Here is a 144,179-nt window from a genome sequence, read left to right as displayed (position 1 = left end):
AGAAGAATACCGGGAAGGTGCGATGTCTAAATCCGCCCCCTATCAGGCCAACGCACGGAGGTCTTCTGGTGTGCCACAAGGAAGGAGACCACCGGATTTGGAGCTGTCCGAAACAACGTTCAGCGCGCCTGCACAAGGGACACCTGTGGGCAACAACGCCACGTTTTCTGAAAGAGACAAAATGCCAGAGGACGATAACACTCCCTCCGAGATTCCCCCCATTAACCTCCACCCGTACTTATCTCATCCCCGGATGTCTATGCGGATGTCGGTGTACAGCACAGGGATCCGTCCAGTCCTCGCCCGTGCCTACATCCAAGGACAAGTGTATAACTTTCTGGAAAGGCCGTCTGGCTGGAAATGCTTCGTGTATCACTTCACAGTGTGAGTGTTTTTATTTTATTTCCATAATCATCCACATCCATTGGGTATTCAAGGGTATAATTGCAACCATAAGATCCCTAATTAAACAGGGAGTTAATTGCGCATGGAGAGCCTTGGAAGCCCTCACTACAAAGCACTGTTAATCCTGCGCACTTTAGAAAGATGCTGCACAGATATCAGACAGAGCACAAATGGAAGTCCCTCTAGGAATATTATGAGGATATATAAGACTAACCACAGCTGATTAAAATAATATAATATAATAACATATAATAGCCCACATCACAGACAAGAGAATGCCGGGTAAAATATGTCCTCAAAAAGGGTTAGCCTATGCAGAGCTTTGATTTGGAAGGGTATTTTCCTCAGCACCATTGAGCATTTCATTATATGGAACAGTTTTGAGTGCATCAACACTGGGACTTTAAACAACAGAACACTTAAACCAATTCAACCAGGCAGTGTATGTTCAACATGACAGATATGTGGGACTATATATGTTTAAATAAGAATACAAAATTAAATATTTAAGCTATTAATGAACATGAAGTAATAATTTTTTTTAAATAATTTTTTAATATATCTTTTTTTCTTAGGATTAATACTTTTCTAGCCACTACTTTTTTTCTTCTTTAAAACAAACCCAGTTCCTGGAAACTGACAGTACAGTAGATAGTAAGTGACTGCAGTGTACAGGCAGAGGTTTAGGAATGTGGGATATGATCTTCAATCTCGCCCCCCCCATGCGTGTTGTCTCTCTCCACTTGTTGGCACTGATAGCAGGCAGCTAAACTTGGCTGTGTGTTTGTGTGTGTGTGTGTGTGTGTGTGTGTGTGTGTGTGTGTGTGTGTATGTGTGTGTTTGTGTGTGTGTGTGTGTGTGTGTGTGTGTGTGTGTGTGTGTGTGTGTGTGGAGGCCCTGGCTGGCACTGCCACCCTGTGACCCTGCAGTGTCTGTCTGAGGGGACGCAGGGGAACACAGCATGAGCCAACGCGATGCAACCCAATCACGTTAGAAGAACATTACCAAAAATAACTGCACAATATACAATAACAGGGACGCTTGTGGCTACTGCGATCAATGGAAAATCTTTATTTAGGCATTGGCATGTCCATTGTGGTATTATCTGACTGTACATCAGGTGCAAACCAGCACGATGAGATGACATAACCTTCTTTTAATGGCCACTACATGCTCATTCAGAAATGCTGGTAAAGCTATAGTGTGTACTCGGTTACATTCAAGCCATCGCCAGACAAGTTGAAGCAAAGTTGATTAAGTTTGTCAGCTCCACAAAACTCTCTCTGTATTTCTCAGTATAGCACAATCACAAACTGGTGTCGCCCCCCGACACTGGGGCGGGAGCTCAGGAAAATCCCAAGATTTACTCAGAATTCGTCATGGGGGCAACACAAATTACACACTATAGCTTTAAATTACAAAAAACAATATGTTATGTTGTCATAAACTAAGGTGTGAGTAGCAAAATTCACTTCTTTGCACATGTATTCTGGTGGTCATTTGGAAAACCCATTGTTTCATGTCAAAATATTGTAGATGTAACAGATGTGTTTTGATGTTGCCTTTGCCTTGACTGACAAGTGTTTCAGTCTGTCACACACACTCAACTCAGCTTTATCCAGAGGCTAGCACTGTTTTCTCTTTGCCCTGATTTGAAATGCCTTGATTGACCTCAGGCAGGCAAAGGTCACATTAGTTTACTTTTGAACATAGCCTCCTGCATTGGCCCCTGGAAAAGTATGTGACGTCAGAAGTACCTCTGTTTGGCATAAATATTGAGCAGCGTAAAAACATGTTGATGTAACCTGCTGGAATAATAACTTCTACATTTTTCAGCAGTGTTTCTATTGGTACATGCACATGCATATAAGCAAAGGTGATCTTCAAACTTCAAGTTCACTAGAGCCAAGCAGGAGATTGCAATAAACAAGGAAGCACATCCAAAAATCTGACGTGAATGGGAGATGTTCTGAATATTCTATTCCCAGGAAAAACATTGTACCTTTACATAGAAATACAACAGGAAGCTGAAAAACCAAACCCAGCCTTTAGAAACCTACTGTGTAGAACACATATGAAAAATTACTGTAAGTGTGAGCAGTGTTCTTAATACATTTCATTGGGTATATCTATAGATTCAATTTGATTGTGTAATGTACTGTATTACTGCTGCAACACTTGCCACGTCTCTCTTATAGAAGAGATGTTTGATGTCAATGAGACTCCGCAGAAGAACTTAATTATCTCAATTCCCCAACATACCAGGTGTTAGTCTTAGTTGTAAGAGTATATTGCTGGAATGAGCATCCTGCAGGTTCGTAACGTCAGTGGGAAACCTTGTTTTGCAAGTGTTTGAGTGGGAGAAAAGCAGTGAAGAATAAGTATGGCCTTATCACTGACCCAGAACTGGAAAACGTCAGAGTGACCTAAGGCCTTATCAGAGGTACCCTTGTGTGTGCGTGATTGTGCATGCACACTGCATGTTTGTCAGTTTGTGTGTGTGTTTGTGTGTGTGTGTGTGTGTGTGTGTGTGTGTGTGTGTGTGTGTGTGTGTGTGTGTGCGCGCGCGTATGTGTGTGTGTGTGTGTGTGTGTGTGTGTGTGTGTGTGTGTGTGTGTGTGGTTGTGTGTGTGTGTGGTGATACAGTAGGCTTACAGGGACAGGGGTAAAACAAAAACAGTTCACTTCTCTGAAAAGGAAGATGGTACATATTTAGCTGTATGTAATTAATAAAGCATGTCCCAATGTTCTCACTGGGGGTCTGTCTGCAACCTAAGAGTAAATTGGTATTTTGGTCTGGAGCAGCATGGATCCATACCACATGCTGCTTCTTTCTCAGACTCAGCTCTATTGAACTGAAATAGATATTCTTTCAAATTGCACCAAGCTTGAGGAACACATGTTTTTCTAATGATTTATCAACTAAACGTTTGTGTATGTCTTTTCAATTTGAGCAACATTTTTGACTTGAGCTGATTGTATTCTGGCCTATATTTTAGTAACCATGGCATCACGCTTTTATCTATTCCTCTCTACACAGTAGCTCAGCTTCTTAATGGAGCCCACAACCAAGGGGACCACCCTGTATCGCTGAGCTATTAACTCTTTATTTGAAAATAAACATAAGGGGTGATCAGGCACTAAAATCACACTTTAAAACATTTAATACATGATTTGATCTGTTATTACACCGTCGTAGTCTAAACCTCTGCGTTGTGTTGCTTTGCTGTTGTCTAATTTACCTTTTTTTCTTACTGATACATTTTGGAAAATCAACTCATAAAAGCGTGAAAAATATTGATTGTGATTGTTTTTTTTTTTGTTTTTTTAAGATATTTGTTTGGCATTTTTATGCTTTATTGACAGTGTAGAGACAGTGTTGAAATGGGGCAGAGAGGGGAGTGACATGCAGAGAACGACCGCGGGCTGGAATCGAACCGGGTCCGCTGCTGGCCAAGGCCCATGGGGGGGACGCCCTACCAACTGAGCTAAGGGCGCCCCCTTGATTATGATTGTTGGTACAAACAGGATCTTTGTTAGTCACAGCCGATGACATTTTTGAGCAGCGTCCCTCCTAACTGTTATCCTGTCCCCTGCTTTGTCTCTACACTCAGTGCACAGCAGACTGCAAGTGAATCCTTCCATCAATAATAGATAGGAGCAAGGCTCTGAGCCTTTGTTTAGAGTTCAGTGGTGCCTCTGTAGCCGAGCCAATGTATTATTTTGTCTGCTGCTGCAGCCGGCCCACTGGAGGTAAAGGAAGTGAAATATGATGGTGTGGTTACCAGAGAGGGACTGACGAATAAGATTGTCTCAGATGGATTCAGAGTGAGGCAGAAGGGTGTGCACGGCATACTAAGTGTGTGTGTTTACTGGCATTGCAAATGCTCTGAAGTCATTTAGGCTTCACTGACAAATTACCACTATTAGCATATCAGAGTGTTTGGGAAGTTTGATGTTCTTTGGTGTTTCTTTGATCCTCTTCTCTGTCACATTTGAAAATACAGTACATTTTTATAAAATTACACCATTTTGGTTGAAGGATAATTTTGCTCCCATTCAAAAAGGTAGCAGACTGTAGATGTAGTTTAGCTGGAGACATAGGAACCAAAACTATTGAGTGATTTTTGCTGTGCTGCATTTTCTACCTGCTCTGTTCTTTCAGACAGGGACTGCTGCTTTATTTCGCTGTGTTACACACCAGTCCATCCTCCCTGAAAAGGTCTCTTGCTGTCTTTTATCTGTGTTGAAGTGAGGCGTGCACGTCCATGCTTGTGTGTGTGTGTGTGTGTGTGTGTGTGTGGGTGTGTGTGCGTTAGTTGGAAGTAGGATTCTTGGCTAGTCTTCAATAAACTGAGTCCGTAGCGTGTGGTGATAAGGGCTTCCATGGTGCAAACACTGACTGGAAACTATAACTCCCTCTACACATTGTTTCCATCAAGTGTGCTCATAGGCTATGGGAGAAAGACAGGGATTCTTTAGGGCGGGCTGTTTTCTGAACAAAAGTATTTTGTTTTAAAGTCAACTGGATTAAAGTAGAGGTAATGCTTCCACTAACACTTTGCAGTGTCAAGATATACCAAGTTCCGTGTTGGGCTTCTTGCAACTTTTGCCACTTTGACAGGTGACTTTGGATTTACTAACATCTGCTATGCAAATGTGTGTCATTTGTTTGAGTAACTGGCTGTCATTCCAATCTCTCTTTCCTTGCCTATAATGTGTGCTATCAATTAAAAAAACAAAAAAAGAAATTGTAATAACCCCCCCCCCCCAAAAAAAAAAAAGTTTGCCAATTTATAGCATTTTAGTCCATTTTCTAGCCCACACATATCCAATTGTGTCCAGATTTAAGTTATCATATGTTTCAACCCTCAGGTGTATACAGGTATACATATAGAGTATATATATATACAGTATACTGTACATATATGTATATATGTTACAGTTGCAAAGAACGTCACACATGAGAATGATCACATTTTATCTAATCAGTTTCAGTATTATAGCAGCTCTTTTGTCATTTTTCCAAGTTTTGAAATAAATATTGCCAGTGCATCCAAACAGAAATCAAATATCCCAGCACCTCTGTTCTTTTTGACAGGCAATAATGAAAGTTTGTTCCGTCAGTTGATTTGGCAAACAAACCAAGATGGTGTCACAGGAATCAATTCAGAGGTTCTGCCCTTTATCCGAAAATCTCTTCCAAACGGAAATTAAATATTAATTCGTTTTTCCTTGTCACAATTCGAATGCATGTTAATTCTTAATTTTATAGAGATTAGCCTGACAGACCAGCATAATGAAATGGGGTGAAACATAACCCCACACAAGGGCCGAAACAAGAGGGAGAGTTGTTACGCTGTAATTGATTCTAAGAGATAACTTAACTTAACTTAACTTAACTTAACTTAACTTAACTTAACTTCAGAATTTGGTATTACAAAGTGCATGGGCCTTTGTTGTTAATATAAGTAGTTTTCATTTCCAAATCACAAAAAAGGTCACAAAGACTTTCCTAAAACCCAATTGAAAAGTTTGAGTAGAACACTCAAAGCCACTTAAGAAAAAAATGTAAGTAGTGTAGTATTATCTCAAAGGAATAACAACATACAGTATATCTTTCTTAAAATGTAACATTCAGATAGTAGAGTTAGCCTACAGACGTCTTAATTTTGTTGCAGTTGAAAAACTATTGACCTTGAGGGGGCGGAAATAAGGAGAATGTTAAGGAGCAATTTAGTGTTTGTTGATAGTGCGTGTGTGTGTTCATGTGAGTTTCAGTTTGTGCCCGCGCACAACCTGTGCTCTCATTATTTGACGAGGTTATCATGTGCTTTGCAATCATGTGGCAGAGTTCAAAAGGTTTCACAGACTTTCCTCCAGAGGGCTGTCCTTGAAGGTTTGCTCAAATTCACTCAGATACTTTCCAGGTAAAAATATAACGTAATATTATGCCGTCTTGAAACTTTGAAAAGTATTTTCAGCAGTTCAGACACCAAAGTTGACTAAAGTTTCGCTGTTTAAGTCAAATTCTGAAATGTTTACATAAACATGAGGTGGAATGCTGAAAAATGGATTGAGGAGATTTGTGTAAGAATGACCTGATTGATGTAATTGATTGTGATTGTGTAAAGGTTTTATTTTGAGGAGAATTACATATTTTTTCTAAGGTTTATTTTAGAGGTCATTTTAATTTACTTTGTATATACATCAGCCAATTGGATAGTGTTGTACAAACACAGCTCTTGATTACATACTTCAATCAAGACTAATGTATGATCTGGATTTTTCGCCTACAGGTTTCTCATAGTTCTGGCCTGTCTGATCCTCAGCGTTCTGTCTACCATCGACCAGTACCAGGCCCTGGCTCACACAACACTCTTCTGGGTGGTGAGTGTTAACTTTGACTGAATTAAAAATATGCAATTAACCCTAAATAGCCTACATATATTTGTCCTTAACAATTTTTTATTGTCAGGTTGGATTTAAAGAGGTTTTAGATAAAAAGCTAAAAGATCACACTGGATGGTTTGAATCCATATTGGACCATGCCAAACCCACAGAGTTGAGCACGGATTGGTGTCAAATGTTTAGAGACTTATAATAATTAATGTGTGAATCCTTGCAAAAGATGGGAGTGCTGAAAGCTAGGACTAGCAAACTTGGTCACAAATAGGACAAATAGTTGACTTAATTCATTAAAAAGAAAATAAGCTATTTGTGTCTGCTTATATCTACCAAATACATGTAACGATAGCAGCTAGATCTGTTTCTGCAGTTGATCGTAGCAATGCTCCATACAAGGTAGCAGTGCACCGGTACTGTGTAAGAAGAGAAAAAGGAGGCGATGTGAATATTGCATGTTTCAAAACATAATTAAAAAAAAATCAACAAAGCTGAAAAACATTCAGCTTCATACTGTAGATATGCTTCCACATATTTGTTCGGCTTTAAAATTGCACAGAATGTGTTGGGAAAAGAAAATCTGGATGCAATGTTTGTTTACAAGAAGAACTCCATTGTATCGGTGACCCAGATCAGTGATCCATGAACCACATGTGTCTGAGAGATAGAGGAGTGATATAGATTTGAAGGAAATCTAAATCTCAAAAACAAGATGCACCCTTTTTTTCTTCTAACACTGTTTACCTTGTAGATACAGCCTGTAGCCTTTTCTCCCGCTGCTGTCTCCTGATCTGATCTCTCCTCTGACTTTCTCCATCTGCTCAGTTGTTTTGTCTATTTAAGTTGGCTGCAAACAAGCTGGATATTATGTATATCAGGGGTTTTCAAAGTGTGAGAGAGTGAGCCCCCCCTCAGAGAACAAATTTCAGCGGAGCCCCTCCCCCCCAAAAAAAAAATTAAATAATTATTTTACAAATTTAAACATGTGTTTGAAACATTCTAAACATTTTTGTGCGTTTTTAAACACATTTAATACATTTTAACATCTTAATCCAGTGTTTTAATCCTGCTTCCTTTAAGCATGGATAATACTGACTGAGTGTGCATCGGAGTGAGAAAGATAGGCAGACAGACTTGCCCAAATTATTGACTAGTTAAATGTCATTCACACACCCAGTGTTTTTTCGCTAGTGCCTCCAATGTCCTGCTGGAGGAGAATAGTAGCCAGTGGAGAACCAGACCCTCCTAGGTGGGTCCGGGGGTATGCCCCCCCGGGAGATTTTTTTTCACCTTTTTAAAGTGAAATGCATGAATCTGGTGCACTTTGAGAGGACAATTAAGAGGCTAAATATGAGGAATTTTGTGTGAACAAATAATTTGGAGACACTGGGTCTGATGAATTAGAAGCTATTGAAGAAGGACACATGGATTTTCCATAAAAATATTAATTTAAAATAAACAAAATGTATGCAGGGTCCTCTGGGTTGGGCTTGGTGCTCTTTTTCTTTAACGAGACCTATTTCTCTGTAATTTACTGAATGCATTTAAATGCAGTGAGGGGAACGAAGCAGAAGAACTTGTGTCCAGCTATGCCGTGATCTTAGTATAAAAAAGAAAAACTAAAAAAAAAAAAAAAAAAAAAAATTGTTTTTCTTTTTTTTTACATATTCATCTGCGCCCCCCCTGCCATAACCGCTGATGTGTATATATATATATATATATATATATAAGGTGTTAAATTAGTTTCTGCCACATATATTAAAGGCGTTGATGCATCAATCATATATATATTCATCTGCGCCCCCCCTGCCATAACCGCTGATGTGTATATATATATATATATATATATATATATATATATATATATATATATATATATAAGGTGTTAAATTAGTTTCTGCCACATATATTAAAGGCGTTGATGCATCAATCAACATGATTATAACGATGATACTCAAACAATAGATATTTAACCTCAGTTCCCTTTGTTTGAAAAGCCATTGCATGTGTTTATTGTCCTTACTGCTGCCTCACTAAAAAAATAGTTAGAGACATTTTTGTTGGGACTTCATTTTCTCCAAACTATTTCACAGTGTCCCCGCGGCCTAAGAGGGCGAAGGTCCCTCCTCTCAAATCAAAAGTAATAGGATAAACTTAACCCCTGAGACATCGGCTGCTGAGCCCAGGAACCATTTGGGTGATGGGTGAGTCACTCAAGCTCATACAAAAGAAAAAACCCAAGAAAGGGTAAAAGAAGACTTGAAGGACTTGAAGATGTTCTTTAAAGGAGGACTGGAGTGTGTCACATGTTCACCTTGGCCAGTGGATAATAGGATGAAATGGTCACGGCTTTCCGTGAGCTGTCACGTCAGATTTTAAAATCCCACTCGATGAATTCAGAGATATACTGCTGTGGAAGGCTCCTGTTCATGAGTCAGAACTTTTTTATTAAGAATAAAAGACCAATTTTTTTTAATTTAATGCCACAAAATTATGAAATTTACATATTGTGGCAGACTGTTTTTCAGCCTTAAATTGGCCCTCGGGAGATATTTAATCTTCTTATTCTTCTTTTCTACAGAGATAATGAATAATTAATATTTACTATGCTGCTAAACCTTCCAAGTCCTCAGACATTCATCTTTTCCAGAGGGACTGTTTTTGTACTTTGTGCTTTCTAGTTTAAGAGATTTGCGCTGACCCTGCCACTCTTTTATTCTCTCCTCCCCCATCACAGAAGCATCTCTGTTGCCTTGTTTTTTTCTATTCCTGCACACCCAAGGTTAACAGAGACCACTGTTATCTTTTCTTGGGGATGCTGCACTGGCTGACGGTGTTTGTAGTAGTGTGTTAGGCCAGATGCTTGGCAGTTTGCCCAAAGAATCTACAGTCTCAAAATAATTTGTTTGTATCTTGAATCCGAAAATGGCTGTAAAACTACTAACATTTTATTTCATTCTGCAGAAGTCCTGGCAGAATACAGTGTTTAACTTGTGTGAATTTCACTATCGAGAGACAATCACTTCACATATTAATGCAAATGACTTAATTGGAAAGGGAGTAAGGACGAGAGTGTGATTCGGAGGGATGACAGGAGTTGAGATTGAAGGGTGGAATGAAATGACGTGTCGGGCGCGAGGGGCTGAACTGAGGGTCATAGGGGGATCGATGATGGCTTTAGGTTGAAAGACGTGGTGGAGAAGAACTCCGGGAGTGAGACAGGAACCCCCTTGTGATTCTTGTAATGAGAGAGTAGGAGGTGAGGAAGTGGAGAAGGGGGCAATTGACGGGTAAGGGAATAACTGATGGATATGGAAAAGAAAGACAGAGTAAAATGAGGGCTGCTGTTTTTTGTTCCTTTAACCCAAACCTACTGTATAATGATTTATAATTCATTTAAAGCTATAGTGAATTACTTTTTCATATAAATGAATGTCGGTTACATTCAAGCCATCTCCAAACGTGTTGACACTAAGTTGGTTAAGCCTGTTCAGCTCCACACAACTCTCTCTGTATTTCTCAGTATGGTAGCGATTACAAACGTCACTGGTGCAGGAGCTCAGAAAAATTCCAAGAAGCGTACACAAAAAAGGTTTCTGTAGTTGATTTTACTGATAATGAAAAACCTGGATGTACAGCAGGCGCAATACAATCTATGCGTGATCACCGACTACTTACCTCATGTTGTAGATGCGCCGACAGTGTTGTTGAAATGATTCAAAATTCCTCATGGGGGCACCATAAGTTACGCACTATAGCTTAACATTGTTTTAACAAAACAAGATTCACTTGGATGTTGTGGATGTTTTCACTGGTCCAATATCAAAATGGACCTGTAGGAACCTACCTGGACCTGACGTGCATAATAAAAAAATAATTAAAAAGAGCCCCGATAGACTTGATCCAAAGTGCAGTCAACCCAATCAGACAGAAGACACTCTGGCAGCAGCATGGTGCGCCATGCTGGTGCGTGGTATCACTTAACAAGCAGCCAGATGGAAGAGAACGGAATCGTGATAATGTCCGAAAAGCACATGAAAACTACTTCCAAATTGTTTTGTATGTATGCTTGAAAGACTAATTATAGAAAAAATATAAAGTCCTATTTTCACCATATGTATGCAGACAGAAAATAATAATCTTCTGAGGCCTTAATATAGGCTGACACACCTTTAGAGGTATAAGTCACACAAGCTAAATAAGACCCTACCTGCCCCTATTCGACAAAGTAACCATTGGGCCATTTCAGTCCAGTTCGAGTCACATATCCGTATTGGTCGCAGATTTCAGTGTGGCGTAGCAACGCGATTTGAGAAGCCTATCCCTCCAGGTGAGGGAAGGGGAGCTGGAGCCTCATTTGAGACAGTTATTTGTCATCATAATGACTGATAACGGGGCTCAACCATCAAAGAAAAAAAAGAGAATGCAATGAAGAAAAGCTAAAAGGGAGAGTGATATAGGCTACGGCGGGATGAGGGCGTTGCTAAGCAACGTGTATACAATTTCACGGGAGCGTACTACACTGAAATGTTTACTCCTAAATGAATGAGCAGTTGGTACTAACACAAAGTTTGCTTTGCTTCACCATCATCAGATAACCATTATTCATCTGAAATAGTCATTATTTACATCAACAACACAAACACATTGCCTCATCGTGATCCATACTAACTGCCGTCTCTCGTTCATTCGCTATCTGTGAGGACACGTAATCTTTCAGCTCCACGAGAGAGAGTAGTTACGTGACACTGCTGCATCAACTCATTGCAATCAGGTGTGTGTGGCACTGACCGGCATTAGTTGATGCAGTGTCACTAACCACTCTCACGGAGCTGAAAAGTGTCTGTGCCCTCACACTTTCAACACACGGACATGCACTATATTGCACCCTTCTCAGTTGACACTCGCACAACTGGCACGAGCTAGAAAACAGCTTTGCGACAGCAGGCGTCGTAAAAATAATACCGCTTTTGTCCCAAGGGGCCGCCAACGGACCATGTTACTCGTAGTGGCTTTAAGGTACTTTTTCAAGATCTTCCTGGGTTGATGGAATTTCTCTTAGTTTTCATGCTTTAGGTGTTCAAGCTTTTCATTATTCCGAGCACTTTTAGGTTTTCTCTTCCACTCTGGCCCAGACATTGTGCTTGACGGAGCATTCTTGATTGTGGGAGAAGTTGTTGAACATCGTGTTCAATACAATCTAAGCTCAAGGTTCACTTGCTTGATTGCTCCGAAGTTTGCCGAACACTGCAGACGGCCTTTTGTGTCCAAGGTCACAAATCAACCGTCAAGCTCAAATCTTAAGCAAACATTGGATGACAATTGAGGAAATTTCATCGGTTGTTGAAGGTTGTGTTATGAGTGAGGAAGTGTTAAGGCCAACTGCTGTATAAAAGTTCAAGCTCAACTAAAAACACGTGTTTAGATTCTCTTCTATGCCCGTTTTTTGCTCCTTTCTTGTTTGTTAATGTAGGGCTATGCTCTCTTTTTTAACCTCGACATATAGACCCTAACTGAATAAATGAATACACACAACATTTGACATATTCGCTTCCAAGAACACAATTTAACATATTATTAATCCGATTTCTGTTTCATAAGACCTTCTATTTTCTATTGACGTTATAATAATAATAATAATAATAATAATAATAATTGGCTCTGATGAAGAAAAACACCTCCACTAATTCCAAGCTTAAATTGCTCCTGCCTGAATCCCCCAGTTTGTTCTTGCCGTCATCCGTTGCAAAGGGATCACGTAACCATTATAGATCTATGAAAGGCCATTGATTCTCCTTTCAGACGGCTTCATTTCAAAATCCCTGTCAATGATTAAGAGACGTGTGGAGGTAATTGCATTCTCATTCACACCAGTTCATTAATTTTACACAGGTTGGTGTAATTGTGTGCTGTAATTGATTTTTCTGAAAGAGTTTCTCTCCAGGGAGCACTGGAAGAAACTTGCACAGAATTGAAATAGAGCAGCTTTAATTGAGAAGATTTATGTGAGCTTCATGTTAAGCATTGGATACAGAGGCTGCTGTGGTTAGATTTTAGTTATTGCCACCTGAATGATAAATAATGGGAGTAAAAATGAGAAGAAAATGATGAAGTAATCCAGATGTATGGACCAGTACGGTGGATATGAGGCTATACTGCTAGCGGCCTGTTTACTTAGCTTATCAGATTGCTTGAAAACGGGGAAAGGGCTAGCACTGCCCTGCCTGAACGTAGCAAAAGCTGCCAAAAATAAAATGGCATGGTGTGGTTCAATGGGGGAGTAATGTGTGTGATTATTTATTGGTTTCTTTTTGTCACTTTGTGGTTGCTAGGCATGGACCACGGGGAGTTACTGCCCGGGCCAAGAAATAGCCACAGGACACAACACCTTAAAACCTTACATGTGTTGTTTTTACGTTGCAGTTTTAGTATAAATAAAATAATAATAATAAAAAATTGTATTAGCTGGTGGTGGTAGCTTCTCATTTACCATTCAGATAATAGAATGGTATCTATCTTGTCATCTAACTCTTCAAGAAAAAAATATTATCCAACTATCTGTCAGAATCTATACTATAAACACATTAGGTCCAATAATAACATCTCAGCTGCAATAAAGACTTTAATAAACTGTGTTGTATGAACAGTGACAAACATATCTGTTGAGCGAGAATCCATTGTCCTTAATGAATTGCTGTGACAGGTTTGTGTGAGAAGCTGCACTTACTTAACAGTGAAAGGGGAAGGTGAGATAATGGATGTGCAACGTAGCATCCATCATTTAAAAAAATATGAGTTTGAGAGCACACTTTGCTGAAGTCTGAGCAGCTGTTCAGGTGTTGTTGCACTGAATAACCCGCAACAACATCTGATGCTTTTTTTTCTCTCTCTGTTAACAAAATCTATTTCTCTATGATTGTATAACATATTAATGCTATCATTCTATTCACCTATTCACCTCACATTGAACTCTGTTGTACAAACACTGTGGTAAACATGTTTTTCTTAAGAAGTAAAACTGCCTTGTCACACAGCAAGATGTGAAACACACAGCACATTCTGTTCAAGGACTTATTGCACTATCAGTGCACTTGTATCATCTCCCTTGCAAGACCTGGACACACAAACAAGTGTGTATACGCCTATTTGTTGGACCATATAACCTCTGCTATTTCTGTTCAATCTTTGTCTCAATCCATGTATGCTTAACAATGTAAGACTTGTGATGCATTGATTGATTCCCTTGTATGCTGAAACAAGTAAACTTCACCTGCTTTTGAAGAAGCCTGACTCTTTTATTCAAACACTTGGGTAGTTTGATGAAATAATTCTAGTAACACTCTCTCTCTCTCCCCCTCCACCTGTCTCTCCCTCATTTGTCTGTTCTCTTTCCCACATTTCCTTTGACAGGAGATTGTCCTTGTGGTGTTCTTCGGTGTGGAATATGTAGTGCGCCTCTGGTCAGCAGGCTGCCGCAGTAAATATGTTGGCATCTTGGGTCGGCTACGCTTTGCCAGGAAGCCCATATCTATAATAGGTGAGAACACGACGCCTGCACAAACACACACACACACACACACACACACACACACACACACACACACACACACACACACACACACACACACACACACACACACACACACACACACACACACACACACAAATTTACACTAATGTCGGCACAAACAGCTCACCCCACTCGCACATAATGTTTTAACAAATCTACAATTTACCCTTCGTGAAATGCTTCAGATAAATTCAGCATGAAATTAAAGCTGCCTCTGCAATACATATTTTTTCTCTACCTTCAGCTTTTTATTCCTTAAATTGGAATATCCAGGTGTAGTTTTAAATGCATTGAATTACAATTATTTGTAACCTGTCTAACCTTAATTGAATCATAGAATATTCTTTAAATGAAAATCAATGATAATGCACCTTATAATATCCACGTCTTTGATTTCAGCCCTGTTTGAAGGAGAAACCCTTGGCTGACACCCTTGTTATGCTGCTCCTCCTTATATTGAACATTTGCCCGATTCTGTCCTTTTTATACTGAAAGCCCTTCATTCTCTGTCGATACAGATCTGATTGTAGTTCTTGCCTCAGTGATTGTGCTGTCAGTGGGCTCCAAAGGCCAGGTCTTTGCCACATCTGCTGTGAGGTAAGAGACAGTGTATTTGCAGGTGGCAACTATATGCCCTAAAGCAGGGGTTTTCAAAGTGTGAGAGAATGAGCCCCCCCTCAGAGAACACATTTCAGCGGAGCCCCCCTTAATCCCCCCCCAAAAAAAAAATCTAAATCCCTGTGTATTTTGAAAGATCTTTTAATTATTTTACAAATTTAAACATATTTTTGAAACATTCTAAAAATGTTTGTGCATTTTTAAACACATTTTTTAATACATTTTATCATCTTAATCCAGTGTTTTAATCCTGCTTCCTTTAAGCATGGATAGTAGTGACTGAGTGTGCAGCAGAGTGAGAAAGATAGGCAGACCGACTTGCCCAAATTGTTGACTAGTTAAATGTCATTCACACCCCCAGTGTTTTTTCGCTATAGCCTCCAATGTCCTGATGGAGGAAAATAGTAGGCAGTGGAGAACAAGACCCTCCTAGGGAGGTCCGGGGGTATGCCCCCCTCGGGAGATTTTTTTTCACCTTTTTAAAGTGAAATGCATGAATCTGGTGCACTTTGAGAGGAAAATTAAGAGGCTAAATATGAGGAATTTTGTGTGAACAAATAATTTGGACACACTGGGTCTGATGAATTAGAAGCTATTGAAGAAAGACACATGGATTTTCCATAAAAATATTAATTTAAAATAAAAAAATTATGCAGGGTCCTCTGGGTTGGGCTTGGTGCTCTTTTTCTTTAACGAGACCTATTTCTCTATAATATAATGAATGCATTTGAATGCAGTGAGAGGAACGAATCAGAAGAACTCTTGTCCAGCTATGCCGTGATCTTAATATAAAAAATACAAACTCAATTTTATTTTTATTTTTTTATTTTTTACATATTCATCCGCGTCCCCCCTGCCATAACCCCCTGGGGACGCGCCCCACAGTTTGAAAACCACTGCCCTAAAGTATATGGAGACCAGTGTTACACTCGAATAACCAATTATAGAGTGCGAGTCACTCTTCATTCCCTAGTCCCACTCACCAAAAAAGAGCCAGAGCCTGAGTCATCATGTTTTAATCTGATCGAATATATTTGTTGAAATGTAGCGGTTTGGTTCTAATCCTTTAGGATTGTTTCTGTCTATATATTTCTTTTAAAACGTTTCTTATTTTCTGGATTGCTTTTATTGTTTAGCCATCAATGTGCCCCCTAGTTCTGATCAACAGAAATGTCAACACAAGTACATATAATGTGGTTTTACATGTAGGGTGTTCTTCTAATTGCATGGCAACAGTTTGAGTGAGGTCCTTCCCCATTTTTAACATGGCAATCCCCTCATTGCACAACACAAAGCCAGCTCCATAGAGACATTATTTATCCAGTTTAGTATGTAGGGGCTTGCCCGAGCTGCACAGGACCCTGACTCCAACCCCATCCAACACCTTTGGGATGAATTAGTAAACTGTGAGCTGGGCCTTTTGGGCCAACATCATCGTCCAGACCTCACTAATGCTCTATGTGGTAGAATGAGCACAAATCCTGCAACCAGGCCCTGACAATCTTGTCGAAAGCTATTTCCCATAATAGTGAAGACTGTTACAGCAGATTAATTCTTGTCGTATAAAGAATCGTATAGGGTTAATGTTTGGGTGTTCACATACTGACGGTGTTTGTGTACTTACATAACAATATGCATTTTGATCCGAGTACAATGTCAGCTTTTTAAACCCTTTTCTTATCCTGTTCTCCAGAGGGATTCGCTTCCTGCAGATACTGCGGATGCTCCATGTGGACCGGCAGGGGGGAACCTGGCGTCTCCTGGGCTCAGTGGTTTTCATCCATCGACAGGTACACAACACTATCGCAGCTTTAACAGGAACATCCCATTTCATATCCAAAGCCATCTGAGCCTCCGATTATTATCGGTGAGCTGGAGGCTTTCTGTCAGGGGGATTTATAGCCTCTCCTCTCCTTACATGGTGCAGAATCTCCACATGGGACTGCGTAGGGCAGAAAAAAGAATATTCAGCAGAGCCAGAAGGGAAGAGCTGCTATACTGTATTATGTTGGGTCTTCGTAGGCTCTTCTGTTAGAGATGACTGTAGCCCCTCCAGGGCGTCATTAATCTGGGACAAAGAGGTGTACCATGATTATTCCCAGGGGCCACTGTACTTTTCTTTGATGTCGCTGTGTAAAAAGCAGAGAGTGGTGAAGGTGAGTGTAGCATCAGGGATGTAGCTTATCCACTGCTACCTGCTGTGCTTCCTTGTATTGTTGAAGGCTAATGACCATGTTGCTGCTGTCCTCCTAAGATGTGAACAATATGAGTGTCGGTGCAGGGAGATATTAACGCCCTTTGCTAAAATGATTCCTACCAGCTAGCCAAGGGGTGGCGCTCTGCAAGGAAAACCTCTTGCAGCTAGGCAGGGCACTTCAGATCGAAGGTGTAAAACACCTTATGTCACCAAGGACACTAATAGATAATGATTGCTCGTAATGTTGTTAAGAAATCAATATGCAATAAAAAAGTTGGCACATTCCTTATGAAGTTATTGAACGGTGCATATGGATATAAGACATATCAAATCAATTAAGTAGGGCTGTCAAATTAACGCATTAATTTCGATTAATTAATCACAAAAAAATTAACGCAGATTAATCGCACTTCTATAATCCCCTTTGACCCGGTGCAAAAGTGGTGCGCAGCTGCACCGAGCTGCACCTGTTGCTTGCATACACAGCCCGCACGGGTGAAAGGGAGAAAAGTAAAGAGAGAAGCAGGGGAAAGGGCGGGGCCGAGGGCTCTATGGACGGTTTATGGGATGCTTCGGGCAAATAAGCATGAAGGTAGGAAGGCATCTTACTTTATTCTCCGCAGTGTCTGTGCATTATTGATTTAGTGGGTGCAACAATGTAGGTTCAAAAGTATCTCTCAATCTTCCTCCGCGTGTCTCAATTTTGTTTGCTAGCTGTCTCGTCTCCCGCGTAAACGGACACCCGCCCCGTGTGTGTGTGTCAATATTTTTGCCTATGAGTACGACGATGGTGAATGAATCGGCATATAGGCATCTGTGGCAGTGCAGCGCTGTCTGTTGTGGAGACAGAAGTTACGAGAGAAGGAGAGAGAGAGAGAGAGAGAGAGAGAGAGAGAGAGAAACAAACTGTACTAGCAGGCTATACGCCTACAGCTGTTTATAAACAGGTATAAAAGTGTCATAAAAGTATGCGATTAATTTAGATTAATTAATCACAGAGCCTGTAATTAATTAGATACATTTTTTAAATCGCTTGACAGCCCTACAATTAAGTCATATTTACTTTAATATGACATAATCTAACTACACATTATGTGATATTGCACCTACCATTAAAGTGTAGGGGAAGTGTAACTAATGTTTAGGCCTGTAGTCCCATTAAATCGAAGCAATCTCTGTTTACGACCCTCTTCACAGGTTAAGGCCTTGGTTGAGAGAAGTTCCTTTCTCCTTAGATGGCTTCATTTAAAGTACAGTTTTCAAAAGCATAAAAAGTACAAAAATAAATAATTTTTTGAGTATAAAAAACTAACCGTTTATGCAGTAAATATATTCTTTTGTTATATTTATAATCCTGTCAACCCCTCAGATTTAATTAGCTGTCAGGGTAACCTATTGAAGCTTAATGCATTACCAAAATAATGACTTATGAAGTAGTAGAGTAGAGCAGAATGACAAGCACTGGTGTGGAATGATTTGGGGATTTAAGTAGCCATTTCTTCTCCCCACTAACAGTTTTTTTTGATGATGGGTCTTAAAATGGGATGAGACGGTAAATGTGTAGATGACAGAAAGAAACTGGAATGGGGATAGGCCCCGTTACTGAAACCCTAAATGGGTTTTGAAAGCATCAGTAGCAAAGATGTTTTGGGTAAATGGAGCTGCTCTGAGAGAGCTTGCTGCTTCCATTTTTCCTTTTTTGTCTATTATCCTTTTACACTTTGGACATTTTTCTTTATTTGGGGGGGGGGGGGGCTATAAAGGAAAGATGTGCTCAGTTAAGGCCCCACACATCTCTAACAACCCTGTACAAGGCATATATGGTGTGCCATGATACAACCATTGTTTGTTCCTTGGTGATGTGCTAACTGTGATGGTTAAGTCAACACCAGACCTCAGTAGTTTGTATAGCTATTCTCTTACACAAACGCACAGAACCATAGCCCTTCTGTGGTAACAGCTGGAGTTTTCAAAGTCAATGGAGCTCTAATCAGTATCCAGTCTTTGTTACCACAGCATTTAAATACACACTGAGCAACATTTGTATGTGTGTGGCTTGTTAACACAATTTGCACAGATGCTCCTTGCAGCAGCAACACATCTACTAAATCTCTGCTCAGGAAGGCTGTGCCTGAATGCATTAAACTCTGTTATTTCCAAGAATCATGCACTTATAAGTTACAAGCAGTGGTGCTAGGTGAATGCATTACAGGCTCTCATATTGACTGCCAAATATTCGATGGTCAGAAATGTCTTCTGAACATTCAGAAGAAAATATGCAGTCAAGTTAAGAATTACAGACACAGATGCCGAAACCAATGGACTATGTGTAAGGGTAATCCAAGGGTTGGTTTATGTTATTTCGTGCAAGGCAAACACAGCTTTTTCCCAAAATGTTTTTTTTTGCAATAATCTTCTGTCGCTTCTCTGTGGCACTGGGAGTGACAGTTTTGGGCCGAAACACGAATAATAATTTCACTCATCAGGAATTCAGTGCGATTTAGTGCAGTGGGTGCTCCAGCACTGTGAGTGGCTTAGCACGGTTTAGATCATGTAGTAGGTGAGTGCAAAGAGGACATCCACTAAAAGAAAGTCTTTCACAAAGGCACTAGTCCAATTAGAGTCAGACAGGAAGAGAGCCAAGCCCAATTAGAGCTCCTGAGCAAATCAAAGACAGCTCCCTATTGAAACTGCTACAGGATGCGCCATCCATAGTAATGTTAAACACACTGGGAGAGATCTGCTGCCTGGTTTTCAAACTCATTTATAATGATTGAGTGTCCATTAAGAATTCAATAGTGATCAGTGGTTAATACTGAACATGCTTTAGTTGCACTTATGGTTCCTTTATAGCTGCATTAAGCATAATGGCATGGCACAGATGTTTCTTTTGATGACTTATTTTTATTTTTCTATTTTAAAATTTTTTCTTAATCCTTCGATCAAAAGTCTGTTAGTATCAGTCATATTTAGGTAATTCATCTTTTTCTTATTTTTTCAAAAAAAGATTTATCTGGACATTTTAGTCATGACGACAAAGGCAAAGACAAACGTTTTACAAAATGAACATCTTCAAAATCATAAATGAGTATTTCGAATAAGATTTCATCCATTTTATTTTGGCAGACAAGAACTGTCACTGAAAAGTCAGCACACAATAGTTGCATGATTAAGGATGCAGCTTTGCAGACCGGCTGCCTGGTTTTGAAGTTGTTATTTTGAGCGATACACCCAGACACACATTTTTTTTTAATTTTGAACAAAGACACAGTCCACATACAAATAAGGCCCACGGATGAAAGGAGCATATGGTCTCTGTAATAGACACCAATTATAAAGTCAACAACAACAACAACAACAACAACAACAACAACAACAACAACAGACAATCAGTCAGATGGGAGTCGATTTCATTTAGCAAATGTTTAGTTCTTTGTGGTATATTGTTGGACCAGACTATATTATTGTGTGCACTATCATTTACATATATTTAGAAATAAACCATATGTAAGGGTTTTTGCATAAAACACAGGCTCAGTACAAGGCAGCTGGCGACTGCCCTGCATATTTTCTTCCAACCCACAGTCAATTTTGTACATAAATAGCTTTTTTTCTGTTTTAACAAGCGGTAAATGTCACAGACGGTCTTCATTCAGCAGCCATGGAGTCATTCCACAACGACAAGACATGACTATGTAATGTGTGTGGGAATTATGATGTGCATTATGTAGAATAGGTAGCATGTCAAATCCTGCAAGTTAAAAGAAAAACCTGTTTTAAGCAAGGGGTAATCCAATGTAGATGGCCGGGCTATTGAAGTTTTAAGTTTATATGAACTCCAAAATGCTGCCATTGTCCTGTAGTTGCGAGAAGCTAATGATATGTAAAGTTACACCCCAGCTTAGTTGGCTTATGTAAATATAAGTTCAAAAGTAACATACCATTGTTAGACATATTATTAATAATATTACCTCTGTCTCGTTGTGAGACTTTAAAAAAAATGTAATGTTGGAATGAAAAACTTGTGACCCATTTTCAAAGATTAATGTCTTGATCTGAGCCACAGACAGGGTAAAAAAAAGTCTGCACGTATTGAGAAATGGACTATCGCTTAGTTGGTTTGGTGTTTTCATTATATTTTTGACAATATGAAAAATATAGAATAATGCCAGGCCAGCCTTATCCTTTAAAACATCGTTTTACCAAGTTCATGAGTAGCTACCCGGCACAAAGCGAGTGAAAACCGTCCTTTAGTTTATGCCTGACACAAGCCAGCCGAGACAGCAGAATTCTGAAATTAAAAAAGGGTTTTAATCTTTGTGTTCACAGCACCCTCACATGAATATTCACATCCATATGTCATAGTATTTACAGACACACAGCCACACTAGACGCAGGGCAGTCAACAGGTAAACCGATATGGTGGCAGTCAGGAGGGGATTGCGACTGGCAGAAAACTATATATTCACAGATGTCAGATCATTTGATCTCATTATGTTATGGTAAATGGACTTTTGTTGTGTTTTTCAGTGGGAAATGCGTCATGCGTCTGTGTGTGTATTTTCAGGAGCTGATCACTACCTTATACATTGGCTTTCTGAGCCTGATCTTCTCCTCGTACTTTGTCTACCTGGCAGAGAAAGATGCCGTCGACAGCAACGGCGCCACCGAGTTTGGAAACTACGCCGATGCTTTGTGGTGGGGAGTGGTAAGTATGTGTGTACTGTATGTGTCATTTGCTATGTGGTGTTTGTGATAGGCTTAGTCAAAGGTCAAGTGTGTGTTTGTTCCCCACAACCCCAACATTTACTCTTAAATCACAGCTGATCCAGTGACTACCTCACATCTGAAATATAAAGGACAATTATATTAGAGAATTTTTTTCAAGTTAACAAAGTTTAGTTGACTCTTCTTTTAAAATGTTACCATGCGATTGTGCAGGAAACTGAAAACTGACTTGTTTGCCAAGATAGTATTTGGCAAGTGAGAGGTCAAATATACCCTGTGTTTCATCTGTACTACAGTTTTTACTGTAGGAGTTGAGTGAAAACCCTTTGGCACATCCAGTGGGCCGCCAATACAAGCACTCCAACAAGTAGTGTAGAGAATACGATATGAACCACATATTTTCAGACGATAAGTCACCACCCACTCTGCTTCACAGAAAAGTTCAGGGGCTCTGCTATAAAAAAAAATCACAAAAACAGGCGCACACACACACACACACACACACACACACACACACACACACACATCAATGGCAAATAACTTCTCTCACATAAAGGCAGGTTTACTTACAATGTTCATGCATTATTTACTATCAGGTCTGAGTCCACTCTCTCACTCACAGTCTGCATTGGTAACTGTCAGGGCATGAAGATGTAAGTGCGAGACAGAGAGGTGATAAGAGTTTTGGTAAAAAGGTCAAGGAAAACAAAGGCCTCATGGGGTACTGGAAATACTCAAAGTAGATTGATCAAACAGAGCTATTTTTAAGTCTTTTGGGTTAAGTCCAAGTTAAGCCACAAAGCATTTACATGTCAAACATGCTGACCAGTGACATGAAAGCATTAGAGCAAGTTATTTATGACACTCTGTTAGTTGTGTTTTCACTCAAAGTTCTTTTTAAAAATCCCTTTTAATGCTTTGTATTAGCCATGCTAGCATCAAGGCTATTGTGCCATTGACTGGCCAAATTCTTAAATGTACACTATCCGGGTATTTAGCGACATCTAGTGCTGAGATTTGAAGCTACGGCCTTCTAGGAAAATAATCGAATTACTTAAGATGGCATTATCCCCAATTTCCTCAAATCTTTCCACGATGTGTATTCATTTATTCTATAGTACTTATTCATCTGGAGCAGAACAGGTGCATTTCCAACTATATAAAAAAAACATGTTGGCCATTGAGTTCTTCCATTTTCCGTTTTCACTGCTGCTAGCACGACTAGACTATTACTTTCAAGTCAGGACAAGCCTTTAGGATTTCATGTCTCACACCAGTCAAGTCGCTCGAGACTCAAGTATGACTCAAGCAGTTCTAAATCTCTGTGACTGATTGCAGTGTTGGAAGAATCCTAACAGCAGAATGAAACTGCCAGAATGAAGATTCTTGTATTTTTTCCCATGTCTTTATTTTTTTATTTTTAAAGGTGACAGTGACTACTATTGGATACGGAGACAAAGTGCCACAAACCTGGATCGGAAAGACCATTGCATCCTGTTTCTCAGTCTTTGCCATTTCCTTCTTTGCTCTGCCGGCAGTAAGTGGAAAACGAGATTGGTGAACCAGGGCATCGTTCAGGCTGAGGTGTCAGGCTGAACATGTGCTCAGCATAATGTGTGTTGTGTTAAAATGCAGAATAATTTAACAGCAGTGGCTCTGACATGTTAGTCACTAGCCACTGCAAAGATTTGTAAGGATTACAGTAATACAGTACTGACAGCTTCATACATACTTTCATAGAAATGTGCCACAAGTGCTGGAGGGTTCTTGACAAGCAATATAATGGTTTCACATTGAACTATAATTCTCCTGCCAGGTTGTGTCCGAGGACAGAATAGCGGCCAAAGGATTCTATTAGATTTGATCATTTTTATTACTGACTGTCTATTGGTTTAAATTGAATTACAAATAGTTTTTGTGTACTTTTTATGCAAAGCTCCTTGCAGCAGCTCAGGTCCAATGACAATGCACGAAACAGTATGAGGAAGATCACAAATAACATTGATATTGCTTAGAAAAACCGTTACAGTCAATTTTTGTGCTAAAATAATTAGAATTAAGCAGATAAAGTTTAATTCCATTATCAATTATTGGATTATTCGTTGGTCCAGTATTCACAATGTACTGTATAACTTCTTGAAACAGGTTGAGCACAAATAGGTTTCAATTTGCATTCATATGAAATTTAGAAAAAGCACATTTACTAAATTGTAACCAACAATAACAATCTTTAGTTGAAAAAATACTTATTCATACATTTATGTTAAAGAACAAACTGGATAATATGCTTGTGTCAACAGTAGACAGTGCATTATCCCTTCATTTGTGGTTTATTTTGTATTTCAGTCTGTTGTATCATGCTGCTGCCTTTTAGTGTGTCGTTAAAAAGGAATTCATTAACAGTAGCTCTGCTGTGCTGTTGGTTCACAGGGAATCCTGGGCTCAGGCTTTGCCCTGAAGGTGCAGCAGAAACAAAGACAGAAGCACTTCAATCGCCAGATCCCTGCAGCTGCCTGTCTCATTCAGGTATTTGACCGAAAAAAAAATACTGTAACCAAACCCCAAGACAGCCAGGATGGGGGGGCAACTGTCCCTGAGCCCCTAGTCTCATTATCCAGACCATCCTTTCATGAATAACCTTTACTGCCTGTCATGCATAGCAGACATGTTGGCATGGAATGAGTTCTGTCCAACCCAATATGTTGCTTCCCTCTTCCACCCTCCAGACATCATGGAGATGTTTTGCTGTGGAGAACTTTGATTCGGCCACATTCAAGATGTTTTTGAAGAAGAGATCACACATCATCGCCTCCTCTCTGTCCACCCCCAAGCCCAAGAAATCGGTTAGTAATCATTTTACAGTTTTCACAGCAACTTACGTTTCCAGTGTATTACAATGAGGCAGAGCTAATGTAGTTTGAAACAACAAGCCTTCAACACTATACATCCTACCTTTGTGGAGTCTACAATGCTCTTTAAAAAATGCTCTTGTGGTGGATGGAAAGTGGTGCTGTAGCTGGACATGTGCAATAGTCAGTGCAGCTGTAATCAATTAAGTAAATCTAAAAGACAGCTTATCATTCTCTAGTGCAAGACAGAATCGTTCAGAGTTATTTCCCCATCTTTATACGTACAAGAGTGGGATCTTTTGATTTGAGAGCATCATTTATTGATTTCAAGTCCAGATTTAGCTGTGTATCTGTGTATCTGAATCTTATGGCAGTGGGGGCGGGACTCGATAAGCCTTTGGCTTCTCCTGCTTCCCTTCGGACGATAACACAAAGTAATATGTATGAATATGCAATGAGAAAATGATGTATTATGTGTAATTGTCCGGAAGAATAATAATAAATAAATAAAAAAAAAAAAAAAAAAAATTTAGTCATTTCTTCTCTCAAACTCTGCCCTCAACTAACTATATCTGAATCCGAGCAAGATAGTCTATATTTGTGCGCAAACTAACAATTTGAGCTGAAGCAGAATAAATCTGAATGTGGGATGCAAGCAGGTGTAATTTGAGTGTGAGGGCAGACTTTGCGAGGAAGAACTACACAATCTGAAGATGTAATCAATGAATTATGCTCTGAAATTGAAAGACCACGCTTTTGAATAAAGATAAGGAAATAACTCCATGGAATCGCCGCACTTCAATCTACATTGACTATAGCTGTGTCACAGTGCATAGTGCAGTTGTAATGCTGATAAGACTAATGGACATCATTACCGTGAAAGCTGTCTATGTCGGTGTGAAATGTGTGTGGGAAAAAATACAAACCAAACAGCCAAGAAAAGAGCCAGAAGTAATGTAATATTATTATTGATTATTCAATATAACTGCTACTTGGGTATCAGAGCATGCCCACACTAATGCTTGAATTTTAAAATGTTGCTCACAGCCCAAAAGTGTTCCCTACAAGGCTGTGCAGGACATCACCTTAAAGTTGTGTCCCATTAAAAGTGATATTAAACATATAGTATAAAACTTAGTAATTCAATTCAGTAGATATACTGTAGGCCTATATAAAAAGAATATAAGAATGCCTTTATTGTGTTATTGTCTCTCTTGTAATGTACGTACTATGTATTATCTCTCTAGTAAAAAAAAATCAGCAGCCACAAACAGTGTGCTTCTAAAAATTTCAGGCATGTTTATAAAAGGCTGATAAGCTGCCAAGTATATGAATGTCTGCTCTTTGGAAAACTACAACAATCTTGTAATTTTGCCAAAATGTCAGACTATTAAAAATTTAGGGTGAACATGTTTTTTTGATAGTCAAACAAAAACCTATTCCTCCATAGGAACGTTGTGTTAAGCTGAGATGTTTTCCTTTCTTGTGCAGGTGAAGATAAGGAGGAAGTTGAAGAGCTCGGACAAGGACAACGGTCCAACCTCTCCAACCTCTCCCACTATTCCCAACATCACCTACGACTCTGTGTTTGACAGTGCGAGAGAGCTGAGTTCAGATGTTTACAGCACTGTGGGGACAGGTACCAAAATGGGTTAACACTGTACTCAATGCTTTTCTCCAATGCACTAGGTTGTTTCAGTTCACTTTCTTCAGTGGATTTCTTATTTTTTTTGCAACAGAACGTGTTTATGAGTACACTTAAGCTGTAGCATAGAGTTTACACTGAGAAGGGCTCCAAATCTGAAATGGTTTCCATGTGTGTGTGATGAGTATTAAAGCGGCTTATGAGTGAGTCATGTACATGGTTTCAGTACTGTAGAATCTGAATAAACACTCACAGTGACAAACAAGAAATGAATCATGCTGCATTGGCTGCAAACAACACATTTAGTGAAGACACAGGAAAAAGAAAATGTTTGATTTGAACTTAGGTTAAAACCACAGCAGGAGGAAAGTGCAAACAGTAAAGATGGATGAGCTCATTGCAGCAATACAATGGAAGGATGCATTGATTACTCTGAACTCCGGTAGTGCAAGGTTGAACTTTTAAAATTCCACAAGGCATACAGGGCCGTCGGATCAATAGTGAAGAGCCAAGAGTAATTTATAAAGTAGCAATTTGAATCATATTCTGTTGACTTAATGCATCATTTACTGTAGGGTAGCTTACGTGTTGCTCTCCAAATATCTCTATCATTTCATTTTTTATTTTTTTGCCGTTTTTAAAAGCACAAAGTTATGGTTGAGGTTAAATAAATCTAATGTTAAAGAATTTCAGTTTAGTTTTAGTTTTTCAAATGCACTTTGACTGTTCTGTAATGGTTCTGCACACCGAGATGTGAAAGCAGGACTCAGGAGGGAGGGGAGTTGAAAGTAATAAACCGATTACGTGGTTAGACGTTCAAGGCAGAGTTTGGAAAAGCAAATTGGTCAGCAAACAAATCATGCGTAAGAACAAATTCAACGAACGCTGGACTGCTCCTTTCCAGTATCCTTGCTTCCATGGTATTTGATATGCCAGAACAAGATTTAGGTTGCCCCAATACATATCAAATGCAGTATGCCAAAAAATACCTGGATATCCTGCTATACATCCAGTTGCATTTTGCAGTATGCGAACCAGGTCAAGTGCAAGGCGCAATGTGGTGACAAAATACTATAGTATGTCTCAATTGTATGCAAACTGCATGAAAACGGCATGCATTTTAAGGGCAGCTGCAGAATGTAGTATCATAACAAGAAAAAGTATGCGAGGGCAGTGGAAATGGCAAGTTTATAGAATAACTGAAGTGGTAAATGACTGCAAAAATTACTTAAGAACACTAGGTGTTAGGAAAAACAAGGCTTTCTTGCAACCATTAGAAAAAAAAACATATACAGGCTTTAACAACGTAGATGGCATTTCTTTTTTATTAGTGTGACTTTAAGGATATAAATGTCAGTCCACCACTTGGTGTGGACTTACAAATCTCAACATAAATTAAATGATTCCGATGAAAGGTCATAGAGATGGCATATTCTACTATAGTAGAACATTTCTCTAGGGACCTTCTGACTTTGGTGATCCCCTGACTTTTCAGCTAGCACTACTGGGAGGTATTTATATATTATTTTATTCAAGTTAATATCCCAGCATCTACTGGGTAGACGGGCACCAACTTTGGTTCAGGCAGTATACTCCCCAGAGGGTATATTTTAATGCCAGCGACCTTCTGACAGTCCTTCTCACAGACTCGTAATTCAAGTAAACTGAGTTCAACAAACCTAAACCAAAGTAAAAAACACATTTAGTGTACCATGTCTAACCATTTTATGCTAAATTGTGCCCCATAATGTTTACTCTTCATTTATTTATTTATTTACATTCATTTGAAAACTACCTTTTGAATATATCCACGAGAAGCTCATCATTATTGTTATCAGGGGTGCATGGTGGCCGTTAATGGATGTAGGTGAATAAAATGAGACAGTGGAAAGGGCAGCTTGTTTACTGACCATTACTGACAGGTACATGTGGATACTTTTAGCAGGCCTATTATATGTAAGCATCTAATTGGATCGTATTCTTTTTTTGTGGTCGGTTATACAACCTTTTATCTTTGGTGCCAAGGACAGACTGCCTAGATGCGTGTGACTGTGACTACATGTTGCCACCACCATGTATCTGCGCTATGTTGCAGCAGACTTGAATTGAATGGAAATCAGTGTCATTGCTTTGGAGCTGAAAAGATTCTACAGGTTTTGTTGCACATCTAACATCCGCTTGCTGCTTTTATCCATGAATCATTGAACTAAATTACCACATTTCCGTCATGGCGTGCTTGTATTGACTGGAATACACACCGATGGCGGCTCAAGTACTCTGATGTTTACAGAGTTGACAGCTACCATAATTGTCTTTAATGGATTTTCGGTAAACATAAGCCATGTCTTTTAAATTCCCCTCTAATTTTAAATGAATCGACATATCATTAAACAATTACTTACTGGTTTCCAGCAGTGGCGGGAATTGACTGTGCTCTACTTACACTCAATTTTTAGTTTCTGAGGTTTATATAGTAATACACTGTGTACAGTATCTCCTGCCCTCTTTTACAATTGTCTACAATCAATCCGCTTCTTTCATGCAATTTACCCGTCTCTTTCCATGCTTGTGTCTTTTTTTCCTCTGTCAATGTTTTCCCCGGCAGCCGGTTTAGCAGGATGCCAGACTTTGGGAGGATGTGGTGAGCTGCTGTTAGTGTCCACGTCCTGCACATGTCCTCAGTCCACTTACTGTCCTCTCTTACTGTCAATTCTAACTTCCTCCTCTCTATCTTCTTAGGTGTACTCTAACAGTATGTTTGCATGATCCTGTTACGATACGTTTGGTTGCTTGCTTAAAGCTGGAGTCAGCGATTCTGGAAAATGCTTGTTGTCAAAATCAGTGAATATCTCCTTACAATCAGCGACCTGTCTGTACTGTGTATGCGTTGAAAACAAATCTGGTGTATATACCCACAGCCTAGACTCTGTAAACTGGTATGTAAACAAAGGGTATGTAAAGAAAGGGGCCCACCGTAGCTAGCCACAAACCCGTTTACAGAGCTTTAACACTTCTAATTTTTTCAACGCACACACGGTACGGACAGGTAGCATATTGTGAGGACATGTTCCCTGATTTCACAAGAAGTGATTATGACAACAAGCATTCTCCAGAATCGCTGACTCCACCTTTAATTATGAGTGATGACTATAAACCAGTATTCTTAACACCAACGATGTTGACTTACACCACTTGTTGTTATTGTCCTTTTCCTGTGCTACACATTGACCACATGTGTGTTTCTGCTCATGTGTGCTTCAGATCGACCGCAGTCCTGGACGTCTTTGTCTTCCCTACAGTTCAGCTCACCGCTAACAGGTAACAAGTGGATATGATGTTGAACTGAAGAAGTAAATAGTAGCAGTTGTCATGGAATTGAAATACCAACCTTTAAAAGATGAGAATATAGTCAATTAATACGAGATGACACAATGTTTAAATACAAAAATAGAACAGATCTTTAATGTTTGCAAACATGAGTCAAGACAACAATCAAGCAATGGGATTGTGTGAAATGACCACCGATAGGCAGTCAGACAAAGAGTTTATAGGGAAATCTAATTACGCACGAACATTCCAGCCTACGTACAAGATTCTCCTCAGTCAGAGAATTGTTAGTTATCTTGCAGACACAGAGCTCCGGAGCCATCTCAGTCAAAACATACATTCCCGTACGCCGTTTGAGTATCTCAGAACATAATCAGAACATAACAACCTTCACCATACGGTCAGAACCTTCACCATAAGGTCAGGTCAGAACTTTTGTTGATTAACTTATGCTTATTTAGAGTCACGATGACATTAGTCTTTATATAAACACATAATTATTATGACTGTAATAAACAATTCTACAACATTCCCTTCTCTTTAAAATAAATAAATAACAAATATAATTATTCTAAAAAATGGTCTAATAATTAAAGGATAAACAAGTTTATATGGAAAAACAAAAGCGTATTAAAATTCTACATGATGGCCTGTGAGATTGTCCGCCAAGGCCTGAGTGGCCTTTCAAGTGTTTTATCCCCTTGACCAGTGTATTCAAAATAGACGGACAGAAATCACAGGTCATCATCACCTATACACATAGAAGCAAACCCACCCCCTCACAATTGGCAAAAGGAGGTCAAAAGAATTCTATGCACTAACTATACTTACTATAACAGAACTTATCATTTGGAAAAAAAAACCTCATAGGTCGTTAGAGAGGAAAAAAAAATTTTTCAGACAGTTCTGTTTAACAAAAAATTAAACAGCTATGCTTAAAAGATTTAAATCAAAAGTAATGTTATATGGCAGTATAATTCTAAACAAAACTAAATAAAATGTTATAAGAAAGAATTAATGTTAACTATTAAATGTAGATTAATATACCGTAAGGGTAATGTTAAGTTGCAGGATATAATTAAAGGTTAGCATAAATCAAAGGCCTGGTGTTCAGGTGTCATTATTTCATTGTAGCCATTCTCATCGTGGGATGCAGAGGAACACCCACATGGCAGGATGTTTCTTCGGGCTCAGGAGTCAGCATGCTACCTGTGGGTATACGTACCTGGGTCAGAGGTTCTAGAACATGACCCTTCGTAGGGGCGGACACCTTTACCGTGTGCCCTTGTTGTCATCCTTCCGGGATTTCTTTAGTCCTGTAGTCGTGGGTCTGCCTCAACCCTAGGCTTGAAGCATGCACATTCGGTAGAGTGGAGGCCTACGAGCTTCCTTCGGTCAAGAAGTGCAGCTGCTCAATGTCTGGGAGTGAGTCGGCCACATCCCAGGGATCAAAGGATTCTCGTCTGGGAGAACGGAGGAGAGCATATTGCTCCACCTTTCCTCCAACCACACTGGCTATCCATCTGTGTAGCAAGGCTCTCATGCAGGTAAGGGTACAAGTACAGAGACACAAGAAGGCACCAAACATGATTAGGAATGGAAAAAGAACTTGAAGGGCAACTGCTCCCCATGGGCCTAGCCTGTCCTGCAACCATTGTTCCTGAGACAAATTAGGCACTTTGAACAAAAAACTCTGTGAGTAAGTATTGAAGCCTGTTGTGTACCAGTACCTGTTAAAATCAAAAGGGAAAACTAAAACAAAATCATCATATTTTAGATCAAAGTTTTCTAAACAAATGTGTGAACACATTTTAACCAGATAAAAGGTGAAGTGAGCTAAAGAAAAAAAAATAATACAATGGGTATTATTGTGTATCGCTATGGTGGCTTTTAGGTCGCAGGACTTTATCAAATTTAAACATTTTATCAATGTAGATCTTCTTTCTTCTGGCGGTCAGAGGTGCTAAACCTGTTGAAAGAGTGATTATCAATCTCTCCTTCCTCTCACACACATGCATGCAGTCAGTCAGACACACACACACACACACACACACACACACACACACTTTCCCGTTCCTTCGCTCACAAAAACATGCAGGCTGTCAAACGCAATCAGACACACATGCCCGTTCATCCTTTCACGCTCTCTTTCGGACACACACACACACAGGCACTCAATTTTGGTGTCCCATGGTCACTCAACCACACCAGCACACATACTCACTCATACCCACACACTCCCTTTCTCTCTCTCTCTGTCTCTCTCTCTCTGAAAGGAATCCACTGTTAGGGACACAATACATACTTAAACAAACAATAGTTTAAAATAGTTTTTTGAAGCTTTGTTAAAACAAATTGGTGCTATTTGTAAATAATTCATTTCTATTCTAGAAATTTAAAGCAACAGCAGAATCTGATGGGGTAACTCAAACTCTGCAGCTAGTCTCTCAATTAAAATATGCGGCTGCATCTTATTAAAAGCAGAAGAAAAGTCTGCAAATAACAGTCTAACATGAGATCCAGGCTTTTCTAAATGTTTATACATTGTATCTATAATAAAGAGCTTTGCATCATCTACACTTTTTCCAGTTTGATAAGCAAACTGTAATGGGTCAAGTTTTCCACTAACCAGAGACATGATTTCATTCTTAATTTGTTTACCTTAAGCTCTAAATGCAAACAGATACTGGCTCTCTGGATGCAAATTAAAAAGACAACACTATTGAACCTAAACCATGACTTTGTGGTGCACTAATGGCTGGACTCAAGAACTTTCTGAAAATAATCTGAAGTGAACTTGAAAAGGTAGCTTCTTTGATATAAATATATTTTGTGGCGAAATGTGTTTACTCAGATGTAGCTCGTGTGCTTGTCTGTTTGAGAGGCTGCTATGGCTGCTCTCAAGGTCTGCCACCTTATCTATTGTTTTTACTCACTGCCGTCTGTGACTGCATGTAGAAATAAACCTTAGAATGAGTTACTCTCTCCTGTGTGTGTGAGACTATTTAACTGATAAAACACACATTGTAGAATCATAAAGTAAATGTTCCTTGCTTCTTTCACTAAGCATGTGCATTTAAATGTCTAATAGTCAATAAGCTAATTATCTGAGTCAAAAGGAAACGTTTATTACAACCAAGTTGAAATGAAGGAAAACAACATTGATAATATCTCAAGATCATGCAACGTAAATAGTTTTAGGATACTTTCCAGAAGGAGTCCAAGGGTCAATCTCCTCTCATAATTGTAGGCACTGTATTGTATGTAAATGCTTCTCTGTATCTCATAATTTGTTCCTCAGCAACAGCTCTCTCTATAGAATCTCTGTGTCTGAGCCACTGCATAGGCAGCAGGAACAAGAACATATAATAGATCTCAACATTACAGCTAATTTGCACAACAATTTATTTCGGCATTTTACTTTTTAACTTTTGGATTTACAAAATCAAAAACTATAGTCAACATTCAACAAAGATAATCAATTCTGACTCTGGTGGTAACATCTTGCTAGTCATATCTCACAGTTGTCTTATATTATCACTGCAAATAAGAGTGTTCAATTTCAACATCAAACAGCATATACTCTTTGAAGGGTTACTATCAACCAAAATAGACACTGTTGACCCATTTATTTCTACTGGCATTAGTGGGTCTTCAATAGGGGAAGAAGAAAGTTTAATTGTAGCTGCTTGAATTAAATTTGTATGGTCTGACCATTTTTTCCGCAGAAGTTACACTGTCCTTTTCTCCAATTGTTTCTGGAGTTATTGTTTTGTGAGTAGTGTGGGGAAGTGTGTGCTTTGCTCTGCCGGCTGATGTACTTTGGTTCTATCGCACTCACTCCTCCCTTTTTGATCCCTGACCCTCCTGCTGCATGCAAGTCTATCTCCCTTAGTGCTTGAACTGCAGCTGCTATGAAAAGTAATTCATCCTCTTTATTTCTACTTACATGTTGTATTGTAGATGAGGATACAATAGGCACATCAATCATGGACGACGGGAGTGGTAGGCCGGCCTCTATCAGAGTGGCCACAAGACTTTGTGGTGAGGGGAGGGGTACTCTGCCGTTTCACCCATTTGAATATCATGGCTTTAGCATTTTGTGTGGGGTTTGATCCATGACACTGTTTTATCTTAACCATTTCCTCAGCTCTAGTTTTCAACGTAGTTTCAAGCAGTGGCACATGACGTGCACTTAAATAATGCAACACATCTATTAATCAATTCTTTAAGTTCTTCAGAAACTCGATCATCCTTGCCTTTGCACACATTTGCACGTTCAGTACGTTCATTCTCACTTCCATACAGTTCTGCGGTGTCAAACCATATTGCCACACATCTTCTACCAAAATCCCAAGCTGGATCTCCATGTGGGCCATATACAGTTGAACTAGCAAGCGTATCTGAGGCAAAGGACCCCTCCATGGGCCACTTTCCACCTGTCTCTCCTTGTGTTCTAAGCGTCTGAAGGACGGTTTATACACTGGCATGAGGTAAACACTGTTGTGATAAGTGGCCCCAAGGGCAGGCATGGGTATGGAACGATAAGCTCCACCTATTGAACCATAGCAGAGATCAATGGTGGTATTTTTCTGTGTTGTGCTGCAAGTTACATATTGTTCGTATGTTCTCAAAGTTTTACCCAAGTCACATTTATTGTGTAAGATAAACTAAATTTGGTCAAAACACGGGTTGTCCTTCTTGTCTAGAAACAAACGTTGTTTTGGGAAACATTCTCCTGAGCTCTTATCAGCTCTGCTGAGAGGGAGAAAAGACTTATCTATTGCCTTTTTCTGTCTCCCCTTCTATCCATTAATTTTTCTTGTCTGTAAGGAGAACGCAGTAAATTAGGAAAAGGTTATAAAAAAATTAAACAGTCAGTCTTAGTCATCAGTCAGTCCATGATCATGTATAAAGTTTGCTCTGCAGAGGCTTAACTAATTTTGAAAATTCTGAAGTCATTTAAAAATGATTATCCCTTTTTGGAAATTGTGTGGCTTGGGAATAATAACATCCCGTCTTACACACTGTTATTTTTTAGAAAATTCTGCTCACAAACGATGCTATAGCGCGATATTAGAAGTACTTTTCTATCATTAAATAATTGTTTCGTAATTGTGTGTGTATAAAGAAAGCTCTCGTGGTTAAACCAACACTACTTTAGTCACTGCAGTCACTTGCTCGGCCTATAGCCGTGTTTTGGGTAAATGTTTTCACCTGCAAAGATAGGTATGTAAACATGGAGACCTGGATACAGTACAATACTCAGTTGTCTATCAAAACAAATTAGATATACTATACCATAATTAGCCAAAAATGTAATCACCTAGCGTGACACTAACAATTCTGGTGTAGACAATTCAGATGGGAAAATTAAGCATATAATAATAATATTACTGGACAGTGAGAGTCACTGCATGTTTGGTGCACCTCACCCTCCTGTGGACCCCTCTCTGTCTCTCCTCTCCGGCCAGTCAGTCTCCCACTCTCCCACTGCCTCTCTGCTCCTGGGACTGCAACTGCAGTCCATTCTCTGGTTGTTGTTCAGGACATTCCCTGCCCAGTGCAAGTTGTCCCAACACAGAATCAGCCATGTTGATGTTCCTGGTGTTTTAGCCACATCTGCTGGCTCTGCCTCTGCCCCGTCTTCCTGGTCCTCTTTAACCGCCTTTTCCATGTGTCCATAGGCATTCAGCTGGGCCATACAGAGGTTGTCCTTGTCACAGAGTTCACATTAGTTCTGTCATAAAAGGATCTCTTCTTTAGGCCAGTCATGTTGAACTGGACCCCATTTGAAATGGAATAAGGTGGTAGTTGGAAAATACTCATCTGGCAGATGCAGGGCTGGATCCAGGTGTAGATGTGGATACAGCTTTAGTTCGTTGAGCTGGTTTTGGTCTGCAACCGGAGGTGTGAGAGAGGAGGTTCTGCTAGGCCAGAGACGAGAGTCCAGGTCTGGGATAATGTGTCCTGTGAGGAGCTTAGCACACTTTGGTTAAAGTTATTTTACCTTTAAGCTAATCACTGTCTCTGTTCACTTTGCAACAAAGGCCTAACAAAAAAAGCTTTTATTTCTCTAAAATTTAAATAATTGCTAACTTAGTTTTTCTATCTTAATGAGCCTAAAGCTCACATTTCCTGGAAAGACCATATTCCTCCCATAAATTTACCAATGCACATGTATAGTGAGTCCCCATTCTTATCACACATTCTTTGCACAACATTCAAATTCAACTTCCAACTCCTTTTGTTTAAACGGACTGTTCCCTTTTTACAATAATATTGAATTTGAGAGAATGCAGTGGAGGACAGATCCAACAGAAGACACAGAGACCTTAAATAAACCACACACAATTAGTACTTGAAAATATTTTAACTATTTTAGAACGTTCTTAATTTTAGATTTATTTTAGCCAAATATTTTTTATGGATCCTACGCACTGTCCCTGACAGTAAAGATATCTTTCGTGGTCCCGGACCACCTAGTGCCCGGCACTAGATAGAATAGTTTAACCCGGTTAAATCTATCCTATTCCTCGAGTTTGGTCCCTGACCCTAGTGCCCCTGGCGCTAGATAAAATAGTTTAACTTAGTTAAATCTATCCTATTTCTCGAGCCTGGCCCCTGGCCAGTATAATTTTGGTCCCTGACCCTAGTGCCCCTGGCGCTAGATAAAATAGTCTAACCTAGTTAAATCTATCTTATTTCTCGAGTTTGGTCCCTGACCCTAGTGCCCCTGGCGCTAGATAAAATAGTTTAACCTAGTTAAATCTATCCTATTTCTCGAGTTTGGCCCCTGGCCTGTATAATTTTGGTCCCTGACCCTAGTGCCCGGCACTAGATAAAATAGCTTAACCCGGTTAAATCTATTTTATTTCGTAAAAGCTCGTCAGCTAATGCGAATTAAAGACCCCTGGTCTTTAGTTTTTAGTTCAACTAATCAGCAGCTGTCCTAAACCAACTTGTAACTAAAGCTAGTCGTCCAACATACCCTAAGCTTACTTTTATAGTTTATAGTTTATTGACCCCTGGCCTTTAAAACTTTAATTAAACATTGTGTTCTCACCTTTTTAGTCTCTTTGAGTTCTTGGATGCCGTATCGGGAGATCCCCTGAAGCACATCTGATTTAGGCGCCAACCTGCATCTCCTGAGGTCAGTTACGGTCCTCCGTGGGGAGAGGTTTAGGCTCCGGGACCCAGTCTCCGGCTGTGCACAGTTAACCTGTCAGAGGGTGCTTCAGGGAATCCTCGAGTTAGACATCCCGGACACGAGCCCCCAAATTGTCATGGAATTGAAATACCAACCTTTAAAAGATGAGAATATAGTCAATTAATACGAGATGACACAATGTTTAAATACAAAAATAGAACAGATCTTTAATGTTTGCAAACATGAGTCAAGACAACAATCAAGCAATGGGATTGTGTGAAATGACCACCGATAGGCAGTCAGACAAAGAGTTTATAGGGAAATCTAATTACGCACGAACATTCCAGCCTACGTACAAGATTCTCCTCAGTCAGAGAATTGTTAGTTATCTTGCAGACACAGAGCTCCGGAGCCATCTCAGTCAAAACATACATTCCCGTACGCCGTTTGAGTATCTCAGAACATAATCAGAACATAACAACCTTCACCATACGGTCAGAACCTTCACCATAAGGTCAGGTCAGAACTTTTGTTGATTAACTTATGCTTATTTAGAGTCACGATGACATTAGTCTTTATATAAACACATAATTATTATGACTGTAATAAACAATTCTACAACACAGTTATGGGTCAGTTGAATAATTAACTACAGTGATGCTGTCTGTAGTGTTAAATGCTCAGATTAGGAAGATTTAAGGGTTGTGTTGAATTAATCTGTAATATAATGTATTTAGTTGGTGTATGTTAAAATAACTACATTTACATTAATCCAGAGAAACAAATGAACAATTTGCAGTAGGCCTATGTATCAGGAGAATAACGTCAACTTAAATAACTATTCTCGACTTGAGCTTGCAGCCCTGTCACCAGTGATTAAAGCCGTTTTCTGTAGCTACTCTGTTATTGAGAAATATGAGACAGCTTGTCTTGGCTTGCCTTGTCACATCTGTCATGGTTAACAGCAGCAATTAGATCCGTTCCAATCCAAGTCATTTAAAGCAGACCCACTTCACACCTTTTTTAATTTCACACGTCAAAGATCAAGCGTGAGACCACTTGTATAACACTTCTCTAGCTGGTGGCTGTCGCAGTTTCAAAACACTTCATTTGCATAAGAAAATTAACAGGTTTCTGCACAGTATTCCTCTGTGCTGTAGAGCTGTTGTATTTGACATTAAACTGATACCCACACCTGAGTTCTAAATGTAGCCAATCCACCTTTCCTATTAGGTTATCAATGTGACATTTTCGAAAAACAATATGAACCACCAAATAAAGCCCAACTTCACCTTTTCCCTGAATTAGCCCAATTTTTGTGGCTGTAAACTCTGATTTTGTTTTCACTATCTGAAAATGAAATAATCTGAAACAGAACAGACCAACAAAAAAGTTGCAGTATAAACAAGTTGTCATCACACAATCGTAACCTGTCGATTACAAAACATGTGTGAAGAATACAGATGCACAAAGACGTTTAACAAATTCTGGTGTCGCCAAATAAGTACAACGTGAGCCACACCGCCTCCTCTCAAACAACAAGACCTGGTATGATGACAGATAGACACAAAAGAGACAAGCACAATCTTCAACGAGAGAGAGAGAGAGAGAGAGAGAGAGAGAAACAAACAAGCATATGTAGAGAGCGAGGCACCATAGCATGCAAACCAGGAAGAGAGGATTAAAGAGGAGAGGTTACATCTCCTGGGGAACTACTGTATGTACAGACTGGGTCACATGTCACACAAGGTCCTACCGTTCCCACAATGAATAACCCCTTACCCGAAGCAATATGGATTTGGAAAACATTCTCTACCATTTATTTTCTTTCTTTCAGCCATTTCCTGTGGCTGTGACTTTTAGCTTGGCGAGCTGATGCATTATACCGCCTCATTTATTTTTCGACTCAGCACGGAAGCAGCCAAACTTCATCAGCAGTGTCACTGCTTTTTTGGAAGCACAGATTTATCGATAGTTAGAGTCTAATGTGTGTGTGTGTGTGTGTGTGTGTGTGTGTGTGTGTGTGTGTGTGTGTGTGTGTGTGTGTGTGTGTGTGTGTGTGTGTGTGTGCGCATGTCGGTGTGCAGTGAAAAGAAGCCCTGGCCTCTTGGACGTGCCGTCTCCCGGCCCCCTCCGGAGGAACTGCAGCTTTGCAGACGACCTGGAGCTGGAGCCAGAGCGATACAACGAGCTGCCTCCTGTCTGCTCAGTGTCACAGTGAGTTCACCGCCACCGCATTGCAATGCCATGCCACTAATGTGTGAGTGGGTTTCAATGAGCTCCTCAGAAAACATTGAATGTATATGTCAATGTAACATTTTGTTTTTTGTTTTTTTGCTATTTTATTAATTCACCCTTGTAATATGCCGAACCCCAGAGAAATCTTGCCTCTGCTGTGTAATGATCCTCTATTAGGGAAAAGCACTTCTCCCTTGCTGAGTCCCTGAGACCGATATGGGATAGTAAATGAGTGTTAAGTAACTGCTGTGAAATGTAAGTGCACAGTAAGTGATACAAATGGTGCGACAATTTTTGACCCGTGGGACTTTTAAACGGTGGGGTAATGATGCAGAGGTGGAATTGTATGCAGCAGCAGCATTGTGGAAATGCAAAAGATCACTCTGTGCTCTGCTGACTCCAAAATACGTAACCAGCTGTTTTCACAGAGCAATGCCACATCAAATCCCATGCTAAATTGAACCATTGTGAGAAACTACCACTTTTTTTATTCAAGCATGAGCACACACTTGTTGAAAAAAAAAGCTTGAACATTTTACCAGGTTTGTCAAATTTATGTGGAAAGTTGCACATTTAATTCAACTCTTTATTGACCATATTGTTAAGTCATTATAAATATAAGATGCATAGATTCTCAATGTGGAAAAGTTCACATAAATCGTATTTCTTCACCTTGGTATTGATATTGAAAGGCATAATGTTTACATGGTTACTCTCTATTGCTCATATGCTCTCTCTCTGATATTGCTGTTTTTAAAAAAGATATTTCAACAGTTTGTTCCACCACAAAAATTGTCATTATATTCCCTTTGGGTGTATTATTAAGTGATATGAACACGTATGTAACCCTTTTACATAGATTGACAGATTCACACCGAAAAGCCATCCGGGTGATCCAGAAAATGCGTTATTTGGTGGCCAAAAGAAATTTTCAGGTATGTAAGACACTATTTTATTTCAAAATATCTTTATTAATGAAAACAGCACATGCAAATTAACTAACCAATCTGTACTTTCAGGTGACAAAAAATAATAGGGTTTTCCGTTTTGGTCAGTTCTTCAACATGTACATTCTGAGTGACCAAACTAATCTGATGTATTTCGAATAAAGTACAGTATGTACAGTTGTCTTTTGGCATCTTTTCCCTGACTTCATACAAGAGTAAAAAAAACAAATAATGTAAGACAGCTAAGTAAAAGTTGTATGCCTAACAAGGAGTTCCTGATGAAAATATGAACCTTTCTTATTTGCCATTGCAGCAAGCTCGTAAGCCGTACGATGTGCGAGACGTGATTGAGCAATACTCCCAGGGTCACCTCAGCCTCATGGTGCGAATCAAGGAGCTGCAGAGAAGGTGAACTGCTTTACTAACAAGCGCCTGTTATAGATTTGTTCCCCTGAGTAATGCATGGACAAATAGTAGAAAGAGAGAGGTAGAGAAAGAAATACAGGGACAGTGTGTAAATGTGGCCTCCCATTGTTTTCTCCCAGGCTGGACCAGTCTTTAGGGAAGATAACTTTGTTCCAGACAAGCACAGGTAATGAATCACTCCACTGCTAACTGCAAAATAAAGTACAGTGCCTATTGAACAAACCACAGTCCCTAATACTGCTGTCTTGTTATTTACTGGGCCATTGTCTCCCTCCTGAAGACCGAACTAAAGACAAAGGCACCAACTCAATTGGATTCAGACTCAACAGGATGGAGGACAAGGTGGGTGATTTTTGCAACTTCAGGGGAAAACTGTAGCACCCTTCCCTCGCCTTTTACTATTTCGGATCGATTGTTTTGTTTCTGAAATGTGAACTTCTATGGAAAAGTAACAGATCAACTTCCGTTAGGATTCAATTTGAGAGGTTGGTGATAATGACAACAGATGTCTAACTAATATGTAACATAAGGAATATGAAATCGCTGTGCATTGAAGTGTGGCCCCGTTATTGTTGCTTCAAGTCTAAAGCTTGAATAGATCTGCGCCAGTTCTGCAGCGATTAAAAAGAAAGCATGAGATTGTTTTTCCTCCGCTTCTTCTTGAGATGTGTCAAATCAACAATACAAAGAAAATACAAAAAACTCCATGACAACCTCAAATTCCTGTCTTTCAACCAAACAAACAGAGTTGATTTATTGTTGAGAAATGCTTTTTTTTGTGATGTTCTGAGTTACAAGGGGAACTGAGTCAAGTACAGCATATTGTATAGGGGGATTCTAAATGTGACCCAGTATGTGACTTTGCTTCCCTTTATCACTATTTGATTGAACTGTCATAGATAACACACATTGACCAGACTATGAACCGTGTGGCCGAGTCCCTGGCCTTTCTGCTGGACCAGAGGGAGGCGGGTGAAGGGGAAGGTGGAGCCCGGACGAGGCCTCGGGCTGGACAGACATTTAACGTCCTCCCCAGCCAGGACAGCCTGCCCAGCTACGACCAGCTCTCCTCATCCACTTCCTCCTTCTGCAACATCGCCAGCAACACCAACCCTCCCCCCAGCACCACCGCCAGTCAGGATGACAGCAGCTAAAACCTGAAACCAAATAGTTTTATAGTTTTTTAGTACAGTTGAATTACAATTAAAAATAGCCTATTTAAATCAAATGCATTTTTTTCTTCCTATTCATCTATCTATCTATCTATCTATCTATCTATCTATCTATCTATCTATCTATCTATCTATCTATCTATCTATCTATCTATCTATCTATCTATCTATCTATCTATCTATCTATCTATCTATCTATCTATCTATCTATCTATCTATCTATCTATCTATCTATCTATCCATCCATCCATCCATCCATCCATCCATCCATCCATCCATCCATCCATCCATCCATCCATCCATCCATCCATCCATCCATCCATCCATCCATCCATCCATCCATCCATCCATCCATCCATCCTTAGCTAAAAGCTAAAAGCTATTTTCTTGAATTTTCTATAGGGGTTGTCTGAAAATTTGAATTTCATGTGATGAGGTGTTGGTACAGATAGACAGATCCCGACACCAAGCAAAACAGCTACAATCAATGTGAAAAAGCAGTTTTTTGCTATATACTGTATTATTCCATGGCATGCAATGATGAATGTCCAGAGGCTGGTTTTTTGGAATGGGTAAAAAAGTCAGAAAGTGAAGGCAACTTTTCTACTTGTTCCACAGTTTGCCAAACAGAATGAAGCTGTAAGAATTTGAACCCTTTTTTAAATCAACTTCGCAGAATGAATTTGAATGTTGATAGTTATGTGAAATATGTTGTATCTCAAATCAACATTATTTAGATTTCAACACTGATCTTTCAGCATATTGTTCAGCATAATACTATTTTTCATAACATTGAGGTGTAGATTATTTTATTTCCCTGTGAGATTCATTATTATAGGTCAATGCCAAAGATATTGCCACTGCCATGGCATCATGTGCTGCAAATCAATATCATGTATTTGTGTAAATTCAGAAGTTTAATACATTTAATTCAATATTTATCTTGAAAAGTTTCACTTGAATCAAAATGCTGTTTTCGTTTCACTTTTTGTAAATGTTTAGCAATAGACTATTCTTATATAGCAATACAATTGTTATAGTTATTATCAAGTCTCTGTGTTTCCTCAATTTCTTGCCACAGCGTCACGTTCCTTGATTTAGGTTTCTGTATTCCTGTGAAAGAACACATTTTAGAGCAAGCCCCTCGGGGGAGAGGCTTTGTAAATTTTCACTTTAATCAAAATCAGTTTTCGCTGTTTCCATTTCACTTTTCTGTAAAGGTTTAGAAATATTTTACTGTTGCTATAAAAGATTATGGTTATGATTACAGAGTAGCTATGTATTCAGTGTGGCACCTCAAGGGGAATCTCTCACTAAAACAAATGTGCTGAATATTTCAGTTCCAGTGGGATTTTTTTGCCTTTTGCAAGAGGTGTTTGATAAAAGAAAATAGTTCTGACTTTGCATTTAGTGAATGGTTTTAAAGGTGGTTCTCCTTAGTCTCCTTAGAGTGCTTCACTTTGACATTGTAAGAGCTTCATTTAAGTAACTTTGATAACGGTGTATCACTCGTGTCTGCTGCGGAATTTTTCATCATTGTTGTGAGGTGGGGGGTGGCTAGGTCGTGTCACCACCACTGACTTATGGAAAGAACAAAAAAGCATGTCTAAAGCAAGGCTCTATAGGCAGGCGACCTTTGGGCAGCAGATGGTGACCTTTCCGTCGCTGACCATCGATGGGGTGTCCAGGCATTCCATCACACAAGTGGTCATGTGGAGAAAAGTCCCAAATGGCCATCTGCCTCTGGTGTCCGTAACAATGGGCCCCAACCTCCTAAAGTGTGCTGAGGGTGGTTGGCCTTTGTGCTGACCAGGACGTGGGTGGAGGGAGAGTTTCATTAAGGGCACCCCACACCACACCCCCACCTGTAATTAGGGTTATTTGGGTTATTGGGAGAGGAGATCTGTTACAACTGTCATAAACACTCAAACAATATGGTGGATCAATCCATATGAAAACAACCAAACTAAATAGTCTTTCAGTTGAATAAATGCTCTGGTTGAATAGTTACAGTATATAACAAAAAATGCAGCATTTAAGGCTACAATTCACCAAGATGCTATTTGTTGAATCGTCACAGTTAGATTTACCAAGAAGCAAATGTACAAAATATTGTAAATGATGGTGCATTTCAAACTCCATTTATACACTTCTAGATGGATTATGCATCAAATCAAGAAAAGTTAGCTCACTTCTGGATTTGCATGTCCTAATGACTGCTGCCGTCCCTGCAGTTTTCCTCGCTTAGCATCTTCTAATTTGGCCAATTTGATACAAGCCCGATCACAAGAAGCCAAAATTATGGAGATGAATGCCATTTCCATTCCTGAGCATTAGGAGATTTTGCAGCATAGGCGTTATCTGAATCTGGTTTATGTGAATCTAAAGGTGCATTTCTAATACATTCAACAACACTGTGATACTAATTGACACAGTCACTCCATTTCTGTGACACCTTCATTTGCTGATTATGAACTTAGCAGCTGGTAGTACATCATTAAGGGAATTTAATTAAGCTAGTAGGTGGGGAAATTGGGAACCCATGGGATAATTTGATTATTGATTTCTTGACTGCAAATCAATGTTAGATGATCGCTCCCTAATAGAAAAGTAACACATCAGTTGTTCTTGGTCATTGAGGCTTTAAAGTAAATATGATATTTACTCTTTCTTCTATACTTGACCACACAGTCGCCTTTGCCCCCTGTAGCACACACGTAAACACAAACCATTATTAGAATAAACATTAGTGGTGTGGGTTTGGGCACATGTCAATGATAATAGCTGTTTTGACTATGAAAAGGGACCTAGTGAAAAGAGAAAAGTTGAGGGCAGGCCTTGTGGTTGGGGTTGGGGGGGGGGGGGGGGGGGGGTCGAGGATTTCCAAAGGCTGATTTGCAGGTGAAATGGACGGCACACTCTTGCTTTGTGGCCATTGTCCTGCACTCCGTCCAGATGGCCCCTTAAAATGTTTTCAGAGATGAAACTCCAACACTGTGGGGGATGACAAGACTCCCTAGGGATTTGGTCTCTCTGATGAACTAATTTGGCAGTTGCAGCTCATATTAACGGATGCAATTTTAAGCCTGACAGCACAGCAGCCCTTATGATTGTGATTATGAAACATCTCATAATACAACCCGGAAAATGTAATTACTACGTTTCTCTGCCTTTCGATTGACACACTTACAATTTGAATTGATTTTTCCACGGCTTCAGAGAGAGAAAGAGAGACACTTACGATGAGTTTACTCACAAAGCCTGCATATAAACCCACCAAGGACACAGTTTTTCATACTGCAGCCATATTGAAAGTTTAATAATTTAAAATTCTGTTCCCAAATGGTTACAATTATAGAACTCCAAGGGCGTTTTTCTAAACACCAGTAAATTATCACAACAGCTGCTAGATGAAGTGTTACTCTCACATGAGAACAGTTTTATTTTTACTTTTAATACCTTAAACTGAAGTGACGCCTATGCACATTTTAGCACTTTCATTAATACAAATAGAAACACATTCATTATTTCATATATTGAAAATAAGTGTTTGTAGCTATATCCTGCACTGTTTACAATATGTGCTGCAGGCCCCAGTTGACTAGGAGGCTGTAGACACGTACTGTACACCTTAGTATGTCACTGTACATTTTTGAGGCATTGTATAGGAAAACTGGTGGTTTTCTGACTTATTTTACTCAAGATGATAGGGTACAAAAATGAAGACGCTGAATGTTGGATGCAAAGAATTAGCCCCTGTCTACTGACTAATTAGGACTGGATTATTGGGTTTTTGCCTGCAGGTTGTATGACTTCTCTTTGCTCTGCGTGTTAAAGGGAAAGATTCCAAAAGCAGACAGCGAAAAATATTAATAATGACACAATCGTAAGTAAATGAATCACTGATGTAACAGTTTTATTAAAATTGCAATATTTTCATTTCATCTTTTTGATCTGAATCTCAGTTACACATCGGTTAATTCATGCAAACATGACAATGAATAAAATAGTGCTTCTCTGTATAATCAACTGGAACTACTCCTAATATTATGCAAATTCACCAACAGTTTGACAAAGAGATGAAACATCAAAAGAAAGACAATACACATAACAAAAAAATGTGAGTTCACTCACATTTCAATAATACTGAAAAATTGTTTAAAAACAACAAACAAACAGACGAAAATTAAACGAAATTAAATAAAAGTCCATAAATAGAATAAATATCACACAGTGATATAAATTAACCCCAGCAGAGACTAAAATAAGCAATAACATAAAATAAATTAAAACTAGAACTGCAAGCAGTTGTGAACGGGGGCCAAGCCTCCCACGCGACTCGGGATCGGGCGTCGTCATCCGCGGCGCCGGCCCCTCGCTTCACGGAATCCGGGGATGTAAAGTTTTTGACTGTGGGATGTTCTGTGTGGGAGTTATAGCCCCAAATGCGTTTTCTTTGCTTTTTGCGGTTTTGGTGCCCCCTATGGATGACATTCGCAAAACTGTGTTATGTAGAAAGATGCAGCTGACTTGTGGGCATCTGTGGATATTAAGTGTTTGACTGTGGGATGTTCGGTGTGGGAGTTATAGCCCCAAACGCGTTTCCTTTGCTTTTTGTGGTTTTGGCGCCCCCTATGGATGACATTCGCAAAACTACGTTAGATAGAAAGATGCAGCTCAATGTACCAAACAAGTGGATGTCAAGTTTTTGAATGTGCGATGTTCGGTTGGGGAGTTATAGCAAAATCAAATTGTCATCCTCTCCATTGTAAAGACACTTTTTTGAATTTTCCCATTTTCCCGCCGAAAGACTTAGGAAATGGCGAAAACAGGCAAAAAAATTGAAAAACTATTTTTTTTAATAAGTCCGGCCCACATAAAAATTTCTTTCCCATATTTTTGCCATAGGCTCAGGTATGCCCCATGATAGTCTCCCTTCAGTTTCAAGAAAATCCCCTTTTCTTTTTTTTTTAAGGAATTTTTGCGAATCTTTAAAGCGCTACCGTTTGGTCTTCCAATGGTCGTAGAAAAACTATTTGACCCACTTTTGCTCGTGGGAGTCGGTAAAGCATAATGCTTTTGGTTTCGTCCAAATCGGGCAAAAACTGTAGGAGGAGTATGTTTTGGTGACTGACACAGTTTTTGCGACGTAGCAAAAAATCTATCCTATCGCAAATGGGCGTGGCCTATCTCAAAAGATGCAGCTGACTTGTGGGCATCTGTGGATATAAAGTTTTTGACTGTCGGACTTTCGGTGCGGAAGTTATAGCCCAAAACGCCTTTTCCTTTGTTGTAGCGCCACCTACTGGCCGGGATGTCTGAATTTTTTTGTCTGCGTACGGGGTACGGACCTGAATATGCCCTGGAAGTGGCATGTCCCAACCCTTTACGGTTTGGGCTGCAGCACCACTTTTACGCGGAGAAAAATAATAGGAATAATCCCTACAAGAACAATAGGGTTCCCTGCCCCGCAGGGCTTGGGAACCGCGTTGCTCTGCAAAACGCGGTCCCAGCCCTACTCGGGCTTGGCCCCCTAATAAAATAAATCGGTGCAGTAAAAGGCCATGGCATAGTTCAGATAAATGCAAGTTCATTTTCAGCAGCATGTTCATCTTATTGTTTTGCACAGAGCTCCTTCGCTGGAACTTGGACTGGTGTGATGAGGATTCAGGACGCTCTTTGTTTCTGTCGTCCTGCGTCTCTTTGAGAAAAAATCTGCCAGGAAAGAAACAAGACGTTAAATCACTTATAATAGCTTAAATGAATACTTGAATAACAGGAGGGGACAGGATGAAATAGCATTATGGTGGATCTTAGATTTTTCCTCACCTGTAATTCGCGCGTTATTTATGGGCTTGGTGGTCGTTTTGGAGTGCGTCCTCTTCCTCCGGACGGGCGTAACTTCGGCGGGACGCTTGTTTGTTATGTTTGAAATGTTTGAGCAGTTCTCCTGGTCGGCGCCTGAGCTTTCTTCATGGTCGCTAGCCCTGTCCTCGTCCCCTTCCACGGTGTCTGGAGAACACACGGCGGGCTCCCGGTCCTGGTAGACGGCAGCAGCGCAGTCTGCGGGTATCTCCTCCCATTGGAACCGGCCGGCCAGTGGCGTCTCAGTCTGGAAGTTAAAGTTCCATCTTCGGCTGTCCTGCTCGGTAATCTCCTGCATCTTCTGCGTCAAGTCCCGACGCAGCTGCTCTTGGTCCACAGGGCCAAACAGACTCCTGCACACCGACATTCTGTGCCTGGGGATGGGATTCATCTTTCAAATGGTAGTAGTAGTGGAGTGTTTATGCGGGTGTTCCTGTGTTCCTCTGGTCTGCTCTAGTCAAAACATAGCCTGCAGGGCCATTTAAAGGCAGTAGTGCGCACGCTGCTCTGTTTGTACACAAAGAGAAGAGGACGCTGATTGGCTGCAGCTATCTGAATTGGCGGATAGAGGGGGGAGGGGGCGACATGTGGGCTCTACATTGTGTGATGAAGACCATTCATCAGTGTGAGTTCATCCTACTTTCCATTTGTTTGATTAGCAAGAGCAACACAAACCTAAAATCCTCAGCTTTGCAGTTATTGCATTTCGGTTCATTTGCTTTGTGTAGGTCACTGTATGTCATGGATGAACAAAGCGCCAAATGGCATCGCTACAGTTTACCCTGCAGGGAAAAGTGATTAGTGGCCTCAACAGGCATATTTGACTGTTGTGGCCGAATACTTCTAAAGACTAGTTCAAATCAGGATATGAAATGTACATGTAGCTCAAGACAGTAACTAAAAAGCTGTTTCAGCTCTGACAGCTTTCTTTACCCAACTCTTCCTATATCTTAATTATATTATAATTACTGCTTGACAAAACAGTTTTTTTTTAAATTATCACTGATAAACTAGTAAGCCCATCAATCTGGTGTCCTTCAAGCCTGATCTCCAAACTTCAGGCTCATACTGACCAGAGGCACACCTCCACAGGGCCTGATATGCAAAAGTGTTGGATCTGTTGGGTCCAACTACTAGTGCGTCAAAGTGTGCATTTTATGCCCCATAGCCAGCCATAGTCAACCACTGGCCACAAGCCTTTTGAAGTACTGCTTATGTATTCCCACCCAGTGTTAACTTATGATGGTTGAGTAAAGAACGTAGGCGTAACGCACAAGTGGAGACACTTAAAGCAGCTCTTTATGATGGAGCACCATGCTAATCTGAAATTCAGCAGACACTCTACACATTTGTCTCCATTCAGCTCACATTAAGTTTTGCAAAGCTGTCACATTGACAGAGTGGTGATCATGCCGAAGCTAACAGGAAAAGTTATACTCTTTATCTGTACCTATTTTCCATTATGCTTCCCGGAAATTTGGGTTTTGTTGTATTTTTTTAAATGTCCTTGAACATACCAAACAAATAAAACCTTAACACACACACACACACACACACACACACACACACACACACACACACACACACACACACACACACACACACACACACACACACACACACACACACACACACACACACACACACAAACGCACACACATTCACACAAAGTTGTCAACTTACTAACAGCTAAGCCTTCGAAATACAAGTGTTCCCATTAGGTATCAGGAATGTGTGGTCCTGATGAGAGCAGTTTTGCAGCGGTTGACCAAAATGCAAATGATTGGTGCCCAGCAGCGTTTGTGATTGGCTGGAGGGAAAGCCCCGCCTTTTAACCACTTCCTGGTGGCCCAGGTGGTTGACCTGAGGGCTGTGAAGGGAAAAGCCTTCAGCCCTTACAGGTGTTCTTCAGCAGGAGGACGAGAGGGACATTCACTTCAGCCATGAAGGCGGGACAAGACACACCGCTGGTGAGTATTAACAGTGTAGCAGCTGCCATTTTTCTGTTGATTATCTGTGGAATGTTAAAATATGTAGTGTACAGGATGACCAAAGTTTTAAGTTTGTCTATGAACACAAACTATGATTAATGTGCTGTAAAATCAAACATGTGTATGATTTAATATCCGGAGGGAATGCTTACAAAGTTTGACTTGAAGATGATGCAGAAGTTTTTCCCAGTTATTTGTCTTCCCCATACAAACTTCAAGATGTACTTACTTTACCTTCAGTGTTTTTTTTAAAGTATTACAAATTTAAACACATATTTCAAAATCTATTAAGCACTTTTCAAACTTCAGTTTTTGCAATATTGCCTTCTTATGATGTACTTTTATAAGAGGCCTAAATTATTACCACTAAACATTGCATTTAAACAAATGTATACTATTGCTCTGTGTTTGCTGTCTGGAAATGACACAAATTGAAAAAGACATTCTAGGTCATCATCTCTTCTGCTTCATAAAATATATGGTAATTATTTCAGACTTCAAGCTAGATATAAAGTGTGTGTGTCTAAGGGAAACACACACACACACACACACACACACACACACACACACACACACACACACACACACACACACACACACACACACACACACACACACACACACTAAGCTTGGCATCCTTTCCTCTACCTTTGCATGCAAACCGCCCTGTTTGCATGCCCAATTGTCTTTCCCTCTCTAGACCCAGGCCTGTAGTCAAATAAAGGCTTCCACAACAAGCTGCTCACTTACATTAAAACAGATGGCTAAACACAAATTGACTCTCAGTCAGCTTGTTAACCAATGCACCACCACTCGATTAGGTACTTTCGTTAGTTAATGGTACCCAGAGAAGATACTACTTTTTGTCAAGGAAATATGTGCAATGTGGTGAGTTTCTGCTCTAATCATCTTTCACGAGCAGCCCAAGTCTCCACATAAACATGGTGTGCTACGAAAAGTCTGTGTTTAGTCAGGCAAAGGGATAATCTTATCAATAATTAATGAGTTTCCTTCCTTAATCCCGTTCATTTATATCTATAAAAAGAATAATTCAGACATGAACAGACTCAGGCGGTGTTCATTGAGAAAAAATAAACATACCAATAAAGGCATAATGTCAAAAGCACACTGAAGACTGCGTACATTAATAACACCTATACATTATTGTAATGTGATACAACTTCAAAGGGGCTTATGTTCAGAAGTTCTGGTGTGAGCTCACAGCTCTGTGGCCCAGTTTTCTGGTACGAGAGTGACGGTGTTTTGTGCATTTCCAGTTCAAACATCATGCATCAAGCACTTTGCATATGAAGCGAGGATGAAAATTCTGCCAACTTTGCATTGACCACAAGTGCTTCTAAGAACCTTCCCCCTTTGTGACAAGAGTGGTGAGGTTGTCGTAATGGGGTTTGGCCTCAAATGGACATAATATCAGCGTGTTCTTTTGTTCACAGGCGCATCTGAGGCCACAGTCGCGATGTCTGCGATGTGGGGACTTTCTGGAGTGGTCAGAGGAGGAGAGGTGTGTGTGTGTGTGTGTGTGTGTGTGTGTGTGTGAGTGTGTGTGTGTGTGTGTGTTGGGTGGTCAGGGGAGCGCAGGTGTTTGTGTGTTTGCACGCTTGTGTGTGTGTGTGTATGTGTGGATTAGTCAGAGGACCTCAGGTGTGTGTGTGTGTGTATGTGTGTGTGTGGAGTGGTTAGAGGAGTGCAGGTGTGTGTGTGTGTGTGTGTGTGTGTGTGTGTGTGTGTGTGGGGTCAGGGGAGCGCAGGTGTTTGTGTGTTTGCACGCTCGCGTGTGTGTGTGCATGTGTATGTTTGACGTAGAAGTAAAAACAGAACAGAAAGGCCTATATCCTCGACATGTGTGTGAGGAGCACAGGTATGTGTGTGTGTGTGTGTGTGTGTGTGTGTGTGTTGAGAGAGCGTGCGCACGCGTGTGTCTGTGTGTGCGCGTGTGTTTGTGCGTGTGTCTGTGTGTGTGTGTGTGCTTGTGTGTGTGTGTGTGTGTGTGTCGAAGTCAAAAACAAATCAACAAAACAACATAAAGGCCCACACTCTCCACAGGATGTTATAAATATAGTACATTCATTAAATTGGCAGAAGCTCTCATCTGAAACTAATCAGAGTGCTGTTCAGTATTCATGATGAGGCAAACCCCAACAGATCAACAGAAAGACATCAGCAAACAATTTGATCAACCCAGTGAGAAGAGATGCAGGAAGCAAACATTTGTACTTGAACTATGGCTTTCAAAGTGTTGTAGTAATGTATAGTTTTCTATTTGAAATATTGATGAGGGCTGGTCATAATTGCGTAGCTGTGTAATATAATTATTTCTCAACTGGTAAATACTTTTGAAAAGTTCTGTATAAATGTTCTGCATTCTTGATACAGCAGATTATGGACAATAGATACACAATCAAGAACCCAGAAGACCTCAAACTAATGACACGAAATCCTCCAAATTGGATATTTTTTTAATGACACATGCAAAAAACTAAATATTGCATAGAGGTTTATTATCCACCTCTGCATCTACATCTGCATCTGCTTCTGTGTAAAATGTGTTGTGATGCTGGAGAAAGCTTGGACCCTCGAAATATGGATGAATGTGTCTTTTATATACTAGGTAGAAAAGAAAGTTTAGCAAAAAAGCCTTTTATTGGGAAGTCATGTGGACAGAAATGGGCTAGAGACATAAACCTTCCATGGAATTTGTTGCTGCCTTTCTGTTTTGAATTCATGATCCAAGGGGATTATCTTTCCAGAATTTTGTTTTTGTAGTTTTTGAAACCCCCTGTTAGAAAAATCATCAAACAAGCAAACAGAACAACACTATAACCCCCTTTGGTGAAGTGTAGATCAAATATCACACTACAACAGATCTTCTTTCTTACTATCAAGTGTTGTTAGAAAGGGACTGTATGATACATTTCACATAGCCATTTATTGTGTGTTTCCCCTCAGTGCCCTGTTGGGCTGCTCCTGCTGCTCTACAGTGGACGAGACACTGAACACTGTAGCCAGAGGAATAGCCGGCAGAATAAAGAGAGAGAAGAGTCACTGGGCAACCGGAAGAGTGGGCGACATCGACTTCATTGGCGCGGGCAAGACGAGAGGAAAGGTGAAAGTACATAACAATTACTAAAGGTTATGTAACTGCAAAAAGGCAGCAGGCATGCTGACGTCAACGTGTCTGTTTCTCTCTCTCTCTCTCTTTCTATATCCCTCTCTCTCTCTGTGTCTCTCTTTCTATATCCCTCTCTCTCTCTCTGTACAGTTTATGAGGGTGCACAGCAACACAGACCCAGTCCAGATCTACCAGACACTGACAGAAGAGTGGGGCCTTGCTCCTCCACACCTGGTGGTGGCGCTGGTGGGAGGCGATGAGGTGGCTCAGATGAAGCCCTGGCTAAGGGACACTCTGAGAAAGGGACTTGTGAAGGCTGCACAGAGCACAGGTTAGAATCAACAAGGGACCCAAGTGACCTTGGCTTTTGAAAATCAACCGTCAATGATAGAGAATCAGCTCGCGGTTGCCCTCTATTGGCCGGTAGCAGAGCTGCTAAAAAAAACAACACATCACCAAGATGAAAGCTTTTTATTTAGATCTATCAAGTCCAAAATTAGAGTCATGAATAATTAATCATATTTTTTTTTCATGTGTTTTTAAATTGCATAATTAGCCAAAAATAAAAATTAATGAATTTTAATATGACAGGCGGACAGACACAGAAGGCTTTATATAAGAACATAAGGAAATAATATAATTAGCATAATCAATTGGGCAGCTGTTCAATCCACAACTTTATGGTTTGATACATATGCACATGTTAGAGGCTCTCTATCAAGTGCACAACTCTGTCTACTATGCCACATCATGCAATGCTACTCTGTTCTCCAGGGGCATGGATTTTAACTAATGGCCTTCGCTTTGGCATCACCAAGCACTTGGGCCAGGCGGTGAGAGACCACTCCTTAGCCAGCACCTCCTCTAAAGTGCGTGTGGTGGCCATTGGCATCACACCCTGGAACATGATCCACAACCGGGAGGCACTGCTCACCGCCAAGGTTTCTGTACCAAAAAATCCAACACAAAAAGCCAATAAAGAGCTCATAAAACGGCAGCAATGCATCAATGACAACATATTGAAATCTTTCCCATTCTTGTGTGCATCCTGTCGCTGTCCTTCTGCTTTACAAACCCACTCTGAAGGCAGATGAGCCTGCAGCCTACATGCCACAGGACCTGCCTCACGGGTCAGTCTATTCCCTGGACAGTCACCACTCTCACTTTGTGATGATGGAGGAGGATCCCAACAGACCAGGAGCCACCGCTGAAATGAGCGTGAAGCTGCTCAAACACATCTCTCTTCAGCGCACTGGTTATGGAGGTAAAGCATTCAGGTTACTGCTGGCTATACCAGTAATGGAAAGATGCAATTTCTATTGATTTTCCATTAAACCATGTATCATGTTCTACACATATTGAACCACACATATACAAACATGGCATAGCTGTATTATTCAAATACTAACACATATTAGAGAGAATTCTATAATGATAACAGAATTTTAAAATAATTTCATTAAATATTTAAAGCCCTGCATTTGTTTTGTCTTCCTGATCAATAGTGACATACATTTAAATAATAAAATTAACTTCAATATTAAAAGTAGGAGGACACGTGCCAACATTTGGTCTATTTCATGTTGTTAAATTATGCATTGAGATGCATCACAGTCCTTGTTTGTCGTATTGGGGGCTGCTTCATATTTTAAGACTTTTTCACATGACTTGCCTCAACACTTGACACAAGTGCAGTAGTATAATAAAAACACATCTGCTCAGAGCTGTTTTTTTTATATGTTTGCGATTGAAATTCTGCGTGGTGGCTATCGACTTTTCACTGCCCAAGGGAAGTAAGAAATATATTTTTTAAAGACTGAAATACAGCCTTGGGGTTTTTTTTTTAAGTCCCGTCCCTCAAGTGTGCTTTGGTTTTAAACATCAAACTTGTTAAAACGTAACTGGCACTAATTTAAACGTTTTTTTGTGTGTAATAAAAATAACCCCTTTTAATCTTTTTTACAGAAAAATACAAATGTTGAGTGTTTGTCACCAAAGTACATTTCCTCAATGTATCCTTGAGGTTTAACCAATGTGTTTGGTGCATTTCCTTCCTTATAAAACCTTTGCAAAGCCTATGTATTGAGATGTAAACATTTTAAAAACTATTTTTTTTTATTGTTTACTTCAATCTCGGCTAGCTTGTACTCTCCTCTGCCTTGGCATTTGGCACTGCTATGCTTCTTTGTGCAATACTGCCAACAACTGTCGATCATTGGACCAGCCTAAAAGAAACATCAGGAATGTACAGTATGTTGTGTGGTCCACATTCTCACAGTACAGTACAAAAAGAAAAGGGACCTCTTCTCGAAAACATGGCTCCATCAGGCTTGAGGGATAAAAAAAGCATATGCCCCATGCACTCAATAGTGGGAACAATCCGAGACTCTGAAAATATATTATTATGAATGTTCTTTTTGGTGCTTGCAGGTGCAGGCAGTTTTGAGATCCCTGTTCTGTGTCTGTTAGTGCATGGAGAACCCAGGATACTAAAGGTGAGTTTAATTTTAAACATTGTGTGCGAGTCACTCTAAGGACTTTAAAGACATGACTGCAAAAATACCTTTTAGAAAGCCCGATGCCCGTTTTGTCACATGAATGTGGCCAATCTGACTTGGAACAATAGCTTATGTCTTGAGAATTAGACTCCCAATCAAAATGTTGGTTGTGCCACCTCTTGAAATGGCCTTGCCAAAGCCAGAGTGAGAAAAACTAATTCTTCACGTTTTTCACAAAACTAATCTCTTTGGCTCGAAAGCCCACCGATATATTTGCATAAGTAGAGCCATGAGCGAGATTATGGAACACAGCTGACACTGATCAATATAATTCTCTGTTTACGTTTCATGGAGAAGTTATTCGGGGGGGAAAAGGAGGTCGTGTGAGAGTTTTTTTTGCCTGTAAGTCTTGAATATTGTCTCCTTCTCTCTCTCTCTCTCTCTCTCTCTCTCTCTCTCTCTCTCTCTCTCCGCAGAGGATGTACAAAGGCATTGGTAATTCGACACCATGGCTGATCTTGGCAGGCTCGGGAGGCGTGGCTGACATCCTTGTCGCGTTGATGAATAGGGGATGCTGGGATACGGACAGCGTTCATGAGCTACTGTTGGACACCTTTCCGAACGCACACCACAGCACAGACATCAGTAACTGGGTCAAGCTGGTGAGAGCGATGAGCACAGTATGGAAGCAGGCACACACATACACAGATGTGCACATCACAAGACTTGAGAGTGTTGGCAGGAAAATGGGACACGCTGGGAAAGATTGGGAGGGATTCTTATGTGGGATTTTCATCATTATCTTCAAAATGTGTACGTGATGACCTAATTAAGGATATGAAGGAGGAGGGGGGGGGGGAGAATACCAATAATGTAACATGTTTATTTCAAGCTGACAAACAGAGATAATTGATTGTTATTTGAGAAAACAATGCATTAGCGATAAAAAAAGAAGCAAATATTTCCATTCAACTGGGGTATTAGTATTAACTGACTGTAAACCTGTCCATCAGATCCAGAAGGTACTTGATCACGGGCATCTTCTTACTGTGCACGACCCTGAACAGGAGAGCTCTGAGCTGGATACAGTCATCCTCAAAGCCCTAGTCAAAGGTAAAATACATTTGCGGGATGTGTGTTATTAGTATGAAACTTGCAATTTTTGATCATACGCGACAGTTGCATGGAGAGAGAACCTTGACATTCTGTGCACTTCATAGGTTTTGAAACGTTTGATGCACAGCTATATATCGATAGTTAAAGTCTAATGGGTGTGTGTGTGTGTGTGTGTGTGTGTGTGTGTGGTGTCAGCTTGTAAGAGTCAAAGTCAGGAAGCTCAAGACTTCCTGGATGAACTGAAGCTGGCTGTGGCCTGGAACAGGGTGGACATTGCCAAGAGCGACATCTTTAATGGAGATGTGGACTGGAAGGTGAGACAAATACATGGTAAAATTTCGATTAGAGGTCAATCACTCTAAATGTTCAATCTACAACCAAGTCAAAGTTCAGCACATATAGAACATTTAAATAAAGCATGCATGAGTGTGCCAACATACTAGCCGTTCTGGTAAGGCTATTGTTGTTACACAGTGGAGCTTTGAGATAAATGCTAATTTACATGCGCTAATATGACACAAAGCCAACATACTTTACAGGGTTTAATGCTATTCATTTTCACTACCCTTGTTTACGGTTAGGATTAGCTTGCTAACATTTGCTAAAGAACACAGACTTATTCATTAGTCGTGAGGACATTTCTCTGAAAACCCCATTTGTCATGGTGCCACTTGAGGGAATGTCAAGAGATGAACTAGATTACACAGCACTCAGTGTATATTGTACGCAGAGAAGATATCTTATTAATCAAGAGCCATTGTCACAAAGATACACACAATCTTTGCAGGCCTGTGACCTTGAAGAAGTGATGATGGATGCACTGATCAATGACAAACCTGACTTTGTGCGACTCTTTGTGGACAACGGCGTGAACCTGGGAGAGTTCCTTACCTACGGCCGCCTGCAGGAGCTTTACTGGTCTGTGTCTGAGAAGAGCCTCCTTCACAACCTGCTCCTCAAGAAGTATGAGGAGAAGCAGCTTCTGCTCGGAGCTGCCAGGACGCCCGGTCCACCCGGGCACCACCCCCCTGAGACAGGGGATAGGAAACCCCGTTTCACTCTCTACGAGGTCGCCAAAGTGCTGAAAGACTTTCTCCATGATTCCTGCAAAGGCTTTTACCAGAAGATCCCCACAGTGAGTATTACACTCCGGCTCCAAGGATTCCAGTAAATCTAATCTTATGTAACAAGAAATTCTTCTGACTGATGACGAGTTCAATTCCACCTTGTATTTCCTCTTGCACGGTGTTCTCATTCATTTGGGCTGGTAACACCTTACAATGAAACAATGTCTATTTGTGACACTTGTCTCAGTTTGCATTTGGCTTTGATTTGTGAGCAACACCTGGGACTGTTTCATTTGAAACTGTTAGGCCTGATTCAATGAATTAGACAATGTACTTTTTACCTGGAAAACAGTGAATCCTAAATGGCAAACCCCATCTTGGACTAGCAGGAGTAAAAGTATCGTCCTCATCTTGATAAGGACGTACAACAAGTCAATTAAATCAGGTAAAAATGTAATATGACACTACTATGTCGTTTTCAGACAGTCCTGACCCCAAGTTAGGAACCACTGGACATGGGCCTTCAGTTTCACCATAATTGTCAAAAGGAATTGATGGATCAACATCACAAACAAAACTTGCTAATACAACCTAAGAAATCTTGTCAAAATATACCCTGTCAATTTGCAATGGAATTGCCACTCTCTTTGTTGTGTATTAATATGCTTTTTGCATGAGGCTTTACAGCTACAAAAGGTGATGAACTCAGGGAAGTAATTATACCTCAGATCGTGGCCACAATGTAATTGTCTCTTGGCTGAATGCCTGCTCAGCATGTTTTATAAAAAAACTCACCTCATACATTTTAAAATACCTGCTTACATAATATCTCATATCCTGTTGACAGGCAGAGAGACTACAAGGCAAAAAAAATGGCCTCCTAAGCAGATGAAGTAACTGGTTTTGCATAGATTTTGTCATAGAATGAATGAGACATTTACTAAGTGCATGCACTGTGAACTGCGTGCAGCTACTGTGTTTACGTTTCATATTTAATGCATGTAGTGCATCTGTGTGCTCCAGGAGAAGCCAGCGAAGGGTCGACTGTCCCAAACCCAGAAGAATTTGCCCGAGTTGGAAGCGCGCTGTGAATATCCTTGGAGGGATCTCTTCCTCTGGGCCGTCCTTCAGAACCGACAGCAGATGGCTAACTACTTTTGGGCCATGGTCAGTGTTGTCAGCTTCTATTGTCAGTTAATCTACTGCTGGTACTATCTCAGTGCTCTGTGGTTCAGTCAATAAAAGGCTAAATGTGCCGGTCATTGGCAATGACGACTCAAATTACCAAACGGAAGTGAGCTGAATTATAGTGTATTAGTTTGTATTCAGGATCCAGTGTGTGAACCAGAGTGATGTTGGGGCCAGCACAGTGCAGGTGCAGGCCGGTCCTGCCATATGAAAATGTCACTATAGATAAAAGAGCCCGGCAAATGACACATTTATCAAGAACAGAGGTGAACTATAAAGCTATCTTATCTCCAAGAACATTATTCAAATGAAGGTTGTGCCGTTTCATGGGACCATTTATTCATCGAGCGGTGAGGTAGTGCAGAAGTATCCAAAGCCCTGATGAGAATGAAAAATATATCCTGACATGGGATTCATGGTCTATGAATAGCTTAAATGACACCAATCAGCGATGTCTGCTCTTTGTTTTCAACATCTCTTTAAAGAACCTATTCATTCTTAATTGTCCTCCCCCAAACTTTGGCCAACAATTATTGTAACCTCACAAGTGGCCACTCAGATTGTCTCTTCTCCTGTATCTTTTTTAAAATGGTATCAAAAAGTATGCTAATTGCAGCCAGTGTGTATGTCCCCCGCAATTAAATTTCTTTCACCACTCGCCACACTGGCAATTCTGCATTTCTGAATTCAATTTGATTGCTTGAAGAATCTTTAATTTTGAAGGCATCATCGCGGAAAAATATGTCATATTTTGTATGTACATACATATGAACCTAGGAGTAATATTATACTGCATGAAATAAATCATTGATCATTGATGAATGTTGAGCATAACATTGAGTGAGACCTGTATGTTGCTCTTCAGTTAGACATTTTTCATGTTGTTATAAATCTTTCTATGAATATTGCTATATAAGTTGATTATTGTTTGCTATTACAAATTGAATATAGAATATTGCAATAAAATTGTATGCACTAAAATACTATTATAGACTAAAGATGATCTAAAACCTCTTTGTTCCTAAAAACAGAATTTTACCCCTGTCCTCAGTTGCATGTGTGACTATAAAGACATCCATCTGATATTAAAACATTGGTTAAAAAGAAATAAGTTAATTTGCTAGATGAGAAATTTACATTTACATATGAAGTCATTATGCAAATCTAAGATAAGAGCCTCCTGGCTCCAGTTTTATAACGCATTGGCAGATATGAGAGTGTTATCTATCTTCTTCTGCTACCCTCTGTAAGAAAACCAAAAAATACATTTCCCTGAATGTTGAACTGTTCCACCAACTATACATGACCACATCTTTGGTTTTGCCTGTTTACCCTTTTACTGAAGAGGGAGACGATTTATAATTTGTAAAACTACCAAAAATTCCAAAGTGTCATTGGTTTCTATTCATTTCAGTTTAGTTATTGAAATAAACAAGCAGAGATGGTGTTGTAGATTTTTCCAGATCGATCTGCACATAATGTAGCTTTGAAAGAAAAACAATTAAAAAAGACTTGATGAATTACCCTCTCTCAGTAGAGTTTTGGAAAAATTGATTTTGACGGTGCTGCTCTGAAAGAACTGAAATTGAAGCCGGAAGACATCATTTCCATCTTAGACATTAATGTTTTCTGACGCTTAAACCTAAGGGCTTGATCACATCAGTATCGTTGGTAAACACGGGGGTCCACAGTAGAGAAAGTTGCAGGCAGCAGGAGTGTATTCATTGCAGCCTGACGCACACAGCGCACCTCATTGAGATGCAAAAAGACGCAGCACTCTTAAATTCCCCAACTAGATTCCTCAGATCCCTCCTCTCAGACCCATCTCTTGGATTCATCTCCTGTTTAATCCTTCAGGGCCCTGAGGCGGTGGCGGCAGCGCTGGCGGGCTGTAAAATCCTGAAAGAGATGGCTCGACTGGAATCTGAGGCCGAGTCTGCACGCAGTATGAAGGAAGCCAAGTATGAGCAGTTTGCCCTTGGTGAGTATAAACCATTTGATGACAACAGCTCACAGTGTGATCAGGGAAAAAGGGAAAAGGCCACACAAAGCAAGAGGTACTTTCACTGACCTTCAAAACCCAACAACACAAACCCCACTAATCCCACTGCAAGGAAGGGGATAAAATATGTATGTGGATGTGGCAATTTTTAAGATGTAGCCGGGTGGTTGACACTATCTACTGTTCCTGTTGTGGCAGATGTCTTTGGAGAGTGTTACTCCAACAGCGAGGACAGGGCTTATGCCTTGTTAGTGAGAAGAACACAGTGCTGGAGCAAATCTACCGTCCTCAACTTGGCAACTGAGGCCGACGCCAAAGCCTTCTTTGCCCACGATGGAGTTCAGGTGACAGAGACACATATCTGTAGTATGCTCATTTGTCTCTATTGTAACGGATCCCTGAGCAATTTTAAAACAGTTTTTTTATTTCTCATCCAAACGGGTCAACGTATTTTGCATTTGATTTAGGCCGTCAGGTATTTTATTTGGCTGCTATCTGTAATGCAATACTGTTTTAACCCCGCAGTCAACAAAAACCATTGACATGCCATTACTTATTCCAAAGTAATATTTTTCGGCACTCACTGGACTCCATTCTGTGAACAATTTTGCCTTAATATCCCTCCAACACACACCCTTGTCAATACAAAGTAATCATTGAGACTTAATTGGTATTCAATGTCAGCGGGGAAAGCTGGTAAGCAGAATACTCTTGGTAGTGAAATAATATGTCATTCAAAGCACACAGTTGGAGAAATGCGTTTTAAAATAGGGAGCTGTTAATCATTGTCGAATAGGCTGCATGTGCACCGTTTCAATACAATTTGGATTTTACTTGTGTGTTAAGAAGAGTGGACAAGCCCATGACTAGGCAGCAGGTGTCTTATTATCGGAGTGACCTCATCTCAAACTGCAACTAGACAGCTCCAGTGAAGGGAATCATCATATGTAAAATGCAATGGTGTGATGATGAGGATGGAAAAAGGGAATTTGTTCCATCTTGGGTAACTCCCTGTAGGCCTATGATGTTTCCATGGATATAGTCACAAGACTGGAAAGGTAGAAATACTGTAAAGCATGCGGTGCCCTCTTGTGGTGAACTTTTATCAGATGTTAGTTAGTCCCCTGTTATGAAACCCTGTTCTGAACCAAAATAATACAAAACGTTACTTTTGCGGCAGGCTCTCCTCACAAAGATTTGGTGGGGGGCGATGAAGACCGACACGGGCCTGTCCAAACTGGTGGTGTCTTTCTTCTGCCCACCGCTCATCTGGACCAACCTCATAATGTTCAGGTGTTGTGCTGCACCCACTATATGCCTTTGGATGTACTGTATATATTGTTGTTGTGTGGTGTGCACTGTGCAGTGACACTCTCTTGTGTGTCTCGTCAGTGATGAGGAACTTGATAATCGTAATGCCAACGAGCAGTTCGTAGAGCTGGACAGTCTGGATACAGAAAAGGCTCTAATGTTGACCGACGACGAAGACCCGCTGTGAGTTTGAAAACAAATTATACTCTAATCCCTGTGAAATCATCTGGAAATGACCTTTGTTGTCTGAATTGTGCTATATAAATAAACTTGCCTTGCCTTGCCTTGCCTTTGTTAAAAAAAAGAAGTCACTACTTTTATTTTATTTTTGACCGTGAAATTCCTTCTTCTTATCATCATACATTCAAAAATATGTAGCCTGCCATTTCATGGACAGAGTTGTAATTGACCTATGTGGCCTTAAATTCAGTTGAAGCATAAAAGTTAGACACGCCGCACTGATTTACATTTTAATTTCAACTTCGACTTTATCGGCCCCCATTTGTCTTGCAGCCATGTGAGGCACTAGACACACACAACACATAAAATACAATACAATTAATTCAAGATATAATCCAATTTTCGAAAATACAAGCTAAAAACCAGCTCATGTAGGCCTACATCAGTGGGAGCCTAATTTGAAAACTGGAATATATTCACCCAGCAACAACAAACCCCAATCATCAAAGGCATCAACACTATCAGGAATCCTACCATGTTCCAGTTGAAGAACACAGGATATAACCTATATTTATAATATCATCTTGATCCATAGCTTGGAAGCAGTCCAGGCTATTCAATATGGATCATGACCTTTAGTGTCAGCTTGTCAAGAAATGTTTTTTTGATTCGGGATGTCATCCAAATAACCTTTGTAAGTTATGTTTTGTTTGTAAAAGACAAGCTCAAGAATAACTCGGCTCACCAGTTTAATGGCACAATTTAGAATGTTTAAATGTTTCACTGCATAGTATTTTATCATCGTCACAAAATTGTTCTTTTAGTGTGTATCCGCCTCCTCCTCCTTCTTTTTCACCCTCTGGACTGTATTTGTCTCTGTTTCTCATGTCTGCGCCTTCTTTTTAAGTTTGTCTCATATTTCACTATATTTAACTGCTGCCATTTTGGCCAGGCCTTGCTCGAAAAAAGAGGTCATTTGATCTCAAGGAATTCTTGCCTGGTTAAAATAAAGGTTGAATAAATCAAATAAATAAAACATGAGTGTGTCTTTTCAACACTCTTCTGTTTTTTTGCCAGTGACTCTCCCCCCGGCGGTCCAGACGATCAGAGCTGTGCGTCTGTCTGGTGGCGTTTCTTGCTTCGTCGCTGGCGGCGCTTCTGGAGCGCTCCGGTCACTGTGTTCCTGGGTAACGTCATCATGTACTTTGCCTTCCTCTTCCTCTTCACCTACGTGCTGCTGCTGGACTTCCGCCCGCCGCCGCCCCTCGGCCCTGGAGCCCCCGAGATCATGCTCTACTTCTGGGTCTTCACACTGGTGCTGGAGGAACTTAGACAGGTGGCCGTCAAAAGCTTTCAATGTCCAACTGCTTTTTAAACAAACGTTCTTTTTTTTATTTTTTTTTTACTGGAACTTTTTAAAGGTGTATTCAGCTGATTCTGGAGAACGCTTGTTGTCAATATACATTTTTGTGTCAAAATCAGTGGATATCCCCTTACGATCTGCAACCTGGCAATATCTGGTATTAATACACAGTCTAGGCTCTGTAAACGGGCATGTAAACAACGGGTATGTAAGCAAAGTCGGCCCACAATAGCTAGCAGCATGCCCATTTACAGAGTTTGGGAAGTGTATTAACACCAGATTTTTCTTCAGCAGACATACTGTACATTAGGGATTGGTAGCAGATCTTTAGGAGATATTCACTTATTTTGACAAAAAGTGATTCTCCAGAATCGTTGACTCCACCTTTATTATTTAGAGTTTTTTTATTTGTTAAGGATCAACATCCATCTATCAGTATAGTGTGACACAGCCTTTTGAAGCACAACTATTCTTATTAAATGTGTTTGCATGGCAGCGTTCAAGCCTGTCGAAGCCAAACGTGTCTTGAGGAGATGATGTGAAACGCTGCAATGAGCCCAATCTCTCTGGGGTTTTAAGATTCATGATTCTTTCACCCCTACTCGCCTGACCTCCCTTCCAGTGAGCCGGGGTCGGACAGCCTGATCCCCTTATTGCACTGAGCCCGCTGAGCCCAGCTCCCACGGGTACAAAACCTCCAGATGAGACAGGCCTTCATCTCTTCACTGTTCCCTTTGCTGGCGTTTTTTAAATGTGCATCTCAGGAAGTCCCTAAGTTGAACAGACCTAAAGTACAGTTTTATAAAAAAAGGGGAAAACAATTGAAAAAGGAGAGAAAAAAGCCTGGCATGCTACCAAGCCCAGGGGTGCATAACTCACCCTAAAGGAAGTCAATTTCACAGTTGCTGTTCTTGCTGTAGGCTACTTATGAAGGCTCTAGGTTTACCAGCTTTTAAAATCTGATTTGATGGGCCGATAGAAGGCTGCTCCCTCTCACAAAGTTGTGACAATTTATGCGTCGGTGCATGAGTTGATTTAACCTGGTAGCAACACGTGCATATATGAATCTGGTGGGATTTACCATCGTATATATATGTGGTTTCTCAATACATCAACAGACCCTATTGATGTTGCCAGTCGAGTAGTTTCAATCCTTTACTTTGTGGTGCATTATTTCAGATAATTTGTGTGATATTTGTGTAATAATAAGCGGTTTGAGTCATAGAGAAATAAAGCGCTATATAAAATCCAATCAATTAATATCAGGAGGAGAGGTTTTGGATAATCAGAGCTGTTTTATTGTCATTTATACTGAATGGTATCATGACTTATAGTTGTTGGAAAGTTAGGTAGTCACTATGTCATGGTTGAAAGTATTTGGTTGGTCATGATGGCCTTTGTGGTGTGACATGCAGGTCTTACACATCAGTCCACTTTATCAAAGCAGCACACTGCCCCCAGGTTGTTCTCAAACCAATCGTGCCATGGAAGGACCAAGCCTTCTATTCTTGGCGCACTTACAGGTGCCCTCTTCAAACCACAGGAGACATCTCAACCTTACACTTTTAAGTGTCAAAGACATTTGGCAGAGTTGAGAATTTGGGACACTGCGGGTGCTTCTAAGGCAGCAGGGCTGTGTACCTGCCAACTCCCTTTTGGCCCTGCAGGAGGTGTCTAAATTAAGCTCCAGTGGGTGACCTGGTAGAGGGCATGCCAAAATGACAAAAGAAAATACTCAAAGAAAACTGAGTTCAGGCATAACAGATGGTTGAAATAGGTTTGAATAAATTTAATAAGAACCTCAGAGAGTGGGAATACATGTACAATTAAGTGGCACAGTGTGTACTAGCAGGTAAGCATACAACCTGAAGTCCTATTCTTTTAACCAATAATAATTTAACAAAATATTTTCGAAAAAAGTTTCAAGGATACATAATTCTAATCATTTATGTCATAACAAAACAGTTAAACATTTAACATTTTCTCTCAATTTATGAATGCTACAAATGCACACAAAGAAAATTCTAACAAAAAAAAAAGTAAGAAATACAACCGAGGCTAAATCTTGCATCAGAAAAAAGAATGTCACATCACTCTTTTCATACCAAAGATAAGGTATCTGAAAAATGCCTAGCAATGCTTTTTGAATGAACTTACTGGCAATTTAAAGTATGTCTTATATTAATGCATCCAGTTGTAAGTGGCTTTGGATAAAAGCGTCTCCTAAGGACATTTAATGTAATGTAATACATACATCTTTTATCCCATAGAGCTTCTTCACGGATGAAGAGATGAGCATATGGAAGAAGTTCAAACTCTATGTAGAAGATAACTGGAACAAGTGTGACATGGTGGCCATCTCTCTCTTTGTCGTTGGGGTGTCATGCAGGTAATACCATTAAGTTACCTTGATAATGTTGAGAAAATACATCATTTAACACAACTGTTTTTCAGGATGGCCCATGGCACCTATGAAGCAGGGAGGACGGTTCTGGCGATAGATTTCATGGTGTTCACTCTACGTCTCATCCACATCTTTGCCATTCATAAGCAGCTGGGCCCCAAGATCATCATTGTGGAAAGAATGGTGACCATAACAACACAATGCATTGCAAAAAAATCGATTTATTTTTACACACAAGTGATGTAACATGAAAACAGGGCAGACCTTGTGTAGGCATGACCACATTTAAAAGAAAGTCTCTGTTTCTTGTTTACAGATGAAGGACGTTTTCTTCTTCCTGTTTTTCCTGAGTGTGTGGATGATTGCGTACGGCGTGGCCACCCAGGCTCTCCTCCACCCCAACGACCCCAGGATCGACTGGGTGTTTCGCAGAGCCCTGTACCGCCCCTACCTGCACATCTTTGGCCAGATTCCCTTGGAGGAAATCGATGGTAAATCAAACCAGATTCCTATCAGTGTAAAGAAGACGGGGCAGAAAATCCATGTTTGTTGTGTTGTATTTCATTCATTTAAGCGATCCGGGATGGCTTTCTGTTGACATGGATGTTTTTTCTAATCAAAATGTGTTGTGCAGCTGCTCGCATGCCTGACATGAACTGCACCGATGACTCTGAGGAGATTATCCTGGGCCTGAGGCCGCCGTGTCCAAACCTCTACGCCAACTGGCTGGTCATCCTGCTGCTGGTTATCTTCCTGCTGGTCACCAATGTCCTGCTACTCAACCTGCTCATTGCCATGTTCAGGTCAGGGGCTGGGAATACACACAGCATGTGTATATATTGTTGCCCCTATATGGAATTAGTAGAGCTAGTGTCTGTTTTTTTAACATTATAAATACACAAATGGATTTTTAATGCCTTGTTTGTCCCATTTTCAGCTACACATTCCAGGTAGTGCAGGGCAACGCAGACATCTTCTGGAAGTTCCAGAGATACAACCTGATTGTGGAATACCACAGCCGACCAGCACTGGCCCCGCCCTTCATCATCTTCAGCCACCTCTCTCAGCTCTTCCTCAGCCTCTGCAAACAGCCCGAAGCCAAGCAGGAGCATCTTGGTATGAAGGTTATGTGTGTGTGTGTGTGTGTGTGTGTGTGTGTGTGTGTGTGTGTGTGTGTGTATTTCAGCCTATTTCCATTGGGGATTATTGAGCCACTTTCCTTTGTTCCAAGCTGATATAGACATACTTTGTTGTGGATTATCTGGCAAAATTATCTCTGTCCTTCACTTGCTGTATCTATGAAATTTCCGGTTGGTTAATTGGTTATTGAACTGCCTGCTTGAATGTGTGCCTGTTTGCACGTATATGTTTGTGTGTATGCGTGTCTGTGTGTGTGTGTGTGTGTGTGTGTGTGTGTGTGTGTGTGTGTGTTTTGCCAGAGAGAGAGCTCCCCGAAGGGCTAGACCAGAGGCTGATAACATGGGAGACAGTGCAGAAAGAGAACTACCTTGGCAAACTGGAGCGCCAGCATTGGGAGAGCAGTGACGAAAGACTCAAGAGTACTTCCTCCAAGTAATTATTTTTTTCAATTTTGTACAAATTGGTCAATGGCAATATATATGAAATAGTTATAGCTGAAATATGAGAAAAATATAACCAGCACCAAACTTTATCTATTTTAAAGCTCTTCTGCCCTCTGGTGGCAGTTTGTTTATATCATAGTTTTCACAGATTTTTTTTGTTGTTGCCAAGGGTTCAGAGCTTGCTGAGGATTGTTGGTGGGTTCAAGGATCAAGAGAAACGGCTGACATCCATGGACGGTCAGGTAAATATTAGAAAGAGACCTCAACAGCACCATTTGACACTTATTTTGGTTGAATTTTCTGAAGCCTATTTCACATCAAACTATCTGATGGACAGTGTTGACATCTGAGTCATGTCTGCCTTTGTCTCTAGATCAGATATTGTGCAGATGTGTTGTCCTGGATGGCAGAGTGCTTTTCTCAAAGCACACTCAAGTGCGGGAAAGACGCTCCCAGAGCTCCAAGTGAGTCCGAAATAGGAATGAGTGACTCCCAATTGACAGTTATTAGTATCAATAGACAATACTATTCTTTCAAACACAAAACTATACTTTGAATATAATAATGCACTACTGTGTGTAGTTTGACCAAATGTAATAATCATAATATCCCGTTAAATTTCAGCGTCTATACCTGGCAGTAAGCCAAGCGACACCACAGATGCACCACAGAATCAACCAGAGAGAGAAGTCAAACAAGCCGGGGGGCAATCCAAACCAGGACACCCAGGATATGGAGCCAACAAAAAGTTTCCTTACATTGATGAATAAGTGATTATTATAACTGGTGGAATATGATGGTGTAATTTATTTAATCCAGATAATTTTTTGGCATTTTCAAGATTTATTTGATAGTATGGGTAGAAGTAGAGTGACAGGAGGGAGGATGACATGCAGTGAAGGTCCACGGGTCGGATTTGTACCCGTGACCACGGCGACAAGGACTGAGTCCACACATGGTATGCGTTCTACCCGCTACGCCACCTGAGCACCCCATTTAGCCCCATTTAAAATTGATGAAACTATGTTGTATTCACAGATGTCTCTCTGGTTTTTGAGTGTTGCAGGAAAGATGGCTATATGTCTTGAAAAAAATATCTTATTCTTCTAAAAGTCGATCTTCCGGGTTTTAAAAGAGTTACTCAATCATAACGGCGTAAAAACTAAAAAATCTGACATGCATTTTTTTTGTCTCAAAATGTATTAATATGTGGTAGAAGTCAGAATACATTCCATGTTAGACACTAAAGCGTGAGTTTAAGATAGTTTAGCTTTAATTTAAGGCAACTTCCATAAGTATTGAATTAGATGTTAACATATATAGCAAACAACAACCACCCATTCAAATATTATCATTGATAGTAAAGTAATCATTCTTTATCTTTACACAGTCAAATCACTTTGAATGGAACCATAAGAATACAGATGAGAACACAATACAACATATGAATTACATGATGTCAAAGCTCAATAGGCTTTGTACAATTATGATTGTACATAAAGACATTGACCCATCATTTTGGGTTCACATCTCCCTTTAAAATATGTCTCTAGGTCACAATAGGGAAATGCACCAAAAATCCTACCAATAGCAAAACAATAAGCAACTCAGTGACACATCTACAGAGTTGTATTAATGTATTGTGCAAAAATCAACAGTGGCGTCGAAACAGAAAATCCTCCATGTTTTGCTGTAAATGTCACAATATATTCATATTCCTAACAATGACCATGTAGCCTGTGGTTCTAGCGTTTTTTAAATAATTTTCTAATAAAAAATAGAGCATCTTTCAAGTCCAACACGTGTTAAATGCCATTCAAGCCATTATTAAACATGTTCAACCTTTGAGAAGACTTGTGAATATTTTGCAGTTTCCAAATATACAAGCGTAGATGATTAACTAGTGGCTATCTTATTAGCCTTTTGCCCGGACATCAATAAGACGCACATGGACAGATTTATTTGCTTTGACTGCTGCATCGCCTTCTCCGGTTGACATGATTCTCTCCTGCATTTCATTTTGCAGAAATTAGAAATATATTGATTCCCAGACAGACCTCACCCTCACCAGATTTCCTGTGCATTTTAATCGCACATTAACACACTTGAGACACAGATACATGGTATGAAAATAAATACAGTTGCAAGTCCTCCCAGATGTTCCTTATTTTAGTTGGACTAAGGTGAGTCATTTCTTCAAGCTTGCCTCATTTTATCATGTGTATCACGTCAACCATGTCCTGTGCATACGTGTGGATCCGTGTGGATGAGGTAAAATCTACAATAAAAAATATTGCTCCATATTGGTCAAAAAACTCCACAGGGCGTCTTTAACATTCAGTGATGTCTCCAACAACCACAGTAAGAGAGCAAAGTCTTCTAGCAATGTAATAGTAGTAATATTATTCAGTCTTTAGGCAGCAACCATTGACCATTTACATAATGTGAAATGATGAGGGTTGAGGACAGTTGGTACCATGTGGGTTAGTACATGCATTAAAAAAGAAAAGAAAAAGGATGCTCACTGTACATATTTATTTTAACACAAATTACATTGACAATTAAAAAAAAGTTAGGCGGACAAATAAATACTACCATACTCTTGTAATTGGTATTTATATTTAAACACTGAGACATGTACTTGTACTGACATTTAGGCATGATGGCGATAGATATTTTAGTTTAGTCCCTTGACACAGACGCCTCGGGCCCTCTAGGCTGCACTGACGGTCCCTCACGCTGAATCATATTGTCAAAACGTGGCGTCACCTCACAGCGTATAAGCAGGGTATCATCTTTAACAAAGGCTCTCTGACTGAGCTGGTGGAGGGGCATGAAGGTGACGTAGCCGAATCCTTTGGGGTTGCGCTGGATGGTGGGCTTCTGGAAGGCTTGAAGATCTGGTCTGGTCTCCATCACCTCTGTGTGATGCTGACCCTCGGGCCCTTGGTCTAGTATGGCCAGGCGGATGGTGCCCTGGAACGGCCAGGTCAGCTGCCCGTCGAAAGCCCCTTGCATGGTGTGGACGAAGAGGGAGATGTAGTTGGAGCAGCGCGGGGCGTTGGGGGTCTGCAGGTGTAGGCGCAGACACAGTTTGTAGCCCGGACGACCGGTGTAGAAGCCAGGGCTGTGCTCCACCACCGGCTGGTTGGCCTCCTGGCTGCGCAGGTGAGCGGAGAAATCTTTGAGGCGCCAGATGAAGATGCCATGACACTGCTGTGACTCCAGCTCCTTCACCGTCTCCTCCAACATGGACACCCGACGCCTGAGCTCTGCAAGCTGGCCACCCTGTGGGAGAGACGGGGGAAAACGTTTAAAACTACAGAGGCCTTTACATATCATAGTGGCTAAGCAACTGAGGGGCTGCTAGATGGGCTACTTACAAACAGTCTATGGCTAATGACTTAACGGACGTGCTTGCTACACACCGCCCTGTTGTGTCTATTGAACTAACAAAGTCCAACTTCATCCTTTTTTTACTCACCTCAATGGTCTTCAATGTGTTACATGCAGGAATACAAAATCAGTGTCCTTCAAGCTCCAAACAGACAAACAACAGCATGAGCTGCACCTGGCTTGGCGTGCCAGCGCAGTGCAGCGCTCAAATTATTTGTGCTACTCTGACTATCAACACACTTGTGAGTCGAGACAAACGTGACAAAAGGTTCCTACTTTAATAAACATGTGACGCAAGGCACAATGTTGACACTTACTGGATGTTTCGAGTCATACATACACATAATTCATAAATAATGGCTCTCACATATGTCTTCAGAAAAAGTGTTCAGGCACAGAATTGAGTGTAGGTCCACCATGTTTCTGTAGTGCTTCAGTAGTAACCCGTAATAAAATAAACACTGTCTCGTTTACAACGGTAAACAGTGAGCTGTTACTCCTGTGTAGACAGCTGTTTTGAGTAAAAATGAATGTGGTTATGTTCCTTCAAAAACAGATCATAACATTACAAATGTGCATTCCATTTTTTGCACAGTCTGATACGTAGAATGATGGCAAGAGACCCGAGAGGGACTTCATTTGGATCACAAATTCTGTGATCACACAGACACAACATATACCCACATCATTGATCAATCCTTTACCTGCGTATCTTTTAAGATGATGACTTCACGCAGCTGGTGATCCTGCTGTACTAATCGTTTATCTATCTCCCTGAGCCTCTGCATCTCCTCACTGGGCTGAGGCTGACAGGAGGCTGGGTTGGTGCTGCATCTCGCGGCCGCTCTGGGCCCACTGCTACAGGCTGCAGACGCCGATGCCTCCGCTCCTTGTTCATCAGAGGAAACAGAGGGCCCTAGCGCCCACAGGGATTTAGGTGTGGTGCCGTTGAGGCTAAAGCCGCGCAGGAAATCAGCCATGTAACGCATGTGCATCTGTGTGAACTCCTGCATGTGTTGAGCCAGGTTGTGGCGCTGCATCTGCCAAGGCAAATATATATATATACCTCATGGATTGTTCTTTTAACAGTGTGTGTGTGTAATGATTTGTCACAAAATACATTTGATATTTGATCACCTTACCCTTTCCTTACATCCAAAGGCGCTAAAGTTACAGGCGATGGGTGCTTTGGGGCAATCTGTATCACAGTGAGATTCCATCTGAAAACAAAAACAATATCAGCTTGGCTTCAAATTATAGCTTCAATTAATTCAAATCTGGATTTTAACAAGCACTTCAGTTTTTACTGTACAATTGTAGACAAATGTAGGAAATGACTGAGTTCCTTTCTTTTACAAAGACGATCCTTTTAAATAGAATTATTTGCACTTGCTTCGGCGTAAATCAACTGTGACATGTGTATGTGTATTTGGGTGTGGAATGGTTCCCCATTGTTTAAACAAAACAAGAAGTACTGGTTGACAGAAGTAAGTTTAAATAACAGTTCAATACTATGTTTATACTTACCTGAGGCTTTAACATTTATTTATTCATTTTTTGTATCAATGGCAGACATTATATCTCTTACCTGGTCTCTGATGAGATCCATGTCACAGTACTGACACGTCACACTGGCAAAGGGACACTGCTGTTCATGAAGCTGAAGGAGCAGCAGAAAACCAGATTATTAAAAAGGAGACCAATCCTCGCTGATACACATTGCACTATGTGACTGTCCTGGAAAATGAGGAGCAATTACACAAGTGAGTCAATGCTTACCTCTCTATCCTCGTAAACAAAGCTGGCCACGCAATCTGGACACGACATGGGCCTCCTCTGGCACTCGACAGCTGTGTGCTCGTCTAGGAGGCTCTTTCTCACAGACTGCTGGCAGTGCTGGCAAGGCACGGTGGCAAACTGACACTGCGCCAAATGACTCTGGATGGAAAATAATACATTGACACAATACAGTTCATTTCATTCTGTAGTAGGACCGCAGAAGTGGTGCATTTAACATTTCCATTGTCCACAACAGAAAAATATTCCATTCTTTACATGGCACCTCACACGTATTCTACATACCCCAGTAATCCCTCATTATTCCTTAGTGAATATTAATGAGTTCATCTAGAAGTATCTGTGACAGAGAATCAGGTGCATTTGAGGTATCAGCACACCAGTGTCTGCATAGTATTTGCCATTCATAACTTAACTAAAGCCTTTCTTACTGGCTGTTAATTAGGATCCAGAAGGGTTGGAAGAGTCGGTGGAAATAGTTTGTGCTGACTGGGCTGTTTTTGACAGGAACATCTGGGCTGCCAGTATCTAACTTGTCGCCAGTTTTGTTTTTTAAAGTCATAGAACTTTACTGAACACTGAAAACTATGGTACAACAATTCGTACTTGAACTTGGACAGTCCATGGTTAAACACACACTTGGCCTATAGGAATCTTAGTGTGTTTCATGAACATCCTCATTTTATAATATATTTTTTGTTGTTGAATGAGCTGCATCCAAAATCAGATATGTCTGCTCTCACCTCTAAATGTCTGAGCTCCATTTTCTCAGCGCAGCCAGAGTTTGGACAGCGGACGCTGAGTGATAGAATCTCACGTTTGGCAAAGTTATCAGGAAACAGTTGATCTTTCGACAGCATTTCATTGTCCACCGGGCACCTCTGTCCTGTGTCACTGTTTTGAAAGAAGAAGTAAAGCAATTATTAAGACTACGCATTAGGATCATTTCGTACTTCTGACAGGTGAAAAGAAAACGTTGCACCAGTTAGACACACACTGCACCTTGATAACATGCATTTTTGAAGGCCCATTCTATAATAAAGGAGTATTTTGGCAAGATCTAGTGGTGAAAAATCTGTGTTACTGTAGAAACATGGCGGTGCAACATGGCGACTCCTATGTAGATAACAAATGCTCATTCTAAGGTAATATATTTTATTTTTATTTTCAAGTGAATATACACTAATTAAAACATAATTACAAATATTATATACAATTTCTCCCAAGTCTGTTCCTGAATAACACCAATCCCCTTTAGTAGCTGTGCCTTTAAATGACTACTCAGTAATTTCACAGATTGTTCTGTTGCTAATAAAGAGAGCTTCACAATAGCATACCGAATGGACTTCTCAATGCAGTTCTTGCAGAAACGGTGACCGCAGGGCGTTTGAATGGCATTCCTCAAAGCCATCAGGCAGATGGGGCACTCATATTTGCTTTCTAGTGCTGGGTCAAACTCCACGTCATAGCCCTGGACGGGGGAAGGAGCCTGGAGACTAGTGGAGGAGCCGCTCATGTAGGTGCCAGGGCTTTCAGAAGGGCTGAGGGGGGATTCACGTTCCTTTTCCAGCATTGCCAACGCACAGCTGGACAGCTCTCCACCAATAGGTCCTTCATAGCTGTCCTCCTCCAAACTCCCCTTGTTGCTGTCAAAGCAAGCCATCTGTGGAGGAGAGTGTGGAATATATTCATTAATTTTTTTTCTCCAATTTGGCATCAGCGATCATTTCCTTCTAGAAAGGTTAAAGGGTCAATACTGAAAAAAAAGGTCAGCAAAGACTTTCCAATTCAAGGTTTGTCACATCAGAGGACGGCACACTGGAACTTTATTGTGCTGGCAAAAACACAGAACTCATTTCACCCTATTGACTATAACTTCCTCCCTTCAACTAACAATCTTTCCAACTTCCTCCCTTCTTTTAAAAAGAAAAAAAGTAAGCCTATGTCCTGACACAGTGTGTCTCGTACCAGAGGTTGAGGTTTCTATTTTTGTATTTGTAATGTCGTGAGGTAACTAAACATAATTCCTTTCAACGTATTGGCAATACAGTAGTGCATCTTGAATCCTGAATCTTGATACTTTCGCTCAACACAAGGTAGGCTATATGATCATGTTAAGAAATATACTGTAGATTTGTAACTCAAAACACAAAATAAAAGCTACACGATATGAAATAACATATACCGTAATGTGTCTGGATAGAAACCACATCTATCAACCATGCTGTTATTCTGGTATGAAGTGCTTGACACCTGACCATCTAATCACTGGAACTGTGATCACCCCTATAATTAAGTAAAGCTATGTACAGCTACATGGGAAGTCACATTCAAGCCATTACTTTTCATAATTACCATGATAAACAAGGTCCCAACCAAAGTAGTAGGCTATCTTTGAAAACACCAAGATGACCACGCCTAGCATATCTATGACAGCTAATTACCTGCAAACACTTTATTGTGTTGGCAATGTTGTCACTTGATGAGCAAGTCATGAATGCGGAAGTGCAACTTTGCAACCTGACTGTGCTGAAAAAACGATTCAAAGAAAGATACTGACCAGAAGAACAGGCGGGCAACACGCGTCCTCATCAGCAACAAAGGCATTAAAGCACTGAGTTCGTTTGTGAAAGTAGATATTGTTGTTATATAACACCCACCTGTGCCTGGAAAAACGTCTCGAACTTTTCGTTTTCTATAGAGTTTCCTGTTTTGTTTTCTAAACGTCACCGGAGTTCACTGTGGAGGTTTCGCCCGGTGCGGGCTCGAACGCCCCCGCGTGTCCGGAGGCCGTGTACGGTACTGCCGCTGCCACAGAGCGGAGTGAGACAGAAAAAAATGGCGGACCTCGGGAAAACCTGCCCTAGGTCTTTGCCCTGCCGTGTCAACTATTCAAGAAAAGCGTCGTTTCAGGGGAAGCTTTTCATCCTCCTTTGCGTACTTATTGTGGATTCTGGAGGCGCCACGACCCATTGGGTTGTCACGGAGGATGGGAAAATCCAACAACAAGTATGACATGTTGACGTTAGCTCATTGACCTGCTAGCGCTTACGTTAGAATGCTAGCTTGTAAAGCTATATTTTATGTTAGCTTTAATGATAATGTTTGCGTCAGTGGTTAGTTTACCTAAATTAAAGCTGTTGTGAACTCAGCCAGGCTCGTGTGTCAGCTTTGGTAACCTCAAACACAGCGAGGAAGTTACATTATAATTGGTTTCGTTTGGCTGTGTCGGTTAGCTCACATTAGCCACCTGAAAACGGACTTTATCGTTAGGTGTTTGAGGTCAGATTACCCAGGTATTTCAGGCCCGTGTCAACGTCGGAGTTGGCTGCAAACTGCTTATTATAATTCCAGAGAGACCGCTATGTTGGTTGGTGCCAACGACCAGACCACTGGTACATTTTATTTAAAGAGGAAGACCGTGTTTATGTTAATGTGTTGGGCTTTGGGGCTCAGAAAAGCTGAGCTTGCACATTAGGAAAAGACAGTCAGAAAGGGGTTTTCTAACATGACACAGTGGAACTTGATCATGCTGTCCTATCCTTACATTAATCCTCTCATTGATTCGGATGTACACTCAATGGCACTGTCATGCTTACTGTACTGTATGTGAGACCACCGTCCTGTTCTTGTTTCAGGTTGACTCACCTTTGAATCTGAAGCACCCACACGACGTTGTGATCTTTATGAGGCAAGAGACTCGCGTGAACTACCTCAAGAAGCTGGAGGTGTGTGGCTTTCACTCCTTACTATTTGTGTCATGTCCTATGCTGTTGGCAAAGTGTGATTGTCTTTGGGTTCTCATTCTGATCAAACTTAAAACACAAGAGTTTATTTGATGTTTGATGTGTACATGTACAACTGCAGCCTATTGCATTACTGTCAGCGCTGTTAGCAGTTTGCTGTCATCTTATCTTGTTGTCTGATTTTATCTAGTTCCTGTCTGTTTTTTCTTTTTGTCGTACGTTGGTGTGATTTTGTGTGTATTGCTGTTTTTACGAGATTGCCAACACACATCTTGTTTTAGCAATACAATGACAAAAACACTTTCATATGTACATAAAAAAGCACTCTCTTTTGCTTTGAACATAAACAATCTCCTGTCACTTCTTTATTCAATCTGTCGTCTGCAGCTATTTTGTGCTTACCAGTCTTCACTGATGTAATGTCTTTGGTTATTGTTGAGCAGAAGCAGCTAGTGGCTCAGAAGATTCACATCGAAGAGAATGAGGACAGAGACACAGGGCTGGAGCAGAGACACTACAAAGAGGATGCAGACTGTGTCATGGCTAAGGTCCCGCTGGGCGACCTGGACCTGTATGATGGCACTTATATCTCCTTGGAAAGTAAAGAGATCAGGTAAGCTTTCCCTTAATACAAACATAAAACATTTGTGTTGAAAGCTTAAGTCTCCATAGATATCTCTCATAGCCAAATCATGGTAATTTGACAAGATGTTTCACCCTTAAAGCTATACTGTACGATCTGAGAGATCTGAGATTTGAAATTAGCTTGTCCTCGGAGTTCCGTTTAACTCCTCCCTCTCCCCTCGGGACTCCCTCCCCCACCCCTCGACACACAGCCGTGCACGAGCGCTGCTGGCTGCACTTCCCAATTGCACTGTTTACCAGTGATTGTTAACATTTAACTCACACACACAAACACTCACACATAGGCTACATGCAGAAAAGGCCCCAAAGTTTATAGGTTACAGTGTTGTTATTTCTTATAGAGTGTTGAGATGAGTTTTGTTCAGTGTGGATGACAGTATAGCTGTCAGTTAGTGGCCGTGACGTCAGTCGGCCGGAGGGTCTGTCTAGTAAGTTTCCTTTTCTCTTCTCTCTCGGTCAGGTGTGTGAGCGCGCATGTTGCCGCAGTAGTCGACACAGTTGAAACGTGTATGTGAATCACCCGTGCCGTGTGTGAGTAGGCCTAAGTACATGCAGTCCCGATCGCTGTTATAAGTTACAGTTTATGGATGTTATTGACGGCCGCGATTCGCAGGTCGCAACAGCTGTTCTAACGTCTCCTCACGAGCGGAATGTAAGCCTGTGTCTCTTTTCCTGCGATCTATGCTGCTGTGCCTGTGAAAGAAGGAAAATAAAGAGCGGAAAAACCATACTCCTCTTCTCATGCTTATAGTCTGACGTTTTTGGCCTTAAGTGGTGTTCTGGCCGACACCTCTGAAGTGAAACCAGTGATAAGCAGATCAGCGCGGTACCGGTAGGCGACATCCACCAGTTTCCTCCCCTACACTAGGCTACATGATGAAAGATACAGAGCAGTAGCCTACTTAAAAATATAGCCTACTTTTTAATCTTTGGGTTTTGGGGAAAGTAGCAAGTCTTGTCAAGTCAAAAGGCTCAAGTCACGAGTCATTGATGTTAAAGTCCAAGTCAAGTTGCAAGTCTCTTTACATTTTGTCAAGTCGAGTCTCAAGTCATCAAATTCATGACTCGAGTCTAGTCCACACCTCTGGTAACTTCTGTGTAGGTTCCATTGTGTAAGCTTGTTATGCTACTTCCACTAGGTCTAGTCCACTGCCAGGTAGCCTACTACGATATGGCACGAACGCTTTCTCTGCCCTCCGTGAACGCGCTCAGGCTCGCACACAGAGGGGAGAGAACGCGCAGGATTGTGATTGGTTCTTTAGATACGGGTCCATCGTCTCCGATTGGTCAGCATTTTAACAGGTTTATAGAAGGTACAGAATTTGGGGGTTTTTCGTTTCTTTTTCATTGCCCATAAGTCATTTATTGCTGTTGGGGTGTAAAAAGCACTTTTCACAACATATTAAAAAGTGCATATTGCAGATAATCTCCTATGATGCCTTTAAATGAGTGTGTCTATGCTTTTAATGTCCGAGAGTTAATTTTTTCTTCTGTCATCTCCTCCCGTAGCCCTGAAGACTATGTGGATTCCCGGTCAGCCTTGCCCCCAGATCTAGAAAAGCCTGACTGTGTGAAAGTGTTTGAGCTACCGTATAGTATCCATGCTTTTCAGCATCTCAGGGTGAGTAGAGTTCAGAATAGTTCGTTCAGAAACAAGATGGCAATGATTCATGATAATGTGTACCATCCAAATTGCTTGCATCGCCCAATGAATATTTAATTAGAATGTTTACGCCAACTTAATCCTCTGTTTTGAGAGTTGGGAGGCAGTGGAGGTAGGCTATAACTCTATAAGTAAAAGCACTCTCCACAATTTGATTGATGTCACTTTGAAACTCACAAGCCACAGGCACTTAACAAAAGGGTTATATGGTTTTAACATTTTGTATTCATCAAATGTGAGCACCCTGTTGGGAATGTATGTACGTATGCTTGGCAGAGATGACATGCTTTTTTAAAGCAAGTCAAAGGTGTGTTTATAGTTTGACTAGAAAGTGAAAGTTACACAGACACATACGGAAGAGAACAATATACAAGCACACTATGGGCTCACTGGTTTAGTAGTCATAGGCAGATATGGAATAAGAATTCTGACCAAAAAGTGGTCTTGAAGTATGGACACAAGTGTTGCTTTTTCGATTTATTCAATGTATCAGTGCTCTAACAGCAAAAGCAATCTTATCTTGAGTGGGTTAATTATGGACCAGAGTGCAAGAGCACCAAAGATTATATTTAAGCGTTTTTTTCTTCATATATATGAATACAGCCAGGGAAGGCCAGCCAACCTTATCAAATTAAATGCAGTGATGAGTATTGTAATCATCTAAATTAATGACCCTAGTAAGAACCTAATTGTAAATGTAAATAAAAAAATGTCCGGCCTGAAACAGAGGCAGCTGCATGTCGATAAATGCAGATCTAAATAATCCAGAACTAATAGAAAAATTGCTTCAACACTGTTCTTTTTACAGCTCAGGGTTTTTTTCGTCTGTACAGATAGCTAAACCTTTGTTGCAGTTTATGAGAAAGATTGTATGATATATATTTAAACATACATTTTTCTTTAGGCCAGATATCAAGCCATTTATATTCTATGACTCTTTTATATATCTATGTGGTGATATGTGAATCACTGTAACCTGTGCCTCTGAATATAGAGAACAACACAAGTTCATCTTAAGGTTGCATTCAAGTCCAACCACCGTTTTATAAATGAGACTCTTGGTTAGGGCTGCAACTAACGATTATTTTGATAATCGATTAATCTGTCGATTATTTTCTCGATTAATCGATTATTAATCGATTAGTGTTTTGGCCCGTAAAATGTCAGAAAATGGTGAAAAATGTTGATCACTTTTCCAAAGCCCATGTAGACGTCCTCAAATTTATTTTTATGTCCAAAACACAAAGATATTTCAGTTTACTGTCATAATAGGATTAAAGAAACCAGAAAATATTCACATTTGAGAAGCTGAAATTGGACATTTCTTATTAAAAAATGACTTGAAACGATTATCGATTATCAAAATAGTTGTCGATTATTTTAATAATCGATTAATAATCGATTCGTCGATTAATCGTTGCAGCTCTACTCTTGGTTAAAGATTATAGGGCAGTGGTCTTCTTGTTGGCAAGTAACAATATACATCATGAAGTGAATATTTTGATTCAGACTGTAAAACCTGAACACATTACATTTAATTCAGTCATCCATCTAATGTATTTAGGGGGTTGAGTCCAGTAGGTGGTCACCTGCACATCATGCTTATCTGTATACATTGGCAGATAAGGTTATGAAGTGTGTACTTTGGATGTTCTTATGCAGTTGTAAAACACTAGAATTTCCGTTAGCCCTGCTGTCAGGGGAGTTCATTTGCTATCTGCTTATTATATACACTACATAGATAAAAGCTATTGTGTTTGACTGATCACATGCTAAATTCCAATCAACTCTTCCCTTGTGTCTGTTTCAGGGTGTGCAGGAGAGGGCCAACTTGACCTCTCCACTGCTTTCTAAGGAAGATCCCATCTTTAGTGCATTGTCTCATAAACTGGGCCACAGTGTTGATGAGGTGGGCCATCGCATCCATCAGGGTTTACTGAGGGTAAGGTCTGCCTGTACTGTAATGTTTCACTAACCTCTACAAATATAGTATAAGAATCAAGTTTACCTCTATGCAATTACTAGATAAAAGTGTGGAATGCGTGTAGTTAACAAAACCGCTAATACTGCAGCTAATGGCAGCCGGAACTGCACTATTAAGATTGTGTGTGTTTGTGTGATGTTCAGCATCAGAAAGATTTTGAAGTGATAGTCATTGTCAGTACAAGCCCAGACACATTTAGACTATGGGCCAGTCAGCAGCCCAATTAGGCATTTGTCTAATATCCATTGTAAAATCATCAAAATATGTGTTTGGGGGAGGGGGGGGGGGGCTAGATTAAGATGACTAGACATTTGCATTAAGTCCCTCGCAGACATAAAAAGAAGTGAGCTTGTGCACATGTTTATGATTATGTGTTCCAGAACTCCTCATCATGGGTGCTGTACAACATGGCGTCATTTTATTGGCGTATGAAGAACGAGCCTCAGAAGGCCGTGGACTGCGTGGTTCGTGCTCTGCATTTCTCCCCAAGGTACTTCAGAGCCAGTCAGAGGGCTGCAATAGTATATATATTATTGTATGAGACTGCTCGCAGGTGTTCTTTTCTCACACTGCGTGTGTGTGTGTGTGTGTGTGTTTGTTTGTTGTGATGGTAGGCAGCAAAAGGATGTGGCCCTGGTCAACATGGCCAACATCCTGCACCGCGCCCATTTCTCAGCAGATGCTGCTATTCTGGCCCACGCTGCCCTGGACCTGACCTCAGATCTGTTCACCAGCCACTACACCTTAGGCAACATTTATGCTGTAAGTCAAACACACCATTCCACTGCAGCGAAGACGTGTGCATTTCAACCACAGACTTGCTGTCTGGTTAATCATTACGCGTGTGGGTAATTATTTGGTTAACAGTATCACAGCTATTGAATTTTCAAACTTTCAGTACACTCTCTTACATAAGCTCAATCATTTTTATTAATAAAGTGTCATTACATGTGTGCTTGGTTAAAATAAAGGATTATGAAACACAATATTTTAGATACTTGTGTTGTCTATCCTGGAATAATGTTTGAAAGTAAAATTAGCGAGGGAACTTCAGTATTGTTCAGATGTATGGTCACTTTTAGGAGTTGGTAAGAAAAAAATACCTATTTGAACATAAGCTAACTAAATTCCTTTAAGCTTTGTTTTCAGTCCTGTTCTTTCTATTGTATATTTTTCTACACAAGCACACGAGAGTGATGTGTACCTTACATGGTGACAAATGAATCAATATTGATTTTTGCTATCTCACCATGTGTAGTAGAGTAGAGTTTCAAAGTTCAGACATTTCTTTTCTTTCTGGTCTGTGTAAATAGAAGACACCATTGTCTTATTGTAGAGGTACAAATGTATAAATATGAGTTGAGTCAATTGAATGTTAATTAAATGAACACATATTTTTGAGTCCCCAAAGCTGAATACCAGCGGGGCTGTGTACATATATTTAGTGTGTATATTTCCACATCAAAGAAATCGGTGTTTGACCTCTTGCTACATCCACGTTGTGTTTGTCTCCTCTTCTGTCGCTGTCCCACCAGATGCTTGGGGAATACAACCACTCAGTGCTGTGTTATGAGCAGGCGCTGCAGGCCCAGCCCGGCTTCGAGCAGGCTCTCAGGAGGAAACACGCCGTGCTCTGTCAGCAGAAGCTGGAGCAGCGCCTGGAAGCCCAGCACAGGTAGGACAATACACATGAGTTCAGTGGTTGTTCCCAAAGAATTACTACATACTTGAAACAATGCAAATATTACAGAGAGGTATAGCATTAACTATGATATCAGGACAATTCCAATAAGGAACCCTTTGTATGCAACTGTCCAGCACCCATAGTATTACACATCAGACCACACGTTAGATCTTGAGCTAGGATGCCAGAGAAAGATATCTTATTGTTTTTTCTTAATTGCAATGGGCTTAATGCCTGGTAAGCTGTTTAGACTACCAAAAACTGCCCAACTTACTTTGGTTTGCACAAGCATTGGTTGGTCTAGGAATTCATGTAAATCTACAGTGAATTGCAAGTAAAACATGTGAGAGTATCAATCAGAATACTTTCACCTCTACTGAAATTTACATTTGCAACAACGTATTGCCATTGGCCAGTCAGAGTATGTAAGAAAGAGAGAAAGTACTTTACTCATGACTGCATAGTGAAGGGAGAGTTTTTTTTTTGCGGACATCAAAACTTAAACTTGAGTCTTGGATGATCATGTGAATGCCATGTTTCCTTGCTATTAATTTCCTCTAACCGTCCATTGCATTCCATTCCAACCGTAGATCTCTGCAGCGGACTCTGAATGAGCTGAAGGAATACCAGAAGCAGCATGACCACTACCTCCGCCAGCAGGAGGCACTGGACAAACATAAGCTGCTGCAGGAAGAGCAGATCCTACACAACATCATCCACGAGACCCAGATGGCCAAGGAAGCCCAACTAGGTAAGATACAAGGCACACTGAACTGAAAACACCTGACACACGGTTTAATGAAGCAATTTACGACATAATATATTCTTAAGTTAAGAAAAAATCGTATTGCTTCAGCTGGTTAAGAAATAACTTGTCTTGTCCTGGCTGTAAATGTGATTTTATTGTTTATCTTTTCAATTATTTCTTTTGTTATTTTCCACATTTTAACACTTTTAAGACATTTAAATGGATACAAATAAAGATGAACAAACACATAAATAAAAACATTAATAATAATATTTATAAAACTTTTAAATAATTAAATTGGTCACAAAGTTTGTCTCCTTTTCATACAGTTGAGTCGAATCAAATTCAGCAAGCTAGGTCATAATCAGAGGTCAATCAAAAGGTTCCCATGTTCGAATAGAATTTGATTTTATGCTAGAAAAGTTCAGATATCCATAACTATGAAAAAAATAATGAGTTGACCAGGCAGGTACAGTTCAGTTAAGTGCTTTTTTTTTAAATCAATTTTGAGAAGGGTAAAGCTTTAATTTTGGCAACACAAGTAGCAGCAACTTGCAGTGTAGATACATGTGATTGTATGGAGCTTATGTGAGTTGTTTGAAAGGTTTTGTTGTCACATTAGTGTAGCCCTTATCTTCATACATATTGCTACATACACATAGATTGATTTGGCAGTGCAGAGCAGCTCCTAAGTAGCATGTTTTATATGTGCTCCAGGCAACCATCAGATGTGTCGGCTGGGCCAGCAGCAGCGCAACCTCTACTGCCCCTTTGACCTGCCGGTGCGCTATCATCGTGGGGATCTGTTTGAAAATGTCCACTATGTCCAAGTAAGTCTTTTGAGATGTCACAATGTACTTAAAGGTGGAGTACGCAATTCTGGAGAAAGCTGTTGTTGAATGCTGTTTTGACAAAAAAAAAAAGTTTGACCACAAGCGTTCTCCAGAATCGCGACTCCACCTTTAAGGTATAGAAAGGAGACTGATTATTAGTTTATATTTTGCCCTTTTTAAATAATTCCATATTATCTTGAAAATAACATATTTAAGCAAACACATGGGAAAACATTACCAGAGAAAGGTTTTCCTTCAGTTTTTGTGCCTCAATTCTTTCTCTTTTCTTCTAGTTTGGTGAGGAGGTGTCTGTGGCCTCCAGTGTGGCGCGTGTGTCAGAGCGTAACTCAAACAAGACAGCAGCCAGTCCCCAGCTCCACCCCTCTGTGTCCGGAGACCAGGACCCTGCTGCCGCGCTCTGGGGCAGCCGTCAGGACTACACACAGGCATGAGAACTACATTAGATAATATTGTTGTTTTGTTCATGTTTTCAAATCATTGTTTACTTTGCATTTCAAATTCAATTTGATAACAGGAATATTCAGCCATAGATTTACTTTGGGAGAATAAACTAAGTGTCTTTTTGCTTTAGGACATACAGAGGATGTTGTGGCCCCAGAGGAGTGACTGCACCCATGAGTTCCCAAGTGTTCCCCCCGCTCACCTGCTGCCAACCTACTACCTTCCACCTGAAACACAGGGCCTCACGTGAGTACACAGAGTATTGTGTGGGTGCGTAGTAGCAGCACAGCCACATTCTATTTCAGTTCCTCAGAATGATCTTTAAAACTGCAGCACACATCACAGCACATACAAATGATTTGAGGCTAGGTTTAGAAAAGAGTGAGCTTATTTTAATTTTTTTTTCATTTAACTTTTATTTATCCTCGAGAGACCAATTGAGGGGTGACCCTCATTTACAATGATGTCGAGTTCAAAGCAAATTCAAAGGAAAAACAACAATACATAAACAATATTCAATGCAAAAACATCAAATACACAACAACAGGTGAAGAGAAAAAAAACAATTTAAACATTTACATAGTGGTGAAGAGTGGCAGCAATTAAAATTAAATGGGTGAAAGTACAATGATATGCATCCTGAGTTCCAAACTTGCCACATAAAAATCACTTGTGAAATATGTCTGATTGTGTATCTGCAGCCCTGTGGCCACTCTCCTCTACGGGAGCAGCAGTCCCCCTCAGACAGTCGCTCTGCCAAACTGTGGTCCCGTCCCACAACCGTATTCATCCCTCCTGCCCGCCTCACTGGACTGGCCTCTGGAAGAGAAGGAGCTGCCAGATCCCTCTGCCTCCCAGGTATCTTTCTGCCTGTGCATTTTGTTTGTGTGTGTGTGTTTTTATTTGTGTTATTCAAATAGGAAAAAAATGGCAATACATAAATATCATGTACAGTTTGTTTCTATGGTGTGCATGTGGAACTTTGAAGAAGAATATCCAACAGTTAATATTTTTATATATCATGTGTCATTACAGATACTCCAATCACGTAGTGGAGGATGGACGCTGGAGCAGATTGGCTCCAGAATAGCACAAGCTATGAAACAAGTAAGGGGCCCCCTCACTTATCTGTTCTCATAGCACAATGATGTATCTCCCTAGCTAATTTAAATAGCTAAAATGTAATTCAAAAATTAGAAGCTGCTCCTTGAATGTTTTGTAAACTTATCTTTGTGATTTTTCACATTCATACAATTTTAACTTTGGGAACACTGAGTTGGACTAAACACTATAGAGTTCAGTAAAGAAAGGAGGACATATTGATTGGCTATCCTGTAGCTGATAACAACCAGTCCAATCATTTATGCCAGGATTGACCCTGATAGTAATACCTACTTTACCCTTTAGTGAGGCAATGCTCAAACACTTACACATGCATCCCTCTAATCACTCTTAAGTTGCTCCCAACTGCAATGTTGTAAAGCCACCTAGGGTCCTCCATTCCCCTTGCTAACAGAAGTGTGTGTTATATCCAGGCGAGTGTCCCTCGCTGGCAGCTCCACAGTGAGGCAGCTCTGTTCTGGCGGGCCAAAGGTAACGGCAGCCTCGCCCTGCAGTGTCTGCGCCAAGTGTTGAGCTCCGCCCCGCCTTCCAGCCGCCACCTGTCCCTCACCAACGCTGCTAACCTGCTGCTACACCACGGTCTGACCACCCACGCTCAAACACTGCTGGAGCAAGCATTGGCTGTCAATGCATCAGAGGTAAAGGCACTTTGGCACCTATCTTACTGGGTTATGCCAATCTTACAATTGCACGCACACGCTGCTTAAGCTTTACTTTTCAGTTTGGGTTAGGTACACCTGTATGATGACACAAACATGGCATTATTTGCTTGAATGTTAAGAAAACTGAACTGTTAAATAATTGTGTTTAGTTTTGGAACAAACAAGGTTATGCACATTTTTACTAACATTTCTGTCTGTGTCAAGTGTACTTTTTCCAAAATCATTACCAGCCCTAGTTGGAACAAAACATACCCTGCCCTTAATACCAGTTGAGCAACTTTTGAATGCCACACCGAGCTCACATTTTGCTGACTAATTGCATCGTTTAATGGCTACTCACTGTACCCTTTTGACAATTGGAGCCGTTCAGCAGTTTATTGTGCCATGTCACGATGCACTCATTATCATCTCAAGTGTGTTCTTGCAACATGAATCTAAATGTAGCCCTCTCCAGTGGCCTGCAGATTCTCCACATTTCAAGCCAAAAGAGAACCTTGGGAGGATTTAAAACATGAGTGGGTAGCCAAAAAAATTTGACCAATCCCCAAGATTTTATTAAATCCAGCCTTGAAAAAGAGCAGGGAATTGAAGAGGTAAAAATAGATGTACCCATAAAAAGTGACCATAAGGGTATACAATCGATCCTGATGATAAACAAACCCACAGGTTGAATATTTGTGAACAGGAACTAGTCATTTGTTTTTTAAATACTTGAATTTTTGAATTTATTTTGCAGAACCCAAACACACAACCGTAAACGTGAAAGACAAAACAAAGTAAACAACTAACATTTCGTATTCTAAGGAGTTAGTAATTTTTGAATAGGAAATGGCAATATATAAATGTATGACTCAGTTTGCTTGACTTCCTCCCTCAGCCCCACACCCTGCTGAGCCTGGTGAGTGTGCAGTTGGCCCAGGTCAATGTGACAGGTGCTCTGGCCTTGTTCCGCAACATCCTGGTGACGGCCCTCTCCTCCTCCTCTTCCTTCTCATCTCTGGCCGGCTGTGAACAATGTCGCAGCAGCCTGCCTCTGCTGCGCTGTCTGCAGTTCTACCCCTTCCTTTACAATCTTTCACAACGACAGCCGTGTCCACGTAAGTGAATCAAACACAAGGACTTACTTTACTCTCTCTCTCTCTTAACTGTTCAACATTTTCCCATTTGACCTGATTTTACACCTTTGTAAACGTTGTATATTCTACTTGTTGTGGAATATATATCCTGGAGCGTTCTTTTTGAAAAGTCTGTTTTTGTTTAGCATGATGTTTCTGCTCATATGTACGTTTGATTGATGTAGATGTATTGTGTTGGGATGGGTCCTGTAATTGACCAAACATGAAAATAAAACATTCGTTCATTCATATAATCGTAGACTCCCTAATTCTTTTAGGCAACTAAACTTTCAAATCGCAAACGTTTTAAAACATGAGCATTAATCTGAGATAAAGTTAAGGGATTTGGAGACACTGCTAGGAAGCTTTAACAAAGTGAATTTTCTTTTTTTTAAAGTTGTTGCATACAAGTCCTGACATGTATACAGATATCAAGTACAACGTTATACTTTCTTTTAAACCGCAAGCAAGAAGCTGAAGAATTTCTTATTTCTCAAAACAAACATCTTTTTTGGTTTATGTTGACAGATTTAACAAACATACAATGACAGAGTGATGAGTGAGCATCATTTCTAAAGTTATTTCAAAATGTTAGCTGTAGCATGAAGACAGCTATGTAACATACAGATAGAGAGATCAGGGAAATGAAATTAGTGCTTCCTTTTAAAATGGAGTGCAGCAAATTAATATATAGTTTACATACAGTGTACCTAATGTGCCCACTGTTCTGATGGATTTGACAGGTTGTTTTGATGATTAGGTGTCATGGCAACTTAGGCACTGTTCATTTATTATTTAATCTTAAATGTGTGTTTTAGTTTCATTTTATCAAAAATACAACAAACAAACAGCGCAATACTGTACTACTAACACTAACCTTATTGCATTAGTAGAATCTTATTAGTCTAGATTACTGTTTAATTTTTTTTAATTCCGACAAAAAAATAACCAAATATGCTTATTATTCTGTTATAGTGTCCAGTTCTGATGTAACAATGTGTTGTGGTTCTGAGTTGTGCCCATCCCACCTCCCCCATGATGTCCCTTAAAGCTGCGAGAGTAAACTGTGAGAAAAAGTTGTATGTTGTTGATCCTCAAATGTGAACACAGACCTTGCACCTTATTCTATATTCATATCAGTGGGAGTGAAGAGATAAGTGCTTTGAAGTGCAGAAATTTCACCACTCAATAATTTAGGCTGCAGAAAATAGTTAATGCCCAATTTAGAAGGGTCTATATTTTACTCTCCGAAGCTAAATATTGCTGCCCATAAAACACACTGAGTACACAAGTTCACAGGAGCAATAATAAAACATACACCCACTTTAAGTTAGGTGGAAAAGGTTAAACTAACCAAAAACACACAAACTTTTCCCATGTTGAATTTCGAAAAAAGAAAACACATTTTGCTTGTTGTCGAAGTGGCCCGGGATAAAGGAAGTTTGCGGTCCCTTTCTGGATTTGTTGCCCTCACAACCCTACCCCTGAAAAGTGGATGAAGATGAGATCAGAGATTTGCAAGGCGGGCTTTTATTAATTAGACCATTTTTGAAAAATCAACAGTTTGATTATGAATACATGTACTTTTCATAAACTCAAACTAACCTGTCTTTATCCAGAGGGCGCCGCCTGCGCTGAGGAAGACCTCGGTATACAGCTGGAGGAATGGGAGGGCAGCGAAGAGAAGCAGGATGCGCCAACCATTTCTGCCATTGAGGACTCCTTGCTCTTTGAGAGTAAGAATTTGTCTTTAGTTACACCTAGAGTGACAATAATAAAAAGTCACATCTTTCCAGTATACTGTAGCAAAGACTGTTCGGTCCAAAGAGGTAAGCAGGACTTAAACTAGCTCCATATTTGGCACAAATATGTGTGGCAATCAACATTTAGGATTTTAAAGAAACATCCTTATTTTCTATTTTATACAATTCAAATGATTGATTTTTTTTAAATTATAAGTATGAGCACTATTTGATATACTGGATTTTTAATGTACTTACTATCACTATATGATGCTTTCTTAATGGTTAAATAGCCCTTATTGAGTGTACTGACAAAATGTCTTTGAGAGTTGAACCACATCACTCCCTTGGGTCAATATTCATCACACTCTAAATATTGTTTGTGTCCTGATCAGTTTGCTTCTGTAAGTCAACACCACCCTAATTCCCTTTCCTATTTCTCCTTTGTTTCGTACCTGTAACCGCCACTCTACAGAGGTTATCTTGGACAGCAATGGGTCCGGTGAGGCGGCTGGACAGCAGCAGCAGGCTCCTCCCTCCGTCCCAGCTGCGATGGCCAGCCCGTTTGGGAGTGGAGGAGTGGAGGGAGGTGAAGAGGAGTGGCAGCTGAAGGAAGACCTGATGGGAGCTTTTGAGGGAGCGCTGGATGTCGGGGGCAAAAGAGGCGACCTGCGAGGTATCCGTGTGCTAAAGAACGACCGTGTGATGGGGGCCCGGGCCGGTGGGGGGCCCTGCTTCGGAAACTGTGAGGACGATGAGGGAGCCGAGTGGGTAAGTGCACATGCTCTTCTTTTTCGTCCTACATTTAGTTTACAAAACATATTTTCTCTAAATGTAATTCTTTTGTATTGAATCATTCCATCATCATAAATCAAAAGAACATTAATTAAACACACATGAAACCAAGCGTTTCATGTAGCTTCCTAACTTCAAACCGTGTCCCAGACATCCAATTTTCCTGGGAGGAAAGATTTTTTTATTCAGTTATGAGAATATACCTTAGAAAACGTTCACTACTCTGACACCCCAAAAGTTACATAGTGCCCCTTTAGGTGTGAAATGTTTCTGAGTTATAATTGCCAACCTCTGAGATCTGAGCGGGACTGACGTGGCTGAAGGGTAGCAGAACTTAATATGTGATTGCACTTTGTTGTTGATCAGATCACCTTCCAGGTAAAGCGGGTCAGGAAGGCTAAACTGGATGGGATGGAGAGTGGCAGCTCTGATGACATCCAGCATGGGGATCCGCTGCCTGGAGGACACTCTGTCTTGGAGATAAGCGGGCCAACTATCCCATTGCCGGGCCCTTCAGGTACCACATAACACCTTCATTTTATTTACTTACACCGGCATGAACACAGAAAAATGCTTTGAGGTGCTGTTCTTCACCCAACTGACAGAGACGTCTGTGTGTTTCTTGGGCAGGTCGCTGGAGGGACTACACAAGTCTTGGCTGGCCCGGCCCGGAGGAATGCCAGCGGACACGCAGGGTAGACCTCACCACTGTAGCTAGCACCTGGTTGGCTGTCTCTGCCAAGAACATCGAGTAAGACACTCACTGTACTGCACATTGTCATATTTTTGTCTTGTGTTATATTATGACAAGACAGTTCCATAGAGATTTTAAAAAGGATTCCTCTATATGATTATATGTGGTTTGTGTTTTTATTTTTTGCTAACAGTATACTGAAAGTCATGCATTTGAAATACTGTAACATCCTAAATAATTGTTTTAATAATCAAAGTACCTGTTGAGTAATCACAAAGTAATAGCAAAATGGTGGACATTGCCGCCTCGATGATAATTTCTTGCATCACAGTTTATCAACAACAACATTTCAGTGAATCAACAATTATAGTCTTCTCTTTTATGTCATATTTACCCATCTTTTTCTTCTCAGTATTACAGAGCACATAGACTTTGCGACTCCCCTCCAGGAGCCTGCTGCCGAACCTTTATGCAATGCTAACCTAGCTGCCAGTATGCACACCCTGGACCACCTGGCAGGCGTGGCCAACCGCGCCGCCATCCACTACACCGGAGAGAGCCAACTGCGTGAGGTAGGCAGAGCAAGAAGCCATACATTTACAACAATTGTCATGCAGTGTAAACTCTTTCCTTTCTATACATGAACAGTACGAAAAATATAACCCTGAATGAGAGACAAGTTGACTAACATTCAAAACTAATTTGAACATATTGTAGTACCACAAATGTAGTTGCATAAAGTGTATTAATTAATAACAGGTAAACAGCTGTACAGGCCAGGGCAAAAATAATCTGAAAAATCAAAGAGCAGATCCAACAGGGTATACAGAAGTTAAAATCTGAAGCTTCAACAACTTCAAGACTATTATAGGTTCATTTAAAGAACATGTAACAGGTGTAGTTAATGCATGCTCAAGGTAAGTCTTAATGTATTGGAAAACCATTGTTATATAGTTATATACATGACAGTTAGACTATTCTTAAATAATCAACACAGTTTCACGTTTTAGTTAATAATCTCCATGAGTATCTGTCTGTCCCCCCAGGTCCTGCAGAACCTCGGCAAAGATAAATTCTCCCCTCAGTCCTTTGAGCAGGTGGGCACACGCATCGCTAAAGTCCTGGAGAAGGTAAGGCCTCTCTCATCTTCCTAGTCAAAATAAGTTATCTTTTATCCATCACATCAATATACAACAGCAACATAAGTTTTACATTTGCAAAATATTAATTATTATTAAATATGAATTATAATGTATTCCCTCCCTAATCCCTGACACCACAGAACCAGACATCATGGGTATTATCCAGCATGGCTGCCCTGTACTGGAGGGTGAAGGGTCAAGGCAAGAGAGCCATCGACTGCCTGCGACAGGGGCTCAACTACGCCCCCCATCACATGAAGGCAAGTTAGACAACGGCTTTTCCCAACAGTTAAAACCCACCTGCTACTAATGTGGATTAGTGTTTTAAACATACAGTATTTAATAATCTATATTGTTTTCCCTCCTGCATTGTGAACCAGGACGTGCCTCTTATCAGCCTGGCCAACATCTTCCAGAACGCTCGGATGTGGGAGGACGCTCTCACGGTCGCCCGGATGGCAGTAGAAATTGCCCCACACTTTGTTGTGAACCACTTTACCCTCGCCAACGTCTACATAGCAATGGTAATGGCTGCAATTCAGTTTTCTGCTTATATTTGAGCGTTATTTGTTTCCTTTCTGTGCCATGACCTGCTAATCAGCTACTCAGTTCAAAAGGTGGAGTCAGCAATATTGGAGAATGCTTGTCAAAATCACCCTTAGTCAAAATCATTGAATATCTCCTTCTCACGATCAACTACCTGTACTTTATTACAGTGCTAACATGGGCTGTGCATTAACACCATTTTTTTTTCCAGCGCACACACAGTATACATAGGTAGCAGATCGTTAGGAGATATTCACTGATGTTGACACTGAAGTTATTTTGACAGCAAGCGTTCTCCAGAATCGCTGACTCCACCTATTAATCAGTGCTTCAACAGAAAATCAAGGTAAAGCAGACAGTGATTCAAGTCGTGGGTCCTTCTGTTGACATTTTGTTGTTGTCTTCCTTGCCTTTAGGAGGAGTTTGAGAAAGCCATGCGCTGGTACGAGTCTACTTTGAAGCTGCAGCCAGAGTTCGCCCCGGCCAAAGATCGACTAAGAACCATTCAGTGTTACCTGCTCACCAAGAGGGAACGCCGTCAGCCATAAACCACTCAACCAGTTTGATCCTAGGAGTTCTCAGCAATTATACACACATCGGATAAACAACACTCACAAGTTTACATACACACTCACAGACACACACTCACCTGAAGGCCACATATAACTTGCACAACATTGTAGTGTAAGAAACATGAATGTGGTTAAAGGTGAGCTATCAAGGTTAATTTCCAATAGAATCCGGGTTATTTTTCTCCTTGAGATCAAACTCCCCCAAAGACATCGGTTTAGAACGTGAAACTGTACATAATTTCCCCCACAACTTTTCTGTCAAAATGCAGGGCCTCTTGTTATTTAACAATCGAGAAAGTATTTCTAGAGTGGCTTGACTTGCAAAAAGGGAAGGGGGATCAAATAAGGCTCTCAATTTCCAGTTAATTCTTCTACAATATATTATTTTCAAACTGGGTGAACAACTGTTTGTAAATATGAATATATATAATATAATATATATAATATATTATATTATATTATATTATAACATAATATCAAACTGGGTTAATTTGAAGAATAACTCACATTGACATTCTTAAAGACATTTTAGCATTTTGGCATGATGAGGTGGCATCTAGGAGGTCCCCCAAGGATAATTACATACCACAGCCTGGAGGTGGCGCCATTTCTTAATGAAACTTAATTGGTAAAATATCAAAGGAAAAGGATCTCACACATAATTTGCTTTTGAAGTAATCTTTTGCCGAGATGGTCAGGAATGTGCCTCTCAACTCAGAGGTTAAAGGAGTTTTAATTGATACATTGATATATGCCCTAACTTTGTGCTTCATAAAATGGATGGGTATTCTCAGTGTTTGCACTTTCTCTATCATTCCTATGTATATGGGACCTACAAACTGTTTAATTTTGCTCAAAGATAATTTAAATACAACAAAAGAGAAACTGAAATATGCTATTACATTTGCTTCTTAAATGATGGAAATCATAAAGGCAGAAAACGATTTGCCATTGACCATCTATAAAACAAAATCTTAAAATGGAATCTGTATTAAATGTACAGTATTAAAGGCTGTGTGTGGATTTCATCTGTTTGCTTCTCTGCGTCAATTCTTTGTCTCTTTGGGGAATAAAAACAAAGTGTTTGGACTCGTTGGCTTTAAGAAAAACTACAATTGTTAACGTTTAACAATTAACTCTTTACAACTTCAGTATATGAATCCTTGCTTTAAAACTGCTGCGATAAACATGGTTTCAACCTTTTTCAAGTGAACTTTTTAAAACTTGCCAAAGTGTGTTGCTGTCGGACCTTTTTAAGCACACTCCTTTTATCAGCTCCTACATTCTTTTATAGTAGGCTAGTTTACACATCTACAATACACAGATAATTTTAAACAGAGTTGAGACATCTTTAAAGTATGAACATCTTAATGTATCCATATTAATAGTTTAATCATATTTTTGCTTGTTTGACAAAGTACACCTTAATACATATATAAATACAGTAACATTAGGGTAACCGTCTCGGTGAACCGAATTTCAGTTGATCTCAAATTTAATCTACTAGAATAATATTTCTATAAAAAGAGTGGGTAATTGTCACATTACATTTTTGCTCTTAATAAAAGTGAATATGTTTTGCACCAGTTAAAAACTAATACACACTATAGTGTTAGCACAGGCAATGAGTGAAAATGCAATCCAGCAGTCGTGTTGGGAGGTTTCATTGAAATAAATCATGGCGCAGAAATTAAAATGTAAAGCAATGATTAAAACTGCTCAATAAAGATCTATTCTCTAGTCTAATCCACACTTTATTTGGAAAACACCTTGAGTTTAACTTCAAGGTGTGAAATACCGTTGTGGAACTATCTGCTTTACCTCACAATGAGCTAATTTCCTTTCTAGTAGTTCAAATGTGAATTCACCATTTACAGACTCACAAATATTTTCTTCTTGTCAATGAACTCTTGCTCATTAAAGGCCTAGCAGTCGTAGAAAAAGAAACATGTTTCATTATGTCAATACATTAACACATCTGTGGTGCAGTCATGATTTAAACAGTGATACTATAAAGGGACATATTACTTTTATCAAGAAAATAAAATACTAAACAATTCAAAAGTTTAACCACCTATACTTTGCCAAAAGTCAACTGTATATGCAAACATGTATGAAAAATAAAAAAAATTTGCACTACATTTTGTAATTGGTAATTTCATGATGTGTATGGCGAGAGGAGTTTATCTGTAATTGCAATCAGAAGCAAATAAATAATAATGAGGAAGTGTGTATAGTTTGGCAAACACAACCCTGCAGTGATATGGGAGACATCAACAGACACCCAGCAGTTCAAAGCATCTTATCTGAATGTGCAGATGCATCGAGGAGCGTCTCAGAACAGAGATGGAACAGTATGTCCATTCACAAAGAACACAATGAAGAAGCGCCTCCACATAGTATTCTTGTGAAACAGCACTTTTTCCCCCCCTTCGCTGCCCCCCCCCCTTTCATTTGCGAGAACTAAAAATGGCTCAAGCACAGAGGCTGCTATTTATAGAACCCTGTAAAGGAACAAGATGGTTGCGGCAGAGGAGCTGAATTGTACGCAGAGATTCCTATAAATACAAGCCACAACAACACATAAGAGGACAAATTTGCAGCTGCACATTGCCCACCCTCCTGCTTCACATGTGTTGCCACGGAGGACAAACGGGGGCTGCTGCATTGCTAATGGCCATTATTTATTGTTGGTCTATTCCTGTGGAGATGAACTCACTCCCCCGCTCTGTTTTGGAATGTTTCTCAATGAATAATTGACTGGAGTGTTATTTTTGACCAAGCCTGTCTTGGGTGCAGTGTATAAATAGCTTGTGTGCAGCAAAGCGTGCATGGATTTGTCAGGAGCGTTAGGCCTGGGAGTAGGAGCCCTGTTATGTAATGGGCATGTGAGTTAGTTGGCACAGCACATCCACACTGCATTGAATGGGTGTGTGTGTGTGTGTGTGTTATGCTCTGTACCCATTGAGTGTTTTCAGAGTGATAGTATACTCACTGGGGGCCCTTGTTAAGTCTGCTGCAGCTGAGGCAGCTAATTGTATTATTGCATTAGCAAGACATGAACTTACATACACCTACATACAGATACATGTTTCTATATATAGAAGTTAGAACTAGAGAATGCTCATCAATGTTTAATATCGGTTAAATGAACATTTTCATCTTGACAAACAAAGCCTTTTCTTCATTCATTTTAACTAACAGTTGTTCACTATTGTTGATGGACGTGATACCGGTAACACAAATATTGATAATAATATAGAGCCGCTATTTTATTTTTTTTATACAGTTTTTAAATACAGTGTGTTGCTTTGATGCCTTTTTGTTTTGTTTTCAAATTTGCCACTGCTGCACTTCACAGTGTGTGGATATATTTGGCTCACTACGGCTGAATATAATAACACTGATGGCTGTTGCTGCAAGATATTACATAATAATCATGAATTTGCTACATGAAAGGAGCTGAATGCTTTTAAAGACGCAGAGGCCCAGAGTGGATGCAGAACACGCAAGGGGGGGGGGGGGGGGAGGAATGTCAGTTTATTTGAATGAGGCTGTCTCTCATTCATGGTGTAGGCTTACAAGCAATTGCATGCATTGTGTTTACTTTTGGGGTTAAGAGATTGACTTCTCAGTTGCTACAGCAGAATTAAACTGGACTGTTTTTTAACCTGTATCCACTTTTTTCCCACAAGGGATTTTCTCACTGTTTATTTCCAGTACAATTTAATAAGAATGTATTGGCCGTGTGGGGCCAATAGTTTTGAGTCCCATTAAAACCAAAGGCCTGTCTTGTCTCCCTGCTGTAGGTTAGTACCATGGACAGCTCCCAAGTCCTTCCAGCACACTCTCCAAAGCACACCGCTGCTGTGCCTCTGATGTTGTTAGTTAATACCAAAGTAATAACCTATAGACAAATTGTTAGAAGGGTACATTGCGACCATGAACTTACAGAACAGTCTCAATTCACCTTAATGTTGAAGTTTCTGGAGTTCTACTGAAGGGATAAACACACTTTCTTAAAAAAAAGAAGAAGCAGTTTCCATCAATTGGTGTTTGAATAGTGGTAGTTTTTACAACCATCTTGTCAGTTCCTTGCCTGTAAACCAGGGGTGTCAAACTCATTTTCACAAATACTGACATACTGACATACCTTCTTTTTAATCGAAAAATAAAAAGAACATATCTAAGTAAGTATATAAACCGCGTACAATGGCTAGTTTTCGCTTCAACATTTTCGGGGACAAATTATAGGTGGGGGGTATGGGGTGCTCCCCCCAAAATCTTTGAATGTCAAATACTTAATTTTCTGCATTCTGGTGGATTTTTATCCACTGATCTATGCCTTTTCGGCATCAATTTATGGTGGAAATGTCTTAATTTTTGTAAAGGAAAAGACAACATTCAGGTTCCTGGTGAAACAATTATAAAGGACTATAATGCAGTAAGGCTCTCAGGCATTCTGGATTGAGCCACAATATTTATTCTCCTGGATTTTTCAAAACTTTCTGCACATTCAAAACACATCACGTTTTTTTTTTTGATTCATGACGCAGCACCAGTGTTAGCTATTTATGACACTTTACATTGGAAATGAAATGCCAAGCCACCATTGGAAACGAAAGGGGTGGGCTATCAGCAGCTAGCTAACGTTAGCTAGTTGGCTATATTGTAACTTAAAGCAAAAGTTAGAAACCAGATAATTTTGGCATCAATCCTTAGACACTTGACACAATCAATCATCAATATTATCATGCTATTTAGCCACATAGATTGGCCTATTTACAGCCCTCAGAAAACTGACAGCTCTTCTTAGATGCAAGTTCATCATTTCATGGCTTGAAATCCTGAGCTGTGGAATTTTCAGCAGACATTCCTAGCTGTAAGCCACGTAAGTTTCCTAACAGTTGGGAGCGTATGCAACGTGCAGATATGGCACAGGCTCCATGAAGAATGAAAAAAAATAAAAATAAAAAATATATAGGGGAGAACGGGGTAATCTGAGCCACTTTTTACATTTGCTCCCCTCTAAGCGAGCTAAAATGATTTATCACTCAAATGTACACATTTCCCATTAATTCAGGATGTTTCCTAGAAATGGGCATTAGCAGCATTTTTTCAAGACAAAGGGCAGTGAAAATATGATTGTTTTAAAAAAAGTTGTCTGTGGCTCACTTTACCCCAGCTGTGGGCTAAACTGAGACAGACAAGGGGGTATAGTGAACCAGCTGGGGGTAAACTGATCCACTTACTTTTTCCACTCTGAAACTACCATAACAACACATATTGTAACAGTTAGTATCCTGAAAGCTAGCCACACATTCCAGAACTAATGTCAGACTAGTAAAATAATGATGGGGTTTGGTCAATTAAGCAAAGCAAATTTTCTCAACCCTTGAAAGTAACTCTGAACAAAATCAAATACAACGTATTATAATTCAAAAGGTTTTAATAAGATTCAAATGAAAGATAGAACTAGTTAGATTAGAACACAGTCTGGGGGTCAGAACACATGACCCTTAGAGCCAGCTTGTTTCTGGAGGTCAAATCATAGGAAAATCAGAACCAGCGAGAACAGCCTGGGACTCAGAACACAGGAGAAGACCCAACTGGATTATAACATCAGCCTGTCATACTCTACAACTAGGCCTACTCTACATTCCAGCCTTGAAGGTTACAGGGAAAGATGAGAAGGTGCTCTTTCCGTGTGGTTGCCCCAGGTCGTATTCCTGGTGTATTTCCTTGGCATGATGGCTTTTCTACGATGTGTATGACATTAAAATAAAACATATGTTATGTAATATTACATTAAAATACGTGTAAGACTAAACTTAACTTGTTCCTCATGGTGGGGGAATGTGAGACAGTGCCTCACTTTCCCTCACAGTATTTGGCTCACTTTCTCCCACCACCACAATTTGAGATAAAACTACCTCTCTTAGCATTTCAGGCTAATCTTTAGCTAATATCATCACATGGTTTTTATATGTTGGTAGTTCATAAACACGTATGATAAAAGTTTTTCTACGTGAATACATTTGCTTTGGCACAACAGTTGATTAAGTTGACAGCAAGAAAATTTACTTTTACATGCAAAATACCTATTTTGGTGAAAAAAACATGCTTACCACTGCACCATGAGGTCCTCTCTTTCAGGGCCATGGGGAAATGAGAGGGGCTTGAAAACATATATCTCACATGACCAAAAATATTTTCCGTTGCCTAGATACAGGGGGTGGCTCACATTACCCGATGCCTCAGATTCCCCCGTTCTCCCCTATAGCTATATATTTTTTTTTTCAGAATTTATTCAAATCAGCCGAATTGATTCGCGGGCCAGATGCCATGAGTTTGACACATGTGCTGTAAACCATCTGTCATCAAATTGTGCGAGAGCTGCAAAGATACCTATGTCAACAACTTCATCTTCTCAGAACAAATCATTCAAGTCACTTTCAGTTTGATGGTCTCAACTCCTTGTCCAGTGGCATAATTCTTGGAAAATACTCAAACGAAACATCACCTCTTAAAAGCTGTGTGTGGATACCAAACGTATATACAGAAGACACGCGTCTCTGGGGTACAAACTTATCTGCGATGCAAGCCACATCCATAACAATTGGGGCTTTGGAAAGGTTAAAGGTTGACTGCATCAAAACATTTTGTGCAATTGTAACCCAAATGTCCCGCTGCCTCTCTATAAACCCTGGGACTCTGCGTTGTGTTTAATTGGTGTGATGGGTAGAGAAGGACCACAGGACAAAGAAGTTCTTGATTGTGGAAGCGACTGGCAATTTATTCCCCAACAGTGGCAATCTTCATAAGCCGTCCTTTTATCAGGCCTTGTATTCAGGATACAGTAAACAATGAAACAAGAGTTAAAAAATACTCTTTTCAACTGCTCAAATAAACTGACAAATAAAATACTCTTGTTACAGTAAAAATAAACCATAAACTATATAATTAAATAAATATCCTCTTTAGTAAAACAAATATTCTTGTGCAAATAAAAGAAAAGTATGAAAATACTCAATTAAGCAGTCCACATCCTCACAACACTGTTTTACAGTGTAAGTCAATGATCGCCATGCTAGCCAACATTATTTAACAAAATACTCCTATAAAATGCCATGTCACACATCCCAGATAACAATCAACAGGTAAATAAACATTTTATGTATCATATGAACTAAAAAAAACGACCGGATGGGTGGTTTAAACATAGATATTAGCAAGATTGTGCAAGACATGTGAACACCGCTCACCTTGTATTCAGGATACAGTAAACAATGAAACAAGATGGCGCCCGCACACGCAACAAGCTTAAAGGCCTACTTCACCAGTTGGAATATGAAGGTGTATTGAACTCGGAGATCCTATGAAGTATAAATGTGCAAAAAAAAAATTAATCGGATCATCCTAGCCTGAGAAAAGGCAGAAAGATTTCTCTTTCTGTGACATCACAGAAAGAGAAATGTAGGGTTAGACAGTGAGACCGTAAAACACTCTTTCTGCCTTTTCTCAGGCTAGGATGATCCGATTTCAATTTTTTTTGCACATTTATACTTCATAGGATCTCCGAGTTCAATACACCTTCATATTCCAACCGGTGAAGTAGGCCTTTAAACTACGTTGGCTCATAAGGGGCATACCATACAAATTGCGGTAAGACAGCGCCACACGCCTTTCTAGGTAACAACCTTACACAATCAAGGGATGACTTTTAGAAAAACAAACATGCCTGCTATCATCTGTGAACACTGTGTCACCAAGGATACTTTCAAATGGAATAACATGGTGGTCAGAAAAAAGAAGGTGTTTCATGTCAGTATCTTTAAACACAAATGTTTCTTTAAAATTAACAAACATAAATGTAGGACATTATATGGACCGACCTTTAATGCTCAACATGCTGTCTATAATAAACAAATGGTAAATTGGTTGCTATTTCCTGAAAAAGAAATGTTGCTCATTTAGTCTCAATAATAGAAATATGTGTTAAGAAAAAAAAACAATAAAGTTTTTGTTTGGATATAATGCATAAATACCTGATGGTTCTTGTCATCATGCAGTGATTGTTAATGCAAACATGCAAACTTAAAGGAATACTTCACCCATACGGAACCGGTGTTCTATCATAAAATCGCCATTATAATTTAATGAATTAGGTTTTTCTTCCCTCAGTCTTCCCTTGGCCCAACTGTCCTTTTAATCCTTACCCTATATTTTCCCATGTGTGATGTCAGACATGGGAAAATGAATGGTCAGACAGTGAGACCCTAAAACACTCTTTCTGCCTTTTTTCAGGCTAGGATGAACCGATTTCTAAATGTATACTACATAGGATCTCAGAGTTCAACACACCTTCATAATTCCACCGGTGAAGTAGGAGGAAACATGTAATCTTTTGCAAAGGCAATGCCATTGGAATCCTACAGGTTGCAGCTGACAGTCTCATTCTTAGAAAAAAATAAGCGTGTCATAATCTGACGAGGATACTTTTCTTCAACGTATGGCTGCAGTAATATATTTTTCGTTCTGGGAAACCTCATCTCTTCCCCTCTCTGTCCTGTGTTTATGTTTTGCCTCTCCCGTATATACAGTGGTGGGCTGCTGTTACCCAGAGCAAAGAGAAACCCGCAGCGCCAGGCATGTTGAGTATGGGAGTTAAAAATAGCATCATCGCTCGGCCAAGCGGCGCTCCGTTACTACGCGTTTCAGCATTCTGCCCTGTGCAGGGGGGAGTCTGCAGGACTGAGACCGCGGCAGCCTTGAACAAGCCCTTCCACCTTCTGTGTGTGTGTGTGTGTGTGTGTGTGTGTGTGTGTGTGTGTGTGTGTGTGTGTGTGCCACATGTGGGTCTGCTGCTGGAGGGTAAAACCCAAACCTGGAGTCATTTATTTTAATCCCTCTTCACAGGTGCCAATTTGTAAAGAAAACGCCTCTAAATGAATACAGGCCTCTACCTTACGTTTGCTTTGTCTCATGATGACTTTGCTCACCATTGTATTTGAGTAGTAGCCTAGGCTCCTCCTTTGCTCCTAAAGACATGATAGAGAGGTTTAACTACTACATCCTATCCTCTACTATAGTGGATGGTCAACGGACCTTTCATTGGAGCTTGAGTCAGTGCTTGAGTATAACCATCGGAGGCTTCCATCTTCAAAATGGGAGATTCTCCACCTGACGTCAATATTGAGTGACTGACGCAGCCCCCGGGAATAAGCAAGTCTATTTTATTCTTCCATTTATTTTTAGGGGCGAAACAGCGTAAAACAATAGTATGTGCCCAGTGAGCTTCAGAATTACAGGCCTACATGTTGTGTGATTATTTTTAGTCACAATATTCTAATTTTATCGGGTGGGGGCGTCTGCTGTGCGCGCGCGTAACGGTGGTGGTTGGCTTTGGCGACTGTGCTGTGCTGTCAGCAGCAAATCATGAATTAGTAAAAGGCGAAATTCTGAACAACTTCCACGATTCCGTTTATTTCTGGGCGTTCAATTTTTTTTCGTCTTTTTTCCAAGGCATCATTATTAGGGAGACGCTATACCGTGCACGCGCATTCACAGTGCATGGAAAGGAGGAAGGGAGGGAGGGATGGAGAGGCGGGAGCACGCCGCCGGTTTCTCAAACGCTGCACGCTCGAAATTCCTCCAAGGAACCTCTGCGAGCTTTTCTTTTTTCATCACGCGCGAGCTAAAAATAGAAACGGGGTTGGATCGTGATCCAGAAATAGATAGGGGGCATCACTCCTATAAAAGGCACACCATTCAAGTGTACAGTGTGTGCACAGTGGGAAGAAGCGAAAAGCAAGAGCGTTATTTTTTGGGGAAAGAAATAGCCTTTTTTTATATTTGTTAATTTTTTTGTTGTAATGGCACTTTTTAAAGGAGTCTCCGCTGCTATACCGGTGAGTTGTGTAAGCCTTTTTCTCTTAACTGCACCTGTTTAATGTATTTTTTCTTTTCTTAAGGCTTTGCTATTCATGCATGCTTTTTTTTATTCAAAGGCAACCACTGCAAAACGTACGGCAGGTGTAGTATAGCCTAGTTGAAGCCAGGAGATGGTTTGATCGGGACGAGATATGTACGTGATAAAACGCGATGCCATGAGTGTTTTGTGTGGATTTCCGCTATGTTCTGCTCCATTATATCAGACCGGTGTGTGTTCTGCAGCTACAATTGGGAATCACCCTCGGTTGTGATTAAAAAGGGTGGATGTGTCCTAATGTGTGTTCTGTCAGTTCACTGTAGTTGATATCATAATTTGTATCCTATAATTTTTTCATTCATGATGTAACAATAAAAGCCAGGTTCGTTTTTTTTTCTTCTCTTCTTTGACTTGGTGATGGGTTCAGAGTGAGAGGGGAGCTGTCCACTGGCTGTGGTGCTGAAGTGCTTTAACACTCGGGAGGGGGGGGGGGGCTTATTCCTTTTTTCCACGGAGCGTCCCTACAAAACCACCGTGGGCATTTTGCTGATAAGTTACATTCACCAGATTTCACATGATTGGGCTTGAAATGCCATTGCTGCCTTTTCTTCTTTAATTTTTTTAAAAAGCTCAGTTGTCGCCTTAGATTTCGATGAATTTCTTCAGAATCCGATGGGGCGAGAAGTCCAATCGTGCAGCTCAGACGTAGCAATGCCTTTATATTACAATTAGATTTTTTTTTTCAAGATTTTCAGATATTTTTATTTTTTTTCCACCTCCCCGAGTCCCGGAGTCGTGACTGCTAAAAAGTGAGTAAGGCGCGTGCTGCTGCGTCAGTGGCGTCTGGCTCCGGTGCGCTCGAGACAGATGGGGGGAATCGTGACCGGCTGGGAGAAGAGAAGAAGATGCGTCCACGAATGAAGGGCTGGACCGGCCAATGAGAATGGAGCGAGGGTGGGGCCCCCTCTGCTTTCGGCAGCTTGAGCCTTTTGGAGCCAAATTAACCCTTTGCAAATCAGGGAAAACTTTGCTGTTAATGAAACTGGAGGCACTAATCGTTTTCAACTGGTGTTTTTTCCTTTTTTTTTTTTTCTTTGTGTCCACAAATAGGAAAGCACAAATGAGATCACAATGTTATCTGGAGTATAAACCCCTGAGATCACTGTATTGTTGGTTCGTGTTTGGTTAGATGTCGCGCAAGTGTCCACAGGGAATGTTTTTTTTTTTTTTTTTTAACTGTCAGGTGCTCTGGCCTCCTGCTTAGGTGCTCTTCCTCGTTGCATTGCTATTGGTAGACGACTGAGTTGGTAACGTCCAATGAAATCGGGGCAAATCCCCTCCTCTGCGCGTTAAAGTCTGTAACGGCGACGAGATGCCGCCTCTCCTCACCACCGCCGCTCTTTTTAATAACAAGGTTGCGTGTTGCTGCAAAGCAATGGCAAATACAGCGTTTTTTTGTTGATTTGGTGGTAGGTACATCTTTGAAAGGAGGATACAAAACAAATATAACCTAGCCGTCTGTTTGCTATAGCCTACACAAACACCCTCATGCATAAGGTTTTTTTTTTGTGTTGTTTTTTTTTAAATCTGAAAAACCATTTGAGGGATGAAGACCCCCGAACAGTCGTGGACCGGAGTGGATGATGTGGATTTGGGAGTCGTATTTATAGGAGTTGTCCGTCACGAATCTTTTTGCGGTCTGGGCTTGCTGTGCGTACACGAATCTGGGAAGCCCTTACCCCAAAAAGCATTTGTGGAGGATGCGAACGTCGTTCATGTTGTTGTTGGGATTGAGAAGTGCTCACTGCTTCTGCTGTTAACATACCACGAGCTCTGCTGGATTCACAAAGTGCACACGTGTGACTTACTTGTGTTTTTCTAAAACACACACACACGCACACACACACACACACACACACACACACACACACACACACACACACACACACACACACACACACACACACACACACACACACACACACACACACACACACACACACACACACACACACAGGAGACAGTGAGCTCAGCCAATTGTGACAGCACCATGTTAAACATTTAAACTGACTTCAAATATATCATATCACTGGGCTCTTCCAGCTTTAGCACATGATGGAAGTGAGCGAGGCTACAGTTCAACCAGGAGAACACAACAATAAGGAGTGTTGTCTTCTTGCTCCGCTGAACCCACGACACCATCCCCAACCTCACACACAACAGCACTGGTGTGCCTAATTATAAACAATATTTGCTTCCATTGTGCTATGAATAAACACGTTTGAAAAAAGGAACTGATGGGAAGGATTGTTTTCTCACAGCACTATAGAAATGTACGCACTATTACGGTATCTACAAAGGTATTTTTTTTTATTCATTTATTATTCAGCTTCAGAGGCACATCACCATCATAAATACATTTTTACCCTTAACGTGCAATGTCTTCTGACCTGATGTATATATACATAACATATATTCCTGTATTTAGTATACGATCTTCCCACTGCAATCAAATTTAGTTGTTTATGCCGGTGTATATTAAACCCTTTTTTTATTCTTATATTTCTGCTGACTGAACATCTGCGACGTAGATTGAATGTTGGAAAGGGAGGCATCAGGGAGAAGAAAGTGGAACAGCTGTGAGGATTTGATTTTATAAATCTATATGGACATAGTTGCTGTAAGCAATTCCCGAACAATATCACAGATTCAATCATTTTTAAAGTTACTTAAATCTGCTACTTAGAATGTGGGTGTTGTGGAATTCTTTATTACAGTCATAATAATTATGTGTTTATATAAGACTAATGCCATCTTGACTCTAAATAAACGGAAGTTAATCAACAAAAGTTCTGACCTGACCTTATGGTGAAGGTTGTTATGTCTCACTATTCCAACCCTGAAAGCTATTTACGTAGGATGAGGTTCGTGCGTAATTAGATTTTGCTATAACTTCTCTGTCTGACTGCCTATCGGTGGTCATTTCACACAATCCCATTGCTTGATTGTTGTCTTGGCTCATGTTTGCAAACATTAAAGATCTGTTCTATTTTTGTATTTAAACATTGTGTCACCTCGTATTAATTGACTACATTCTCATCTTTTAAAGGTTGGTATTTCAATTCCATGACATGGGATTCCTTGATTTTTAGTCTTGTGCATGGGTATTCAATAGAACATGATACAAGAGATCAATTCACCACTGGATAAACCGCAAATGCACGAGCAGTTTAAAAATGGTGCTGTATTCAAATGCACCTTTTCCTGCATTTGCTTTCTAACTTGTATCCCTTAGATCCGCAGCAAGCAATACATGGATGTTGTGAATGATTGGAGTGTTGTCTTCTGTTGCTGCTCTCACTGTGTAACAATGTATAGACTGTGCTATGATAAATGTGTTTTTTTCTTCTGCTTTCTCATATTGTTTTCTACTTTTTTTCCTCTCTTTTCTGTCTTTTGAACTTACAGGTTTATCTACACACACACACACACACACACACACACACACACACACACACACACACACACACACACACACACACACACACACACTCCGCTGGGAGACGGGAGCAGTGACTGAACCACAGCGAGGTCACCAGGTGGAATCCACGGAGTGAGTGAGAAAAAGTGTAAAAGGGAAGTTAAGAAATATTTGAATTTTTAATCCTAATCAGCAACAGCTTTTGTTAACTGCATTTATTTAACATATTGTGTGTCAACGCTCACATATTTGTTTCTTTGTGTCCTTCGTCTTCACACTATTGTTATCATTGATACATATTACAAGAGTGGAAAATAATTGTATCTACTCCACTCTAACTTTCCGTCTTAAAAAAAAAGGTTAGGCAATATAAGGCTTGCTTAGTATTATCTGCAATAAAAAGGGTGTCCACCTAGTATTGCAACAAACAATGAGCCCAAATCACGATAGTAGCCATGTCAGGAGTTTCCTCTGTCCCTGTTCTTGTTCAGCACTACAACCACACAAGGTTCAAAGTTCAACGTATCTTTATTATCTCATTTGGTGCACAGACAGCAGTAAAAGAGAAACAGCAAACACATTACAAATAAGACAAAAAGAACCAAAAACAGATCACAATTTCACGTGCTCATTGACAAGTCTGGTAGCAGCAGGCATACATTATTTGTTCGGCAAAGTGGCAGCTTGTATCTGCGCCCTGATGGCAGCAAAAAAAAACTCAAAGTACAGGGGATGGGTTGAGTCAGCCATGATAGAACAGCCTCAATCCACAGTTTGGCCAAACTCTCCAAACAGCTGGAAAGTCCTCTGATTATTGTACAGTGTAAAGATACATTGGTAGCTGAACATATAGGAAATAAATTTCACTTTCTTCTAACCCCCTCAAAGTGAATGTTTAAGCCTTTCCTCTGGTTTTACAAATGTGCTTCTTTGACAATGTGCCATGCATGTCTGACTCTTTTTAATGTGCACTGGGTAATATTTGAATCAGAGTCAGCTCATACAGGGGCTTTGGCTTAAGGGAGGCTCAACCTTTGTGTCCAGGGGTCTCACACACTCTAGCAAGCTAGTGAACCGACTTTAGTTTCACGCAAGCAGTCTATAAAGTAGTTGGCTCCTGATTTGGGGGGAGTGATGGTGTATTTATTTTATCGGCTCACCTGCTTTAAGAAAAATTAATAACTATTACATGTAAGTCAGAATATGCGCCCACTGGTCAACCGAGCAGCAGTCTGTTTCTGTAGTTCTCTACAGTTTTGTGAGGTGTATGAATGGTGACAATAACGTGGTCAAAAGTATGTTTTAGCTATTACAATTCCTATTATAGAGAAATTAAACATCACAATCACATATCTGTCATTGTAGACATTTGTCTGTGTTCCTTTAACTCAGAATGCATTTTGGACTTCCAAATTTTTTTTTGCATTTTCATTTGTGAGACAATCACTGTTTGGTCGTGACAGCGGGTGCATTTAAATCTGTTTTTGAAAGGCAGTGCAGGGAGAGAAGTCGTGTTTATGGAGTAAAAGTGCGTCAATGTCTTGGTGTTATTTTTGTAGATGTGTTTATTTGTGTGTGTGTGTGTGTGTGTGTTTGTAGTTTCTGACTTACACAGAAATATGGTTATATGGTTGTTCATTTGTCTTCATGAACAACCATATAACCCTTACAGCAGCCTACAGTATATGGTTCGATCTATATTATTCAGTTGTTGTAATCTTAAAAGTGATTTGAATACATCATTCATCTTCATAATATTAACCAGTTGATCCTACTGTTGGTAGCGTTCAAACACATACAACTGTTGCACACTCAAAACTGATTAAATATTCAAACAGATATATAGAACAAATTTTTCTTATATTCCATGAGTTGAGGAAATATTGTACCATCTTGAACTGGGGGAATAACTCAGATACACATTAATGTCAAGGCTCCAGAAGCTTTTTATAATATGTCAGTGATCTCATCTCCCCATGTGCTCCTGTACGTAATTGATTTGCTTGACAGATTACGAAGAGAAACAAGACACAGAGAGCAAGTCACGTGCATGGAGACAATGTGCGTCCTTGTTTCGGTCTTCAGTTGTGTACATGTATGTGTGTGTGTGTGTGTGTGTGTGTGTTTATTCACTCTCTTTATTTATGCCTATTGTCTCTTATTTGTTCAAATTAATTTAATAGGATTTAGATTTTTTCTTATTATGTCATATCTCTCTCCCTTTATTTTGTTCAAATGTGTCATAATGTCTACGGACACGGTCAATTCACCCCATTAGCTCAGAATTTGAATGGATTTACAATTGATCTGATACGTTGCTACCGGTGTGTGTGTGTGTTTATTTTACGAGATTGCTGTATGTTTCAAAATCAAAAATAACTTTTAACCCCTCACACAGCAACTTTCAAATAAAAGCAGATCAAAATCTTAAATCACGAGTGCTCATTGATTTTGTGTGTGTAGTCTGTGATGCTTTGCTCTAAAATAAGACATGGAAATAAAAAAAATACAGTGACAATTATGGGATGTGTTTTATTCTTATGGGTGTGTTGAATTTGAGCTGTGAAAAAGTTACAGAATAAAGTGTGTGTTGTGTAAAATGTTGTGAGTTTAAAAAGCATTTTCACGCAAACTGCTCTAATCCTGCATTTGATGTTTGTCTTGTATGTGTGTGTGTGTGTGTGTGTTTTGTTCACTAACACCCAGATTTTTTATAAATATAGAAATTGCAAATCTCTCTATATTCTATATCACTTCATCGACGAGGTCCATTCTCTGTAATAACATGAAAACAATGACATCATCAGAAGGAGCTGTCCGTTAACAAGTGGTGCTGAATTAAAGGCTAAACATGTTTTCACTCAAGGAATTATTTGCCAGGTTTTAGCATGGATGGTAATTAATACATGTCCATATACTGTTAATGCATATCAACATACTACTATTGTATGTTTTATCATAGTCACAAGTCAACTTCTCAGTGGATCATTTATGAATGCAACAGTTATGTAGCTCTCCCTCTGCATCCACTTCGCTCACACTGGACACCAGACCTGCTGTACTGGCCTGCAGGCTCTCATGATCAGCAGCTGGTCAATACATGTCCAAGACGGCCCCTTTAATCTTAATTTCATTCAGGTTCCTTTGAAAGCTTGGAGCCAACAGTTTAGACTCATGTTTACCATTGCTGCAGTTCTATTTTTAGATGCAACGCTCTTATGTAACGCTCACTCTCACATTATGGACCACTGCTGTCTGCTCCACTTGGCTAAATGTTGTACTCCTTGTGTGTGTGTGTGTGTGTGTGTGTGTGTGTGTGTGTGTGTGTCCGTGTTCTAAGTTGGATTCAATTATATCTTGTAACTATATGTCGTCATTAAGAAGAAATTAAAAATAAAGAAGCAAATAACTAAGGTGTTTTAGGCTGAGCATCTATCATGCATTTAGTTGGGGAAACTATCAAATCAAACAAATATTTTACAAAATAAACAAAAAATATGTAATTTGTCCACCATGGGGCTGTTTTGTAGACAGTTTTGCTACTTTTCCCCCAATTTGTGCTTCTTTGTTAAAACATACAAAATAACTAATACTGCATTTCTACAGTGTATGCAGTGTTTCCATAAAGCCAATAAAACAGGAGAGAAAGAAGGCTTAATTTTGCAATCAATTATGTCAGTTTCCATTAGAATAAATACAGAATCCACTAAAACACACACAGGGTTTAAAAGCAGACGTGACACTGACTACACTCCAAGCAGTAATAGACTACTGATTCTCGCTACATAATAGCAATAACCATGAACAGCCAGAATTTCATTTAGAATTGTTGTTGTTGCATTTCCAAATAAAAGTATTTCAACCTATTCAAACAAACAAAACAATAGGCCTACAGGTACATTTTTCACAAGCTGCAAAACATTTGAAATGATATTGTACTATGTTGCACAGTCAACAGGTGTAAAATGTGTACTGCATTTAGCTGCAAATATATGGGAACTTCTAAAACATTAACATCTTATATACTGAAATGCAAAAAGCAAGTAATGGAAACTTAAAACAGATATGACGAAGGAAAAGCAGTCTCCGCTCAGTTGATTATGGTTCTTCCGTAGACAACACAGGTTGATGCACATGTTTTGTTTTCACTCAAGGCATTATTTGACCTCGCTTCACACATTCACTTTCTTATCCTTGAGACTCAAGCCCTGTCTGCCACCTGTGTCTGTCTTAAAACTATATGCTCATGCAAGTAAAACACATCATTATATATGATTATAACAGGAATATGATGCACAATCATTTCCCCCAGAAGGGTATAAACACAGCCTGCAAGTTTGGTGTGAATATTTAACATAACAAATGTATTAAGCACATACTATGACACATCTAGTACAAACAGTGAGATGAGATCCTCTGGAATTATACAGAATGGACTGTTTACGTTGGCCTATTATTAAAATACATATCCCAGATATTGTAACTGATGAAGTCGTAGCACAGATAAAATATGAAAGATTACATTAAGAATGAATTAAGCTGCAAAGTGTATGTGTTGAAATGTCAAATATTTGATACACATTAAGGTGTAGGTAAAAAGAAAATAAATGTGGGATTTGTAAGAATATTCTGGATGTAGAAATACATGTGTTAATCTCACGTACTATAAACCTTGCGAAACTGGATGGCTGTCACATGAATAGCCTACATATTATACAATAATAAACATATTTAGGCCTATATATATTTTTTTTTAAATCATAGGCCTAAGTAAAACACAGATGGTCTTACCACATTGAAGAGAAAAGTAGTAAGAGAAGCATACATTTACAGCTCATGCCAATGCGATATCACGTACATGTAAAACATGTTTTTGTGTTTGTGCGGTAGATGGCAGTACTGCTCCGAGTTGTTGTAATCTGCCACCAAAAGCAGAAAAGAAAGAAAAAAAAGAGGGAGCCAATCACAGACAGCCAAGAGCTGATGCGGAAGTGTCCAACGCGGAAGCAGAAATCATCCTGAATCCTCTTTGGCGAATGCATTTATTTGTACTTTGAGCACTCTTTATTAACTTCACCAAGCGTAGAGGTCATATAGTCCAGTCCAGGCTTGACTGTTAATAGCGACAGAGGAGTGTGTGCTGTGCAGGAATGTCGTCCGGAGGGGAAGCAGTGTTTCGGGCCGTTGAGACGCCGTTGTTGGTGCTCGGTGCTCTAACCGCGGCCTGGCTCTCAATCAGCTCCGCGTGCAGTCTGCTGGCCGGGATCAGGGTGTGGGTGCTGGGCAACGGACGGCTCGTGTCACCCGCCAAGCTGGGGAAATGGGCAGGTGAGATAAAAAAAAAAAAAAAAAAAAACGACTTTGGGGAGTTCGGGACAAAAGTGTTACTGGTGAAGTCTATGGCATTCAGTGTTTTGTTAGTATATTCCAAACATATAGGCATAATTAGCAAACAAAAGGGATGCGTGTAGTAATGAATTAAATGTAAAATATCATACCAACATGTAAGGAGGAGGAGCAGGAGGAGCCACATGTTATTTTACTTTTTTGTAGTAGCCTATAGACGTACTAATTGTTTGTGGGCTACTATGCAGATGAGCAACAACCTTGATACTACATTTGAAGACAGCTTTAAAAATAAAAACTCTTTGGCATTTTTTTTTTTCATTTTTATTATTTGTTACTACAATTTGAAGATTTAAGATGGTTTACATACTCGCAACATTTGCAGCAGTAATCATTGGCAATGGAATTATTGGGTTTCAGGCTTCAACAATGTAGGCTAATACTGTATAAAAGAAACATTATTCGATAAACACAGACATACAAAGAGCCACCTGTGACCTAAATAAACTCACTAATAGTGAATAGCTCTATAATTGTGAAAGAGTTACTGATGATTCAAAGTTCTAAAAGCACTGTTGTTCACTGACCTCTCCTGGCGGAAAGCTATAGCATGTGCACCACAGCCAAAATCATTGTTTGCTGGCTTTCAACAACCTAACAGTTAACACAGTTGATTTTTCAACTTAATGTGTTTTTTTTTTAGCAAGAGCAAACAACATCATTTGTATTAAATAGCTTTTTATCTACAGCCTTCAAATTCCATGGTCTCTAATGCAGCAACACATCTTTTGTCTTCAGTATATCAGCTGTAGTAGATAACAGGCCATTGAGCAATGCAGGCCTGGAAGCCTTGGACAAACCTGCCTGAGGAATGCATAATGTGTTTTTTTTTTTTTTTTTTTTTTTTTTTACAGGTTAGCAGTTGTCGTATGTTTTTTCAATGTATTTAATATAAAAGGAAGGATTTACTAAACACACTACAGCATTTCTGTAGAAAGAAAAAATAAATAAAGGAATGGGCAGGGAATGATCAGCTTGTTTCTCATTGGGTATCATTTAACTGTAGTAGAGCTTGTGATTGGATTATGGCTGGAGGGAGGATTATCATATTGGACTGAATACTGTTGTCCATCTGCCCAGGCTGCTCACTCACTGCCAGGACCTTGACATTTGAACAAACTGGTCACATCGCTTCACGCAATAGTATCAAAATCTGAAATAAAGCACAGGTTTTTAGAGTTTTTTATATAATGATATTGGTGAGCATTCCAGAAGAGCTAAAAACGTTTTTGAGAATTTTTTATATACAGGAGGAAAGGAATTTTCCATGTATTTGCAATGGATCTTTTACAATCTATTTTTTTTACTTGGTATCTCTGGTATTTTATTGTTTTAAGTTTAGACTCACAATTAAAAGTATTTTTTTCCACCGGTGCATACCACAGTCACCATCAGTCTGCTGGAGAAACCCAACTGTTTTCAGGGTGCTAACTTAAGTAGCCTTTAAACTCGCTTTGTGTGTGTTTGTGTGTGCAGCTAAAAATAGAATCGCATCAGAAGTTTATTTTAATTTTTTTAAATCTTTGCATCACGTAATATGCTAACTGCTTCCGAATGAGGCAAAGGGAGCCTGTCAGCCTCTGCGTTCTGCTCTCATTCACAAACTGTTTCTCAGTGGTCGGACGTGATTGCTGGGATGGCCCGGTTATGTAACCGGAGCAGAGCCATTCATAAATGAGACGCTACATCTCTGGATTCTGGTTCACTGGTACCGACATCTCACTCTTTTTGTGTTAAGTGTGTGTGTGAGTGTGAGCAGTATAGTTTGTGGCAGTCTCACAAAGATAACTATTGGGTCATTCTAGTCAAACACGGTCTTGCTATCTGAAACAGTGCTGCATGTATTATTAATAAAGCAGCCTTATATTATAACATCAAGGCTCATGAAGATTTCTAAATCAATATCATAAGACATTAAATGATATATAAGCAGTTCCTCACAAACCTGTCAGTGCTGTCTCTTGTAAATGTATTGTCCATTTTAAACCCTCACATTTTTCAATGCGAATATTCAAATATCAGTTTTTAGTGGAGATGTTCCTATCTATGACAGCCTGATTGTTGTTTTGTTCACGAGAACAGTGGCATAGGAGCAGAACCCCAAATATTACACATTACATTGGAGTGTGCTGCAGCGTGGAACTACACAATATAAGGGTCTCCTAGCTTTGTCAGCCCATTTACGTCGCTGTTCCGACAATGACGTGTGCTTGGCTGACCTATATGGGTTAATCTTGCCAGTACAGTTTTGCAGACTTGTCAAAAGTTTCTTATACAGTTATGTTACGTGCATGCCCACACTGATCATCATATCTTCTACTAATTATTACTGCATGAGATTAGCTATCAAACCCAAACACCCCAATGGTGACGCAAGCGAGCCAGTCTAACCTACATTTGCAGAGGACGGCAATTCCTAAAATTAGATCCTGTTTGATTTAACTGAAGGGAACATGCACTCAGCTGTAAAAGCTTCTTTTTTTTCACGCTCCGACTGCAAATTGTTCATTCTTAAAAACGGCTAAAAATAACCGTGCCGTCTACGTTTTCCTCATGACCGTGCCTGCAGACTCTCCATCACTCTCTCACTCTCTCTCTCCTCTGTGCTATATTTAGTTGCCCCCAGGATCCCCCATGTTCCCGTTTGTCATTTTCTGTCCTCTCCTCCCTCCCATACTCCCTCCTTTCTGGCTGCAGCCCTAGAGAACGCCTGGCACCGCAGCATCATCTGTTCTCAGGAAGATCACACAAAGGGGAGATGGGTTCAGCAAAGGTTAGATAGACACAAGATGAGTTAGGAGGAGGGATGAATAGTATTGTCAAAATAACAAAATGGCCACCAAAAATACACTTTAATGGCTCTGCAGGGATATAACAGCACAGACAACATTTTATGAAGACCACCAAAGTCATGTGTAGAGCAGCAGCAATATGGCAAGCTGAGTTTTAAGATGATCACACTAATCCCATATATTCACCACATAGATCCTGATACTTAAATGTTGTAAAATGTCTATAATCCTTAAATGATCCAAATGCATGCAGTGAGGTATAATGTTAAAGGAAAGACGAGACTGGGATGGGATTAGTACTCTTCAATGAGACAACTGCATTGGGGAAGCCAACACAGAGGGGTCCTACATAAAAGAAAACACAAGCCAGGGCCGCCCGTAAGGGGTAGAAAGTGGGAAAGCTTTCTAGGGCCCAGCCCTTTGGGGGGCCCATGGTCTTCGGAGGCCAAGAAGCTAACGAAGCCAAACTTTATTTTTAGCCGAAATATTCACTATAACCATTTAAAACTCGCACGACCATAACAACAAAACAATTTATTAATTGTAACTTAAGTAAAATGTCGGTATCTGCTCACCATCCGCTACATGTCTGTCCTGTGTGCGCGCTGAAAAAAGTCCCTAACAGCAATTTGAAAAAGCCTGGCTCAGTGCCATCAGCTGTTTATGTTATGAAAGTTATGAGCCCTGCATCACTTTTTATTTGAACTCTCAAAAAATAATCTAGTCTTGAATAGCTATTTTAAAGTTTGAGTAACAGTCAAATTATTTATTTGATGAATTCAGGTGCGTCCAAATCAGATAAATGTAGTTATTTCATACTATGATGCATTACTTTCCTTTACTTGTTTGTGTGCCGTATGGAGACAAAATTGGGTTTTGATATATTGTTGTACAGTTTTACCTGAGTCGTTCTGCTACTTGTGTCAGGTTGTTCTATTATGTGTGGAAAGTATTTGGACCCCTCAGGTAAAATAACACAGGTGTACCTTTTGTAGTTCTTCTACATTCTTATAAAGAGGACAGGCTAATTACTCTGTCATTTCCCTGAGTCTACAAACAGGTTTATATTCGTAACGTACCTTTTGAATGCAAAGAATTTCCTTTTGGGGACAATAACGTCTAAAGTCTTTGACATATGTCTTCAGGTTGACACGACGAGACAGGTACAATATGACAAATGTTCCGCAAGCTGCATGTCACATGCGGGACATGCAGACCAGACCTAGGTGTTACACCACCGAGAGGTCGGACTAGTTTTCCACTGGCACCTCAGGGGCGGCCTGCAGCATAGGCGATATCTGTGACAGTTCAAGTATCGGTCCTGCAATGGATGTTTCAGTCCCTGAGCTATGTTCAATCTTGTTGCCAGACTTATCGCCATGCAGTTTTTTCCCCTGCCTCCTTCCGTGTAGGGGAATGCATTTGTTCATGCTGTGCTAATGTTGTAAGACGGTTTCTGGCCTCCAAAGAGGGTTTCATCTCCTTTAACTGCCTATTCCAGCATGTATAATCACAATGAACAAATCTTTAGTATAAAACAATAAACTCCTTAATTTTATTGAGCTTAGGAAGCGGGCTACAAATACAAATAACTCCAAATTACGACGATTCTTTAGTTAACTAAGACTGGTCTCTGGTACCAAGGCAAGTTTATTTATATTGCACAATTCAGGCACAAGGCAATTCAAAATGGTTTTACAAGGGCATAAAAAATACATCACAAAATAAGACATAGGAAAATATTGAAATTGCATTAAAGAGAAAACAAAAAGGCAAAAACAGGCAGAACAATTGTTAACAATAAAAAATAAATTGCATTTTAAAGGACAATAAAGAGAAGCAAATAAAAAGTTACAGGTTAAAAGGCAAGCTTTGATTTTAAAGAGCTGAGAGTCGCAGCACTGGGAGAGCAAGTTTTCTGGGAATGTGTTCCAAATATGTGGTGCATGAAAACTGAAAGCTGCTTCTGTGTTTAGTCTTGACTCGGGGGACTGAAGGTAGACCTGTCCCAGACGACCTGAGGGATGGTTCATAACGTATCACCAGATCAGTAATGTATTTTAGCCCCAAACCATTTATTGCTTTATAACTGTAAAGACCTCAGAAACCGCAGTGATGTGATCCACAAGATCTGTTTTTTCACAGAGATTGCACTTATGCAAGTAGTATAAATGAGCCTGAGCCCAACAATGTGTAGTTCTTAAAATCACAAGAGGTACAATGAACATAACATTAAATATGAACTGATTTATAATTACACCATATTGATTTAATACCTAAGAAGAACACAAGAGCAACAAAAGCAATGCACATATTCACACAGTGAAAGTTGAATGTTTCTCTTGAAGCAGGTCTTACAGGTTACACAGAGACATAGAGTAACTCCCTGACCCTGACTCTCTATCCCACTCCTGATACACTCTTTGGTATATTTAGCCAGAGGTGTGATGAATAGCTCCTTCTGAAAGATGGCTAATGCTATAAATAGGCCCCCACTGCTCTGCTGCTGTTTGTGCCAGGCAGTTCCAGGGCATCCGCCACTGATGACAGAGCGGACCCATCTCTCTCCCTCCTCTCTCCTTGTCCTCCTTATTTGCCTCTGCTGCTCTCTCCATGTACTAGTACTGCAGTGCATCTCTTTACGCTGACTGTCAGCCATTAATCCTTGAAAGTCAATGTATTATATTTGTCTAAAGGTTTTTTTTTCTTGCTTGGCCATCATTTGAGTGTTTGCACTACGTACAGGTTTCATGGATTACTTGTCAATATACCATTCCTCCACTTTGATAAGCTTTACCATCGACTCATTGTGGTGATGAAGCTCCTGGAGGTGGCGCTGTTCATCTGTGGTGGCCACTGGCTAGCACTGCTGAGGTTGTTATGCACTGTGTATAAGCAGTGTTAAGACTTCAACTTGATTTCACACCAAAGGCAGATTTAAAAAAAGACACTATACTCAAGTTGACAGCAAACAAACATTCTTGGCGTCCATTTTACTTATTTTTTTGCTTTTGTGGAAATCTTTCAAACAGCACTACTAGCTCAAGCTAACAGAGCACATTTCAGACTACAGTGAGCTCTGATTGTAAAGGTGTGGTTTACACAGTGCTAACACACACGCTTAATGGCCCTACACCCATGTCCCATGTGTTCATCTAATTTTGGTCCGGGTTGAGCAAAATGTCCTTTCTTATTTATTTATTTTTTAGCACAGTGAATTCCCCAGTCAATATGGAAAAGCATATATTCCCCCATTAACTTACATGCATGTAATTTAGAACAATCTATATATTTTCCCCCTCTAAATCAATCTCTGTTCCTTTTCCTTCCCTTTTAGTTGTGACAGGAGCCACAGATGGGATTGGGAAAGCGTATGCGGAGGAGGTAAGATTCCCCACACTCTGTACACTTTCTGGCTCCAAACCTAAAGCACAAAGAGTGGGAGTGTTCAGTTTATCTCTGTCAACCCCATGTGCAATATTAAATCATTCATAAGGATGTGCTTGGAACATTTAGGTTTGTATTAATAATGTATGTTCTTCTGACCTTTCGTATATTCAGGTCATTGCTTGCTGGTTCATTTTCCTGAGACTGAAGATTTAAGATTCTGTAAACTGTGCGTTGAAAGTTTGTGCATTCATATCCATGCTTTCAAGCTGAAGTTCATTTCAAAGTTACAATTTAAAAATGCTAACTAAGATAGCTCCAAACTTTCTAAATGGTTACTTTTCTAAATGGTTACTTTTATAAGGTTGATCACCACTACAGGCCAACGTTATGACGTCCACTGCCGTGCTACCTGTGTGCCGTATGTGTTGGACAGTACAATGTGACCTTTCTGTGACATGTTTTTTTCTTCTGTGTTTGCAGCTCGCACGCAGAGGCTTTTCCATCGTGTTGATCAGCCGCTCCCAGGAGAGGCTGGATGACGTTTCCAAGGCGATCTGTGAGTCCTATGCCTGTATATTTCACACGTGTAAAGACCAATCATAAACAATTTGGACTAAAAAATATTGCAAGACATGGACAACGATGGAAGTTTATTTAATACTGATGGATTATTGTAGAAAAGTTTGATATAAATCACTGTGAATTATAGCATGTAGCTTGATATTACTTCGTTTTAATCTATCAATGGAACTAATCCCAACATGTTCTAGTCGAGGGAAATCAACAGTACATGCTGTCCAACGGCACAAGACTAATATAGTGTTAAGTATGACAGCTGCTAGCCTGGAGTTCACTCTAAATGAATCATGCAGCGATACTGTACAGCCTTATTTATCCTCAACCTGAAATGTTGCATATTGCACTGTGTGATATTCCAATAGGGCTAAATGACTAATGGATGAAAGATCCATTGAATAGATTTTTTTTTTTCAAAAGTGATCCATTTATTGAGCGGGGATTCAGCAGGACTCTCATGCTTTTGGTTATGAGTCAGTAAAGCCTCCTGCTGGAGCTGAAAGTGAATCAGTTTAATTAAATAAAAGCTTCCTCTCAAGGGAGGGATATCCTCATAGATGATAAAGGAGGATTTATTTTCTCGTGCCTTGTCTCGGTGAGCTATGTGGTGATTCACAAACACTTTTCATAATCATACATAAAGGCAGGCACATTTAAAATATTTAATATCATGGTAAAGTTTTTTTTTCTGTAGTTTAATTCAAAAGTAAGGAAACTATGTAACCTCAGTTACACTAGTCACAATGTGTGTCACTTCACAGCAGATGCAAAGAATAGACGGTTTGTCTATCGGTGTAGAGTCTGCTTTAAAAACACAGCCTGACACCTTGGTCTCCTTGGTGACGGTGAGCCTTATCATACCAGCTGTGCCTACATTGACGTAAAACACAGAGCTAAATTATTGCGGTGAATGAGACGGGCCATGAGCGTGACATATAACCTTTAGTCTAATTAAGGAAAAATTCCTTCAATATGAATATGTGTACAAACTTTTAAATGTGTATGCATATTTGTGCCCTCAGCAAGCAAATGTGGTGTGGACACCAAAACCATCTCAGCAGACTTCAGTGCTGTAGATATCTACTCAAGGATTGAAGCTGGACTTGCAGGACTGGAGATTGGAGTTTTGGGTAAGACTGCAGCAGTAGGTGCTTAGGCCACCGCTCTTTTAATAAAATGTGATCAGTTAGTCATACAAGATGACACGTTCAATCCTAATGAAGGCCCGCAGACATCAGGAATGCTCTATAATCCACCATGATAAATATGAGGTTTTCATATAATCAGACAGTTCATTCATCAGCCCTTTGCTGCCCTCCTAAGATTGGGAAGAGGAATAACACTCTGTTCACAACATCCTAATATTTCATGTTGTAGTATTTTTATGACATAGTGCTGTTATTTTTCTTTTGTTCGCAGTGAACAATGTTGGTGTATCATATTCTTACCCTGAATTTTTCCTCAACGTCCCCGATCTGGACAGGGTAAGTTAAATGTTATTTATTGATTATTTCCATAAATGTTAAGTTTTTATTTGTGTATTGTATAAGTGTTTATATCATACAGTCATATGAAGAATACGATGTCCATAGAACAATTTACTCTTTTACACATGTTTGATCAATCTAGCTTAACTATAAACTGGATCCTTTCCACTTAGATCAGTTTTCTACCTTATGAACAATAGTGCTCATGTGCTGTTAGAACCGAGCTCCATAAAAAATAAATGTCATGCTATTGTTCTATCATTTTGACTGGAATACATTTGTTATTTATAACTTACTGTACTTATGCTCTCCTGCTTAGCTTAAAGTGATCCCATGTAGTTATTTGCTCAAAGGTGGCAACACGTGACAAAAAAAATGGATAAATGCAAAAGTGTAGTAGTCTTACAATAGCACACGTAGTAAAGTGTCATAGAGCCAACACAGTGACTCAGTAATGTCAGTTACACTGCAGCATACCTAGCAGCTACTGGTCATGCCAGATCAAGTAAGGTTGTTGCCGCAAAACTTGATAGTGAAATTGTGTTTCATTGCTTTGGAGTTACACTTTTCATTTATACGATAATGTATTGGTTATTTCCTCTTTCAGAATTGACATAGTGTCCCATCAGGGGCAAACAGCCTTTGGTGTTGGAGCACATATCTCATGCTTTAACAAATGACAGGATAACATCTTTCATACCAGCAGTCAATACTTGAATGCATAAAACTGTCCACATTCCTGAACAATGATATGTGTAAGTAATACACAAAGAGACCGTCAAAGTGTTAGTAATGCTCCCGTTTTTCTTCTTTTAGTTCATTGATACCATGGTCAACATTAACATTACCTCAGTGTGCCAGGTGAGTGTTATTCATTTGAAAACATACAGCCCCGGAAAAAATTAAGGGAGCGGTCTGGATTTTTCTTCAATCTTCATCTCTACATTGCTTATTGAAAATGCTCTAAATGACAATATTGTTATTGTGAATTTGGTGGAAATGTTGTCAGTGGTTTATATTATAAAACCAAAATGTTAATTTTATTCAAACAAACATGCCTCTAAAGAGTAAAACAAGAGACACTGAATATTTGGAGAGTTCTCTTTTTTTTTGAGCTGTATATCTAATCGAGGCTTTTTGAATCGACAGAAAAGGAGCTTTTTAATGTCAATGTAATGTCCTTTTTTCAAGTTGTTATTTAGTGGAGGCACCTTGTGATTACAGCCGTGTGCCTATGTTGATAGATCAAACTGGTCAAAAAGTTCTAAATAATTACAAATGACAAAGTTTAAGGGTTGTGTACATGCTCTTAAATGCTATCATTAAGTCAAGCCCTGTAGCAGAGATCATCCTAAATAAGTGGTCCAGTTTAAAACATTTGCAAAACATGGAGCTGGTAATATATGTCTTTATGTTTCACTGTGACCTCTGGGTTGCCTATGAGTAGTTAAGTTTGTCCAAGTGGATTCAAATGGTTAAGATGGTTCGGGTTGTGTCAGTTACTCCCACAGACCAATGAACACACACACACACACACACACACACACACACACACACACACACACACACACACACACACACACACACACACACACACACACACAGCCTAGTAAGTCACTTCCCTCCCTCTTCTCTGCGTTCAGCAGTACCTTGAAGCAGCAGCTAGTCCACCCACTCTCTTAGCACTTAATTTATGTCATTCAATATTTCTTTAAACTGCTCCCTCTGCTATCATTATCATTTCCTTTCTCTCTCCGTCTTCCCTCCCCAACAACCTCTCCACGCGCAACCCACACGCACAACTTAACAAATGTGGTCCCACTCCTCCACACACTCATCCCTAACCCACACACATTCAAACACCTAATGTTTTTACTCTGTTTCACACACTTGCCTCCACTCTCTCTTACCCTTTGCATTGTGTTTCCCAGATGACCCGTCTTGTATTACCTGGAATGGTGGAGAGGTAGGTTTGTCTGTCTTTTGCTAATTCTATTACCGCAGTCTGTGAATCTTTAGTAATTAACACCAGCATGCATGCATCAAGCAGTACACCGCCCCGGAGGATGGATAGATGATAGTATCGTTCATCAATTTGAAATGTTGTTATCATATTATTGTCTTATAAAGCTGTATCGTCTAAATGAATAAGTCCTAGTTATTTTAAGCAATGTTATGATTTTATATAAACTGTAAAAAAAGGAATATTTTGGCATATGCTATTTACAAATGTCGAGTGAGAAATTCATACGGCTCCTCATATCATTCCATTTAATATATAATACTGGAGACTCAGGAAAACAGCTTAGTCTGGCTATGTCCACAGCTTAAGGAATAGTTCAATTATTTTAGTTTTTACCTTAAGCCTCACTATTGGGTTCCAGACAAGATGACAGAAACCATACCTTTAACTGTGTGTGCATTATTGAAGGAGACATAGGCATTGGTCTCATCGCTAATTAGCTTATCAAAAATACTGGAAGTCAATGGGAAGTATTAGCCTGTCTTCGCCAACAGTCAGAAAATAAAGTTACAACATCATTAAACAGTCCTGTGTAAATAATTGTAACTGTTGTGACTGCTTGAAATTAAGTCTGAAAGCTGTCACTTCCCTGGCCATCTTATACTCGTACAAAAAGGTGTATCAAAGTAGGTGTGTTGAGAGAAATTGATGCATGTAAAAATTCGATTCCTATCTTCCGCGATTTTAAATCGATTCATAATTTGCAAAATGACGCCTTTTAGCACACAGTGGACTGGAGTAGATCCTGAACTGAATCCAGAAATCGATTTAGAATTGGGAATCGTTAAGATTCGAGAAACCATTTTGAATCGAATCGTGACTCCATGATCGAATCCTGGGATATCAAAAGATTCATAGCCCCATATCAAAGAGTATCTAAAAATATCATCCACCTGTAGGTTAGAATAAATATTGTATAAATGCAGCACATGCTGCGGCTAAAATATCTTCATATTATAAACATTTACGTATTGATGTTGCTGCATTTTTGATCTTATCAATACCCACTAGCTCGTCTTTGATGCACAACAGGAGCACTTTTGGTTCAGCTTGCGAGCGCACACACAGCCTGTTCTTACATCATTCTGGAATTAATTACAGGCTTTAGGGTTTTGTGCATGTTGCCCATATTCTCTTATACGTTATATCTTACTCTTCAATGTTTCAAATAACATTTGCTTATATTCCTGTGTTTCCAGGAAGAAGGGGGCCATCCTCAACATCTCCTCTGCCAGTGGGATGTACCCCGTTCCTCTGCTTAGTCTCTACTCTTCCTCCAAGGTAATTGCAAGACATGGTTTATGACCTTTTCCATCAAGGGTTAACTGAATAACTCTCTATGGACGCATCCACGCATAATAAACAGTTTACATCTTACCATATATCGTGGTCCACGGGGAAAAATCCCTTTTTTCTTTATTCTCACGTTATGAATTATTCTGTCTCATCTACACGAATACACTGAGGCAAGACTAGATCTACTGATGTCGATAGACGTTAGTTCAACATTTCATTGCGTGTAGGGATAAAGGCAGGGATTGTCTTTGTTCATATTGACTGTTTTAATTGTTGAATATAAATAAGTTGGTGACTAACTCAGGTCCCGAGGTAGTGTACCAATTTAAAAATGTTTATAGGAGCATGTGGTGTCATAATGTTTTATATAACTGTCTCGTGTGTGTTTGTTAGCTTAAAAACAGCCTGCTGTTCACAGTTTCAGCTGATTAATTTGGCAGAGTCTTTAATACTGGGTCATGTTTATTTAAGTCCCGGTTGCTGCACTGCAAGTCTAAAAGTGCATCTAAAAGCCATCTAGGGCGAATGTCTAGTTTAATGCTCAATTAAATCAAACGTCACCCAAGTTCATTGCTACTGCCATTAACATTGTGAAAGTCCATGGTACATGAACCCTTTGTGCACAGATTCCCCACTGAATATGTTCTTATTCTTTTGAGAATTAACATCCCATAACTTTTTAGTATTCGTGCCATCGTTATTTATTGTAATGGAATAAAAGTTTTTTTTATGGGATTAATGACCTGCTTTATCTTTTCTAGGCATTTGTGGACTTCTTTTCCCGAGGACTGCAGGCTGAATACAAGAACAAAGGCATAATCATCCAGGTAAATCTGGGAACCTCTTCTTAGTTTCATCCCACATGGTTTTAATAAGGTTTGCTTATCTCTAGCATAACTAGTCCAAAAATTATAACTTTGGAGGAAAATCCCTTTGTTTGAAACAAAGGTGATACAACTATTATTATTAAACTCTATTTATTCGATTTTCAATAATTCAGATTTGACAAAATATGTGAGCTATGAAACTAGACGCATTACTCATTTACCTAACCACTGCATTCCCTTTCTCTCCCCAGAGCGTTCTGCCATTTTTTGTTGCGACCAAGCTGAGTAAGATCCGACGGGCGACGCTGGACAAGCCCAGTCCTGAGCGCTACGTTTCAGCTGAGCTCAACACTGTCGGACTACAGACCCAGACCAACGGATACCTGCCCCATGCCATTATGGTAAGTCTGAGTATGGAAAGCTGGGAGCAGGGACCAATGATCAAACTCTGTAGAATAAGGTAAAACATATTCCAGGCGAAAGAGCCAAGATTTTTGGAACCATTTCTTTAAAACAAATACATGCTCTTTAATACAAAGCAGAACCTCATTGTATTCTCTTTATTGAAAGTCTTGGCATTTACTAGCATATTGTTTGCATGTAATGGAGACCGGCATTGGCCACTAACTGAGCACCTACACCTCCATTTGCCTGCACACATGACTGACCACTGAAAATGACTCAAGATCTGCTGAGAGTGCTTCGGCCAGCTGGAACGTAAAATTATACTGCAGGCCAAATGTTCCTCCGCATACTGTAATCCATTTATATAATCGGCTTGAACAACTGAAATGTTCCTTTGGTATCTGGCAGGAAGGGGACGCACAGAACATAGTGATATTGTTCTAATATAGCTGGTTTCTCTGCAGTATCATAATATGACATTAGAAAAACGCAGTTGTTTGACAATGTTTGTCAGCAAGACCGAAACCTCATCGGGCTGTAATTTTTACTTTATACAAAAGAGCTCCCTACCTGCTCATCTGCATTCACTAAACTAATAGTATGTCAACAGTTTGCTCAAGCATCTGTCAAAAGGTAAATATATTCTGAAATAATGGAGTGGGATGCTTCGCTACCTTTCAGCATTGTCTGCAGCCCAGCCCTGTAATTACTCTGCGTTGACACGGGCGTCAGAAAGGAGACAGCACAACAGTCATTTTCTCTCCCCCTTGTTCGTCCATGATGTGTTTGGAAACTGTGGATCTGTGTGACCTGCATATCAATGTTCATGTTTATTGATATTCAAATGAACAACACCACCATCCATAACAGCAGTTCTATTATATTACGTTACAGGTGGTCAATAAATCACAGTCAGCATCGACAGGACTTTTTTGTTGATTCTGTGCAGTCCACAGTGTTTGTGCAGATAAATGTAAACGACTTATATTTGACTAAATCAAACACGCTGCCCAAAAGTATTGTGTGATTTGATTATCCGATAATCCCCCTCCCTTTTAAATTGTGCAGTACGTCTCTTCCCATCTCCTAGTCATTGTCCATAATTCACCAGCATCTAATTGAGCCTGCTGTAAAGCTGCAATCTAAAACCTTCTACATTTTTTATTTATAGTTGTGCCATCCTCGCTGTAGTTCATTTGTTTATGTGATTTAGTTTGCACAATTCCAAGATGTAGAACCGTGGTAAACATTTCACACAACATTTGAGAAAGTTAGTTTGAAATGTCATCCTGTTGTTGTTCTGCTTTGGAAAATGTCATTGACCAGTTAGGTAGCACAAACATTATACAAGGTAATGGATGTTTAATGTCTTTCCGCAGTAAATGGACCCTTTTCTTTCTTTTCTTTTTTTTTTTACTGTTTGACTGCACTCAACCATGTCCATAATTCAAATGAATAATCTATTATAAGAGCTACTGCGGTTTAAATGATATATCAGTTTAAAAAATGAACACATTTCAGCTTTAAAGTAAATTAGCATGAGAAATGAAATTATACAATTAAGATGGAAATGGAAAGGTAATTATTTAAATATTCAAGTCAATAAAAAAAAAAGCATTTATGATGCGTCATAAAACCACATTAGCAGCATTAAACATTACAGGCTCCATATCTTAAAAAGAGAATAAGAAAACTGAAGTCTCTTCAGATCAAAATCACAACAGTTTCAAATGAGAAGCAGTCCAGTTACTGCTGATTAAACAGACAATTTAGGTGAAGAAGATAATGATTTAATGCAAATCTGGTGAATATGACCATCGAGATAAATGTACCATATAACTAATTCTAAGCATCATTTACCATAACTGAATGCAAGTCTCTTACTCTGTAAATTTCCCTGTATATGTTGATAACATCAGTGAGATAAGGTTTTAAAAATGCATTATGCATGAATGTAAATTTAGGTTTGATTATCTACATGCAAGATGTGAAGTTACTCCAGAGACGTATACCAAAATGGCTTTAATTTAGACCTTAATTGAAAAGAGCATTGGCATTATTAAAACAGCACAGTTGCCTGAATTTGTCCTTGCCACAGTTGTCGTTCCTATGGGTAAAAATATGAAAAACCAATGCTAATCTGTTGTAAATGCCAGCGGCTGACTGTGTGATTTCCCTGTGTGTGTGTGTGTGTGTGTGTGTGTGTGTGTGTGTGTGTGTGTGTGTGTGTAGGGCTGGGTGACTACAGCGCTGCTCCCTGCCAAGATCCTCAACAGCTATGTGATGGGGATGGGACTGTCCCAGCGTGCTCGTTACCTCAAGAAGCAGAAGCTAGGCTAGCTGGATCGCTAAGGGGCTGGGAGAGAGAGACAAGAGGGACCGGCTGTGTTAACGACTGGTCCATCAACTACCATCATCGTCGTCATCATCATCTGCGCCATGGACAACAGAGGGAAAATGTGACAGTTTCTGGGCAACCCTCTCCGTATCTGTCCCTGTGCTACTCCCCAGTCATATAGCTGATGTGAGGCAGCATCTGGCCCCTAGTTGCCTTCACATCACATGTATTAAACCCAAAACCGTTGTGTGTGAAATACTGAACAAAGAGTGGGGCTCTTCATTGAGTGATCAGCTTTAATGAATGGAACACTAACATGGAAGACTAAAAAGCCATTCCCCAAAACTATCCATCTGTCTGTATAAAACGTGATAGAAATTGATTCTTTCATGATGATGATGGACGTAGATAATAAGTTATGTGTCAGAGGTTGGAGGCCTCTGTTCGTTCGTATGTTTGAGCTTCCTTTGAGCATTTGGACCAGACTTTAGCTGGGATAGCTTAAAGCTATTTACAAGAACACTGGAGGTGGTACTAACTTACTGCTAACAATTTCTAGAGCACCTAATGTGTCATTAAGATATAACAAGTATGTTTTTTTTGTATGTGTGTGATATAGTTGGTTTCTTAATTCCTAAATCTTTGGTATTTTTGTTTTGTTTCATTTCGCATCAAAACTTTCAAAGCACTCAGATTTACACAATTTGTCTGGTGTACCAGTCACAAAAGATCTGGTTTGCTTTTTTCATCTTAATATTTTCTCTCAAGTATAAATCTAATGGTGAATGGACCACATGCATAATAAGGCCAAACTACATTAACTATAAAAAAAACATAAAAGGATGCTCTATGGATAAATAGCCAACGTAAAGGGAGATGTTGTACTGAAATGTTAGAATCAAATGTACAAACCATTTATATCCTGTACAATCTTTAGAAATATCGACATGTTCAGTTTGTTTCTTCATAGAGTTTGTCGGCAGCAGTCTCATATTTCCTTTCTTTTGGTTCAAATTTGAATTTTTCAGATATACTGAGTTTACCTTACCAACATTTGTACTTGACCGTTGACTCATTAACTGTTAAGGTTGCTGTAGTTGGGGACCAACTTAAGCTCTAAAGCTGGTGCTTTTCTCAAGGGTAATGGCATTAGGTATTTGGCGTGTTCCTAAAACTTGAGAGGCATGTTGTTTGGGGTGGAAAGCCGAGCTAATCAGAAATAATTTGGATGTATTGACATTGCTTTTGTCCTTCCAGCCTTCAATAAATATTCATTCAAATAACTTCTTCTGCTATCTGTCTTGTCACTTGTGTTTTGAAGGACATAGCTGTAAGCTTTACAGCATTTTGGCCTGTATTAGTTTTATTTTCATATGGAAACTTAATATATTCGATTAAATATGAATATGCCTCAAGCCAAATATGCACAAAGTGAAATGTCTGTGAATCTCCTGTGTGTGTGTAGGAGATTCACGTCCACTCTTAAATATCATCACAACCACATGTCCACTGTAAAAACTCAACTCTTCTATATGATAAAAACGCAACATACAGTACCACCATACTGTGTTACATCCTTTTCTTTGGATCCTATCAATCAGCTTGTATAACTTCAACTGATTTTACCATTGTTCCTCATTTTCACAGTCCATTACAAAACATGGTGCTGTTCTCACTCTTCCCTCCCAAACATCTCTGTCCGGTTCCCATGCCAACTGTTTCTGGGAGATAGTTCCGGTGCTCTGGTATGGAAGCTACGGAAATGTGTCATCACTTGAGCAAGTGGGAGGGGAGAGGAGCTGTGTGTGTGGAGGGATGCCCAAAAGGAAGAATGGAGTGGGCTGCGGAGATGTTTAAAAAGAGGAGATCGGTGGTGCTCATAGTCCATGGCTCACTCAGAGGCACACACACACACGCAAGGATCTCATAGGAAGAAGAGCTGAGCAGGATCTCTTTTATCATCTCTCATCACGCAGAAAGCCTCAGGACTGAATATTAAACAGCACTAACTCATTGAGTATTGCTTGTCATAGCCTACTTTTTACAATTTATTTTCTTTTTAATATTATTTTTTTTTTGCATCATCTGTGGTCTAACAAACTATTTTTGAAGACAGTAGGTCAGATACTTCAACATTTTTCCACCAAAGACTGAAAACCTTTACATCCATCCATCCTTCCATCTATACTCTACAACATCACCGCATCTACAGCTCGCCATCCTACGTTTCTCCATGGCAACCAGTACGGACACGCTCCCTGCCCATCTGCTGCCGTTGGTGATGGAGGAGTTCCCTCAGTCTCTTGTGGCCATGGCTTGTGTCTGCAGGGCCGGGCGGCGCGAGTCGCGCCTGCGCCCGGTGCAGTGTGGGATCATTGAGGAGGAAGAGGAGGGAGAGGAGGGGGGCTGCTCCCTTCTGGAGGAAGACCAAGCCCAGCGCTCCTTCATGCAGACCGTGGAGAGCCTGAGGAGGAGCACCAGATGATGAGATCATCCGAAAAAGGAGAACAAAAAAATAAGTTCCAGCATGACTTGTCACGTGTTTGACCCATTTGGCTTCAATGCAAAAATACCCGGTTTGGGGGGGAAGCAACAGATGTCGACAGTATTATAGATGCAGGCTGTTGCTGTGCTGACCTAGAGCCTCTGACGGTGGTGGTAGTGACATTTTGGTTTTCCACTGGTGGACACTAGGCTATTTACAGTATGGCAATGGATGAGGCATGCACTGAGTCAAGAAGACAATAAAGAACTGTGATTGGAGCACTTCCAAGAGCAAGTCCAAAGAAAGGTGCTGCCAGCAAACCACCGATTTGTACGTTGTATTAATATTTCCAAGTAAATATGCTTTGTTGTATGGTGGATCTTGAAGCATTACTTTCACTTCACTAAGTTATTACATCATTTACATGATTGCTTTTTGCTCTTATTGCCCGTTGCTGAGATTTTTGCACTCCTATTAAAGCTGATTTTCTAACATTTATTATGCGTCTGTCCTCTCTATTATCAAGGTAACAGGCTGTTAAATTTAATGTTGACATCTTTAAACCCACTTTACACATCACCTTTGCCATTACTCGAGCCTGAAAACTCACACTCTGCTGTTTTTAAAGGGAGAAATGTTGCCTTACACAAAGCCATTAGAATCTGTCAAGCCTTTCCATGTGGTGGCACTATTGATACACTTTTTTGTTTGGCGCAAAATAGCATACACGCTATACTGTACCAAACAACCAGCCCTCGTCTCAGTCTGGCATATTTCCATCTACAATCTATCAATTAGCCCTGCTATTTCTGATATGATCAACACATTTATGTTAAGTTTGATTGCTTCAGTCATGCATATATACTGTATAAAGCCGCAGCACAAGACTAGAGCACATTAATCCACCAGCTATCATGCAGTGCCCTCCTTTGGCCTTGAAATAAAATAGAATAATGTCACCCTTTACCTATGCGGATTCTGTTCCACCTCTTATTTATTTATTTTTTCTGAATCAGTCCTCTGTGACTAATCCATTCCCACCATGTTTACTATCATAGAATTATGTTTGTTGCCCAGTGGAGCTCTGTGTCTGTACCATCTCTACACACTCTGGAATGTAATACCAAGCAAAAGCAAACAACTATCAATCAGCTATTACATGATGAATGAGCAGATATTTGAATCAGATTGCGCTTTCTCCATTTCTTGACAATTTCCAGAAAATAGCAAAAAGAAAACAACTTTTTCTTATATTTTTTTAATACGTTTTGCAGATTTCAGCTCCACAAATTTGATCAATTACAGCAGTGTTTGCCAGCTGTAGCCTGTTCATGTTTTGTTTGTTCTGCAGATATCTTGCTTCTTTGAGAGGGAGCCTCTTTTTGGCTTTCTTTTAACCCTCTGGGATCGCTTTAAATGTGCATGTAAGAAGACAACTTTTTCTCTCCAGCTTTTGGCTATTTCATTCTGTAAGTTTTTTTAAAACTAATTGGAAAAAAAAGAGTTTTGGTTTATACTAAAAGTCAAGGTCTGTATATTTCCACCACCACTATTGACTCTGATAGACTCAGATTTGTCATCAATTCTAAACATCCATCTGCTGTACTCATAAGATATATTTCTGTTCAGACAACAAAAGGTTGCAGGGGTCAGTCCCTGGACGGACAGGGGCAACAGTATGTTACAGGGGCTTACCCAAACACAAAGCCACACTTACACTGACATCTATAGGCAATTTAGAGTTGCTGACCTCTATGTACTTGGCCTACGGGAGGAGGACGCCCACAATTCAGAACATTCTTGGAGGTGACAAAAAAATGACATTGACTTTAAGTTTAAAAAAAAATATTTTTGTTCAGTGTCCTGAAATCAATTCTTGCCCAACATATAACACTTGGGAGACTGGGAAAGCACACTCCTCGCTTATGGCAGTAAGTCGTTTCCGATGATGACTTCTACTTCCGTTCCTAGAAGCACACACACAAACACACACAGACACACACACACACAGACACACACACGCACGCACGCACGCACACACACACACACACACACACACCACAGCTTAAAACACACTAACCTACACTGCATGCCGAAGGGTTTTTGAAAGGCTTTCTGTCCTAGATTTTTATTAAAGGATATCCCTCTTACAGTGAAGCTCTGTGGCATGACTATGCTGTTTCAAACGCATCATTCAGCAAACATAAAATATGCATTGAGTTATTGTAAATGTATGAGAGGATTGATCATTGAAGTGTGCATGGCAAGAGAGCAACAAACTTAATGTAAGCTACTGTAAGCTTTGGCTCTGTGTTATTGTAGACTGCTCTGAAGACAAATTACACTCAACAAAAATATAAACGCAACACTTTTGTTTTTGCTCCCATTTTTCATGAGATGGACTTAAAGATCTAAAATTCATTCCAGATACACAATATTACCATTTCTCTCAAACATTGTTCACAAATCTGTCTAAATGTGTGATAGTGAGCACTTCTGCTTTGCTGAGATAATCCATCCCACCTCACAGGTGTGCCACATCAAGATGCTGATCTGACATCATGATTAGTGCACAGGTGTGCCTTAGACTGTCCACAATAAAAGGCCACCCTGAAATGTGCAGTTTTGTCTCACAGCAAAATGCCACAGATGCCACAAGCATTGAGGGAGCGTGCTATTGGCATGCTGACAGCAGGAATGTCAACCAGATCTGTTGCTCGTGCATTGAATGTTCATTTCTCCACCATAAGCCGACTCCAAAGGCATTTCAGAGAATATGGCAGTACATCCAACCGGCCTCACAACCGCAGACCACGTGTAACCACACCAGCCCAGGACCTCCACATCCAGCAGGTTCACCTCCAAGATCGTCTGAGACCAGCCACTGAAACAGCTGCTGAAACAATTGGTTTGCATAACCAAACAATTTCTGCACAAACTGTCAGAAACCGTCTCAGGGAAGCTCAACTGCATGCTCGTCGTCCTCATCGGGGTCTTGACCTGACTCCAGCTCGTCGCCGTAACAGACTTGAGTGGGCAAATGCTCACATTCGATGGCGTCTGGCACGTTGGAGAGGTGTTCTCTTCACGGATGAATCTCGGTTTACATTGTTCAGGGCAGATGGCAGACAGCGTGTGTGGCGTCGTGTGGGTGAGCGCTTTGCTGATGTCAATGTTGTGGATCCAGTGGCCCATGGTGGTGGTGGGGTTATGGTATGGGCAGGCATCTGTTATGGACGAAGAACACAGGTGCATTTTATTGATGGCATTTTGAATGCACAGAGATACCGTGATGAGATCCTGAGGCCCATTGTTGTGCCATACATCCATGAACATCACCTCACGTTTCAGCAAGATAATGCACGGCCCCATGTTGCAAGGATCTGTACACAATTCTTGGAAGCTGAAAATGTCCCAGTTCTTGCATGGCCAGCATACTCACCGGACATGTCACCCTTTGAGCATGTTTGGGATGTGCTTGACCGGCGTATACGACAGCGTGCACCACTTCCCACTAATATCCAGCAACTTTGCACAGCCATTGAAGAGGAGTGGACCAACATTCCACAGGCCACAATTGACAATCTGATAAATTCTATGCGAAGAAGATGTGTTGCTGGTTCTGAGTCCCCAGACCCCCAATAAAGCAAAAAAATGCACATTTCAGAGTGGCCTTTTATTGTGGACAGTCTAAGGCACACCTGTGCACTAATCATGATGTCAGATCAGCATCTTGATGTGGCACACCTGTGAGGTGGGATGGATTATCTCAGCAAAGCAGAAGTGCTCACTATCACACATTTAGACAGATTTGTGAACAATGTTTGAGAGAAATGGTAATATTGTGTATCTGGAATGAATTTTAGATCTTTAAGTCAATCTCATGAAAAATGGGAGCAAAAACAAAAGTGTTGCGTTTATATTTTTGTTGAGTGTAGTTACACATGTAAAGTATCATTCACTCATAAATAAGGTAGGCCAATATCTAACAAGGGCTAACATAATTTGAACATGAAATGCACCTTTCAATATCATATCACAACAAATAGTGTTATTATATGTAAAATAATATAGGCTACTGACCTTGCATCAGTAGCCTATATTATCAAGAGAAATAGATTTGCATAACCCTAAATCAACCCTAACCCTGAGCTATTTACATTGACCTCCACTCATTTCCTGAAGTGCTAGGGTTAGGCTAGGGTCGCTATCTCCCACTAGGAAAGTCTTACATGAAACTTACCCCACCTATTAGCATCAGCCCTACAACTATACACACCATAGGATTTGATTATAGTATGAATAGAAATAGATTGTCATAACCCTAAGTCTATCCTAACCCTAGGCTATTTACATTGACCTCCACTCATTTCCTGAAGTGCTATTGTTAGGCTAGGGTCGCTATCTCCCGCTAGGAAAGTCTTACATACATGAAAACCCACCTAATACTACACTGATTTATTTATAATATAGCCTACTTTGAAATCTCAACAATAACTTGTGAATATATTCCAATGACCTGGTTGTTCCTGTTCCTCTATGCAAACGCTGGTCCCTTATAGAGAGTTGCCTACATTAGGAAGTCACATTCATAATTTATCCACACATTTTTTTCTAATGTTCTTTACTGGTATATTTTCATATCTCAAGACAAAACAGATAGACTGACTTAAATAATACATAGCCCTTACCCCAACCCCTCCAGGGCCTCTGTTACTAAATAAATAAGTAATAAATAAAAATAATTAAATAATCACAAATAGTGAATAAAACTAAATCTATATGATTATTTAGCAATTGATGCATATGCTTTAAGACTGTGACATTCCATACCATTATACTTCATTGAATACAACTGAATCTAATTGGCTCAAGAAAGGGACATAGTTTCAACACATTCTATAGATAAAAGCCCTGCGGGGCCAGGTTTGAATGTACCTTTTTATTGTGAGCTATGCCGATTGTATCTCAACTTCTCTAATGGAATCATGTAGAATTTCTCCACTCTTTTAGCCTTCACATATAGAATGACTTAAACCCAGTGAAATAGTTTTTTTTGACGTGTAGATATATATTTAGATACATCCAACTGCTGAGCTGCTGTTCCACATTTTGCACTACTGCTTCCTTCAGCCGCACTCATTATCAACCTTATGTGCATTTACTGATGACCATCTGCTGCTTTTCACTGTACTTAATAAGAAGAGATTGTCAGCTCCAAGCCTGAGGTCTTGTGATTTTAATATGTATAAGTCCATAATTATCTGCTGCATATATAGCTAAGCCCCCTGCTGCTGCATATATCCAGTGGATTGCTGGCGTTTTATTTATAAATCTCAATTTAATGAAAAAAAAACAAGAGAGTATATTCCCCCTGTGATCTCAGGTGCCCATGTGGTGACGCACATCAATCATGATCAATTTAAATACCAGATGATGGTCAAAAAAGTCCCTTCGCTCTTTAAATACCTACCTGGTAAAATGGAAGCATATCGGCTCTGTCTGGGACCTATTCAATACAAATATGTTGTTTGTTATGACTATTCAAACAGAAGTCCACTTTGTTCCTATGTTCTATTTCCCGGAAGCAAATCCACTGCAGAAAGTTTTTTGTGTTAAAGCTATTGTGCATAACATCTGTCGCCCCCATAAGGAATTTTCAGTAATTACAACAACACTGTCGCTGCATCTACATAAGGGAAACATTCGGTGATTGTTGCTTGGATTTTTGTGCCTTCTGCTGTACGTCCAGGTTTGTTCTTAGCGGTAGAATCAACAACTGAAACATTTTCTTGGCCGCTTCTTCGGATTTTTCTGAGCTCCTGTTGGGGAGTGACATCAGTTTCTTAACTCTGCCATACTGAGAAATACAGAGAGAGTTTTGTGGAGCTGACAGGCTTTTTTAAAGATATTTTTTTGGCATTTTTCATGCTTTAATGACAGTGTGGAAAAGCATGGATGAAATGGGGTAGAGAGGGGAATGACATGTAGAAGAAAACAACACCGGCCAGATTCTAACCCGTGTTTGCTGCGAGTGTAATAACCCCTGGAGGGAATTTTATTATTGTCAGTCCCTAGTTTTTTTTAATATCTAGTCTGTGGTTTCTGTTTGGCTGAGGTTGCTTCACTTGCATCGACTGACAGAGAGTCTGACACCAAATACCAACTCATCTTGTCACATGAAAACCCTGAAATAACTCTTTATTCATGTCATAAAATAAGTCAACAAGACTTTACTGCTTGGAAGAAAGCTATACATTTAGAAATATGTAATTAAATGTGACCCTTAACACTTCTTTATCTTCTCTCACAAAGAAGTTAAATGGCTGGAGCAACAACTGCTCAATATTCTGAGTCATGCAGGCCATTCTGGTAATAGCATGGCTGATGAATACACTGTCCTTATGTATTCACAGCAACCTTTGATTCCCCTTTGAAATAAATGGCTATTTAAACTATAATATTTCTCCCATCACTGGTGTCTTGACATAGCCGTGGGGTCAAACAGAAGGACTGAATTGATATTGCTTGCCCAGACACATTTGCTGTTGCTTTGTTATGATGAAGCCTACAAAAATGAAAAACAACTGTGTGGATGCTTGTTTATTATAGGAACCAATCTTAATTTTCACACCACAGTGTCCTATACTGTATTTGGACTTGCCCTTCCATTTCACTCGCCACGCTTCAAATGGCTGCCATGTATGCGGGTTCACCTCACCAGGGCACGGCATGCTATTAAAGGGTTATTTGTATAATTTACCATTTCTAATTCTTAGGCTCAACCATATTGGCAGGACCATTCAAGACTAAATTGAGTGTGAAGATTGAGTGGAATTAATGTCTGCTGGACTGTGAGCTGAATGCGTGTCTTCAGCGCCCCTCGGCCACCACAAGGACAAGAGTCTGAGCAGGATTTGTACGTTTAAGGTTGACTTAGCAAAGTCAATAATTGAGCTACTCTGTGGGACTTTGTCCGCCCCAAAGCAATCAGCCATTCTTTTTTTGTTGGATGAGAGGAGAGAGGCAAGCAATCTTATTGGAGGTTAAGGCCAGCAAATGGAACAAAAACTGCAAAGGAATTTATTTTTTGAGGGAACATAAGTTAACAATGTTTCAGACTTTTTTCTTTTTTACCAGCTGATGTAATGTTTTTTTTTTAACAACGAACACATCAAACGCAAAACAAACTTTTATATATCAAATCTGCCTGAAGAATTGCCTGAAGCAACGTTGGACAATTCAGGGATTTTTTCAAGTTTGAGACGACAGATGTGAAACACAACAAGGTTTTGTGCTGGGCAATGGGGAAACAGTCACCGGATCACAAGGCAACACCACCACCTTTTATCACCACAGAAATTATGCTCTAGCGATATCTGTTGAAAAAATCCCTTGTTGATATTTTCTGTTCAATCGTTCAGCCTTGTACGTTAAAAGGAAGTCCACACAGCCTTATTAGTCTGATTTAGTGGATTTATTTGATTTTAAAATGAAGTCCGCACACTGATAGCATTTTGTGATGTTTTATTTTTATTTTCAGATGCCAGAAGCAAACATGTTAATGAAATATAGCTTCAGGGAAAACACTCTGAAGAGGTACAAGTTCAAACAGAGGCCAGTTACAGCTACAGTTAGTTTAATAGAAGAGCCTGCATTGAGCTCAAGTTACTTCAAGGGTAAATGTTGCACAGCTTGACTTGTATCAGTAGTTTGTTGTGTTTGCAACAATGCCTCTTACCAGACTTCAGCTTATTGAAGACCCCAATTCAAAACACATCAATCGCTTGCTATCGTCCTATATGTCATAGAGTCCACTAGAAAACACATTCTAACCATTGCATTTCTGATATGTCAGTCTAGTGCAGCCTGTTTCACGGTTCCCAGAGCATTACCTGAATTTATTGATATTAAAACAACTCAGTTTTGTTCAAACAAACATTTCCTTCCAAATAAATCGGACAAGTGCTGGACGTCTGTTCTGCCGATTAATTTACAGATATTGAGAAGAAGTATGGCATTGTTTAGAGACCAAAATAGTCATCCCACTTTCTATAGTGCTGTATTTATTACATGAGAAAGCTAAACACATCTTTATAGTGTTTCCAGTCAATTTTTCCCCCCATTTTGGCCATGAAATAGCAGGCCACTTCTTCCATTTGTTTACTAAAGTTAGCAATCAATGAATGAAAGTGACTGGTGCATATTGAGCGTGCTGAGATTGGATCTGTGAGAGAAATTGAAGCAATAGGTGCAAACATTCCCATTAACTCAGCACAGAGCTACCGTTGTAAATAGAAAATCTTTACAGCTTCAATGTGATGACACAGTGTATAAAGAAAATACACACAATGTGCCTTCATGTCAGAGCAGTGATTGGACTATGTCACACTAGCTGCAGTTCACCTCTAGGAATCGTGGTTTGCATTTGCATATTGGCTATGTTACTTGTTGTTGTTGGTTGTCCTTATATGTATGTATTTTATATCTGTTTTGGCTAGAGAATAGTTCATAAATGTTGATGTTTTTTTTTATTGTAGTCTTACCAATGTAATGAAAACGTGAAATGTATTTTGTATAATAACCTTGTTTTACTTTGGTTGCTTCCTGACTCTATTCCCTTATCGTCACCAGTTCACGTTAGTTTTAACAACATTCAGTCCCCTCAGCAATCAGTCGTTTGGTCTTAACTACATGCAGCACAGTTGGAGCAAGATGGAGCTTTAAATTGCCAAAGAAATATCAGCTTCTGGCTGTGCATTTGTGTACCGAGTTAAGCTCTTTCAACTCAGCCTGCATTTTATCATATAGGTCTGTTTTTCAGCCGTCTGATTTTTTCTTATGAAGACTCATTTGACATAGTGTTTCTTATTGATTTAAACGTTGAATCAAAGTATATGTTTCTTTCAAATCAAAATGGCAATTGCAAGAAAATCACAGTCTCTCTCTCTCTGATGGATGTGGTCGGTGTGCCTCAGTAAGCCCTAAAAGCATTGCAAGGCAAATTGGCCTCATGTCATTAGCTAGACAAAGGAACATCTCACAAAGTGCACCCTGAACTTTTGGTTAAAATGACAAAATCTTTTCTTCATTTATATTTAGAAATGATTGTATATTATTGGTTAAAAGAAGCACTGGAAGGTTATGTGGAGATTCTTGACATGTCACCAAAGTACCTAGACACAGAGAGTGCTAGGTTTTCCTCCATGTTGTTTTGGTGGATCTGTCTTATATCATCTAGAGCTCAGCTGCATAGCTCTGAGGGTGGGGATCATGGTTTTAACAAAAAAAAGGTAGGCCAAAATGAGGGAACAAGTTTTGCTCTTGGCGTTAGAGGTTGTGACGTGTTAATAACAAGGTTGTGCTATTTCTGCGTTTTATTCTTGACAGCACAGAGTCGTAGGCGTTCTTTTCAGGGAAACTAGATAAGTGGTTTTTGGAACAAATAGCAAATTTTTCTTTTACTTGTGTACTTACTTCTCTAAAAAGGATTTTATGTACTAAAAATAACCGTATCTACCCTTATTTGTATCAATACACAGCCATATGTTTATTTTTACTCCTCCTCCGCTCTATGATTGTTGTGATTATATTAAGTTATGCCTCAGAGTGGATGGAAGTCCACCTGCCAAACTGATAGGAATGGCATAGCGTGCCCAGGCTTTAAACTTGGCAAGGAATTGCCAAATTAAAAAAAAAAACTTTAAAAACATGTCTTTCTCCTTTTTAGTAACACAGATGATCAACATTATTTGAATGTCTAGGTTGAGCACACATAAAGGGTGGTACTATTTAGACAAGCAGTTTATTGAGCCTAACACTGTAATTTCAAAATGTAAATTTCTTCCTTTTTTTAAAATATATTTTTTGTGGTTTGTTGACCTATATTGTTAGTTTATCAAGAAGAGAGGAAACAGCTAGATATGGTTCTATCCGTTCCGTACCAAACCATGCCGAACCAGACTGTGCTGCTCAGTCAGTGGAAACGAGGCATAATTCACTTCTTTTCTTCATATTTTTTGTCTTATTTTTTCAGCACATTCCCTCTTGGGCAATTACATTTCTATTTTAATCTGAACTACATATTCTGTTGATTCTTACTTTGTTTGAAATATGTCTATAAAGAGTGATCCAAACCTGAGCTTCTATTTTTATTACCTGCATCAATATGTAACTATTTTCAATAAAAAGTGTTTGTGTGTGTGTGTGTGTGTGTGTGTGTGTGTGTGTGTGTGTGTGTGTGTGTGTGTGTGTGTGTGTGTGTGTGTGCGTGTGCATGTACGTGTGCGTGCGTGCTTCTGGCATTATTTCCCTGTCAGCCATCACAGTGCTTGATACATCATGTGACAGTGTGAATTGTCTTGCCGTCATATAAAACCCACTTTTTACCCTACAGAGTGTAACCGCTCTTTTTATCTACATGACAGCAGCCTTTTCATCAGAGATTGTGTGTTTTTGTAGAACTGTGTTTTAAAGGGTTTGGAATAATGCCTACAAAGAACATCTATCGATGGGGTGATTGTACAAGTGCAGTAAACAAACTGGAATGCCATTCAAATAGCACTCTCCCTCTCTGTGGCTTGCCAGGTTCGTCTCTGAAGAGGGAACATTTGGGATGATGGACCAAGCCACTGCTTTGTTTTCCCCCTTTTGCTCTCTCTCTCTCTCTCTCTCTCTCTCTCTCTCTCTTTATTTCTCTCTCCCTCTCATGCTCTTTCTGCTTTGGCGACAAATAACCTTTTCTACTTTCCACATCTCGACTAGGAAATGCAAATGTGACCACTTACCCCATGCATGCATTTTAAGCTGTGTCCTAGAACAAAAAGAGTTGACTGACTTTCTTTTTGCTTTAGAGAATTTATTCTATTCAGACATGGCAGGAGACATGGATTATTTAATAAAGTGGACTTTAGAATTAGATTAGTTGAACAATTTGAATGATGCTGCAACCGGGAGAGTCATGGCTGTGTCATTTAGCATTAATTACAATGCAAAGATGTTGACAAAAGCCATTTTGCAAGGTCACCCGTCATAAGGGATTAAACAGACAACTCAAAGTGACTGACTGACTGACCTCCAAGAGAAGAAAAAGAGAGGCACACATTGCTCCATCTTTCTGCTGTAAAAGTAATGTCCAAACAGAGTAATTTGACCAAAAATAAATAATCATCTACATTGATTTACCAAATGCCTATCTAAATATTGTTTAATATAATTTGCCTATTTTATAGTAGGGGAGAACGGGGGAATCTGAGGCATCGGGTAATGTGAGCCACCCCCTGTATCTAGGCAACGGAAAACATTTGTGGTCATGTGAGATATATGTTTTCAAGCCCCTCTCATTTCCCTATGGCCCTGAAAGAGAGGACCTCATGGTGCTGTGGTAAGCATGTTTTTTTCACCAAAATAGGTATTTTGCATGTAAAATAATAAGGGTTCCTACTAGAAACTGCTTTCATTGTGCAGTGTCAAGTGTCAACACCCTTTATATGTCTCACAGTGCCATTGCTTAATCCCCTATTTTCAGCCTCTGTCTGAAACAGTCAGTTTGTAGAGTCTCCTTAAACCCTGCCTCTGCTCTGATTGGCCCTAAATCAAACTGCTGGCTGGGGGGAGTAATCTGACTGTAATGTCTGAACACATGTTTTCAGAAAGGTTGAGGTGGAGAAAAAGAGAGAGGGTTGTTTGTTTTTCTCATACTTTGGGAATCTATAGTCACACCGGGGACCCCATTTTGCATAATAGGTTATGAAGTCAATTTCCAATTAGAATGCGACACATATTTTCTAGCTATACAGTTGTGGGGATCTGCTGCTGCTGAGGTGATGAAAACAAAACAAGCAATTTGCAAACATTGACTTTGGCTTAAGACATTTTTGATTATATTTTTTAATTTAAATTGTTATTTTACATCTTATTCACATGTATGGATGAAACAATTAGTTGATTAATGGATCAGTCAATCCCATTAAAATGTATTGTGTTGTATTCTTTTCATGATGTAGGACATTTATCAGGTACAAAAGCATAATATTCATACATTTTGTAATCACTTGCCACATAAGTTTGATTCGTTACAGTCAGATGACTGAGATAACTAAAAAAACAATACACTTGAACATCTCGAGCCCTGAGAAATGTTTTCGATAATGAGAAATGGAAACATGATACATAACTTGATACAGTTGAATTAAATGAATTAGTGAAATGTGTTCACTTGAATTTTATTTTTTACTGTATTAGTGTTAATTGAAAGAATGTAAAAAAAGCATAAATTCTGGCAAGCTGATTTGTGAAATGCGGTCTGTCTGTAAAAGGGTAGGCGGGGGGGGGGGGGCAAGTATTTAGTTCAAGATAATAAATTAAGCTGATTCTAAGTACTCATAGTTATTTCTACAACCAGCTTACTGCTCTTTTTAGCGAGAACAAAGTCCAGTTTGTCCCTGGCACTTGTCTCTCTCCATTCTCAGACATTTGAGGAATTCAAGGCTTTGGCGCTATCATCAAGGGCATGGTCCGTGTTCATCAGGCGACTGATTATTCCTCTTTTTCCCATTCCCGTTCTTCTTGTTTGATAGCCATCAGTGGGGTCTTTTCTCCATCTCTTTGTCACCCCTTAATTAGCCTCCACGCAGGCACAAAGAGAAAATTGTGATAATTAAAGCAAGGAGAAGAGTGATTAAAGAAGGAGTTCAGTTAACTCTTCAGAGAAACACCATTTCATTGCTTATTCATCGTCCCAGGGCCGTATTAGTTTAACCATCTTCAATATGTAAACATATTTAAAAAGCATTTTTTTAAATGTATTTAATACCTTTATACCAAGCAGGTCATTAAAAAATTATTCTTATTTACAGAGACGGACTGGCAAAATACAAACGCCTTTCGAGGGGAGCGGGGTGGGGTCTGACAAGAAGGTCAAATTAAATGTTAAATCTGCAGTCATCAAAGACCATAACTATAGAAGTAGTTAAATGTTACAATTGCAATCAACACGTTTATTTTTTTCTGTTTTCTGTGTCATTTAGTCTGCAAAACATATGTAGAAAAATATTTGATGACTTAATTTTCACGACAGAAACTAAACATTTTATAATGATATAATAATTATTTATACAGGCAAATCACATTGAGACCGGATAATCTTTTGCATAGGAGACCTGTTTGCATTTACACACACACACATTCATACACTGATAGCAAGCTAACTATTGACATCCACACTAGGCAAGGTGGGTGAAGTGACTTGCCCAAGGACACAACAACTATGACACAAGAGGCAGGGCAGGGATCGAACCGCCAACCCTTCGATCGTTGGCCGACCCGCTCTAACACCTGAGCCACAGTCGACCCAAAGAATATAAAAGACAGATAAATGAACAAACTAACTAACTTCTGTTTAATATAAAGTCTTGTTCCATGATGTGAATGCTTGTGTGAAATGACAGCCACTAGATTGGTTTATGATCAGCAAAATCGTTTACTCCACAGTATCCTACATCTTGTTCAGATGTTGATTTAGCCGCTTGGTCTGTTGACTTCTAGGAAGAACCTTGTATCCAGTAACGTTCTTACTGTAGTATGTCAGTGGTGTTATGTATTGTTACTGCTCCTTGCAAGAAAAAGTAATCTACAATCCACTGAGGGTTAGATAAGAAGCAGGTACAAAACAACAGAGATGAACTATGCCACCATGCAGCCTTGCACTCTGACAAAAAAGTAACTCAACTCAAGAGCTGTCTAACTGTATGGCTGTAACATTACAGGTACATTTAGTCTGCCTTTTTTTGTACTGCTATTGTGATGGGTACATTCTAGGATTAATGTTGGAGTCAACCAAGGTCTTCCTCTAAATAAACTACAATCACTACACTATCTGATATTGTAGTTTTTCCCCTAGAAGATAAAGAACAGTGTTTCATTGAACAAGTGAGTGAATCGGCTTCTGAATGAACTGCTGCCCTGCAGTGGAGAGACCAGGTAGCTATGGAACGTTCTGTTCAAACAGCCGGAGATTTTAATGAGTGGATTTGCTCAGGTGAGTCGGTTGTATTACTGCAGAGTAGAGCAGCATCACATGGACCCCTACCTTCTAGTTACCGTCACAATAGATACAGAAACCTGTAACCAGCTTTACACAAACACAGTTAAAAAAAAGCTCAGAATCCAACATAACATTTTTGAATGAGACTCAAATCACACTGAGAAAAACTACTAAAAGTAAAAATCAAAGACTTCATCTGATTAAAATGCAATTAATGTTCATCATAAGATTAAATCAAAAGCAGCACAAATATACGCTGCTCTCTTTTACAACTGTAATTTTTTTTTAATCTATTCAAGCATTTCCAGAAGTTCAGAATATTGCCCGCATTTTGGATGAACCCTTCCATAAACCTGCTGCATGGATCAGCCCAGTGCACTTAGATTGATTTACAGCAGCGAATGGCTGATTGCAATCCCTGGCGGGGGACGAACTGATAAGAGGATTGATTGACAGATCAGGGGGTGTTGCCATGGCATAATTTATCTCCGAACGCAGTTCACATTGAGGGGAGATAATGTCATTTTGCGTCTAATAAGCTAATGGACCCTAAATCCATTTTCTAGCTTGCATATGAGCTGAACACCATTACCCAAATGGTGATGCACAGACACTGGGGATGGAGAGAGAACGGCAGTGAATGTTGTCTGAGTTTAATTCCAATCTAACACGTGGAGGACAGATTATTATGGAGGACGTGATGGCTACAGTGTACTGCCTCCTCATTTTACTCTGTTGTCGACCTTTTTTATCCACTGAGTGATTAGCTTACATTGGCTGGAGTTAAAGCACTAAGAAGTTGATGAGGAATACAATTATATATTATTGTACAATTATGAGCTTCTATTGAGGTTTATATACTCGACATCTATCAGTGCAGTTAAAATATGGTTAAATAAACAAAACACAAAAGATACGAAAACATTTTTTTTTTATTCATTCAGCCTTTATTTATACTAAAGAGATCATTTAAGG

General features: G+C 39.9%; 5 protein-coding genes across 6 annotated transcripts; 4 read left to right on the top strand and 1 right to left on the bottom strand.

Moving 5' to 3' along the window:
- Positions 1-22: 22 nt before the first annotated feature.
- On the top strand, positions 23-41,659 carry kcnq1.1 (potassium voltage-gated channel, KQT-like subfamily, member 1.1; the record flags this gene model as incomplete). Its single annotated transcript, XM_080028957.1, has 18 exons — positions 23-384; positions 6,705-6,795; positions 14,221-14,347; positions 14,899-14,977; positions 16,692-16,788; positions 21,763-21,903; positions 23,350-23,460; positions 24,354-24,449; positions 24,650-24,766; positions 26,264-26,411; positions 29,032-29,058; positions 29,679-29,735; positions 38,982-39,111; positions 39,992-40,067; positions 40,393-40,487; positions 40,625-40,671; positions 40,786-40,847; positions 41,405-41,659. The coding sequence occupies 18 exons, from the start codon at positions 23-25 to the stop codon at positions 41,657-41,659; spliced, it is 2,118 nt and encodes a 705-aa protein (XP_079885083.1).
- A 7,819-nt stretch (positions 41,660-49,478) lies between these two features.
- trpm5 (transient receptor potential cation channel, subfamily M, member 5) lies at positions 49,479-68,145 on the top strand (the record flags this gene model as incomplete). Its single annotated transcript, XM_080034110.1, has 26 exons — positions 49,479-49,512; positions 50,988-51,055; positions 52,501-52,657; positions 52,814-52,994; positions 53,438-53,604; positions 53,750-53,927; positions 55,094-55,158; positions 55,638-55,823; positions 56,175-56,274; positions 56,473-56,591; positions 57,065-57,412; positions 58,368-58,511; positions 60,390-60,513; positions 60,733-60,878; positions 61,715-61,827; positions 61,927-62,028; positions 63,103-63,361; positions 65,659-65,777; positions 65,843-65,975; positions 66,109-66,283; positions 66,427-66,595; positions 66,730-66,908; positions 67,232-67,364; positions 67,545-67,617; positions 67,749-67,839; positions 68,000-68,145. Exons 1-26 carry the CDS (start codon positions 49,486-49,488, stop codon positions 68,143-68,145), a joined length of 3,702 nt encoding a protein of 1,233 aa, XP_079890236.1. The 5' UTR covers positions 49,479-49,485.
- A 702-nt stretch (positions 68,146-68,847) lies between these two features.
- Positions 68,848-75,266, bottom strand: traf6 (TNF receptor-associated factor 6). 2 transcript variants are annotated; one of them, XM_080033789.1, is made up of 8 exons: positions 75,229-75,266; positions 73,906-74,231; positions 73,312-73,462; positions 72,551-72,709; positions 72,360-72,431; positions 71,914-71,991; positions 71,476-71,811; positions 68,848-70,663 (listed from the first exon to the last, which is right to left on the bottom strand). In XM_080033789.1, the coding sequence occupies exons 2-8, from the start codon at positions 74,229-74,231 to the stop codon at positions 70,058-70,060; spliced, it is 1,728 nt and encodes a 575-aa protein (XP_079889915.1). In that variant the 5' UTR covers positions 75,229-75,266; the 3' UTR covers positions 68,848-70,057. The 2 variants fall into 2 exon arrangements, with proteins under 2 accessions (XP_079889915.1, XP_079889916.1); XM_080033790.1 differs by having other exon boundaries at positions 75,129-75,252.
- Positions 75,267-75,406: 140 nt separating this feature from the next.
- On the top strand, positions 75,407-93,730 carry ttc17 (tetratricopeptide repeat domain 17; the record flags this gene model as incomplete). The annotated part of the gene is made up of 25 exons (XM_080027903.1): positions 75,407-75,577; positions 76,207-76,296; positions 76,758-76,927; positions 78,469-78,580; positions 80,433-80,564; positions 80,987-81,096; positions 81,221-81,368; positions 82,142-82,281; positions 82,881-83,041; positions 83,756-83,868; positions 84,165-84,317; positions 84,464-84,579; positions 85,035-85,191; positions 85,369-85,440; positions 85,869-86,093; positions 86,995-87,214; positions 88,852-88,968; positions 89,450-89,745; positions 90,136-90,286; positions 90,400-90,520; positions 90,876-91,035; positions 91,510-91,593; positions 91,746-91,865; positions 91,986-92,129; positions 92,568-93,730. 25 exons carry the CDS (start codon positions 75,407-75,409, stop codon positions 92,697-92,699), a joined length of 3,615 nt encoding a protein of 1,204 aa, XP_079884029.1. The 3' UTR covers positions 92,700-93,730.
- A 17,395-nt stretch (positions 93,731-111,125) lies between these two features.
- hsd17b12b (hydroxysteroid (17-beta) dehydrogenase 12b) lies at positions 111,126-127,952 on the top strand. Its single transcript, XM_080026101.1, has 11 exons — positions 111,126-111,463; positions 117,671-117,717; positions 118,204-118,279; positions 119,322-119,429; positions 119,719-119,783; positions 120,603-120,647; positions 121,718-121,752; positions 123,009-123,090; positions 123,867-123,932; positions 124,184-124,333; positions 126,570-127,952. Exons 1-11 carry the CDS (start codon positions 111,286-111,288, stop codon positions 126,675-126,677), a joined length of 960 nt encoding a protein of 319 aa, XP_079882227.1. The 5' UTR covers positions 111,126-111,285; the 3' UTR covers positions 126,678-127,952.
- Positions 127,953-144,179: the final 16,227 nt, after the last annotated feature.

This window comes from Ammodytes marinus (genome assembly GCF_949987685.1).
Source record: "Ammodytes marinus genome assembly, chromosome: 1".
Classification (NCBI taxonomy): domain Eukaryota; kingdom Metazoa; phylum Chordata; class Actinopteri; order Uranoscopiformes; family Ammodytidae; genus Ammodytes; species Ammodytes marinus.
The sequence above is the reverse complement of the archived record's forward strand: the minus strand, read 5'-3'. Positions and strand labels throughout refer to the sequence as shown.

What these genes read in the sequence shown, in the direction of transcription:
- traf6 (XM_080033789.1), bottom strand. Translation starts at nt 74,231, where the DNA reads ATGGCTTGCTTTGACAGCAACAAGGGGAGTTTGGAGGAGGACAGCTAT. An exon ending in TTGTTTACGAGGATAGAGAG is followed by an intron (nt 72,432 to 72,550) that starts GTAAGCATTGAC and finishes CTGCTCCTTCAG; the next exon opens with CTTCATGAACAGCAGTGTCC. An exon ending in TCATCTTAAAAGATACGCAG is followed by an intron (nt 70,664 to 71,475) that starts GTAAAGGATTGA and finishes TCTCTCCCACAG; the next exon opens with GGTGGCCAGCTTGCAGAGCT.
- hsd17b12b (XM_080026101.1), top strand. Translation starts at nt 111,286, where the DNA reads ATGTCGTCCGGAGGGGAAGCAGTGTTTCGGGCCGTTGAGACGCCGTTG. An exon ending in CAAGCTGGGGAAATGGGCAG is followed by an intron (nt 111,464 to 117,670) that starts GTGAGATAAAAA and finishes CTTCCCTTTTAG; the next exon opens with TTGTGACAGGAGCCACAGAT. An exon ending in ACTGGAGATTGGAGTTTTGG is followed by an intron (nt 119,430 to 119,718) that starts GTAAGACTGCAG and finishes TTTTGTTCGCAG; the next exon opens with TGAACAATGTTGGTGTATCA.